This window comes from Phycodurus eques, chromosome 10, assembly GCF_024500275.1.
Source record: "Phycodurus eques isolate BA_2022a chromosome 10, UOR_Pequ_1.1, whole genome shotgun sequence".
In the NCBI taxonomy this organism is placed as follows: domain Eukaryota; kingdom Metazoa; phylum Chordata; class Actinopteri; order Syngnathiformes; family Syngnathidae; genus Phycodurus; species Phycodurus eques.
In genome coordinates this window covers 13,777,136-13,921,314 of record NC_084534.1, presented here as the reverse complement: position 1 = coordinate 13,921,314, position 144,179 = coordinate 13,777,136, and the positions used below count along the sequence as shown (strand labels likewise).

Genomic DNA, 144,179 nt, shown 5'->3' with positions numbered 1-144,179 from the left:
GCGTGCATTGTGTGCACTTGCTAATTGGCATTGTTAGCGGGGACCATTGACTGTGAATGGCGAAGACAGTATTAGCGAGGCTTCTACACAGTGAGTGGTACAGATAGGGTGAATACGTGCGTCACAGGCAAAGGCTGCTTATGCTAAAGCTACATAAGGTCTGATAAACTTGTAGGTCTTTAATGGGCTCAGCAGGAGGAGGAGGGTGGGTGGCGGGGGTAAAAAAAAAATTCTAAACTAGAGCGCAATAGTCAGCTTCAGGCTTTTCTCTAAATACTCTGAATAAAAGCTCTATGGTGTTCATGAAGCCAGGTGACACGCAGCAGATAATGAGCCATCGTGATTGTGTCTGTGTGCGCGTGTGTGTGTTTGTGTGTGTGTGTGTGTGTGTGTGTGTGTGTGCGTGCCAGACTTGTTTGCACTTGAGGTGTCAGGTAACACACAAGGTGTGTGTTACAAGCCACTGGCCACATGAATAGCCTTGCAAACACCACTGGATTAATTTACACACACACCTGCACATGCACATTCTTGGGGCTATTCTCTTTTCCAAGCGCTGTACAGCACATCTAATATGTTTAGTTATAATAAAGTGTGAGCACACGCGACAACAAGGCTGCAAGGTTTTGCAGGGGTTGTCAGTTCTTTTATATTTGACACCTCCCCGAATGCCATCCACCTAAATTTTCTTTCATTTTATCACCTCCTTTATAAAAGTCAAAAGGCCCTTGACTCTGTATTGCTCTTGGTCTCTGTATGTGAAATACCAGTATACGCACAGAGATATCTCAATCGCCTCACTTTCAGTGTCCTGAATGGGCAGATGGGTGAGAGAGAAGAAAGTGATGAATATGACTCAAGGTCCAATGACCTCACCAAGAATCTTGAAAAATCCCTTCCCACAAAAGGGTCACAAGACCCCAGAAGGATTTTGAAAGGTAGCTGTGCCAAGCTGATGACAACAACATCAATAATAAACATCAGGCAGCAGCAAAATAATAATATAATTAATAAATATCAAAATTCCATCCATCCAACCATTTTCTGAGCCGCTTATCCTCACAATGGTCGCGAGAGTGGTGGAGCATATCCCAGCTATCAACGGGCAGGAGGCGGGGTACACCCTGAACTAGTTGCCAGCCAATCGCAAGGCACATATAAACAAACAACCATTTGCACTCACATTCCCACGTTCCCACTCAGTGATGGTGTGAATGTGAGCGCGAATGGTTGTCCATGTCTATATGTGCCCTGCGACTGACTGACAACCAGTTCAGGGTGTAGTCCGCCCTTTGCCCGAAGTCAGCTGGGATAGGCTCCAGCGCCCCGCGACCCTAACCAGGATAAGCAGTGTTGAGAATGGATGGATGAATATGATATGCTTCACTGATGCTTCTTCCCCTCGCTATAATATCGTTCAGTTACAATCTCCAATTTTCTAGAGCCCAACTGTTAAGAAACTTTAAGAGGCTATTAATTTGTAAAAACTAATTCCACAACCGTATCTTACCTCGTGTCTTTCTCTGCTCTCCTCTTTCTTTCTTCTTCCTGTCACTCCTTAAATAGTGCCGCCCCTGTCCAATCACAGCACAGAACAATGCCATGACTCAATGAACAACCAATCCACCTTGATTGTTCAAGACAGGAAGTGTCGTAGTATTCCCCCCCTATCTCTATAAATGGCAGATCCCTATTTTACATGAAACTCAATGTGTCAATTGAAAGTACATCAGCTTGAAAACGAAAAGTATACGTTTACCATTTTAAACGTATTGCAATAAAGTCAGGGTGTATGAAAAAAACATGGCTTTACCCTCCCCCCTTTATATGGAGTACTGTTTGTAAAGCACACTGAAAATAACAGCAACATTTTGTCCCATTTAGCTTTAAAAAATATTTTTTTTTAAAACTGGTGTGAATTCTTAAGACTTACTTTTTTGCACATTCATCCATGCATTCATAAATCTTCCATTCCGCTTCTCCTCACTAGGGTCGCGGGCGTGCCGGAGCCTATCCCAGCTATCTCGGGGCGAGAGGCGGACTACACCCTGAACTGGTCGCCAGTCAGTCACAGGGCACATATAGATACGCCAAATATTAAATGTTAAACCAAAATGTTACATTTAAATGTTAACTCTATATTTTGGAGCTGGCCCCTTCCTGTCCCTTGGAGTCCTTCAGGTGATTTTTAGCAAACTCCATGCGGGCTTTCATGTGTCTTGATCTGAGGAGAGGCTTCCGTCGGGCCACTCTGCCATAAAGCCCCAACTGTTGGAGGGCTGCAGTGATGGTTGACTTTCTAAAACTATCTCCCGACTGCATCTCTGGGGCTCAGCCACAGTGATCTTTGGGTTCTTCTTTACTTCTCTCACCAAGGCTCTTCTCCCCCGATTGCTCAGTTTGGCCAGACGGCCAGCTCTAGGAAGGGTTCTGGTCATCCCAAACGTCTTCCATTTAAGGATTATGGAGGCCACTGTGCTCTTAGGAACCTTAAGTGCAGAAGAATTTTTTTGTAACCTTGGCCAGATCTGTGCCTTGCCACAATTCTGTCTCTGAGCTCTTCAGTCAGTTCCTTTGACCTCATGATTCTCATTTGCTCTGACATACACTGTGAGCTGTAAAGTCTTATAAATATCAGGTGTGTGGCTTTCCAAATCAAGTCCAATCAGTATAATCAAACACAGCTGGACTCCAATGAAGGTGTAGAACCATGTTAAGGATGATCAGAAGAAATGGGCAACACCTGAGTTAAATATGAGTATCACGGCAGAGGGTCTGAATACTTATGGCTGTGTGATATTTCAGTTTTTCTTTTTTAATAAAGCAGCAAAAATGTAAACAATTCAGTTTTTTTCTGTCAATATGGGGTGCTGTGTGTACATTAATGAGGAAAAAAATGAACTTAAATGATTTTAACAAATGGCTGCAATATAACAAAGAGTGAACATTTTAAGGGGGTCTGAAAACCTTCTGTACCCACTGTACACAAACACACACACATATATATATATATATATATATATATATATATATATATATAGCTAACCATCACAAACTAAAGCAAGCAAATTGGCTCATTCACAGTAAACCTGACTCTCTTAATCATGCTTTTTGTTTTAGAAATCAAATCAGTGTTATGTTAGAATGTGATGTGCAAGGCGATGCTGGCGATGTAAGCAATTTGATTTATGTTTGATTGAGGTGGCCTGAAGCAAAGCAACTTGCTTGTATAGAATTACAGTTGGTTCCAGTGAGCCTCATTATTCCTTACTTCACTGAATTACAAATCCTTTAAAATAACACGTTGTTGGACTTTATTATCATTATAGACCACAACAGAGTAGCATTTCATCACACTACCCGCAGTCATAATCCTCCGACCAACACCGCCCTCACACAGAATCAAACAGATGATGTGGAAACGGATGGGAAAATGTGAGATGATGGTGGCGTAATGATGCGTGTTTGTAAATAATCTCCCAGTCACAGTGGTAAATAGCAGTTTATTTAACAAGCATCACATCACAGGAGCATTTTCACCCTCCGCCGCTGCTTTTTTTCTTCCTCCCCTTCATCAGTCTCACGCTCCCTCCTCTCCTCTCGCTCTCGTGTTGGGCTCTGCGGTTACAGCAGAGAGCATTAATAATAATAACAATGATAAACAGAGAGTGGAGATAACCACAGCCGTGTGTGTATAAGAGGCCCTCACACTCCGCCAGCTTACTGCGCTTAGTCCCCATTAAAGATGGAACGCTATAGGGTGGGTGGGGGTTTAGCGGCGGGAAAATAAGAAGCTGTTATTTTGCATGATATTAACCACATGAAAGCATACGAGGACAGTAAAAAAGGCTGAAGAAGGCGGGAGGGAGAGGGAGATGGTGGAATAAAGTAAATAGCGGCTGGTGGAGTTATCGGGCAGAGCACCGTCGGACGTGTGCATGTGTGTGTTATTGTGCGCAACGCTGTCAGCCAGCCGATGTTTGGGAAGTGACAAAAGGCAATTTGCACAGACCCTTGTAGAACCGCGTGCTTGGCTTAATTTGAGGGCCATTTTCCACAGTTTATACTGTACATTTGTCCTTCTGTATAAAGTCTTCGTCTTCGTGTCTATTCCCTTGTTTCCCCTGCTGATCCTTCCTGTATGCCTCTTTTCACTTTGTACTAACCTGCATTCATGTCTGTGTTTATTAATATGTCATCCCCGTGTTTGCCATATTCCCTTTGAGGAGGCAACAATAGCTGATAGACTAATACCTGTCTGTAACGGCACGCAGCTCTCTGCCCCGTCCTAATCTCGTACTGACACAGAACATTGCGAGCTGCGCTTCGCTGCCATCAGAGGAGAGCATGTCCTCTCATCATCGTGAGAGAGGGCCTATTAGAGGAGCCGAGGATGATGGGAGGCAGGGAGGAGAGAGGGGAAAATAAGGGAAGAGATCGCAGGTTCAGGGCAGGATAATTGACACGGATGCGCCGATTGCCTGTGGAGGACGTTTTTTTTCCCCCCTCTACAAGGCCTTTAGTGCAAGAGCAAACAACACTTGCGTATTTGTGCACACAGACACGCTCACAAACATGTACAGTGCATTCATGATGTGCGCATGTTTTCAAAAACCTGTGCTCTCATTTGTAGGTCTGTGCAGCGCGTCGTCAAAACTGATATTTGCTATCCATATTGTAGTACATTGCAGACAAGTCACATAACACACAGGAAACAAAGGAGAGCGACCAAAATAAAACAGAATTCTGACAAAAAGCAGGACTGCAATCCTGTTTCTTGGCTTTTGGGTGAAACCCTCAGACTGAAAACTGTGTGTAAACCTCCATCGCAGCTAAACAATCTTAATTTGCTTCAGCATTAAGTAAACCTTCATAGATACCAACTTCTTTCTGGCATGACTGGGCCAGTCGTACTGTACCATGCAAAAAGGACAGTTAGCCTTCCCTGTCCCCAGCTGGCCTGTAATATGGAGCCGAGGAGCCGCTGTGTTGGACTCAACTGTGACTAAGCACAGTTACAAACATCGTCACATTGTATCACAAATCTACATGACTACAGCATTTCTATCTTTTCTTCTTTCCAAATTTTGAGTCTGTGTTGCAGGTGCTCATACCCAAGAACACCCTCTATACAGCACAACTACGCTGGGGCCAGGGTCGTGTTCTGTGCTTGAGCATGGTGTGAATGACGCTCTCATACTGTACTGTACCAAACAATCCATACTTGAGGAGCCAAAGTATTTTTCGGACTTCTTTTACAACATCAATCACAAACGCGGCAGCTATTAAATTTATGATTGGATGATCGAGGATGCAGAAATGTCCGCCTACGCCGTAACAGCTTTCCGCCTTACGTCACCGAACAGTATGTATGTATGAGTAAATGATCTTTACACAGCGTGAGAAGAAGCAAAACATAGATCCCTCCGTTCATTCAGATCAAGACTGTTTGCAAATCAACAATAGCACTTAAATAGAGGTAATTCTTCTAGAAAAGTATTTGACGTAACCCGAATTGCTTGGAAAACGGGTCGTTCGTAACACAAGGGTCCACTGTGTGTGTGTGTGTGTGTGTGTGTGTGTCTTTTCCCATTCAGGGCCGCGGGGTGCTGCAGCCTATCCCAGCTGACTTTGGGCGAAAGGTGGACTATACACTGAACTGGACACCAGTCAGTTGCAGGGCACATATAGACACGGACAACCATTGACACTCATGTTCACACTCTGACAGTGTTGATCAAAACAGATCATTAGTTTCACAAGGTAAAATGTATGCAAAAACTCAAAAATGTGTAAGTGTACCTAATGGTTTGGCCAGATACACTTTCCATTTTCCCACTTGGACTTTGCCTCTTGAGCTACCTTTATCTATGTGTTATAACTTTTTCCATATTCATTTATTATCGTTTACTTGCTGTGACAAAGCCAGAATGACGCTCTGCGGGAGGCTGTTGCATTTCTTCTTTCAACCATCAAACTGGAGTCGCAAGCAGGTTGGCTGGAGGCAAAGATAAAGCTAAGGTGCTATCTGCTTACTATAATCTAGGTACTTTATTTAAAAAAGAGGGAGAAAAGACTTGTGGCCATTCTATTCCTTAAACCTGTTATCATTTTTCAAAGCGTAGCTGTCTCCTGCATTCTTTGCTGCTTCAAGGCTGTTTTTATTGTATTGTATTTTATTGTATTTAAAAAAATTTTTTTTTAAATCATCATATTTTATTGTCTGGGAAGACATCCTCAGGATGGTGGTCTGGTGAACGAAGCCAATGAGGATGGGATTGATAAAGACAATTTAATGGGACGCTATCTGCTCTTGATGGGACTTCAATACCAAGTGGATATGTGACAAACTCTGCTCTTGGAATGCTGCAGACAGGAGAGTCAAGAAAGAACATAAGGAATACTTTAAAATGTAGCATTATAGATGTGCCTTCCTTATATAAAGACTTTTAGAGGACTCATAAATAATGTCTGCAGGGACGGGCCTGAGCACTCACTGCTCTCCTCAGTTGATCTCGTTTTCTTCCCCGTTACAAATGGCCGCACGTAGGAAATGAGAGGATTGTTATTTCAAACTTAATAATGTTACACGACTCCATCAAGAAAACGCTGCTCTATCAAACGCCCACAATCTCCGGAGATAATTTAATCACCAAATGCCAAACTGCCACGCCACATTTAGGTGTAATTTTCATCCATGCAAAGGTAATTTGTTTCGGTATTATGAATTAATTAAAGCCTAACAAAGATGGAGGAGGCTGTAGAATGTCTAATCAACAGACCCTTGAAGACTGATTGATTCTTGCTCCTCCACACTGTGGCCTATCATGCTTTGTCCTCCACTTCTCATGTACAGATTGCTTCTACCTTTACGTCCTGGCTCCGTTTTCATCTTTAGATTGTACACTGTTTGTGTGAGTGGCTTGATCTAGACATTAGAAAAGTATAGGGGACGCTGTGTGCAAACTGTCTTTTTACTTGACCACATAGGGTTTAATTTGCTTTGTCTGCTGTCACTATAACAGTGAACTATTATCTAACTTTTGGGAATTATTTGTCTATATCCATGCAAAGAACTCCATTAATTTTGAATGATTGGTCAAAATGGCTGAGATAGCCAATGTGAAGTGTTTCCAATTGCAGGGCCATGTCTACTTTTAAGAAGGATCCTGATCTTTAAACAGTTTGCGTGAATAACAAGAATAGATAGTCGACTCACGATGCGTTCAGTAGTTGGGTGGAAACAGCAATGTCATCTTTGTGTTAAAGCAGAATTATATTTATTTTAAAGGCTATAAAACACAAGATAGCAAATGCGACGCCGTCAAATGTTAATTCAGTGCCTCTTCCTTTTCTGTTTGGTTTTATGAGCTTCCAAATTTACACACATTTAAACTTTCAGGGGATTTTGTCCATTGAATGAGCAAGGACCCAATCTATCTCAAAGGAAATCTCAACCAAACTGGTATATACGGTTGCGGCCAATATAAAACACGGATAGATTAATTTGAAGGTCAATCCAAAACCTTGCTTTGGTCCTTATCAGCACCCTTTTCTTTTAACATTTTTTAACGTGACACTTCCACTACTGTACGTCTTGAAGATGCTTTGATTTGTTAGATTTGATATTTAATTACATCTGAATAAGTCACTACTTTTTTTCATCCAATTGATTTTACTCACTAGAAATCATTGATGGGCTCACAATGACAACATTCTGTATTTTCTTTGTCATTTTAACAATCCTTTCATCTTTTCATGCTTGTGTAATGAATGGTATTTACTGACATTTTAGTCAACCTTGATACATTCCTTTTTTTTTTTTTCCCGAAACTGTATATGCTGGTGTGAAATGCATCAAGTTGTAGCCATTTGTCACTCAATCATTCCTGTAGCTGCTTGTCCCAGGGGATAATATTGTGTTTTCACATACACGTGCATGCCGCAGGGTACCTGAAAGCCACCTTTTCACCCTTAAACACTCACTCACGGACATACAGCACAAGAAACCATAAATCAAGGTTATAACATGCCAAAGTCATATGCAGACAAGCCCTTCTCACGCACACACCACACGTCAGTTGTTATCTGTTTTTCAAATCTCCTGTAGACTTTAAGTTTTCTCTGCCAGTTGCACATACACACTTGCATGTACAGTAGAAAAATGTTCACATCCAGACACATACAGTAAATACAACAAATACCTTCTTATCTGCAAGCAACAACACACCTCAAATCCAGCCCTTGCTTATGTAAATATTTATCCTGCCATGGTTGAGAAATGTAGGGCATTGTACGTGTTGAAGACAATAGCCTCTCGGTCCGAGAGTCGGTCTCTGACTGAAACCAATATTTTTCAGACGCCATGTACACAAGCTGGGATTGTAGCGTTAAAAAAGAGGCTTAACTTTTTGTTTGTCAGATAGCTGTAGGTGCATTCCTTTGCACTGTAGAAGAGCTGGGGGTGGGGTTAGGTGTGGAAGGTGGTTAGTGATTAAAAACTGCGAGAGAAATAGCGCAAGGTAAGGAGAGGCTGGGGTCAGTGTGAAACTGGTGCACCTCAGATAAATCAACGTTGTAAACTAAACATTGTTTAGTGACAGGCAGCAGGGTCTGCGAGACCTTTTTTGATATTTGTGCTTTTCATGAGGAAATGAACTCGAGTTTGCCTCTAAACAATCATAATGTGTAAAGTAAAAATTAAAAATGATTTTTTTAAAAAATAGTTACAAATATTGAGATCCTGAATTATTAATTGTGCAGTATTTCAAGGCATTTTTTAAAAAACATGACCTTCTCCCCAAAGCAAAAAGTCTTTTTTGTTTTCTTTTCTGGGGAAGACCTTGGCAACCTTATCTAAACAAACACTTCTGAGGTAAGCAGAAATTGCAGTCAAAGATGAAAATACACATAGTCCCACAGTCATGTTCAAAATTAGAAAGTAGAAAGTTTACAGTTTCAGCTGTAAAGTTTTCTAACTATAGGACACATGATTAATTCTGAAATAGTGGCTTCTGTTCTATTAAAAACACTGTAAAGGGAATTCAGTTTCTAAATACAACGCCCAATTCCAATGAAGTTGGGACATTGTGTAAAACTTAGGGGGGGGGGGGGGGGGGGGGGGGGGGAACAGAATACAATGATTTGCAAATCCTTTTCATCTTATATTCAATTGAATACAATACAAGGACAAGATAATTCATGTTCAAACTGATTAACGTTATTTCTCATTTTGATTTTTGATGCCTGCGGCACTTTTCAAAAAACCTGGGCCATTTGTCCACCCATATTATCTGTCAATTTTTACAATTTTTTGCACTTGAGTTGTCCAGATGAAAGATGGAAAATGTTTTGAAATGATTTTTCTTGGTGTAATGTTTTTATGACAAAAAAAATGGCATTTGAACAGGATTGTGTAGACTTTTTATACCCACTGTGGCGGTGGCGCTTCAATGCATTGTTTCCCGATACAAATGCCAGGGGTGGGTGTGCAAGGGTCACTTGTTGATTGTAATTTGTTCACGCTTGTCCAGTTCCGTCTAGTTCAGCTGCAGCGCTCGGTGTGCGGCTGGCGTTATAAATTGAAGGGGTGCATCATCCACTTAGTTAAATGTCTCTCTTCTCAAGTCGGCCAGCCCTTTTTTTCTCCCAGTAAAATAATAACATTTAGCCTCAGTAGGTCGATCACGGAAATTAGCTAGAGCAATATTTCCTCCACAACACTTGGGTTCGGTTTGCTATACCACTCCCTCATTGGTGTCTCTATCAACGGGTGTGTGGGTGGACATAACTAACGTGCATGATATATTAGCGGTGACAAACAGGTATTTAAATCATCTCTCTGTTGCAACTCAGAGCATTTTTTTTGAAAGTGATTTTGTTTTATAGCATCCTTGAGCAGCACACAAAGTCGGGATCTTGGTAAGAACTGGGTACAAAAGAAACAAAGCACTAAATTCGTAAAACGTATGATAAAACAAAATACACATTAGCATCGTTTTACCGTTGTGCAGTAAGTGCAAACTCCAATAGACAAAACTTAACAGAGAGTTTGTGGTTGCGCTGTTCAGGCTAGTGTATGTGTAGACATTTCAGCAGGGAGCAGTTTGTTCTGTCTCCAACTGCACTGCATTATTGATAGCAACTGAGAACAAAACTGGATTAATGATTCAGTTACACACGCCATTCCAATTGTAACACGTACGTTACAGTCGTCTGTCGACCACCCAATGGACAACAGCATCTCTAGCTCCAATCCTAAACTAACATTATAATTATGCATGGGGCATAATCATGCAAATAAAAGCCTGGTACGCTCCGCTGTTGAGTAAACACTACTGGTCACTTTGAGAAAATACTGGGTCCTGAGACTTTTACATTGTACTGCCTTGGGACCGATTCCTCTAAAATGCGGTTGCTTCCAACAATGGATGTGAGTGGAATCCACTTGTGTTAGCAGTGGTATGTGAAATAAAAAACTCTAAATACTGTATGCCCTGATTATATTTAAGTCTTGTATTTTTGTCAGTGGACCAGGTTTGTTTTTTAAGGACTGGTGATGATTCAACTCCTATTTGGCCACTTTTCTAAGGTGCACACATGGCTAGTTAGTTAGACTCCAGGAACTCCTGCTGTTAATCTCTGTTGGCTTGAAGCAGACGACCAATTAAAAATCCTTTGGCAAATACCCAATCAGCATTGTGAGAGTCTTCCTCTCCACAGTACGCCACTGTTTTTTCACAGTCCTCTCCCCTTTTCCGTTGTGCCCATCACGGTGAACCACGGGGGTCTTTTCACTGCACACGCACACACAATGACACTCGTGCATGCACAAAAGCATGCAGTTGCACATATACACACAAGCGCGCAGCGCACCTTATTACTCTTTATTAATCTGCAGGGCATTAATTGAAACCCCCCTGCGTCTGAGCTGTACCTGCATTCCCGCTCTCATTACCATCCAAGGTGCCTTTGGGAGCACCAGGGAGGGGGGATGGTGACAGAAAGGACTTCAGAATCTCCTGTGACAGGCCAGTTGTACATCTACAGATCACAGTGAATTCAACTTAGCACTTGGTTTCTATCTCCCCAGTAATAAATGGGGAAGAAAAGGGATGCCTGGAGCCAAACATGAATCTATGAATCCTTGCATGAACAATACATGCTGTGACCTCTCCCAACATTAATGTGATCGGCTGCGTGTCATTTCCTTGACACCTGCCATCTTGAGAAATGCCTCCAACAAATGATTGTTTCATGCCCGTTATTAAGGTAGTGACAGATAAATAATGCAGGTGCAGTTTGTGAGGCTCTTTTTATTGGGAGAGCACACAGGACTCCTGGATCTGGATCACGTTGACTGGACCTGCTACAGGTGGACAGCCAAGACACAGCTGCTTTGAGTCACTGCCGTTCTCAATTTACTATAAAAAGCTCCACATCCTGTGTGATATTGTACTTTGGCCTGTGTTTCTCCCGTCAGGACAAAAGCACAGAATCATACATGCAGTCGTGCATTTTGCACCGGCAGAGCACAGCGCTATGCCGACGGACCCATTAATTGTGAATGTGCTGCAACGCTGTGACAACAGAAAGCCACGTCTCGTTCCGTAGCAACTCACAAGGTGGGCACTTGCCGTCGTGGCACCACACCTCAAATTGAAACATTTTCAATTTGGGTATAGCGTTGCTGTCACGTCAGATGGTGCATCCAATAGGAGAGGGGCTGGCAGGGTGATTTCAGAGTGCGAAGAGCAAAGATTTTGGTGTAATTGTACAGTATACCGCATGGAGAAAATGAAAGTAATAATAAATGCGGTGTCCTAGAGCTTTTGGACCCAGGTAAAGTGACAGACCATGACGTGGTTAAGACCACATTGATTAAAATCCCTATTGCCTAGTGTGGTCTGCTTCCAGGCGACTTCCTGGTAGGCCACTGAGCAACCACTTCCAAATATGGGCAAGCTTGCATCGAGGCGGTGTCATCCCTGCGCCCTGCCCTGCGGTGAACACCAAGGAGACCAAGTGCAGTGTGAAAAGACCTTTAAAGTTTTTGTACCAGTAATACTCATATGGATGAAGTACCAGATCGGATAGCTTTTGTCCTGTATTAAGTGACAAAATATGAACTTCCAAAACCAAAATCCTCTAACTGGTTTCACAAAACAAATCTGATCCAAACTACAAACTTTCCCCTTCACACTTTTCCCAGTCTTCGCTACCACACCGTCATGCACTCCTGTAAGGATTCTTCGGGAATCCAACAGGTCCCCTTGATGAGCTTGGGAAAGAGTAAATAGAAAATCACATGGAGCCAGGTCAGTGAGTTTGCTCTGCAACAGTCAGGTTACGATTAATTGTCTTTATGTTGTTCAACTCCTGTGCCTATTCTCCTCCAACTATTGACCTGCTGATAGCATAGTGTCTTTTTTCCCCTCTCAAAATGAGTCTTTGCTGTACTTAAGCGTGCATGTAAAACCACTGATGTGTACAGACTGTGCAGCACAGGTGTTGAGGCAAGCCTCCTCTGTATTCAAGTAGGGTCCAGACTAACCAGACCAGGGTTCAGTTTACTTTTCTGGTGACAGAAGTTATACACTACGATGAAAGAGTGTGTGCACACGTAGACGCATGAGCCTCAATATGTGCCAGGAGGGAAGGGGATCCGATTAGTACTGCTCTCAAAGTAATTACCTTAATTAAAGCAGTAATGTGTGGAGGCAGAAGGGAGGGGAAGGAGAAGAGGGCTTGGACAGGAGAGAACCTGCCATCTTTTATGGAGCAGTTTAGGGACTCTCTGATTTAAGGGGCACAGGGAAAGGGATTGTGGGTGAATAAAAGTGTGGTATGCTGTGGCAGGATAACAGGATGGGTGATAGTGATGGAGAGATTGGAGGATTGTGGGAGCAAAAGCATGGAATTGTGTCAAGACATTTCTTATACCACCTTGTCATAGCTAAAATATTCCATTAGATACAAAACACACACAGCAATCAATGTCCCTCTTATAGTCAACATAATCTCCCAATAATGTATTTTTTAAGCCCATATATTACAAAGCTGTGAAAGGATGAGTGATTTATTTCAAAATAAAATAAATCAATTTAAAGGGGCTAGTACTTAAGTGAAGTCACTGATGGTGTAGTGGTACACTCGCCTGATTTTGGTGCGGGCATCGTGGCTGCAGATCCCACTCGGTGAAAGTGTCAACGTGAATGGTTGTCTGTGTCTATATGTGCCCTGCGACTGACTGGCAGCCAGTTCAGGGTGTCGTCCGCCTTTGGCCCCAAGTCAGCTGGGATGGGTTCCAGCGCCCCCGCAACCCTAACCAGGATAAGCAGTGTTGAGAATGGATGGATATTATTTAAGTAGCTTGCATGTCAGTTTACAGTGTAGTTGTGCAGGTGTGTGTTCCAGCTAAGAGAGGCAGGTTATTTACCACAAGCTTCATTTCTTGCTACGCCATTGGTAGTGCAGTGGTTCACATAACTCACTGTCGTGTTGCTGACACTCTAGGCCCATTCACAATTGCCCTGAGCTTGACTGTCAATTAATCTAGCGTTTAGGCCTCCCTCCTTTAGGACTCATCCCCAACTCATGACCTGCTATAAGAGATCTGTTGATTGCTTCCAGGAATATTTTGAGAGATTTTACACTTGTCTCTGATTAAAGGCCCAGTAAAGACATTTTTATGCTTTGTTAAGATATAGTATGCCATTAAACTCTTTTTCACCATCCCAGTTGTTCGGATTTTTGTGGCAGTGCTAAAACGGTGGCCAACTGACACAAGCAGGGCACCTCGCATGAGTGGGCCCTCCCCCACTATATACAGTAAACACCAAGCAACAACCATTGTTGTTGCTTTGTTCCTTGTTCCTGTAAGAAAAGTAAAAACAGCTACCGGAAACGGCAAAAATAAAAATGCAGAGGAAACTCCACCCTGTGTTCTATCCAATACCATCCGTAGCGACACCCTTGACTTGGAGGAGAACTGCAGCACACTTTCAAAACAGCGTGCGTGGGTTGCGCTTGAGTATAAAGGCAAACTGCGCGTGGGACAGCCGCAGTGTTGTCAGCGCGGTTGCCGTCCACGCAAGCATAAAGAAGCCTTTAGGGTTGTCAGCCACACAGCTGCCAGCCGCGACATTGTGGGGCAAGTAAGTGAAGGGGGGACAAAAATCATCCAGGGGGACAATGGTGTGTGCACTGTTGTGGCCGCATATGGTGCATCCTTCGGCGGCCACAGCTGTGTGATGCACGCTGAATTTCAATGGCGGCAAAGGCGGGGAAATTGTCCTGGTGGCGCGGCTGCTGGTCATTATGGCTCAGAAGCTGCCTCTCTACAGCTCGTAAGAGTGTGTGCAATGTGTGTGGCTGAGAGAAAGCATGTATTTGATTGACAACGGAAAGTTCTGGGGAGGCGGGGTTTTCAGAGCATTCAGCGACACGTCCACAGCGTCTGGAAGCTGAAAGAATGTCTCAGTTCTTGACAATTTTGAATCCGGATTTCAAATTTTTTCTTTCATTGTTCAGCTTGTTTGCAATACTCTTTTTCTGTGGTGTGTCAAAATTACAAGTTATTATTATGCCTTCTTTAATGGGCCTTTAAAAATGCTTCTATTGTGCATTGGATGCGTGTTGTTTTCTTTTCATGTCTGCCAAGGGCCTACTTTGTGAAAAAGTATGACACCATGTAACTGAGCGTTAACTCAGTGGATAAGCGTGCACAGTTGTCTTCAATAGTAACACCAGAGGACCAGTTTACATACAAGTTGGATGATTGCTTGAGGTGAAAAAAGGAAATAAAATAAATTCCGATAACAGTCTCTCGTGTGTCCTACACACATCTTACAGGTGTGTGGAAGTGTGTGTGCATGTCCGTGTTTGAATTGCCATTGAAGGAACATCTTTTTCGATGGAGCGATAATGAAAATAATAACATCCCTGACAAAATATTCATAAAGGTAATGATGAGTGCCATATTTCTCAGAGAGCTACGTCAGGCGACGTCTTGGTTAAAAGAAAACTGAGAGCAGTGTCTCCCATAGCCTCAAATTATCTGCTGCTTTCGCAACTCACTGATAGCATAGATGAGAGCTGAGGAAAATGGACACACAATTATGCTCACTTGTCGAATATTAATATTGCTTCTTGACATCTTCCATGGACCCTGGGCTGTCATCTCTTTGTCTGCTTTAATTGAAAATTAATGGTTAGTGTGTTGCCAAGGCAATTGCGGCAGCGATGATGGTAAGTGAGTAACATTCAGGCACACACCAGTGGCATTGTTTGTCCTGTCCGACCTTGGAAGTCAGAGAAGAGGACAGGCAGCCGAGTACAAAAAAAAAAAGACATTACAAAAAAGAATAGAGTGTTAAGGGTTGAATGCTGTGCACTGAAGCGGGGAAGAAAAATAAAATAAAGTTATTGTGGCCATGCTTTTTGCCAGGTTGGGAGGGGGAAAAAATCCAGCAAAAGGGGTGACTGAAAATATGATGTCAAAATGCCAAATGGAGAGCATTATGTTTGAGTGCAAGAAAAGAAAAGGCCTGTCCTATTTTCTAAGGAGCGTCAGCGGCACCTTTGTGCCGATGGAGTCAGAGGGCACCTTATTGCTCCATAATCATCTGGACACAGGTGTCTTTATATTTGTGTGTATGCGTGTGGACATGGTGGTCCTTATGTTTACAAATCAGCCGGTACATAATGCCAAATGAACAATAACATTAGGTTCAACTATCTGCAGATTAACACCAATGCATAAGATGTAGGATGTCACCTGTGGGGGCCACACCACACCGTAGAAAGGTGGTTATTGCCGATGACATTAAAATGCTTTAGGAACAAACATGTCATACTCTGTCAAGAGGTGACAGAGAAATTGTTTGTCTAAAATTTAACAAGGTTTTTAAATTCCAGCATTTTTTTAAAGTCCATCAGGTTCCTCTCTGATCCAAGCCAGTACAAACTGACTAATTGAAATACCGTATTTTCACGACCATAAGGCGCACTTAAAAGTCTTAAATTTTCTACAAAATGGACGGGGCGCCTTATAATTCGGGCGCGCCTTATGTGTGCACCGAGTTCCAAAATCTATAAATGTTGTTGTGTGATGAGCGCTCCGCTTGACTGACTGGGAGCATTTCCTGCTGACACGCTGCTTATATAGAGGAAAGGCGGACGTGACTGAGGACAGCATGCGGACGTTAAAGGGGGAAGGGTGCGTGTGAGAGAGGATGCTAAAGTCACGCCCCCAGTAGGTATTTAGTGCCGGTATGTGCATTGTGAAAAACAACATCGGTTTGGCTAAGGACCTCCGAAAGTGGCACCTACGAAGAGACACGCTTACGAAGCACTGTTTAAACTGCAAGCTATCAGTTACGCGGAAGAACATGGGAATCCAGCAGCCGCGAGAGATTTCAAGATCAACGAATCCATGGTTCGTAAGTTGAGGAAGCAGGAAAACGAGCTTCGCCAAGTCAAGAAGACGAAGCTGAGTTTCCGTGGAAACAAGGCGAGGTGGCCCGAGTTGGAAGACCAACTCGAGCAATGGATTAATGAGTACAGAACAGCCGGGAGAAGCGTCTCTACAGTCACCATTCAACTGAGGGCAATAACTCGGAGCTTGCCATAAGTCCGGGAGGCTTGACGAAGGAACTCCAACCGCTGGACATCTGTGCAAACAGGGCATTCAAAGTGAAGTTGTGAGCGCCGTGGGAGCGATGGATGACAGATGGCGAACACAGCTTTACGAAGACGAGGAGGCAGCGCCGGGCGAGTTACGCCACAATTTGTGAATGGATTGTGGATGCTTGGGCTAACGTGTTTGCTTGCACTATTGTTCGAGATTTCCTTAGTGCATACATTTACTAGTAATGGCCAGAAAGCTGCAAAGGATATGCATAACACTACTATAATTTGATGTAACAAAACGTAGGTTGAATTGCAAGCGAATGTCAAAATAATTGAATCCAATAATAGGTGGGGTCTGAATAGAAAGGTGTCTGTGTCCAGAGCCGAACCACAATGTCCTTATTGAGGGTCTCTGCTCTATGTATTTTATTTTGCCCCATGGTGCAATTTGTTTTGTCTTAATTTTTATCCACTAACAGCCTTATTAAATACATTAACCTTCAGGTGGAAAAGAAGGTTTTACACCACATAACAAACAGGTCTGACCAGTAATTATTCTTACAAACCCGAGTCAGTGCATCACTGCATGGTTGTTTTCATTAATAAATCTTGATATTCTCTAGACACCTTTATAGACAGTATTGCGTAACGGTGTTTATCTCCACAGGCCTGCCAACCAGCAGCATTGTGGGCCTGAGCAGAAGTCAGAACACTAAGATGATAACTGAAATTTCATTTGTTTCAATCTCGTCACCTGCAGCACTACTAAAGCCAGTCTGTCTGAAACAATTTATAGTTGATCAAACAATAGTTGACCAATCATAGATTATTGAGGACTCTGTGCTACCATCTGTGTTTGTGGTTTAGATGTGACAAAGGGGAACAGAAATTAACAAAATTTAAAAGCAGTTGAAAACTCATCTGCGGTTTAGTTCAACTGGACAGTCTTTCGCCATTGAAATATGAACAAAAGCATTTTATAGAAAAAAGAAAAAAAAAGGTTACAGTTCCTCTTCTTTTGACTCTCTTCATGAAGTATACTGTGTGTAACGGTGGCGATCCTGCCCTCTCCAGCCTCACCTGAGCTTCAAACCCTTGCTGCCAGCATGTCACCCCTTGAACGGCGAGTGTACTGACCGCTTAGACCTCGGCCACTAACTCACTAGCCAGCACCCTCTTGAAGTCTCCAAGCAGTAAGGTTTTACGCACATTCGTACTGCAATCTGGCATCTGTATACGGTAGTATACGACAGTATACCAGTCGTTCTGTCACTAGATGGAATGTACAACAATAAGGTAATGTTGATACAATGGAATCAAAGGAGCCTAAAAACTCATTTTGTTTTCATTGTAACTGTTCTTATAGGTGGAGGAGGAATGTCGATGTTAAATCCCTGGAGGAAAGGGCAACAGAAAGGGATCAACTCAACGGCTTGCCCTTGACAGCTTCTTTCTCGGTGGAGGTCCTCTGCCCTGGACACCCAGTCGAAGTTACGTCTAAAGGCTTCTTTATACTCGCGCGGGCGGCGACTGCGCTGACGTCACTGCGGCTATCCCACATGCAGTTTGTCTTTATACTCGAGCGCAACCCACGTGCACAGTTTTGAAAATGTACTGCAGTTCACCGCCAAGTCGGGGGTGTCGCTACGCTGGTATTGGCTAGGAGAGCTGTTTTTCCTTTCCTTTCTGTAGCAAGGAACAAAGCAACAACAATGGCGACCGTGGAACAGTGTCTGCTAGAACAAATGGACCTAGATGACCAGATGATACGTTTAAATATGCTGCAAAATCGATCAAGAAGGCGGTTCCGTAGATGGTATGTAGAACCAAGGGGCACGCTGAGCACGTCATCACAGCATGTGACTAAAATGGACCAATCACGAGAAATGATCTCCGCGCCATTCTATGCGCAGCAACAATTTTTGCCATGTGCGCGTCAAGTGACGCAGAGGGGCCGCGCGGGCCAATTCGTTGGTCACGTGATGCAATGCAGGCGTTGTCGGCTGTGCGAGCTCCGTAGTATAAAGACGGCTTAAGTGAGCAGCTGGAACAACAGGAGATGTTTGTAATTTTTCAAGCTACCAAAGCACAGAAGTGTGTTAACTGTTAGCTAAAGAGAGGACAAAGGAGTGTCTGGATCCTCCATCAGGGCACAACAAAGCATCAAACGTGAGACCCTAACAGCCAGGGCTTGCCACCAGGGATTTTAGGCCACGTGAAAAATTATCACTTTGGGCCCCACCACTTCAATGAATTAAAAATGCTATTTTCTTGCGTACCGGTTAATCATGGACCCTTACAGTGCCCCTGGTAACACTTGGAGTTGCAGACTGAATGGTGAAATAATTTCAAACACTAGTTAACACCACACACCAGACTAGAGTGAACTGTTAGACCTGGCATTATGGATCGGACATGTTAACTGAACAGTGACTTTTTTAATGTAAATGTTGACAATAGTTAACAACAGTTAGCAGTTTTATGCTATTACTGGAACTGGTTTAAATTGGGCTTATTTATTCATGTACTTAAACGGGAGTTAGAAACAGTCTGTAACTAGTTACAACTTGTCAGAAAATCAATAGCTTTTTTAGGGTTTACTATCACATTTATGAAATCAGAGAACACGATGAAAAATGTCGAAAAATGCTGTTTCTCATGTTTATGAACAAGATGAGACAATGCAGCCCATGATGAAAACTTCTCCAAAAATATGTGCACTCATGCGGAATTTTTACACAAACATGTAATGTTTACTTGTCTCCCTCACTCCAGGCATGTGGGTTTACTTGAAATAACTGTTAACTATCAAATAAATAAAATATTTGTCACACACACAAACAGACACGCCCAACGTCGGTTACCCACTGTAAGGTAGTGGTAAGGGAGAATGTGGCTAAACAGCATAGGATGGTGGTGTGTAAGATGTCTCTGGTGGTGGTGGTGGTGGGGGGGGGGGGGGGGGGGGGGGGGGGGGGTGACTGAGAAGACAAAGGCAGAGCAAAGCACCATGTGGTGGAAGCTGAGAAAGGAAGAGTGTTATGTGGCTTTTCGGGAAGAGGTGAGAAAGGCTCTCTGTGGACAGAAGAAGCTTCCAGAAGACTGGACCACTACAGCCAAGGTGATCAGAGAGACAAGCAGGAGAGTACTTGGTGTATCTTCTGGCAGGAAAGGAGAGAAGGGGACTTGGTGGTGGAACCTCACAGTACAGGAAATCTTACAAGGAAAGAGGTTAGCTAAGAAGAAGTACGACACTGAGAGGACCTAGGAGAGGAGAAAGGAATACATTGAGATGCGACATAGGGCAAAGGTAGAGTTGGAAAAGGCCTAACAAGAGGCATATGATGACATGTATGCCAGGTTGGACACTAAAGAATGAGAAAAGGATCTATACAGGTTGGCCAGACATAGGGATAGACATGGGAAGGATGTGCAGCAGGTTAGGGTGATTAAGGATAGAGATGGCAACGTTTTGACTGGTGCCAGTAGTGTGTACACAGAAGGTCACAAGGAGCTACATTGTGTCTTTGAGGATCTAGAGAACACCTATGACAGAGTACCCAGAGAGGAACTGTGGTACTGCAAGCGGAAGTCTGGAGTGGCAGAGAACTATGTTAGAATAATACAGGACATGTACGAGGGCAGCAGAACAGTGGTGATGTGTGCTGTAGCTGTGACAGGGGTATTTAAGGTGGAGGTTTGACTACATCAGTGATCAGCCCTGAGCCCCTTCCTGTTTGCAGTGGTGATGGATAGGCTGACAGATGAGGTTAGACTGGAATCCCAGTGGACCACGATGTTTGCAGATGACATTGTGATCTGCAGTGAAAGCAGGGAGCAGGTGGAGGAACAGTTAGAAAGATGGAGGCATGGACTGGAAAGGAGAGGAATGAAGATTAGCTGAAGTAAAACAGAATATATGTGCTTGAATGAAGCGGGTGGAGGGGGGTGAGTGAGGCTATATGGAGAAGAGATAGCAAGGGTGGAGTACTTTAAATACTTGGGGTCAACAGTCCAAAGCAATAGTGAGGGTGGGAAGGAAGTGAAGAAACAGGTCCAAGCAAGTTGGAACGGGCGGAGGAAGGTGACGGGTGTGTTATGTGACAGAAGATTCTCTTCTAGGATGAAAGGCAAAGTTTATAAAACCGTGGTGCGCCAGCCATAATGTACGGATTAGAGACAGTGGCACTGAAGAGACAACAGGAAGCAGTGTTGGAGATGGCGGAAATGAAGATGTTGAGGCTCGCTCAAGGAGTGACCAGGTTGGATAAAATTAGAAATGAGCTCATCAGAGGAACAGCCAAGGTTCGATGTTTTGGAGACAAAGTTAGAGAGAGCAGACTTTGATGGTTTGGACATGTCCAGAGGAGAGAGAGTGAGTATATTGGTAGAAGGATGATGAGAATGGAGCTGCCAGGCAAGAGAGCTAGAGGAAGACCAAAGAGATGGTTGATGGAGTGAGGGAAGACATGAGGGCAATTGCTGTTAGAGAGAAGGATGCAGGAGATAGGCTTACATGGAAAATGATGACACGCTGTGGCGACTCCTAACGGGACAAGCCGAAAGGAAAAGAAAAAAAGATAGGCATTTGTGTCAGGGCCCAAAAAAAATACCAAAAACTGCAGTTATACCCTAAGTACAACAGAAATAAATGCTATGATAGTAACACTCTCATTTAAAACAAAAAAAAATATTTTTGACATGCAAGTTTATGCAGTACTAAATTTAAGATGTATGGATCGGGAGATGATTGGAAGCAACAAACACTAGGCTAATGTAGGAGGCTGTTCTTGCTGGTCAGTTGCTCCAGCATTTCAAAATAGTTGCATAATCTTCGAAAGCAAGTCTTTTTTTTTTTGGTGTCTAAACCTTGACCAGACCTCCAAGCATAATTATTGAAACAGGGGTACTTCATTTTGGTAATACACACAGTACTCTCATAACATCAGTTGATCTATTTTTAGTTTTACGTGTCAGAGTACTGTATTGATAATATTGTGAGGTGTTTCCAATGAAGTATTTTGCTAAATAATCCAATTTGAATTTCAAGGACACTCAGTGCACTGCAAATCACCTAAAAGCAATGATAGCGCTGAACGCTGTTATCAGCCAAGGGGCGACCAGCCCTAATTTGAATTGGCACTAAATGATACACCTACCTCCTGCATATGCCTGGAACTAATTTAAGATGAAAACAACTGTATTAGCGGGCATAATCATAAACATACTGTTCAATCAATAAATACCTCTGATAAGTGACGATTAAAATTGAGCATTAGTGTAACTTGCAGGATACATCGGATTTATAGTCATCTGTTTGCTTTCAAAGTTACAAATGGTACATATTATTTCAATTGATGACATAAGAAAAGTTATTAAAAAATGTTTCTCTCATATATTCAGTGGCATTTAAAAGATAGTTGACTGTTTCATTTGAGCTGAACTTATTATTGGAAGTTATTTGGTCCAACAGCTTTTATGACACATGTACATAATCACAAACAATTGGAGAATGCCCCATGAAATACAGTGAGGTCGTCTACCACTACCCATTTGCCTATGGAAAACAAAGGTTTTGGAAACAACTCATGTGAAGGAGTGTGTACAGAATAGCTGTCACTGTTTCTTATGCTGATGACAAACGGAGATTGACCGAAGGCTCCAACTATGAGTCAGTGTGAGTGTGTGAGAAAAAGTCACTTCGTGTGGATGATATGGAAGATTGAGGTAAGAAATTGGGGATGGAGAAAGACAGAGAACCTGAGGAAGTGAGAGAGAGAGAGAGAGAGAGAATAAGGTGAAGGGATCACTTTTCCATATTGCATGTGCAGCTGAATCCATCATCTTGGGGAGCCATTATATGCGTCATTCACATCAAACTTTCCAAATTAAAGAGCCACCTCATCCCCTCTTCTGCTCGCTAATCCCCTCTCCAGCGTGCCCCTTCTCTGTTACTGTTTAGCCTGTGTGCGTCTTTGTGTGCACGCGCACGCACCAACTTCTCCCTTCTTTGGAGTAAAGTTGCTGAGAGGGCTCATATATGATGTTTTTGTAGCTGCAGCATAGCCTCAGGATGCAAAACACATCTCGGAGCTGCCAGATGAGGCCTTGGTGGTTATCTTATCTGATGCGAAAAAAGGGGGTGGTGAATTTTATTTGCATGCTGCATTGATGTTCAAATAGCTGTTTGAATGCTTCCTCAGCAGCCCGGACAGACTGTGATTGTGTGGCTGGCGAGCAAACAAGTGTATCAGATGATATCAGCCGTGCCCTACTTAACTTGCCTGGGTGAGACGTGCAAACTCGGCAGAGCGTGTAAACTTCACTCCACTTCTGCATACATCTGTCTAATGTCACTCCTCAGTAACGAACACATTTGTGTGAGTGTGTGCGTGTGTGTACAATCTCCTCTACTATGCATCTGTTGCACTTTATGGCCGCGATATGCCGGGTTAGGAGGTTTACTTTAAACATGTATTCTGATACAGTTACTGGTTACCTGTTTAAAAAATGTAGTCCGTAATTTAATCAAAGTGCCCTAATTTTAATGTAACTTGATTACTTTCAATTACTTTTGGATGACTCCAACATCAAATATGTAAAAGAAATTCAATAACAGTAAAATATATAGTTGTATATTTCTTTTCTGTCTTGTTGTTTAATGTACATGTTTGTGGAATGTGGGAGGAAGCCGGAGCACCTAGGATTCAAATCCGAAACCTCAGAACTGCGAGGCAGACATGCTAACCTCTTGCTCACCGTGATGCCTAGCTTCATAACAAAGATTTTAAAAACTATCCACATGACTCAGTGTGAGTTGCAACAAGTCAAATGGAAAACAAGAGGGCAACGCACAAGGGACAAGCATTTTCGGCCAAGGGCTCTCCCTGCATTCAAATTGTAAAACTCGGGAAATAATCCAAATTTTTAATCATATATATTAATAATAAATAATACAAATTTTTAATAAAGGCACCTGTAATTTGATGATGTTTTTCTTCTGTAACTGTAATGGAACACAGTTACCTTTTTATCCCCTATTCTGGTTACGTAATCCAGTTAGTTACATGTATTCCGTTCCTCCCCAAGCATGGCGATACGTTAAGTACCTCATATTGCAGCTATAAAAAATTAAGTCTGGTCTGGAAGTAGCTTGATGCGGTTTAAAAAGTTGGATAGGGGAGTAACATCACAAATCACACTCTGCTCTTTGGCCTCACAGACACGCGCCCGCCAGAGGGGCCGTCTTGCTTTCAGATAGACCCGAAAAATGACAAAAGGAGAGGCGAGTAAAGGAAAAGAGATGCGAGAGGAGGAGAAACAAGAAGACAGATGAAAGCAGAAATGAAAGAAATCAAGACAGTTACTGAAGGAAGTCAGAATTTTAAAACAAGAAGGCGTCACTCAGGGTGAGTGCTGGGCTTTCATCCCTCACTGTATTGTGTCCTCGCTCCTTTCAACAGACTGGAAGAGATATGTTTTAACGTTTCAGGAGCAATTTAAACCAAGAAAGGTGAGTCAGGACGCATGCAGAAACATCTTCCAGAATCTTCATGGCTTAGTGCAGCAAGAACTTTTTTCTTTGACAGACTTCTGAAGTTTGATACCTGAGATTCGACAGTTAATCCTAGTTAGAATTTAAATAGAAGCTAAATCATTGTCTTTTCCTTACTTCCCATTCCTGCCTCAGTGATTTCACCCAATCTCCCGCGCTCGCTCTCCCGCAGAAAAAGCCTGACCTCTGCGTTTTTTTTTTTTTTTTTTCTTTTGGTCTCCTTTCTTAAGATTGGTTTTAAATACTCAGCAGATTAAAGCACAGGCATGAAAGCTCACATTAGCCATATATTTAAAAAATCCCCCCTGGTCGATAATCCATGTATTTGTCAGAATCAAACACAGGGGAATAGAAAAGAGAAGCAATGACATGATGGGTAGCCAGAGCCAGGCATATTGTGAAGAGGAATTAGAAGGAGAGAGATACATTTAACAAAATGTGGCCCAAGAAAAAAAAAGTCCTTCAGGGTGATTACTGAAATTCACTCAACAATGTCTTCCATGAACATTTTGATGGAACAAAAAAACCCACTGTGATGACCTCTGATGGCTTTCACAATCCCCTTTTTGGTGAACACAGCAACGCACCTGCAGCAATAAAAGCGAATGATGTCTACTAGTAGGGCTTGTATGTGATGTGCATATTTCACATACTCCAAATAAGTGTTAGCATCCTGCTGCTATTATACAGTATATTCAAGCTATGGTACACTTTCATGATGATTAAATGAGATGCTTTAACTCACTATAGGGAGAGAGGCTGAATGAATTTATTTAATGTGGGGGCAATGCCTGTGTGCATGCGTGCATGCGTGTGTGGTGGTTTGAATGCATGGCACATCAAACAGAAATTCTTGAACACAAAAAGGTTTGTTATTATTATAAACAGTGGCATCTTTGTAATTCTAAGGAAAAAAGATGAATGGTCCAGGAGGAGATTGAGGTGAAAGTCAATGGAATTCAATTAGCCTTTTAGGCCATGTATTATACAACATTCCCAAAATGTCAATGCGTCGATAGTAAATTCCACATTGGAATGTTTGTGAAAATATATTGCTTTTGATGATCTTAAACCTCCAAGGCTATGAAGCCTACTGGACATGAATGTTTCTTTCTCTCTTTTCTTTCGAAAGAGAGCTGCAGTTTAACATAAAGCCGCAAAACACGCATCTACTATAAGTGTAGCAATAAATGAAGCTACACAAAAAAGTGTTTAACTTTCAATGTCAAAATACTAGGAGGACTATTTTTTTTCAGCTCACACCTTTCAAATATTCTACATGTGTCTGTGTACATCTGGTGATCCACCATTGATGTTCTATTGCATAAAAGTCTTTTTTAACACAAGATGTCACCACATAGCTACCAAAGATGACAATATCTGATGTTTATTCATTGTCGTTGCTTCATTGTTGTTTTCATATCATATATATTTAACGTTTGTCCAGACACCAGCCATAAAGATTTATTTTTTATCAGCGAGTTCGGGTTCAAACCATCATGTCCGTTGTTACCGCTAACCAGTTTTCTGGGTTTGGTCACGTGATGTTCTGCATATAGCGGATTATCTTTGTTTTATGTTTAGTTTGAGAGTAAACTTCAAGTGGGTTGGCATTAAGTAGCTTGAAGCCTCTTTTTTGAAGAATTGTTCAATATCTGGGCGGCACGTTGGACGACTGGTTATCACATCTGCGTCACAGTTCTAAGGACCGGGGTACGAATCCCGGCCCCGCCTGTGTGGAGTTTGAATATTCTCCCAGCGCCAGGCATGAGTGGTACAGAAAACGGATGGATGGATGGTCAATATCTGCCAAACCGCTGCATGTTGTGATGTGAGTTGTGTTGAGTTCACTGCCACCATACGAGCTTATATCTTAAATTTTTGCTCGGGAGTCAAAGCAAAAAAACAAAAAAAAATACAGATCACTTGTATCCAGAAGCGGGTAGGAGTGTGCTTCATTTACTCTGTTACATTTACTCAAGTAGCAATTTGGACAAATTGTGCTTTTTAAACCATAATTTTAAACCATAATTTTACTTTTACTTGAGTATTTCTGTTTGGAGGAAACAAACTACTCCATTACGGTAATCTACATCGCACTCGCTACATTATTTTTTTATTATTATAATTTTTTTGTAATTATTGCATGCACGATCTATTTTTAGACTTCGACTTCTGCATAGGGCTCTAGTGTCATCGGATTTCAGTTCACCAATCAAAATGCACATGGCAGCCACAAGACCGCATACAAAGCCTTCGCAGGCCAAACGAAGTAAGTCATATTGGGGGGGGGGGGGGGATTGCTGTGTGCCTTGTGTTTACAATACAGACTCCGAAATGCAACCGCTTTGTCGTGGAGCGTAGTCATAAATTGTGACCACCCAAAATTGGATATTTCAGCCCACACTTGAGAAGACACCTTGTGGTAAGTTGCAGGTGTTTTTGTTGTTGTTTTGGCTGTGCAGCATTAGCTCTATTTTATGGTCATAAATAACTGTAAAACATGCAATTTTAGGCTACATTCTGTAATCTCTCTCTCTCTCTCTCTCTTCTCTCTCTGGCTTGGACACACGCGCATGCACGCACAAATGCACACACACAGCTGAATTTGCTATAATTTGTTAAGATTTTATTCATCCATCCATCCATTTTCTGAGCCGCTTCTCCTCACTAGGGTCGCGGGTGTGCTGGAGCCTATCCCAGCTGTCATCGGGCAGGAGGCGGGGTACACCCTGAACTGGTTGCCAGCCAATCGCAGGGCACATACAAACAGACAACCATTCGCACTCACAGTCATGCCTACGGGCAATTTAGAGTCTCCAATTCATGCATGTTTTAGGGAGGAAACCGAAGTGCCCGGAGAAAACCCACGCAGGCACGGGGAGAACATGCAAACTCCACACAGGCGGGGCCGGGGATTGAACCCGGGTCCTCAGAACTGTGAGGCTGACGCTCTAACCAGTTGTCCACTGTGCCGCCGATTATGTTTTCCATTAAGTGATATTGTTTCGCAATATCTAAATTTGAACATTCATATTTTATGTAGTTTTTGTTATTTTATTTGACGTTCATGCTGATTTAAATTACTCACCATTTACGCAGTACTAGAGTAGTTTATTCACTGAGTACTTTCTTACTTACTCAAGTAATTATTTGGAGGACTACTTTTTCCTTTTACTTGACTCATATTATTCTAAAGTAGCAGTACTCCTACTTGAGTACACTATTTGGCTACTCTACCCACCTCTGCTTGTATCTTAAGGTACCAATGGACTCAGTGTACCATTTTTATGTGACTGTTACATCGTCATAGGCCAGTTGTTCTCCAACTGTTTATACCAGGTACCACCTCCAGAAATACTCTCCAAGTACCACCATAATGACCAATATAACATATTGGTCATTATGGACAGTTAAATATGGTAAAATAAAAAAGAAACTGTACTTAAATCATGATTCAATTAAAATATATTATGTATTATTTATTAAATCTAAATAAAATGTGTACCTAAAGGTTTAAAAACAAATAATTCATAAGATTCAATGCAAATGTGTTGTTCTGAACTTAGGTACAGGTCAACTTTACTTAAAACAAGGTAATATAATTGAAAAGTAAAAAATGCACTGTACATTCACACCTATAGGCAATTTAGAGTCTTCAATCAACCTACCACGCATGTTTTTTTGGGATGTGGGAGGAAATTTTATTTGAATTTAATTCAGTGATTATGTGCCACTACCGAGAGCCCACGTAACACTATTTGTACTTGTACCACACTTTGAGAATCACTGTAAATAGGCCATTCAAAGGTTTCTTTTCACATCCAGACATTTTTAGACTTTGTGGTCCTGCTAATTAATCATCCTAACAGATACATAAATTATATTAAACGTTGCAATGTCTTAATAAGTCAAACAATGTGATTCTTTTTTTTTTTTTTTTTTTTATAATTCCTTTTCTGTTTCATTCTTGTTAAATAAACAGTCCTTCCTGCTATCTATCAACTCATCGCTACATGCTGATAGAGTCTTGAGCTGGTTATTGTATGAGGGCTGTTATACATGTCAGCTTAACACTGATGGCCACACTAATGTGACACAGCTTTCTGGGTTACATCTCTTTCTGTTGGATTATATATTTTTTTTTAAAAAACATCAGTCTGTTCACAATTCATCAAGCAGATACATATGCACACATGCCAGAAAGGTTTCTAAAACAAGCCAGTCTCATTCTCATTTCCCCCAATACTTTGATCGCGGCCTCATCTCATGCCTTGAACCGGTGACTTACAGCACACAATTCAGAGGTAAATTCAGAGCGGTGTTTCTCAATCTGTGTGTGTGTGTGTGTGTGTGTGTGTGTGTGTGTGTTTGAAGCTTTTGGAGACAAAGACCCCTGCTGTAGGGAGTCCTGTGGGAAAGGCTTGCGGCCGAAGATGTGAGCGCATCGGCGAGTGATAATGTCAGCTGGAGAGATACGCCGTGTCATTTTACACAAGCACACATCAAAAGTGACAGTGTGGGGGGTACGACAGGAGGAGACAGCATGTCATTTGTTTGCTTTGATACAGGATCGCACAAGGGAATGGACTGGAAGGTGTGTGTGTTTGTGCGTCCGTATCTCTGTGGGTTGTGCATCTTTGCAGAGCTATACCCTCGTTACCATGGTGACGACAACAACAATGGATCGTGATTATGTATTCTAAGAACAAAATGGGGGAAAACGTGTGCTGGTGGTCATCGGTGCTCGGGAGAGGACTTTAATTCAAGGATTGCTTGAGGTATGTTCACGTACTTTTAATACGATACAGCTCGCAAGCAGGCAACAAAACGTGATGTAGCCGAGCAAGCTAGTGCTAGCACTAACAGTTGTACGTAAAAACGCCAGCGTTCTGTCGAATCATGCTTTACGTTTTGGTGTGTGTGAAGTAATTTAATTACAGGAAGTTAGCACCCATTATTTCTGTCATGTTGTAATGTTGGTTTGACCTGACTGATTAGAAAACATGACCTGAATAGAGAATACTTTTGAAGATACTCACTATACAGTACACAAGTATATACAGTAGATGAACAAGTCATTTCAATAGACACATTGCTCCAGCTTGTGATCGGTTAACGTTTTTTTAAACTCGGTGATCGGCGCCAAAAATCCTGATCGTGTAAAGCCTATGAAAAACATCTTTGGTGTCATCATCAGGTCTACATGTAGTTAGTTAGTTCGTTAGTTAGAGCTCTCAATGCCATGAGGCACATTAGGCCGCAATTGTGGTTTCTGTAATCTGTAATTTTTTAGCAGGTGATTGGCTCATCTACATATAGTATGTCTGTATAATTGTACATCCCCCTGGTGGTCAGGGTGCACAGACAAGGAGCAACACAATGTCCATTGAAATATGATGCCTGAGCTGTTTAATTATTTACATTACATTTAATTATGCTATTACTATGTTTCCCTTTAAAATACAAAACTGAACAGTGGTTCTCAACTTTTGTCACCCTGGGACTGGTATTTTCCTTTTGTTGCAAAGTTGCGACCCCCTTTTAAAGAAGTTAAGAACAATAAAGAAAATGTTGTTGTTGTTTAAAAATAGCCTCTGAGGACACATGTATAAGTATATGACATTTTCCAAATGGGTTTGACATAATACCAAAGCATATTGCTGCCCATGAGATCCGCTAGACGGAGGCTGGGATGCACTGTTTTTGTTTACAGCTTGAACTAGTGGCTAAAGTGACACTACCTGTCACTTGTGGGAACTTGGTACACTTCTGTACTATAGCAGAAAAATCGAAATATGAGTACATGTAATTTTTTGGTCTGCGACCCACCCAAAATGTGTCTCCTACCCACTTTTGTGTCCTGACCCACTAGTTGAGAGTCATTGCTGTAGAGTGCGATTTTTCTTATCAAAACAAAATATTTTTGTTGGGGTTTTTTGGGTGGCTGGAACGGATTAATCACATTTGTCGTAATTTTAATAGGAAAAGATTATTTTAGTTATTTGCGATAACAGTGTTTTAAGTACTGAGCATGGTTACGGAAGGAGTTACCTCGTAAATCAAGGCACCCCTCAGTAAAAACCTGATTATATGATGGTTATAAAGATTATCCTGACAGATTATCCTGTTGTTTTGCCTCTCCAACAATCCTAAATGTTAAGCGTGTTCAATATTTTTCCTGTTGTGTGTGGTCATCACCGAGGATGGTCGAACATCAGACCCTGTGATTGGGTCGTGGAATGGAAAGAAAGTCAGTCAGGTAGCAAACTGAACGTTGTGCTGTGCCTGTTCACCATATTGTACTGAGCACCCAAGACAGCTTGCATAGTATGCAATAACGTTTAATTTTTGGTTTCTTTCTTTTCTTCTTGGCTGTCCCTGTTGCATGCTTACTGAGCTGAAGTCTTGTGAGATATGTTTGTGTTTTGTGTAGGGTTGGGCATCCAGAATCGAGAACCGATTGGAACCGGGACTAACATTCCAGTTCTCCCGGAATCGTTCAAATAAAAAAAATGTCGGTTCCCATTTTCGATGCCAAAATTCACAAAAACATTGTCTCACAGTATCACAAACATTAACCTTGTGCCTCATCGGTGGGTAGGTAAAGGAATCAACGTTTTACAGAGCATTTGGTTCCATCCATTACTCTTTCTTGCGTCTCGTTTTACATTTGTTTTTACCGCTGTCGTGTGAAGGTATTTTTAGTGCCAAAATGCTGAGTTCAGGTGCATACCCTTCAAAATAAAAGGCTTCATGCTTAAAACAGGAAGTCAAGTTAAAAAGTTGCACATATAAACCATTTCACGTGGTAAAACAAAATAACATAAAATGACTATTTTGGCTGGCACCAGTCAACACATTTCCATCTCTATCCTTAATCACCCTAACCTGCTGCACATCCTTCCCATCTCTATCTCCCTGTCTGGCCAACCTGTATAGATCTTTCTCCCCTTCTTTAGTGTCCAACCTGGCATACATGTCATCTTGATTGGCCTTTGCTACCTCTACCTTCACCCTATCTCGCATCTCCATGTATTCTTGTCTCCTCTCCTCGGTTCGCTCAGTGTTCCACTTCTTCATAGCTAACCTCTTTTGTTGTATGATTTGCTGTACTTTAAGGTGCCACCACCAAGTCTCCTTCTCCCCTTTCCCCCTGAACAATATATCATCAAATAAATGTTCCCCTCATTGAAGTGAATGGAAATGCCATTAATCCGTTCCAGGCACCTTAAAACACTCCAATTTATTTTGTTGCATTGTTGACCAAGCAACAGCTTGTAACTCTAAAAACTTGAAACTTGGACCGGTAAGTTACGACACTCATAAGACAAGGTACCACTGCCTTTTATCCAAAATTATTCTGCAATAGATTTGTTCTACAAACAAAACAACTTAAGCTCAAACATTCATCTTGTAGCCTCATCTGGCCCCTCCATCACTTCTAAATGTTTTCCATCACATTTACCTCAGACCATTTTCAATCCAAACATCAGAAGAGAAACCATCACGGTGTATGTGAGCTAAACGGTACAAGAAAACATGCACATATGGTTAAGAGATTGAGAATTACACCAATCAAAACCAAATCTGGTTGTTATTAAACAAATTCAAACGTTGACTTTTCTGAGAAGGTTTGATGAATAAAGAAATCGTTTATACGTGTGACAATCAAAGTGTGTGTCAAATTTCTGTCTCTCGCCTCTGCAAGTCGTCACGCACAGCTTCGACTGTTGTGTTTGGGTTGGTGTGAGTGTGTGCCTGTCACTTACACACATGCACACACACACATACACACGCACACAAATACACACACCTATACACAGTACACACAAACACACACACTTACACACACACACACACAGGCTGAACACTCCTTCCCAGACTTTTTGGTTACAAGTGCCACAAAATGAAGGAGGTCCTTGAGGTATTGAATGAGAACCTCCCTCACTTTTCTTTGGGTCTCCTTGGCTGCCTGCATGCAAGTGTGTGCACAAAGATCTTGTCAGCACATCAACGACTTCCTTGGCCTGAGAATCCAATTTATCCCACCATAAGGCCGTGCGGTGTTGTTTAGTTCTGTGATGATGCACCACGTGATGACAGCGATGAGCTTTATCATTTAGTGCTTTTTCATACTTCTTCCAATGCCGTTGCGTTGAGGCCAAATACACACCCTATGAATACTTTAGCTTTGTACTCTCTCATGTATTATTCTTAGGACAACCTCGTGTTTACTCATGCAGCACAAAAAGGCATGTGCAGCTTTTGTTGTCGTTATTTGTAAAACATGCATACGTGTGGGCACTTAGTTTGCTCTAAATTATTAAATTTTATATAATTTGTTCTACACACGACATAGTCTTGCTTATGTGTTTGTTTTGGGCCTCTCCTGAGCTCTCAAGGCATTCTGGGACTTTACTCTGGCTTGTTTGTCAACATCAACTGCGGCACGTTGTATTGTAGTGCAGCTTTAGTTTACCACAACGTTATTCCCAGAAGGCTGCTAAAGCTCAGTTTGTTAATATCACACATGCCGCACTCCCTCCCAGCACACTCGCCTCTCATACGCTGTTACCCTCATATGCAAACAAACAATGCAACAAGGGAAACTGTTTCAACAAGAAACAGAAGCATCGCGGAATTTGGTTCCTGCACACATGCCACAATCAGCCCGACTGCATAATGGAGGGATCAGCAGCTCTGTGACACTTTAGGTGAGCACTGCCAAATTTCGCTTTAATTAAGCTTTGGAAAAAAAACTTGTAGTACAGCCAGCCTAGTGCATGAAGCCTCTTGTGTTTTAATTTAATTACCTGTCAACTTTTATAATTATTCACCCCGATTAACATGGGGCAGAAGGGTTCCGAAATTTGAACGGGAGAGACGACAACCATCCAGTTATGCGGCCTGCTCCTGTCGAGGTTTTGTCATTTTACATCATCAAGGCCCAAACTATGCTTCTTGTCTCAACAGTCACACCACCGTAAGATGAAGAAACACACACATCCAAGGCCTTCATAAAATTCGACCTTAGATTTATACAGTTCTGCGATTGGCTGGCAAACAGTTCAGGGTGTACCCTGCCTCCTGCCCGATGATAGCTGGCATAGGCTCCAGCACTCCCGCAACCCTAGTGAGGATAAGCGGCTCAGAAAATGGATGGATGGATGGATTAATACAGTTACTGCAAATTCTGCAGTTTACTGATTTCTCAACACTCTTAAGAAAGGTTGTTTATTTGTTAATCAAACTTTGTCCCCCAAACGGATTGGTTTTACATGATATTTAGTTAAGAGCCTTTATAACCGTTTAGAATAATGCTTTTAAAAACCTCGCAGGCTGTGCAATACCCTTCCATCTGTCACACCCATTAGGCGAGGCAGTATTAAAATAAACAAGTAGGGCGGGCCTATAGCCGCCAAAACGTCGGATGCATACCATTAACTTGACTTCCACTCACAACTTTTGACAGTTTTATAAAGAAAACAGGCATTAACTGAAATACCACAAGCATTTTGAAAAATAAAAAAACACAAAATGGCATTAAACACAAATGCATTTATGAAGGACTAAAACCAAGTGGCAAACCTCTACAGTGGTTTCCAAAATCAAATGCCTGCAATGTTGTACAGATTGGAATTTGACCACAATTTGTGGGGGGAAATATGACTCAAACGTCACACAGAACAGTTGCCATACATAACTTTGTCAGACCTCAGCAAATCTCCTTACGAGAGGTCAGTTGTGCACTACTTGGGAAAACCTAGTGAGCTAAGCTACAAGCTATTCTACATTAAATGTATAAACCCCAATTCCAGTGAAGTTGGGACATAAAACCTAAATAAAAACAGAATCCAATGATTTGCAAATACTTTTCAACCTTTATTCAATTGAATACACGACAAATTAAGACAAGATATTTATGTTCAAACTGTTTAACATTATTGTTTTTTGCTAATATTCTCCATCCATCCATCCATCTTCTACCACTTATCCGGGTCAGGTCGCGAGGGCAGTAGCTTTACTAGGGACGCCCAGACTTCCCTCTCCCCAGCCACTTCCTCCAGCTTTTCCGTGGGGATCCTGAGGCGTTCCCAGGCCAGCCGAGAGACGTAGTCTCTCCAGCGTGTCCTTGGTCGTCCCCGGGGTCTCCTCCCGGTGGGACGTGCCCGGAACACCTCACCAGGGAGGCGTCCGGGAGGCATCCGAATCAGATGCCCCAGCCACCTAATCTGGCTCCTCTCGATGTGGAGGAGCAGCGGCTCTATTCTGAGATCCTCCCGGATGACCGAGCTTCTCACCCTATCTCTAAGGGAGAGCCCTGCGGAAGAAACCCATTTCGGCCGCTTGTATCCGGGATCTTGTTCTTTCGGTCACGACCCACAGCTCGTGACCATAGGTGAGGGTAGGAACGTAGATCAACCAGTAAATCGAGACCTTCGCCTTTCGGCTTAGCTCCTCCTTTACCACAACGGACCGATACAAAGTCTGCATCACGGCAGACGCTGCACCGATCCACCTGTCGATCTCCCGTTCCATTCTTCCCTCACTTGTGAACAAGACCCCAAGATACTTGAACTCCTCCACTTGGGGCAGGATCTCATCCCCGACCCAGAGAGTGCACGCCATCCTTTTCCTACTGAGGACCATGGTCTCAGATTTGGTGGTACTGATTCTCATCCCAGCCGCTTCACACCTGGCTGCGAACCGCTCCAGTGAGAGTTGGAGATCATGGCTTGATGAAGCCAACAGAACCACATTATCTGCAAAAAGCAGAGATGCAATTCTGAGGCCACCAAACCGGACCCCCTCTACGACCTCGGCTGTGCCTAGAAATTCTGTCCATAAAAGTTATGAACAGAATCGGTGACAAAGGGTAGCCTTGGCGGAGTCCAACCTTCACCGGAAACAAGTCCGACTTACTGCCGGCAATGCAGACCAAGCTCTGACACCGGTTGTACAGGGACTGAACAGCCTGTATCAGGGGGTTCGGTACCCCATACTCCCGAAGCATCCCCGACAGGACTCCCCGAGGGACACGGTCGAACGCCTTCTCCAAGTCCACAAAACACATGTAGACTGGTTGGGCAAACTCCCATGCACCCTCGACGGCCCTGCCGAGGGTGATGAGCTGGTCCACTGTTCCACGGCCAGGACGAAAACCACACTGCTCCTCCTGAATCTGAGATTGGACTTCCCGACGGACCCTCCTCTCCAGCACCCCTGAATAGACCTTACCTGGGAGGCTGAGGAGTGTGATCCCCCTGTAGTTGGAACACACCCTCCGGTCCCCCTTCTTAAAAAGGGGGACCACCACACCAGTCTGCCAGTCCAGAGGCATCGGGGACCGATGTCCACGCGATGTTGCAGAGGTGTGTCAACTAGGACAGCCCCACAACATCCAGAAACTTTAGGAACTCCGGGCGAATCTCATCCACCCCCGAGGCCTTGCCACTGATGAGCTTTTTCACCACCTCGGTGATCTCAACCCCAGAGATAGGAGAGCCCGCCTCAGAGAAGCCAGACTCTGCTTCCTCATGGGAAGGTGTGTCGGTGGAGTTGATGAGGTGTTCGAAGGATTCTCCCCACCGACTAATATTCTCTCATTTTGAATTTGATGCCTGCAACATGCTCCCAAAAAGCTGGGTTAGGGGCATGTTTACCTCTGTGTCACATCACCTTTCCTTGAAAGCACACTCAATAAGCGTTTTGCAACTGAATGTCACAATTCAATGTTCACTAGAACAGGAAGCAAACAGAGACTGAGAGGTTTGTGGTGAAAGGTTTATTGAAGAGGATACGAAGATGGATCCTTGAGGCGTACTTGCGGGTTGTCAAAACAGGGAATGTGTGGCAGGCGACGGCGTGGTGGAAGAGGTCAACACGGTGGGGAACACGGAAGGAGCACTGAGGACAATGAAAAACACGGAGGTCAGAAGTGTTGCAAGGACTGGCGTAGCTTACGTGTTGGTCAGAGAGCCAGTGTACCACGGGAGAACGGTAATACTCTGACAGGGGAGTCTTGGATCTGGCAGGCTTAAATGCAGGGAGAGTAGAGCGCTGATTGGCAACAGGTGCGCTGCCGAGGTGGTGCTGATTACTGGGAAAAGAGAGAGAAGGCGAGAGGGGCGCAAAGCGCCACCCAAGCTACAACAACGGAACTGCAGGGACAGACCATGACAATAAAGCCACTAATTGTTGAAGCTTTGTAGGTGGACTTCTTTCTCATTCTTGCCTGATGTACAGCTTCAATTGCTCAACAGTCACCGTTGTCGTATTTTGCGTATCCACTTGCATGCTTCCCATAATCCACACAATTTGCGGGCAGCGTGTAGGGTGGGCAGGAGGATAGGTACTTTAACGTGACGTCAAATGGAAAAAAATGCATTTCTGGTTTAGAACTACCTGGGAAATGTAGCTTCTCTGACCGCTACCCCATTATCACAATGTGATCACAGAAATAGATTCGCAACTGAAAAGCTATTTGATGTTTTAAAACAGCAACATTTCGATCACACTTCTAACACATGTAGTTAAAATAGTACTTGTAACGCCACTACTGGTCAACAGTGGCAGTTACTTCTTGGTTTCACATAGTGTCTGTCAAGCAAACAATGTACATGCAAACAGAAAATTAGTGCACTTGCTGAAAGGGTGAAAATATTTGGCAAATATTAGCATTTAATGAGCAAGTGGTGGGTCTTCACTTGGCAACATGAGTTTGTTAGCAAGCTGACTGTGTACTGCTTAAATATTTCACCTTTCTGAAATGTTATTATATAAATTGATTTTACTATGAAAGAATGGGCATGTTAAGCTCAACATCAGCCAACTATATACATAACATTATGAAAATTAGGAAACATAATTGTAAATATTCTACAACTTTCCACTGTTTCAGCCTCCATTGAAGAAAGACAAAACGCTGGTCGTAATGTCATATGTTTCTTAAACGGAAAATTACCCCAATGACAGTGGTGGACAGCAATTTCAGGGACACTAGCAAAATGTTCAATATGATTCTGAAAATGGAAAATGCATGAGTAAAATTACTTGGTTTAAATAACCTCTGGATAATAAAGCCATGTGGGGAAATGTTTTATTATTGCACACATTGTAGTTAGCAGAGCAATGTGTGTGACATACCCAAAATCATGTAAATGCAATGAGAAAATGGTATTTTAAAAAAGGAAATGTTTTAAGAGACTTATCAGTGAACTGGGATGTGTGCAAATGTGCAAATACGTGAGTTTCATTATTCTTCTACATTTTCCCGATGACAGAGTGATTCTGATGGCACACAAAAGGCACTCCATAGTGAGATTGACACATTAATGACGCAGGTTGTTTCGCAGTTATAAACATTATCAAATTCAAGCTTAAAGTGACTGGTGCAAATGAGAAAAGGATCCAGTTGGATACACACTCTCTCACACACAAACAGTAGCGCAGTCGCATACACAGCACGCAGATGTACAGTATGCATATTATTGATCGTACTAATGAATATGTGGTGATTTACTGCCGTGGTGGCCCTTTGTGAGTTGATGCTCTGATGGACTGCCATCATTTTCAAATGGTAAAAGCTTCGATAGAGGAAAGATAGGAGGCCAAATCCCCTTTAATAGCCTATGCCAAATTATTACAAGATCCCCCTTTGAGTTATAATACACATTTTCTTCTTCCCTCCGCTGGCATTTTTTCCCCTTTTGCCATTACAGGCTGCATGATGTAATGCCCAAATTTCTTCAGAGACAGTAATCTCAACACTGATTATACTGTCAATTAGTAAATGAATGAGGCGGTGAGGGAGAAAAAGGTGGTAATAACTCTGCAAAAGGAGTTGTCAGGCTTCCAAAATACATCAAGGACGAAGTGAGCTATGCAGACAGTAAAAATTGCCCAATCACACAACTGTCTATTTGCAAGGAAAGCATATAACACCAGTGTACCCACTTAAACTGCCCTTTTTATTTGTTGAATAGAGCTTCTTTTTTTAAACACTGACATCGGTCCTTTACACCTAAATCAATATGCAGTGAGAGAGATTCAAGTTATCTGCAGTTTTAGCTTCCTCTAATGTGTGCTTGCAACTGCTGCGTTGAAGCAATTATGCACCAGTGTGCATCTAAAAACACTACAGATATGTCAGTGCAGAAAGGTAGGAAAAAATGTTCATGACAGTGAACTGTTCTGTTTGGATCATTTATTTATGGGTTGTTTTTCCTGAGTTTCTACGCAGGCAAACCATCTGTTGTTCTCTGAGTACATAATGGCAAGACTCAGCCTGGATGCAAGGATGTCAACAGGTCACTGGCTTCCCCTCACACACACAAACACACAAACACGCACACACACACACGCACACACGTACAGCGAAAGAACGAATGTCATGACAATGCTACGTTTAATCAATTTTCTATTTTCTCCTTTAGAATTAAAAATAAACACTATACACGACAAAGGTTCTTGTACATTTGATTGATTGATTTTGATCCGAATTTAAAATTAGGCGGCACGGTGGTGAATGGTGAGCACATCTGCCTCACAGTTCTGAGGACCAGGGTTCAAACCCAAGTTTGCATGTTCTCCCCGTGCCTGCGTGGGTTTTCTCCAGGTACTCTGATTTCCTCCCACATCCCCAAAACATGCACGGTAGTTAATTGACAACTCTAAATTGCCCGTAGGTGTGAATGTGAGTGTGAATGGTTGTTTGTTTCTATGTGCCTTGCGATTGGCTGGTGACGGGTTCATGGTGTACCCCACCTCCCGCCCGAAAATAGCTGGGATAGGCTGCAGCAGCCCGCGACCCGCGTGAGGATAAGCGGTAAAGAAGATGGATGGATGGATGGATGGATGGATATATATATATAAAGAGGGAGTGAGTTTTGACTTTTAACATACTGTACTTTATCGGTTCCATTCTTGATTACGTAAAGAGGAAAAACAAATGTGCACACTTGGATACAATTGGGAGAAAGAGAGAGCAGCAATGGCCAGTGCAATAACTTGACAAAAGTCAAATAAATAAAAAAAATATACTGAAACTTAAGTGATGAAAATTAGGCATTGCTTTTTCGTGGTCCATCCATCCATCCATCCATTTTCAATTATTTTAAAAACAATGAAACTGGCCTGGACCAAAATGATTGGAACCCTAAAAGTAATATAGTGTTGCACAACCTTTAGAGGCAATTGCTGCAATAGAATGATGTCTGTAATTCTTAATGAGTCTTCTGCAGCTGGAAGGCTTGTCAATGTAAATAATTTCAGTCACGACAGTTTCAAGTGATTTCAGTAACCACTGTGAGTTTTTTTTCTTTAACAGGAGTCTACCAAAAATTTATCCAGGCATTTAATTGATTATCTGCCATTTAAAGTAGAAAAATAAAATGAGAACGCTTAGTATCGAAATACTACTTAAGAGCATTTTCTTCATAAAACCTGAGTCATAGACATTTCACTACAGACTGACAACCACGTTTTTTTCCTAAACACATTCTGACGGCTCAAATCTCTTATGACAATGAAGCACTTTGCCAAATGCCATTTGGCCCTTTAAATGACCACTGTACTTTCAGGTTGCAGATGAGCCTAGCTAGCTTGCATTTTTCACATAATTAACATACCAAATATGCTTGGTAAGGTTTTTCTAAATTATGCGCCTCTAAATATGTGTCATGAAATTATCACTTTAAGTTGATTCAAACAAACTACTGCAGACAGAGGAGCGAAGGAGCTAAGTGACAACACACCTGTTGTTACAGTGCATCCGGGACTTATAGTTTGTATTAGATATGTTTTGTTGTCCAAATCTAGTAGACATTATAGTGGAAACTCCAAAATTGAAAGCCACAAAATTTTTACAGTTTAGGTGTTGAAATCTTGCAGTAAAAAAGATGTCTCAAAAATCCAATAAAAATTGGAGTTCAAACCATCATCAAACATGACGTCAGCAAACGTGAGCCTAAACAGTGTATCTATGTGTGTCTTAGTTTGCACATCCGCCTCGCAGTTCGGAGGTCGTGGATTCAAACCCAGGCTCTGGCCTTCCTGAGTGGAGTTTGCATGTTCTCCCCGTGCCTGCATGGGTTTTCTCCGGGTACTCCGGTTTCCTCCCACTTCCCAAAAACATGCATTAATTGGAGACTCTAAATTGCCCGTAGGTGTGACTGTGAGTGAAAATGTTTGTTTGTTTGTATGTGCCCTGCGAGTGACTGGCGACCAGTTCTGGGTGTACCCCACCTCTCACACAGAGTCAGCTGGGATAGGCTCCAGCACGCCCGTGACCCTAGTGAGGACAAGTGGTACAGTGAATTAATGACTGAATGGACCAGCATCGCCACAGAACAGACTATGTTCAACTTTAATAATAATGCTAGACCACCACTAAAAATGACTTAAATGTGCCTATGGTCATCTCATTTGTGCTATGAATACAGCTCACTATACATCCTCAATCTCTGAGCTCGAGACACCAGAATGTTTCCAACTGTCAATGACATTCATTAAAAGGAGAACCATAATAATACTATATATATATATATATATATATATATATATATATATGTATATATATATTGTCAAACTCACTTGTGGCACAGGCCAAATTGTAGTTATGGTTTCCTTCAGAGGGCCCTTATGGCTGTGAAAACAAAAAAATCTTTAATCGCCTCATCATATTATTACACATGAACTAATTTTGGAATCGGCGCCACAGTGGGCGACTGGTTAGCACATCTGCCTCACAGTTCTGAGGACCCGGGTTCAAATCCGGCCTCGCCTGTGTGGAGTTTGCATGTTCTCCCCGTGCCTGCGTGGGTTTTCATCCGCTTTCCTCCTACAACCCAGAAACATGCATGGTAGGTTGATTGAAGACTCTAAATTGCCCGTAGGTGTGAATGTGAGTGTGAATGGTTGTTTGTTTCTATGTGCCCTCCGATTGGCTGGCGACCGGTTCAGGGTGTACCCCGCCTCTCGCCCCGAAGATAGCTGGGTTAGGTTGCAGCACGCCCGCCTCCCGAGTGAGGATAAACGGTAAAGAAAATGGATGGAAGGATGGAAATAGTGCAAGTGTAAGTTATATAGTAAAGCGTGCTTCTGTAGGGGGTTTCAAACTCTTCTTCCATGTACCCCCCTTTTAAGTTTGAGCATCTGCCCTTCCGAAATTCTTTGCACGCCCCTGGTCACCAGTCAACCACACAGCACATATACCCCAACAGCCATACACAGTCACATTCCCAGTGGACAATTTAGTCTTCAATTAACCGAATGCATGATTTTGGAATGTGAAAGGAAGCTGGGGGAAACTATGTAAACACGGGGATAAATGCAAACTTTTGAGATAGAAAGGCCACAGTTGAGGTTTGAACCTGCAACCTCAGAGCTGTAAGAGCAGATATGCTATTCTAACCGATAGTGGTTGCAGGCAACTTTTAGAATCTTTTCTTAGTTAGTCAGTTGATCATTCTCTGACATTCGTTGTTATTTAATGTGCTTTGTTTCAACCACCCCGCGACCCTAGTGAGGAGAAGCGGCTCAGAAAATGGATGGATGGATGGATGTTTCAACCAAGTAGAGACTTTTGACTAACCACTTGCATGAAAAAAAGAGTCAATGAAAACACCATCTGTCCTTTTGTTATATTAGGGATGAAGAATGCAATAAGAATCACTCAAAACACGAAGCACAAGTAAATGCTGAACTGGAGAACACGCAAGTGTACTATAAAGTTCCCCAAAGAGAAATCAAATCATCCGACGTGAGGGGAAAAGGAGAGAGAGGGGCGCTGTTTTCCTATTGTAGTGGAGCTTTGAAAAGGCGCACCTGCTTTAGAGGCATTACGGTAGCGCACAAACTGTCCCCTTGCAGAACGCACACACACGCGCGCACACACACGCACACACACGCGGTACACGCACGCACGCACGCACGCTGCCCTGGTGTTTCAAGGCTGATTTCCAGCGAGGGAGCGTCAGAGTGGATGGCAAAAAAGAGCGGAGCGGCGGCGGACCAAGTTTGTGGCGCGGAAAAAAAAGAAGCAAAAAAGACAAACGAGAGAAGCTTTTTTTTTTTTTTTTTTTTTTTTAACGAGATCGCGGGAGAGGCGACACTCAGGCGAGCAAAGCAGAAGTTGCGCACGATCGGCACACTTTGAGCGCCGCAATTGTTGTGACTTGACTCCAGAGGCGCACAAAAGAAGCGAACAAGGAGAGGACTAACTCCCGATCAGGCTTTTTCCCTCTTCGCTCCTCTTCCACTCTCCTTTATTTTTTGCATCTTTTTTATTTTTATTTTTATTTTTTCAAGTCCATACACCCCCCCCCCCCGCGCCCCCCGGCCCCGCGCGCGCGCGTGTGCGTGTGTGTGTGTGTGTGTCCCTCTCCCCCACCGGCGTGTGTGGCGTTTTTGTCGCCGAGAGAGCGAGTGGACGCGCGGGGGGCCGAGAGGAGTCGGAGCCGGAGCCGGGCTGCCCACATGCTCCAAACCGCTGGCGTGAAAGTTGACTTCTTCCCAACACAAGAGAACAGGTTCATGCACAGCGCGCACGCACGCACGCACACACGCACGCACACACACGCTCACACTGTCTATTGTATTGTCTTGTCCGCGCTGCGAGAACACACGACTTTTCCCCACTTTCCTCCTGGTTTTCTAACTTGTAAGTCCCTCTAACCACGTGGAAAGGTGTCTCTTCCTGGCTTCAATGTGCCCACTTGTACGCGCTATCTTGTGTGTGTGCTCTTTCACGCTCACTTTTTGCCCCCAAACTTTTCCAAAATGCACCCTAAAAGTCAACTTTTTACTTTGTACTACAATGGTAAATCCAAAACGTCACCCAGCTGCTTCGCATGAAGACGTTTATTTATATTTAAAAAAAAACTCTTTTTGTATTTTTTTTCCTCCAAAAGTTCTTTCTATATACGTATTTGTATGCTTTGGGGTGACCTTTTTCTGTTAGTATTAAATCTCCCAGCGCTCAAGTAACTTTTGTCATTTATTTACAAGCAAATTGTAACTTCCCCCTTAATGAATCCCCACACGTCTTTTGACCATAAACGCCGACGTGAAGTTATGTGGTGGTAATTTTACAACACATGAGCTTAAAAGTCCTCCCCTTTTAAAGTTAGTTATTATTTAAATTTTGTTTAATCTTTGTATCACAACGGTTTTTTTTAATGAGCCCCTCGCTGTTGATAATAAACTCATTGTGTTAAAAAGAAAGAAGAAGAAAAAAGAAAGCTCTAGTGAAAAGGTCAGGGAACAATACCTTCTTTTCAAACCCGTTTTGACTTTGTGAAATTTTAACCGCCGTCTGTGACCTCGCTGGGTTTCTTATGATTTTGTGCAATTTTGCACGATTTGACAGCAAAAACTAAATGCCTCAACATGGACGAAAGTGGCATCCGCACCGTTAAAGTTGAATCAATTCCGCTGCATGGTGTATTCTAACATGTTGGACCTACTTAAAAAGGAACAATGTTTTCTTGAATGCAAAATAACAATTAAAAATGCATTCCACAATTTCAGGAAATTATTAGTTTTTTTGAGTTATATTCCAAAATAATAATAATACAAAAAGATTCCTTTTAAGGGTGCAGTTGAATGTACATTTTTAACTGCATGTAACAACTTGGCAACCTCCTCCTGACATCCGAAAGGTACATTTTCCATGTGAATCTTTAAAAAGAGTTATTATGACACATGTATGTGGACACAAAGGGGCGATAATTAATACAACAATTAATTGCAGTCACTTGTTTTGTGTCAATGGTCAACCTGACACCAGCATCATTTCCACTTGATTGATGGGCTGAGAGACATTTGTCATAATTAGTTTTATTTACTGTGTCATCCATCTCTCCAATTTTTCCTTCTGTTTTGTTTACTCTCCATCTTCCTCGCTGGCTTTTCTTTTTTTTTCCTTCACCGTGACACTCTCTTAATTGCACTTTAACAAAAGATGCAAAAGCTCTCAATCATGCTTTATGACCTTGTCACATTTGTGGTGTCAGACAGGTACTTGGTGGCGACTGCCTACCGTCAAATTGGAATTTCATGTAGATTGAAAAGAGGGGAAGAAATGCACACACGTTTGCTGTCAAATGCAAATAGGCCTCCTGTAAAAGTCTTGAAAGTGAAATAAGAATGTTAATGATGTTACTTTGAATGAACTGACAGAAAAGAAGTGACTGTGTTCAAATTCAGCAATTTGAAAAGAAATGACAGGAATATCCTCATTTTATCACAAGAGCGTATGTAAGACTCCCCTTGAATGTTTTTTTTTCTGCAAAAAAAATGTATTGATTTATAATGTGGATTCTGAAGTCTGTATTTTCTAGGACCATCAGTCACATCTAAAAAAAAAATACATTTAGTTGCTTTTTCCACGCTTTTTTTTGCATCGAGTCAAACTCCATTTATCAACTATATCATGGTTAATATGTTAAGATGTTATTCGTGTCTTTTGATGGAAATTCAAAGACATCGAAACAAAAGCCAAGTATAAGTTAAATTTGAAGTCGGAAAAAACTTTGTGTGTGAGGCTTTCTTTCTCTTGCCCTTGTCCACTATTGTGCATTTGCCTCACAATCAACACTTTTTTTTTCTTCACGGTTGCCTCCACGCTTTTGTTGTTTTCTCTTTTATTTTCCCTTCTCGTCTCATCTATCCCGACAGCTGTGTCTTTTCCGTGTCACGTTTTGTTTGTCGTGTGATGCTGGGACGGACCGCTATCAGTCCGAGACTTTCCAACGGGCAGTTAAGTGTGTATAAGTGTGTGTTTCTGACATCCAGGCATTGTGTGCGTGTGACTCTGCGTGCATGTGAAATGGTCTATACATGGGTAAAAATTGCAATAAATCTTATATGCTTACAAAAAAAAACCCCAAAAAACCTTCAGCCGAATTAAAAGCCATGCCGGCATGATTGTTTTAGTCCATAAACTCACTCAGAGGGTCCTCTCACCTCCATCAGAAGGGCTGCTGATAGTATGTGTACAATGAGGAGTATGTACGAAAGTGCTTTTTTTTCAATTCACCTGTGCTGCTCCAGTGAAAATGGACACTATTTGAAGTTTTAAATGCCCTGTGCGTCGGCTGTGTCCGTAATATGCTGCTAACCCCAGCCCACAAGTCTGAGTGGGCTTTTGGATGCAAAGTGATGTTGAAGAGTGCCCATATATGCCTTTGCTATAGTAAACATGTGGGCTTTGACCAGCAGGAGATACTGGCAGCTTTTTCTTCTATGGTGCCACTTAGCTGCAATAAAAACTGAAATGTAAAAATTTTCATTGAGGTTGGAGAACCAGAAAAAAAAAATTACATGCAGGCAGGGAAAAATATTTAATCACTTTAAATGTCGCCATTGAAATTAACATTAATGCACTGCATTAAACCATTGGTGGTAAAAGATTCAACAAGAATGATTTTGTTAATATTGTTCAAAAAATACATTTAATTTCACTTCGTGTGAAAAGTGTCATTTTTTTCAGTAATAAAATGTGTTGGCTCACTAAAATTATTAATGAAATATAATTAACAAATTAGTCGAAGTGCAGCAAGTGGGAATATGTTCTGGTAGTGTATTCGAGTGATTGACGGCATGGTGAAACTGCCGCCACATTGCTTTTGACTGAGTCCTGATTATACATGTGGTTCAAATTGAGCTTGTTATTTAGGAGAAGTAGAGGGCTCAGTGTGTGTGTGTGTGTGTGAGCGCACACGTTTAATAAATCCCTGCACATTTTTCAAAGATGAGATGTGTTTTCCTGAGGGGTCAGGAGGCAAGCGTTGTACTGTAATGTTGCAGGAGAGCAGGGCGAGGAAGAGGAGGAGTATGAAGGCATGAAAGATGCCCTGAGACATATCTTAAATAGATGTTGGCCACCTGTGAGCGAGGTGTGTGTTCGCTTTTGTTACCTTTTGTCTTTAAAAGGAGCTGTCAAGGCCGCAAACCTTATTCTTGATTTTTTCTTTTTTTTTTTAACTCCTTGATAAGATGACTCAGCGATTTTCGATGCAAGTGTCCGACACGCGACATATCCTAATTTTATGTTGGCCAGGCCCATTTTGAGTCTTTTTCAGTTGTTCCGCAGAACACCATCCCATTAACAGCTGATGGATGTGGGAGGGAGTGACCCAACAGTTTGAAGCGGAAGGGACTGTTTCCTATGAGCGGGTGTCGGTGGGGGAGTAGGGGTGGGGTGGGGAGGGGTGGTGGGACGGGGGTGTTGAAAAGGGAAGTGAGAGACAGAACGGAAGATAGAACATACGAGTGAAAAGGCTGGTAGGAGCGTCCAAGAGTTCTTGAGGCGTGGGTCATTACAGCTGAGGAAGCATTAGATCAGCCTCTCCAGGGTGCGTTTGCCACCTGAGGCCATGGTTGGAGCAAAGAGCGAGAGCTGAAGGGGTGGGGCACGCTTGAGTGTGTGTGTTTGGTGGTGGTGGGGGTGCTGTCAGTGTGAAGTCTGGAGGAATGAGAGCAGATCGGAAAGTAAGGAGGTGGCGGCGCTTTTCAAGTTTCGACGACAGAGAGAAGGAGTCGGAAAGGATCACGAGGTCAGAAGCACACTGGATGCTTCGTGCTCCTTCTCAGCTCATCTGGAGAAGGCACAATAACAACAAATCAGGCAGAAAAGACTATGCTACATGTGGACACATACTGTAATTATAAGGACATTAACATATAGAGACAATGGTGCATGAGATGGTGAACAAGCTTCACCTTGTACGTAAGTCTTCAGTGACCAAAAGGCCGTTTGGAGAAAAACTGATGCGCTGATGACGAGAAACTAACATGCACTCATGTTTACAGCATGTGTTTCAAATGGAGCATCTTGATGAACAATCACTCATTGGTCGTCCAGTCTCGTGCTAACTCCGCATTGCCGCTGACAGCTTTATTTGTGTTATGGATTTTCCGTCACTCCGTCCCGACTCTCTTTCCTCCCCTTCCTATCCCTATAGTCGGCTCCCCTCGCCTCCACCCCTCTGACCTTTTTGTAAGCGCTTCATCAGAGAGCTGTTGGCGTTTTCGAAAGCGCTGCGACAGACTGACAGGGTGGCCGTCAATCGAGCGGAGGAGCGAGGGAGCAGATCAGTGGAAAGCTTCGCTCGGAACAACAATGTGACTCAACTTTGTGCGCCGTCGCTTTAATGTGTATTGAAAAGGATGGTAGTGAAGGGTAGGTGACAGCTGCGAAGTGCGCGTCTCGTGGCATTATGGCGACGCTGAGGCGTGCGTTCATAAATCGTCTGACTGGAGAGACGTGCTACGGGCCTCTCGTGTGCTCGCTTGTCCACCGTGCCGCTGCAGGGATGAGCAAATGCTTTCACTCGAGTGCTCAGATTGACAACATTCTTCGCAAAGTTAGCCTCATTGAGACTTTTAAACATACTATTATTTTGTCTTCTCTCATTTGATTTGACTGTTAATTGGATTTGCTGCATTTGTAGTTGCTTGGCGTGCATCAAAATTTGGCACGAGCGTACTGTACAGTTTTAGCCTGTGTGCCACGTCATGGTGGACCAGGGAGCTAATAACCATTTAAATGCATCTCATTATGTCTTCTAATCCGTCAAGTATCGCGATGTTGGCGAACGCAGGCGAAAGTGTTGCTGGAGCTCTTTTATGGTATTAGTATTTGTGGTATTAGTTCCGGGGGGACACGGGATGCCTTAAGCTATTAGCATGTGAGGCGCCGTGCGGGATGATCAATCCCCTGACAGGATGAGCTGTTAGCCAGTATTCGACTAAATCACAATAGGCGGCCCAGCTTGACGGATTGACGGAGCTTTTGACACCCGGCCGGACCGCCCTTTTCCTTCCTCGTGCCGCATGTAACCTCACAGGGGAAATTAGAAGAGACCAGTGCTTAAGAACTCTGATTTTCTTTTTCTAAATAGTTTGTTTATCTTCTCCAGAACAAAAAATGGTAAAAGGCTATAGTTGTTTTTTTGTTGTTGTTTTTTTTTTTTAAACTCCTGCTTTGTGCACGGGGGGCAGACACTGCGCAGGGTTTACCCAGTAGGGGTACAGCCTCCATAGTGGGGTGCTACTAGAGCCACTATCAGGAGTCGAGGGGATGCTGTTGCTCTGTGCATACACTTATTGTGTGTGTGTGTGTGTGTGTGTGTGTACGTGCACATCCAATTAGCTGTCAATCACCGCGTGACCCTCCACCTCTCTCTCCGCCCGGGACTAAATTCCTCTGGTTTTAGGTTCTGTTTTTCAAGCGGCTGTGACGAAAAGAAAAAGCAAACAGGTCATCAGTTTTCCCAACTTGTATATATTCTTTAGGGTAGTTCATCATTGTGAGGAGATAGTTTGATATTATTTTTAAAAATGATTTCATCAGGGTTACAGATGTGGTTTAAGAGTTTCTTTCCAAGGGGGAGGATTGAGAGCTTTCGTGTCGACCCATCGGAGGCTGATTTTTTTTTTTCCCCCCACTTTGTGCTCCTTTGCCGGGCATTGAAACTGGTCTTGGTGTGCATGTGCTTACACATGCGCGTCTGTGTGCGGTGGGCATTGTTGGCCGAGAGACATCTGCCACTAGATTATTCCCAGCTGTTATCTGAATAATTGTGTAATCCCCTCCTCCCTAACACCCTTCCTCCACCTTCCTTGCCCTCTTGTCCCCTCTTCCATCACGGCGGGGAGGGATGAGCCTCGTTTCTGAGCCACTTGATTATGAACGTGTGAATGGACTGGCCACTTCATTAGGTACCCCTTTGCAACCGTCAATGCTAGAGCTGTAGCAGTTGTATTTTTTTTTCTGCGATAAATTGAATTCAGATTAGCTACACAAAAGGACAAGATCATGAAATAATTTCATTTTTTTTAAAAATGTGACATTATTATCTTTTTACAGGCTGAATTTTTGATCATATCTTGTGATATTGTGATGGTGTACCTAATGTAGTGGCTGGGAAGCACATGGGTGTATGTTGCTGTTGTCACCGGTCATTTTCTGACATTTGTACACGGATTTAAACACATACACACCTGCCTCCGACTTGGCCCTTCCTCACCTCTTCCTCCTCCTTGGCTCTCGGGGAAATAAAAGTATCCTAATCCCACCAGATCAAGATTGCCGTCCAGCGTGGCTTTGCCAGCCTGTGAATTACAGACAGCTCTCATGTTCCTAAGGAGGAAAGGCCATCTGTGTGTGTGCCGGTGTTGTTAGGCTATTTGTGTGTGTGTGTGTGTGTTTGTGTTGTTAGGCTTTGAAGACTTGCGGGGACGGGGATGCGATAGGAGGGCTACGTAAAAAAAAAGAAATAAAAGAAAAAAGATAAAGGCAATTAAGAAGTAGAAGCAAATGAAGTGTAAGATTTTTATTTTTATATTGTCAACATTGTGCATTATTATTCTCTCAAGAAATTGAATTCATGAATTCATTATCATATAGAATAATCCGTTTCAGTTATGATTTATTGCTTTGTTGCAACAGAATCGCACTCATTCTAAAAAGAAACCTCTTCTTTTTTTTCAAAATTTGAGGCGACTATTCTAATCTTATCTTGTAATCAAAAAGTTGATTTATTTCAGCCCATATGTGTTGTTCTTCTTAGTTGTGCTAATCAAACAAGCAATCCTTTATGCATTTAATTTTAATCCTAACAATTAACAATCCTTTATGTGTAACGTAGCTCTTAATGGGCTTTGTTTCCCTGTAGTGTTGTTTTAGGTGCCCGAGTTCTGATAGGCCGCCTCCATGTTGAAGAAGTTCCACTTCTCTTTTTCTTTTCTTTTTCTTTTTCTTCCTCTTCTTCTCACCTCTTGTTCTGTCTCAAGCTCACTCTGAGTCTCGCTGTCGAGCCTGTTGTCTCTAATTATGGCGGCTCTGCGTTCCCTCTCAGCCTCTTCATTACATCCCGGCTGTCATCACAGTTTACTTCCAACATTTGCAACCTCTCGTCGCACTCGTTCAATAGCAAGTCATTTAATTCTCTAGCAGTGATTTGACAGGAATGTGCCTCAAGGTCAATCAATCAGACCATTCAGCAGATTCAACACAATACAACCGAACCATTGAAAATGGAGACATTTCTGATGTATTCCAGTCCCATTTGTTAACTCAATATTTTCATGCTCAGCCGCTGTGGGTTAACACACATTTCTCATTTGGCTGCCGTGTAAGCTCACAGATTGTGTTTGGTGGTCTGAATACACTGCTGGCTGAATGAAGATGTTGTCACTACACCCGCTCGTCCCTGAAATAAATTAGGTGGCGTACATTTGCATTACTCCTCCTATTAAGTTTTTCGTCAGTAAGTAAAAGAGGAAAGCCGTGTTGAAAGGCACCAGTTGGCTAGTGAAGGTCAGAGCTGCCGCATGCGACCTGTAGTCCTAATCTGCAACATGTGCTGCTGCAGTTTTGTATTGTCTAAAGGTCACTTAGAAACAGTTGATCAGGCCCGGAGAGTCGTCAACAGAAACAGCAGGGAGGAGACTACAGTGTAAGAACGAGGACAGATGGGACAGGAGGCTGAGCGACAGGCTTTTTGGTGTCCAGCAGGGGTTTGTCATCAGATTGCCCGCAGAGTGGGCAGACGGAATGAAACTAAAAAACATTAGTGTCTTATTGTGGGGTGCAGACTTGATAGAAGAAGAAACATCACACAACTGACAGGCCCTCTTTCTCTCATTTCTGTTTTGCTTTTTTCCCCACTCCGCGCTCGATCACTCCGTTGCGAAGGGTCCGTGTTATGCAGTGTTTATTTGTGGTACAGGAGGTCTATTTTCGACTAATGTAATAAAGCAGGTCACATGGGCTGTACTGTGCAGCTTGACCTTTACTGAAAGGGTCAAGCTGGTCTTGTTGAGGTGTAATTCGCTGCCTAAACGCAACTCCACGCTGGAGGGGAAAATGCCGAGAAGGGGAGGGGTGGGCCCATGTAGCTCTCTATCCCCCAAATTTGAATGTCTCTTCCCCTGCCCCCACTCCCCCTCCCACAGAGTTAATTGAAGGGGAAATTGATAGTTGTGTGCAGTAATTGTGGCTTTAAGAATTCTCCCATCTCCCCCGGAGAAAGATGGAGGACAGCTGGAGTAAAGAGAGGAAGAAGCGGGGGAAGATGGAAGTACGAACAACTCCGCCCTGGAGCTTTAATGGGGGCTGACTGGCTGATGAGGGAGCGCATTGATTGGTTGATCTTGAAATATCGCTAAATTCTAATATTAATTCCATTGATGATCCAATCACAGAACTAGTCCATCCTCCTCTCTTTCCGACTGATTTTTCTCTCTTATTCTCCTCATGCCCACCACCCTCCTCCTCCTCCTCCTCCTCCTCTTCCCAATCTTTCCTCGCCTCCCCGAGGAGGCCGGATGGACAGATGAGCCGAGTGCGCTGTATCTGTTCGGTTCTGCTCTGCTGATCGCTCAAGTAGAGAGAGAACTTATCTTCGTCTGATGGCACTGAATGGACTTCTCTCGCTCTCTTTCTCTCTCTCTCTCTCCAAGAGGGGCTTTCCTTTGCCAGGGGCAGAGATTTTATAATTAGTATTCCTCTAGAAATAGAAAACTAGTTTTCTCAGGTGAAGTCACCCTCTGATGAGTAACTCTAGCAGGGTATAAAGTGAAATCTATGTCAAGGAAATGTATTTTTATTACTTCTCGTGTTCACTTTTCGACTAAACAATTACAAACGCAGGCAATAGCGCACGTGACTTGATCCTCATATTAACTCAGCGTACTAGTTTATTGCATACTTTACAAAACGTCCTTGCTCGATTAGGGGGACAATAATGATCACTTCATCAATTATTATCTTTTATTATTTCAGTGGGAAAGGATAATCTGAACAATCTGAAGTGTACTGGACTCGTTTTTCTTCAATTCCACACAATCAATTAATATTAATCAATCTATCGATTACTACGCCTTAACCTATTGTATGCTAAACCGTGACTTTATCGCTGCTGTTGGCTCCCATTTATTCCCTCCCTGTTTTCCTCCTCCTCTCGTTCCCTCCTCTGACACCTCTCATCTCCCCCTTTTCTCTTCCCCTCCCCCCTCTCGTTTTGCTTTCTCTGTCCGTTAATGAGAATGTGTTAACGAGAAAGAAAGATCTATTGGGTGTAACACAATTTATCAGTACGGCGGAGGTTCGCAAGAGGGGAGAAAGAAAAGACATTGGCGGCGGGCCCTTCAAAGAAGTACTATTCTTGTGCTGATGAATGTTTGATGAGACAGTGAAAAGTTCCCCCTCTAACGTCATGCTGTCTGAACAGAGGAGAACAGAACCGTTCTAATCATGCCGCACCGAAAAGGAAAAGAAAAAAAAAAAGACCCAACCAGATTTAATTAACTGATAAGAAATGACTTCAAATTAATTTTTCAAGGATGTTAGATTTTGATTAAGAAGAAACTCTGAAAAGAAACAGACGAATAATCAATTTTTTAATCAACATAGTCAAATTCTAACTGGTTAATATGATAATTGTAGCAATTAGGGTAAATATTGTTTTGTAACATCTGTGCATCCCGTTAGAGGAATCCTAACATCTTTACATCTAATTATCATATTATTTTTGTATGTGCCTACCTCTCACTTTTACCATTCTTTCTTTTTTCATTCATCATTACAGGCTAAAGGGATGAGAAGTGAGAAAGATGAAACTTTCATAGGGACACGTGATTGGGGCCCTTTATGCACCTTGATTGCAGAGGCAGTTATAGGAAAGGGACTTGTGCAGAATGACTTTATTTCTGCTGGTTTTACATTACAAGGCTGAGATGGATCTTTAGATTAACGTAGTTTATAGCCGCTGGCTTCACTATGCGTGCGGGTGCGTGTGTGCTCTCGCTTATTCAGAAGCAGGCAAACTTACTCACCGTTTCTAATCCGTAAACTTTAAATCGTCTATTCAGTGAGAGGAAAGGGGAAAATCTGATCCAGCTTGGCTGAAAGATTGCGCTGTTCACCTGCTAGTGGCCATAAAATGTGACTGTGCGTGTGTTTATGTGTTTGTGTGTGTGTGTGTAGTTGCATAGGTATTGTAAAGGAGGTGAAAAGGGGCCAGTTAAATGCGGAGAAAGTGCTGGCAGGGGGTCAGGGGCCTTTACAAGAGCTGCAAGTTCTTTACTTCAAAGACATCTTATGCCTGGACAAACACTACCCCTGCTCACACTTGCACGAATACACACACACACACGTACCTTCTCAAGGTTCCTCTCTTTCACCTCTCAAGAGATGAACATCCATCTCATCCTTGCTTCAGCGGCGTCTGCCACTAACTGACTGACAAAGTGTTTGGTTGCTTTAATTATATGCTGCTCTTATGATACATGCTGTTTCCATTTGGCGACACACGGACACGCACACACGTACCCAAACACACGCGTGCGCATCAAACGAATAGGTATTCCAAGCACAGCCCTCTGGATTGATCATACATATTCAATTAGCAGAACTCATTAAGAAAACTTGGCATTTGTTGTTGTTTTTCACCCCCCTTTCTCGCTCCACTCCTTGTTGCGCAAAATGAATGGTTTTGATATGCTAATTAGTGGGTAATTTAATTTCAAAAGACCTCAATTAACAGCAGCGTTGTGGACACGAGGAAGTTAAGCAGCGTAATCTAATTTGCATTAGTAACGAGCAGGGAGTAATTAGTCTCTAATTAGCCACTTCAGACAGCACTTGTGTTTACTTTCCTAATGAAGTGGAGGGACTTTTTTTTTTTTTTATAGGGAACCGTGTGAGTAAGTAAGCGTCTTTATGAGGCTTTTCCATGTACGTGTGAGTGTGTGTGTATGTGTGTGCGGGGGGGCTACCACACTTTGGCTCCCTGTTACACACATGAGCACCCTAAACACACATGTACAAGCACAAACAAACACTGCCCATCAAATGAGTGTGTGATTGGGCGTCATAGCCTATCTTGATGAGCTCACTGACACATGCCTCTATAGATTGACGTGTTTGTTTTTATCTGGATGATGTTTGAGTGCTATGCAACAGCTCACATTGTCACATTAAGGCAGCCATTCAGAACCCAAAATGCGTTGAGCATCATTGCGGCAGAGAAAAACGCTGTCGTAGGATATTTAACGATCTTTAGTTGCCACACAATTTCTCTCCAAGGGAAATTTTGATTCACATTAGTTGTCTTCTGTTTTTTTATTTAGTTTGTTTTTGTACAGAATATGTATATTTTATAGCAATGCAATATATATGTATTTTAGTAAGGTTAGGACAGAGTGAGGAATAATTTTGGGAAACTCTGCATCAATGAATTAGCAATAGAGAGTATAAAGTGACTGATGGCATTCTGGCTTTGTTTGTAGGATATACTATACAACACTGAGCAAAAATCTTACATCACCACCAGCTTTGTTTTATAATGCCCCTTTCAGAGCAGTCAGTATGACTTCTAAAGCATTGATTAATAGGACACAGCAAGTTTACACAATACAAAACCAATGTCCACAAACGTTTGTAAAGGAATGGTGCATGAAGAAACAACTAATTACATTTTGACAACCAATTATGTATCAATTAATTTTGGTCATGATCTGGATCTGATCTACATAATTATTTTTATTTTTTTTACCATGTGAGTCAATATGTACCATTGTGTCCATCCAAACTCCAGAATCATATTGTGTCCCTTTGTCTGTTCTTCATCGTCCATTAACCAGGAAATAGCCTGCTAACTAACTAACAAATGGACAAACAAACCCAAATACAAAGTTCTAAGAATTGTTTTCCCTTGTATTAATAGTTGAACCTTCGTGGCAGTTGGTGGGTTTCCTGTTATACAGTACGTATATGATCATTATTATATAGGCATTACTAACCTTTTAAACCGTTTGGATGATCTTGGAAAAGTTGGGAATTTATCTGGTAGCTCTGGGAAAACACTGGACAGAAAAACTTTTTCATCAGCAACAGTTTCAACGTTTCCATTCACAGGCGCATCAATAACATTTTGAAAACAATAGGCGTCCTCCTGGGCTTTTTTTTTTTTTTTTTTTTTTTTTTTTTGGAAGGGAGCTGGGGTGGAAGGATTGCAGGGAGTAGCCTAGCAAGGTTTTAGGGGAGGGGTTGAAGGGGGACCAGCAGCTGCCCTATTAGCCCAAAATCTGTTGTAGAGAGGAGGTGGGAGGAGGTGGAGCAACAAGCACTGAATGTTCACAAAAGGGAAGCTCACGGTAATGGACATTTCACCCTAACACGCCTTTGGGTGTACTTTTTGTCACACTTTTTCCCATTATCCAATGCACGAGATCGGGTCTATTGCTGATAGGAAGACATGTTTATATAGGCTTTTTTTCCTGGGAATGATCCGAGAGGTCAGAAAGTGAGGCAACTTCCTGCTTCAAAGTGCTGGGTTAGACCACCGGTTGGCAGAAGTAGTAAGGGCTCATCAGAACACACACACACGCACACACACGCACACACACGCACACACACACACACACACACACACACACACACACACATATAGATCCTCCAGGACTCTTGTGATTTACACAGCGCTAAGAAGTTTAACGACGTCAATAAATATAGAGATTGAAGTTGCCACTGTAATTAGGAGTCTGTTTAGAACACTGACCTCTTCCAATAAGCACAAATTTATAGGCACAAACATGCACACAAACGTGCACTTACATTACACAGAAACACTCCAAACACATCCATAAATAGGCAACTGATTTACAAATGAGCTGACCTGTATGTTGGCCCTTCGCTCAGATAGGCCCACACCCCCGCCAGGGTGCATAAATCACAATGAAAATGCATATGCATGAGCATCTGAGGAGGTGGGGGATAAGTGCGAATGTGCATGTGTGTGCTGCACACCATTGAGGCTTAGTTAAGTGCCTTTTATTTCATTGAGTTAAAGTTAAGGGCCGTGGACGGGTCTCACTCCACCGTGTTGCTTTTGAATGGAAAGAAGGAGAAATAAAGAACTCTTAACTTTGTTTTTTTTAATTTTTTTTTTTATCACATGTTTTAGTAGTATCCAGGGATGGCACATCATAGTAATGGAAGCGAGATGACGTTTCATGTCTCTTGTGTTTCTAGGAGAAGTGGTTTTGGTGTTGGACCTTTGCCTGCTGTGTGTGTGTATAATGTGAGCTGCTTTAACCTCTGCTTGTTTTATGGACTTATGCGTGGCTCTGGATGTGGCTGCTGCTAGATTAATTTACACACCACTCACACACGCTTGCCACATCTCCCTTTTCTCTGCTTTCTGAAGACAGAGCAGATATTGCCCAGCGAGGTAAATAAATTACTTCCATCGATTGCTGTAGTTGTCGAGTGACTTTATCTCAGGCTGACTTGTCCAGATACACATCAGCGGGTGACAGGGCGGGCTTTATTTAAATAATGTGCCACTGTGTCTTATTTTACATGTGTTTGTGCGGTTGGCAGGCTAAAATCAGATCTTTGATGTCTATCTCTGCTTATTTAAAGCCTTCGCTAGAGTTACGTGTGAGTCTGTGCATATTCTAATTGAAACAGTCTGCCATGTGCATATTGAAAAGCCGATGAATTAGGCTCAAATTATCACACAGGGATCTTGGCTCTCACTTTTTGGCCGTATGGACGTTTGGAGTTTATCGCTGCCTTATTAGCCAATCGCTATTGGTCACTATAAGGAGATAGCTAATCAAATCTAGATCACCGAAGCCAACCTCCGTATTTTTATCTACTTAGACGATGTCTATGCGGGAACGTTAGGGACATTTTACCGCCGAGCCCCAGATGTCGCGGTGTAGGAAGAGGTTAGAAGTTCAGCGTTGAAAACCAGAGGGTGTGCGTGCATGCGTGTGTCGGCGGGCCGGGCCCACATGCGGTTTTAATAGACGCTCTGCTGACATGACTGCAGAGGCCAAGAAGCCACCGTTAAAAAGTTTTGGAAAAAGTGTGAAAGTATGCCTCATCTGTTTAACAGTGGAACAACTGACCAGTGAAGGAGAGAGGCTCATCCATGTGCTCATTTAGTCATCACATTTTATTTCATACATGATCATTCTTGTGTTTGAAGTTGTGTGTTATTTAAAAATTTCAGTCGTGTCACTGCTGGGAATTTGAAGCTATTTTAGTAGCTAATTATTTCATAAATTGGAAAGCAAATCTGAGGTCATCTTCCCATTTTCTCCCCTACCTATACGAAAGTCACATGGAAAATTGTCATCATTGATATCCAAATACTTTATACTGGATATCCAAGAAGATAGTTTGTTGAGTTGCAGTGCATAAAATGAATGAAGTTTGGTCAAACAAAATAAGTAATAAAAATGACTCATAAAATATAACTACATTGGTGAGGTCTGAGACTTGTTGCTAGACATAAGTGTACAATAAGTGTGCAGTCTAACGCTCATGACTTAAGTTGTTCCGTGGGATGACTTAATTGTGTAAGTTAATGACAACTTCATTCTGAGCTCAGCAGCTGATGTCTAACAATTATTCTTTTGGTCTTTGCGCTTGATTCCTTGGGATTTGGCCAGGCAAGAGCCAGAACATAGCCACGATGCACAATAATTACACATTATAACAGAGACAAATAACAGAGGCGTGCATCTTAAAAGAAATGTGTGAAAAAATACAAGATATGTTGTTCACTGAAAGATCTCCAACAGTATATGATTAATTAAATTGCATAAATAAGTGATGAAAAACATAATAAAACATAAACTCCGTCTTAAGGGCTTGGTCAGCCTCCTTATTTATTTATTCTGCTTTATGACTCTACTTTTATCACACTGATAATGAACAAAATTGGCCTAACCTGCATTTTACACTTTAGACTCGCTTCATTGCCCTGGGCGCTACAATGCAAATGAGTGGTGTGTAAGCTAGTGAAAAACACAAAAAAATCATTTGAAATAATGCTTGAGATGAAACAATAGTTGCATTTTGATGTTGTTCTAATTGGAGCAAATGGCTGACTAAATAAACAGACATGAGTTGCTGGCTTGGTAGAGCTTTCTCCTATCTGTGCTCTGCTTAAAAATTTAAATCCCAAGCAGCATAAATCAGAGAGGGGAGAAAATTAATATACAGCGAGGGGAGATTAATCAGATAGCTGCGCTTTCATTGTAATTTTCTCCTTTGTCCTCAAGTGTGACAAAAACATTATTTAACATCTTTACCTTCGCTTAAGCCACTCAGGCTTGGCGGGTTCGCTGCAAACCTAACAGTCTTTTAATATTGCTGCTTGTATGTTCTAATCCTGACACCACTTGAAAAATAATTCCTTCCCCTATTTTAAATCGTGAATGTGAAATTGCATTAAGGAAGGAGTGTGTGGGCTTGAAAGTAAATGGACATATGAATGCAGGGGTAAATCCCGACCTATTAAGCACTTTCCTTATTATTTCTGAAAGTGGAGCGTGATAATTAGTTTGGTAGAAATCCTATAGCGGGGTGGAGGTAAGGGTCTCAATAGTTGAGCCAAATTAATTTCTTCTGTCACCTTCAGCATACGTTCCTCTTAATAGGTTTAATCTATTTCACGGTGATTAACTTTTATTTTTATTTTACCACTTGACTGTGATACCTTTTTTTCCACGGATTCCACTCTGCGCCTCGTACGGACATACGATATAGAAGCATGGCGTCATTACCGCTTGGCTCCCGACTCGGTGTGATCTGAGGGATGGCAGTGGGCTGTTTTCCCAGGGGTCCTTGCAGCTGCAGCCCAGTTGTCATGTGATACAAGCGTCTGGCCGGATCGCCATTTTCTTTCCTTTTTTTCCTTCAAGTCTTTTTAGTGCTAAAAGTTAACAATCATTCCTGATGTTAAATCCGTCAGAAACCTTTCTTTAATAATCTCTCTTGTGCGTGCGTCTGTGTGTGTGCGCGCACGTGTGTATACGTGTGCGTTGAGTGAGAGGAGGTTAGGGTGGGCCATGGGAAAGTAGAATACCTGAGAGGATTAGAACGATCCCAAGGACACTTTGTGTGGGACCCCAATCAAAAAGTCATGCCGCATGAATTCAAGCATGTTTTGTAGCAACTCAGATTTCCAGACTCCATTTTGCACAAGTCTTCAGCATACTTTAACTATACGGCTCATGTGTGTGCGTGTGTGTGCATGCGGGTGTGCGTGCGCGTGTGTGTGTTTCCCCTCATTGCTGACATCATCTCACGGAGCTGTACTCCATGTCAGCTTTGATTAGGCTGAATGAAGTCCAACTGTTTTTGTGTTTTCGTCATTTAGGGGAAGAAAAATTGAAATGCAGCTGTTTTCGTGTGTGTGTGTGTGTGTGTGTGTGTGTGTGTGCATGGATGGGTGTATGCCTCTGCAGGAATTGCTGTGTTGTGTGCAGCATTGAGTGCGTAAGAGTGGTTGTCCACCGGCAATGCGTGCGTCTGTTTTAAGGTAAGAGAAGCTTGATGGGACAAAAGTCCCAAAAAAGGAGGCTGTAGTTTGCCAATTACCGCACCACAAATGTCAGTTATTGTTGGCCCGAGAGCCTAACAAATAGTTGCAACACTGTGTATACGTCTACTGTGGTAGGTTGGAAACACTCCCCATCTGGGACGAGTTGCTTTCTTCAATATTCTTTTGGTACCTGGAGTATTTTTCTTAGTTTTCTCTTTTGCTCTACTTTTTCAGCATTTTGGAAATGTAAACACTTCTAAAATACATCCAGATGTTACCAGATGTGCTGCACCACCACAATCACTGGGCAGGCAGCATGTATGTGTGCGTGTGTGTGTTTTGTTGCGACGCTTTGCCCAGCCAGTCGCTTCTATGCCGACAAAATGATTGCCTGATTTTGTCACATATCTTTGCTTTTCAAATAGTTTGTGTGGAGGCTGGTTGAATTAAATACGCTTTTAAGTGCAGAATAGTCAGTGTGTGACAAAGACGGCAGTTTCGCAAAAATATTGACCTAATGGGTGCTCAATTATCTCTGTGTCTGACACACACACATAGACATATACCGTACATTTGCACAAAGATTAACATAGTAAGGCATCAATTTTGTGTGGCAAAGCTCCATTTGGATTTGTCACTACAAGTGGTTGGAGTGAGTTCAAGCACTTTGTGTAGGCGAGGTTGAGAAGGCTTTAATTGCGAGGTAAATGCGGTAAATGATTGTTTACCACTTGTCCACACACAAACAGACACAAACTCACTCTCACACACACAAATATTATCAACATAATAAGGCTCCATTTCACTCTCACATGCTCCTGTACACACAAGTTTCAACATTCAGATTTTTCAGCTGTCAGGTTGCTGTACACACTTGTACTGTGTGTGTGTGTGTGTGTTTGTTTGCAAGAGGATGTATTTCTTTATGTATGATGGTCCTGTTGAAATCTTGCTCCTGACGGAATAATTACGGATGAGGTTTTCTGGCTGTTTTTTCTCATTAGTGTGAATATGATGAGAAAACTTTAGCTGATATGAGCATACAGATATGTGCGTGCGCACACACACACACACACACACACACGGAAGAGCGTTTGGGCTTCGGCTGATGGTGTGACCCTGTACCAGATATACTGTACATGGTGCACCTCCCTCACCACAGGTATATTTCGTCCTATGTGTGTGTGTGCGTGTGTGTGTGTGCGTGTGTGTGTGTGTGTGTGCGTGTGTGTGTGTGTGTGTGTGTGTGTGTGCCCACCCTTCCCTCCTTCAATTCAAACCTCACCTTGTTTGTTTGGCTTCACCCTTACAAACACACCATTAGCGCTGCCCCGTGCACTGCCGACTATTCCTGGCCGTGGCCTTAGTTTAGCTCAGGCCTGTTGCCTGACTCACTGGAGGTCCCTGCAGGCAAACCTCAGTGCTACCAGAACCAAGGAGGAACCGAACCACAGCGCACCGCCCAACCACCACAATGTAACCCTAGCCTGTACTTGAAGCTCCACTGTCAGATAGTCTTTCAGTATGTGTGTGTCCTACGGCACCTCTGATCTGTGAAGTCCACCTCGTCTGCTCGCAGACAGCAAAGTAGGCTCAGTTTATGGAAGGATATGAAAGCGAGTGACATAAAGAAAAGAAGGCAAGCGGTGGTTGGAAGAGAGAGAAAGAAAAACAACAAAGGTGGTCAGGACAAAAGCAGTATTGTATCATTGGAATGACTTGTGAGTTGAAAGGCTGAAATGTCCTCCCCAGAGCTCGCTCATAAAGCCTGGAGGACGGGCTTGGCAGCTGAGGCCAAAGCCAGACAGTTCTGGCGGTCCAGTGCATAGAGATTCCAGTAAGAGGAGATGTAAAAATCAATTTGCAGTGAAGAAGGTAAACAATTGGAAATGACAACTGCGACAGTTCTTTCCATTGCGTTTTTTTATTTTCTTCCTCTCGCTACTTTCACGGTTATTAAATAAGACAAATGCAGAGGCGAGGAGAGTGACTAATCAGGAGTGTTGTGGTACGGGATCCTATCAAGAGGTTCTACCCTTTAAATACCTGAGAGACATTTTCAGCCAGCATGCGGGCTGTCTTAAAATATGTGGACCCTCTCGAGTTGAGAAAGGAAAGCAGTTCTCCAAGGTTGTTCGACCGATTGATTCACATTTCCAATACAGCGAAATAATGGGAATTAAATGAATGTGACTTTTGCAATCCTAAAACTTTAAAATGCTGTGCAGATGTTGAAAAAGACAAACACACACACTTTTTTGTCATATTTGTTACAACAGTCTTTACGACGTGAAAGAAGAACATAATTAGTATGATCTTTGAAAAAATCAGCCTTCTCGGGCCCCATCTTGTCCTACTAGTTTGATATTCAATAAACCACCCCACATGAAGAAAAACAACCAATCAGAGACAGAGGACATGACTCATAAGGTTACAATCATTTTGTCGCACACTCATCGCGGATACACCCTCGCAACCCCGCAAAAAATAAAACTTCCAACCTATAACATTTGATGTTATAGAAACACTTCATTACGAATGAGGTGCTTTTCTGGAGTAACAAAATAACAAGTCTGCGCGAGGCCGCGAGGGTCTGCCCACGATGAGTGTGCCGGGAAAATGATTGACACCTCATAAGTCACACCTTCTCTCTCTGATCGGTTGTTTTTCCTCGGGTGCAGTAGTTTCTTGTAATTAGAGGCACAAGATGGGGCCACAGACAACTGATTTTTCTCTGTCACAGATTTATTGTATATGTATATCTATTTATCACCAAGTCATAATGACACAAACAAATATTACAGTGTTTTTTTTTTTTTTATTGTTACTCCCCCTTTACCATTTCAGTGTGATTAATTGTCATGCACATGCAAAATAAAATCTTTTATTATCAATTAGAAACAATAAAACGTTTAGAAAACCATACTATTCATGTGTACTGCTTTTGGCGATACGTTTCTTTCATCATTGCAATTTTCTAAATGGCTTAACCTCTCAATTAGAACCCTAACATGCAAATTTGGACTTGTAGGTGAGAGAGATGCAGAACTGCTTTGTTCTGAATTCTTATACTATAAACTATACTATACTTCTACTATACTGTATTCTATACTTTTGGACCACATTTGACTTAGTTGTTCAACAGCCAACCTGGTGGAGTTCTGAGGGTCCTCCGTGTTTTTGACAAACGCAAATGAGGAAGCGTCAGCGGCCCATAGATGCTGAGGTCAATACAATTGTGTGGATGGAGAAACAATGGAGGGATGACTGTGAAAGAGATTGAAAAGAGAATGGGGAAGGCAGTCCTCGGGGCCTGTTTGGTGGTTAGGGGCCATTGGGGGCCCCAGCAGAGACCTCCATTAGGGGAACGATCTAACCCAGGGGGAGCCAGTGCAGCGGCGGGCCTTCGTGGCGACGGCCGGCTGTTTAGCAGCAGTTTGTCCGCATTGCTCATAACATCGATCGAGCGTGGAGAGTTGAAGCTGTAGGAAAGCTCTTTGCCGCTGAATAGGCCGAGGAGCAGCGTATCGATGAAGTAGAGTGGACTGCTTGCGACCCCCTCACCCCTTTGGTCATTTGGCGAAGATGGACGCATCTTATTCAATACATACGCCACATGGCTGCCTCAAGTCATGTTAAAGCTTTGACTGTGAATGCAGTTATGTGTGTGTGTGTGTCTGTGTGTGTGTAATGACTTGTGTCTTACACACGTTAATCCTCTTTACGTCCTCCCCTTGTGTGTCAGATGAACAGATCGGCTTTGACTGGCTGGGAACAATATGAAAGAGAAAAAGTGAGGAAACAAACATGTTTCCCAGGCTCACATTATCCCTCCTTCACTGACCCTAAGATCTGTTCTCTTGCCCTCCACCTTCCCGTTTTGTACTCTCTGAAGTCACATTCCATAAAATCACCTACAGCTACGAATGGTGGTAAATGCGCATAAGCGATTCTATTGCCATGAAAGACTATAATGCTAACAGCATTGGAGCCCTACCAGTTCCCAGATGTTGCCCCTAGTGGCAGCATAGGGGACGGCATAAGAACAATATGAGGGGACGCTTATCAAGCACCTTGTCACGATACCAGGACTTGATTGTTGTTTCATGCTTTACACCCTCTTGCAAGTCCAGACATATTCAACTGTGTATTGGCTGGGGACCAGTCTAGGGTGTAAACTACCACTCGCCCAAAGTCAGCTGGGATAGGCTCCAGCTCCCCCATGAATCGATGGCTATATTTTGTGTGAATGATCATCTCTTCCTACTCAAATAACTAATGTACTCCACCAGTGAGTCTGTTAAAAAAAAAAAAATATATATATAATTTCCTTTTTTTTTTACACATGCGTGTGTGTGAGGAGCACTCAAGCATATGTGTGCTTAGTGGTTGTTATGTTTGTAGAACATCACACACTGGCAAACAAAACAGTTTGAAGCCTTTGTACAGAAAGCATCAATTCTTAATGGGATAATGACATGCTAAGCGGCTCGCAGTAGCAGCTCTGTTTACAGACAAAGACAAGCCACAAACAATAGGCACATATGCACAGCTCTCCACTTTCACATAGCATTAAGCTTGACATGCTCCACGCGTCAATATGATGGACGCACGTAACCAGCGAGTGTTGTCATCCGGCTTCAGACCAGACTCCCAAAGAGACAAGAATGTTGTCCGTGGCATCCAGAGTTTTCCACTGGAATCATCCATTCATCCAGGCCGTTTCCTGCCCCAGGGTCTTCCTCTCGGCCCAGGCAGGCGAGGAGAGGGAACCCTCTGTCTCCCGCTCTTCCCGCTCGTCCACAATCCTCCCCCCTCCCCACGCTCACCACATCCTTTTTCATCACTTTTCCTTTCCCCTCGCTGTGTTCGGGTCACTTCTGGTGGGCGACTGGAGTCTTGTCTTTGCTGGATTCTGCTTGTCTGGCTCTGGAGCTGACACAGGCACATGACTCACTGTGACTCACAGCCATTCAGGCTTATTGCTGAAGAAATGGTGCTGAATAGGAAGAGAAGTGTCTTTCTCAGACTGGGACCGGAAAGCACACTCACACATATACAACTGAACAAATACCTAAACTCTCCAAATTAGCCGTGCACTAACTTTAAATAAAGCAAGCTCAAGGTTAAAAATAAATAAATAAAAATTAATAAATCACGTTAACCTTGAAATGTCCCCTCGCCCAGGCTCAAGCGCCATCTTTTTTTTCATCTCTTAAATGTTTGAGTGTTTGATAGTTTGAGGTCTATAGCAGAACCCGCCCGGGAATTAATGTCATTCATATGCCCCGTGGAAATTACTTTTGAAATGCATATAATCTAAAACATGCAAATGAGGCTGACTTTGTGCACCCTGTTTAATATGAATTATCATTTTCTGAATACCTATTATTACTGCGTACATTTCTCCAATTATATTGTTCTTTTTTGTCACTTTTGGATATTGACGCACATGTGCACATCAGGAACACCGAAAGCATGCACATGCCTGGTCACTTGTGCGCACACACACACATGCCCGCGCACACACACACGCACACACACAGCAGAATGTCTTTGTGAGCGGTGTATTTTAATGAGGAATAATAAGGATGTTAATGACCCAGACCACTTCTGCCTGTGTCTCTTTCTCATTTTTAAAAAAAACTTTTGCTCTTCTTCTTCATACAGCTATATCTATTTTTGTATCAGAGGTTTCTCATTGACAAGTAAAAACAAAAAACAAAAAAATATATATAAAATGCCTTTTGCAAATTCTGCACAAATGTACCAATCAAAAGTCCTTAAACAGCACATGAAAATAACAAGGCAAGAAATACAAGCGTTGCTCATCAAATTTTTATGAAGGAGCTGAAATATTGATGTCTTTTAAAAGTGAGCAGTGCATGTTTAGTTTGTCGCTTCCTTTTCTGTTCTGGTGATAGAGCACTTATTAATGTCCTTGTCTAAGAGGCAGGCATTATTTTTTGTCTTAAATTGAACGGAAGGCATTCCTTTTTCAAACGAATTACTCTATTAATTTATTTATACTGCACCATAAATTATTCTATTAATATTAGTATGTTCCAAATTAGTGCGACTACTCTCAATGTTCCTTCTAGTTTTATTAATTAGCATGCTTGTCACTATATAACAAAGATTTTTTCTGTCTGTGATAAATTATAAAGAAGTCATTTTTTAATGCAATAAGAAACGGCTCTGAAATTATTCATGTTATAATATAATGCAATATGATACGTGCAATGTGAGACAAAAAAAAGTGTAGTGAAAAGAGCTAGAGGAGCAGAAAACAGTTATTTTGAATATTCTTTCATTGGTGTTGGTTTTTTCTTTACATGCTTGTCTGAGTGTATTTGTGCACACTGTGGGATATCATCTTGTTTTAGTACTTTTGGATAGCATGTAAATTAATTATCTCGGCTTGGACCAAGTTCAAAAGTACTGAAATTCAATTAATTTGAAAAGTGGACATGCTATCATTTCCTCCCCATGTCTCCTTTTAACGTCTGGCCTGTTTTTACTGTGCTCTTATTCAATTATATTTGATTAAACTTGCTCTGATCCAATCTATTAATTAACTCAGAAATGCAAAGTGCCCTGACTTGAAAGCCCGTGTATAATATTATATTATGTCCACTTTGATATTTATTTATTTATATACACCGCACTGTTTTAAATCCATTGTAACACTTTATGACTGCCGTCGCCCGTTCCCAGGTAATATTAAATCTACTCAACTCATCGTCCTTGTAATGCAAATTATGATCATAAATCGTGTCACCTAAAGGCAGGGAATGTAGCTCTTTGGCAAATAAAGTTCTTCTTTTTATCTCTTCTGCAATTTAGTCCTTTCACAGAGTGAAATATACATTTTTATATCTAAATTAAGTGGGCCTTTGTTCAGTTACTTTCATAGCTCAGGTAGGAATACTTTTTATGTTCAAAGTTTGGCAAAATAAAAAGTGGACTTTTTAATTTAGTGAGGAGATTGAGTTAAAAACATAAAAAAAGATAGAGGGAAGAGCAACTGACACAATTACCTTGATCCATGATGGGTACAATTATTAATTAATCTGTTATTTAAAAAACAGACTGTTCTGAGCTCCTGTTTGCATGCAGTTGTGGTATGGAGCAAAGTAAGACAACTAAGTCTAAATGGATACAATTCAACTCGAACTGGTTTTCGCATACTAGTTGCTATACTGCGCCTGCGGATTGCAGCCAAGTCGTGCAATCCATGTTGTCTCAGTTGTTTCAAGACAAGATTAATCAACAAGCAATTTTCAATCACTAGCACCAGAAATGTTAATGATCCATTAATCGATTATATTGGCTTTCCCTAGTGCTCGTGTCCAAAGGCTCAAACAGCTACTGTAACTCATCACAGTCATTTGTTGCACAAAATACACACGCCACCATTTCAATTTATATTCCTGAGTGACACAGTTTCATCTGACTTTCTCTTGCTCAGCCCCAGCCCCCTTCCCTCTGTCTCTCCTTCCTTGCCTCCCTTCCATCACAGTTGAAGGTCATCTTAATAAAGCGCTCTCTCAGGACACAGCTGCTAATTGCTCAGCTGCTTTCACATCCAAATAAAGGCACACTGCCTTTTTCGCAGCCCTTCATTCCTCCACCACTTTACCTTTCTTCCACCACTCTGAGCATGAACCTGACCTCCATTTACCTCTCTGGACAGAGGGGAGAGATGAAGGGGAGCGTTCTTTTATTCCCCCCCCTCCCCCATTTTCATCCACATGATCACTTACACGTGAACTTTACCTCTTGAGGAATGCACAACCCGTGATTTTTCAGCTCAGATAAATGAGGTGTGCATGAAGTCCGCTCCTTCTACAAATATTTGTGTGTACCTTTGTGTCTGTATTCACCATTTTAAACCGACAGTGGCCTGCAAGCTGGTAAATCACTTACTGCTCTCTGAAGGAAGGGCCTAAGAGCGTATGTTTGTCCGGGTCACACAAACATACACACACTCGCCGAGCGATCTCATGGGTGCGGAATGCTCTGTGTGTTTACCTATGGCTCCAGAACCCACCTGACCGAGGGAGGCTAATCTTTATGGGCTCTGTAAACAAGGACTTTGTCTTCACAAAAATACACCACGCAGACATGTGCGGACACTTGTAATCATTCACACATATGCGCAGATAAAAAGCCGGGGCCGCAGTCAGTCCCGTGGCTTGTCTGATTCATTTCTCGTTATCCTTCCTCTTCCATCTTCACAACGGCGATGGCATCTTACTCGCACACTTGAGGTCAGACTAAAGTCCAGATTAGCTTCTCTCGTACCCGACGATGCTCTTTAAACCCGCCAGCCGCTCGACTATATTGGCCCACATGTGACGCGACTACGTGTGGGATAATAGCGCTCACCTGTTAGCGCTGGAGCGGGGCCAGGGCAACCGCAGGCATCCAGCCCGACCGAGCTCTTTGATGTTAGCCAACCTGTTAGCACTGGCAGGCAGCCAGCGTGGCCTGGAGCGCCGCTGTTAGCCTGTTAGCTTTAGCTCGCGTTTGAAGTTTACCTGCCGCGAGCCTGCGTGATTTGCGTCCACGACTAGCTGCAGAGGAAGCAACCGATGATATGGTGCTCTATGTGTTTGTACGCTTCAGTGAATGTGTTATTGCTTCCTTCATGATCTCATGACTCCTCATATTCAAGCTAATAATCTGCTCAGAAATGCTACTCCAGATACTCATCGTATCCCTGGTCTTCTGCAGTTTTTGTCCCTCAGTATGTGTTGCATTAGGCTACATTTAAAATGTCGAGACATAGTATATCTTTATACTTTAGTGATCTAAATTATCAGTGGACAAGGCAGGACATCTCCTGTGCTGTTTTAAAAGACTGAAAAAAAGTAAAATAGTTACTTTTTTTTAATCCAAGTATTTGGCCGATATTTGAAATATGACATCGCATGAAACATCATCACTGTCAGATGTTTTTGAAAATAAATATCAATAAATTATTCCTTACAGTTGTTTAAATATGTATTGGATTAACTATTTTATCATTTTATTAAAACACAGAAATTTACCTTTTGGACATTTACTGAAAATTTTTTACTGTTTCCTGCAAGTTATTTATTTAGTGAATTTTTTTTATAATTTTACGTAATGACCTCACATTAAAATTCAGTCATATTTTTAATTTGTGTGTAAAGTAAATCGGAATGGTGCAAGGCGCTAAACTGTTGTATGTTTTTTAAGTCCTATACTATATGGAAAATATTGAAATAGTAAAATGTCATTAAGTTGCAGAATCCACAGTACTGGAGGTATGTCTTGAACCCTGAAACTAGGATTATGCAAGCACGCCTTGTTTCCATGACGTTCATAGCAGTTTACACAAATGCAAATGTACTAAAAAAAATCTTTTTAGTCAACAAGTTCAATGTTTGCTCACTCTTTTTAGTTGTTGTGTCACATGTGATATTAATGGAGGCCTAAGAGGCCAGACTTGATTGGTGGGTTTGTTCTGGGGATTGGGGCGAGAGCACAATGCCTGAGGGGGGAGGTGTCATGGTTTATTTAGTTGAGTTGGTGTGAGACTATGGATGTGTAAAATGTCTCTAAATGATGAGTCGTCTGTGTGAAGTTCATCTCCCTGCAGAGCGCAGGAATAAACTAAGTTGGGATTTTCAAGAAGAGAAATCCCGAAAGTGTGTTTGTCAAGGGAAGATTTTAGTGGACGCTGACAGCAAGCAGGGTGTAATAAAAAAGCACCTGTCAGGTTTGCGTAAAAGGAAACATGTTACACATTCAATGTCAACACGGACTCCTCCAATCTTTCTCAAATTTCTTGTCTTACTTGCTCAGATATATGGCTTGAACAATGAAAGATCGTAGACATAACCAATGTGGATTCTATTTCAGGGGGAGAACTTTCATGTTTTCCAGGGTTGAACATGCCACTAGTTACCAGGCGCAACCACAGGCAGGGAAAGACAAATGATTCAAGAGTAGGATGAAAGCAGATTGGATGGAGTGCACATACTGGTACAGACATTTTTTCCTCCCCCTTTACCTCCTCCTCCTCCCCCTTCTCTCCCTCCCACACTTATTCCCTCACTTCTTTGCCTAATAAGCAGCGTTCCTGTGAGCTGATGCAAGGCGGAGGAAACAGAACAGGCGTTCTGGGACCACTGGAAATATTCCCACATGAGGCATAACATGATAAAGACTTATTATCTCACTAAGCTGCTGTAAACACAGATGCACACACAAATACTTTCTGTACACAACTCTCTCACTTGCATGCTTGCTCGCTGGCTCTCACAACAAACTCACACATATTCAGTATACTCGGAGTGAACCTGGTTTAGGAGTGGTGATGAGCACTGACCAGAAGGAATCTGACAGAGCCAATCCCGCTAACAAAGCCACAGAGTGAAGCCGCTCGCCGGGCATTGAAGTTGTTTGAACTCCCCCCACACTGCCCCCCAGGCGCAGTGGGAAGGAACAGTCAAGAGTTTGGCTGATTATGAGGGGAATCTTTTCGGGAACATCTGAACAAGCTACATGTCAAAACAGGACTGGTCTCTGCTCATCAATCACATCAGTTACATACATATACACTTTTGCAGCCTGCCTGTGAGCTAATCTATTACAGTAGAAAGACAAGTGTCATCAGGAACATGTTGAGTCCTATTTTGTGTCTTCCCAATCCCAATTACACAGCTTTTTCCCTTTTCTCTAGCTCTCTGATCAGCCTTCCCTCATCCCTCTAGCCCTCTCGCGATGTCCCCTTGGGCTACAGTGGGAATGTCTCTTCCGCACACACTCTCAGGTCATAGGTTCAGCTTGAGGGGGTCTGATCTCGAAGAGCAATGAAGAAGAAGACGCACAGACAGACAGACAGCGCGTCAAGGCAGGCCTTTTCACAAGCCGCTCCTTTTCGCTGCCAGGAACACTTTAACCTAGAGCTATGTGTGTGTGTGCATGCATCATAGGCCTAATCAAAGACTTCAGGCTAGATTTATGCCCCTGCCTTCTCCCCGACCTCCATTACACCAGCTTATATACACCCATTACAGGATATGACAGACTACACACCCTTTGGAGCAGCATAGCACATCGACTGTGTGTGTGTGTGTGTGTGTGTGTGTGTGTGTGTGTGTGTGTGAAAGACAGGTTATGTGCTCACTTCCCCATTAGGTCCCTGTCCACCTGCGAGCTCTATCTCCACAGCATATCGCTAATAAGGTCAATGAGGAAGCGTTAGCAGCAGATGGGTGTGCAGTACATTACAGCACAGAGTGGGCCTGATAGGCGGCCAGTGATTCATGCTCAGTGAGACGTGTGATGACGCCAAGAGTTTGTAGCGCGCTGCAAAGTCAGTGGATCTGTTGATCACTCAGCACTATGCATGGCTTCATAATATTACCTCGGGGAGTAGTTTGACCTAGCAGGGGTCTGCGTGGAGGAGGGCGAGATGGTTGGGAAGAGGAGTGAGGTTGGAGATTAAGTGACTAGCTTTAAATGTCACAATAACGCTCTACTTCTTAGTCTTAACCTCCCAGGCGGATGGGTGCCAGGAGCGAGGGGGGAGGATGCTAGGAAGTACTGCACTCTTGATTTATGCTTTTCAAGTGGCTGCTTATTATGAAAAAATTCTTGACCAGACTGTTAGCACCTTCAACCACAAGATTACTGTAGTATATTTCTACACATTTTTTACTTCAGTAACTTCATGTAATCATCATCATCATAAGCATAATAATAGTCAGAATCAGAATCAGTATCAACATGATAGTAATATTTTCTTAAAATACCACATTATTTGATGTGGAAATAACTGTAGCAATATAATTACTCTGAACAAGTGCTTGGAGTAGTCTTCAACACCTGGCTTTTGAAATAATCATAATAATTAAAAAAAAGAGCAAATACACATATATCACAATTAGATACACTATTAAATCTGCTTAATCTCTTCAGCTCAGAGTTCTATTCTTTGTAATAAACATTTTAGTACTACTATTTTTATTATTTTTTTTTTTACTTTTTAATTTTTTTTCGCATTTATACTTTTACATTTTCTCCATGATTGGCTGGGAGAAATCATAGGGTTCTGGTAATGAGGTATGTGAAAAGGTTGTTTAAAGCAGCAAATGTGACATTGATTTCTAGTATTGTCTTATTGGTCACAATGTTCTAAACAGAAAGAAGGCTTGCGCTACACACTAGTAAAAAAACAGCATTGAAAAGGTCATAAAAGGTCTGTGAAGTTAGTTATCGTGATAGTAAAAGTATTGTGTCACATGTGTAAATGGATTGAGAGCTGGAGTGGTGACAGCAATACAAAATTGCAATGTCGTTTCACACATTTAGCTGGCATTGATCAATTTTCGATAAAACCGTGACTGGTGACTTCATCTTGTGGTTGCGCAATCTGTCTGTAATCGAGCCTTCAATTTGGAGATTTTTCCTCAACAGATGTTGTAGCTGTTAAGCAGCAATAATGTCACCACAAAAGTCTACTGAGCTGTTTCCAGGCTCAAAAATGAGTTTGAACTATTTATCAAAAAGCCCACAGTTGTCATTTATTCTGGTGGTGAGTTGGATTTGGCGTCTTGTTTTATGTAATGACATTCTAGTACTGCCATTTATCACCAAATCCTATTTTTCAGATGTGACAATGTATAAGTTAAATCTGTATCCATTGTGTGAATAATATGCACCAGAACCACAAGATAGCAAAAGACGAAAAAGCTTCTGAGGGTTTGGAAGCGCTGACCCTTTAAACTTGCATCTTTTCCACCTGCACATTAACTTGTTTAGGCCTCTGTCCCCCAGCAAGCATCTGGAAACTTCCCATTAATGGGGCCGCTAGTGTTCTATCCCAAACTCACCTGCTGTCATACTTTCACATTGAAAATATAGACACACATACATGCACACAAACACACGTTTTGTCGAAGAGGCAAAGAAAAGTTGGAATCTCTGATGAAATGTCTTTTATTATTTCCACAGAAGGCACAAGTTGTGCTATTCTAAAAGCCACACACACACACACAGTCCCACAGAGCTGGTGGGTAGAATGTCTCGATGGCATTTTGTGTACCCACTGTGGGTTGCAGAAATGAGTGCATCAGAAGTTTCCATCTAAAACTCGGCGCTTGTGTGTTAATTTCTAAAACTGCATAAGGCAGAAAGGCGAGATTGAGCATGTCATTAGGAGTTCTCAGCTTGCGTGCTTGCATGAAGGTTTGTTTTGTTTTTGTATTAGGCGCTTTCTGTGCTATATGAGTGTACTTGTGTGTGTGTGTGTGTGTGTGTGTGTGTGTGTGTGTGTGTGTGTGTGCGTCTCCGCACTCCCACGCTCGCACTCCCTAACGATGGCAAATGTGCCTGTGTGTTTGCAAGGCGTTGTTTCTCAAAAAAAAACAACAACACATCCAGGAACGGCGCGTTTTGTCTAGTTTTGTGGAAGGAGGGCACTCTAATTAGAGAGGCTCTATGAAGGCGCTTCAAACAAGCGTTGTCAAAGACCAACCTGCTCATGGCGTACACACAGCGCACACATGCCACCTCTGATTATTGGAGAAATGCGTGTTTTATTTAACTATATCGCAGGGTATTAGCAGCCTTGTCAGTTTAGATTTGCTGCCTGTCTGATCCTAATCCGTGCGTACGCTTCCAGACGCACACATCTACATGCAGACAAAAATCTGCTTCAGGTGTCGCTTTGTGGCCACTTGTGTGTGGGTGGTTCATGACCAAAAGGCCTTTTCTCAAAATGCAGCGCACGCACACGAGCACACACAAGTCACTTCTCTATCTCGGCATGTGTTTGCTTTAGCTTCCCGACTTGTTTACCCTCTCAGATAGGAGCAGGATTTCTGCCCAGGTCGCTTTTGTTTAACCTGTGTTGTTCTCACCCTCCCTACCTCCATCCCCACCCCGCCTCATCCCATCCCATCCTGTCCGCCTACCATCAGGTGCCAGTGATGATGGTGGAATCAGCCTCTGAGACCATTCGAACGACACCGTCCAGCCAGAACGGAGTCAGCAGCCTCAGCAGCCAATCAGACGGAGGGGGAGGGAGAGAGGGCGGGTCCAACGGAGACACGAATGGAGAGATCAGCCCAGTCGATCTACTGCACCTGCAACAGCAACAGGTGGGTGTGTGTGCATTCTCCTATGCACCTCTCTAATCATGATCGTCGAGTTGAAGAGCATTTCACTTTTGCAACGTGTGTACTGTATGTTGCGTGGAACAACATGTACACACCAGGCTGTTACATAATATACACACATGGCAACTTTTGACAAACTGGGTTGTCTGCCCTTTAATAAGTTTCCCACTGAAGTCATATCAGACTTTAGAGCCCCAAGTAGGTTAAAAGGGGCCATTTTTTCCTGTGGGTAGAGCAATGAGATCCTCACAGTGTCATACAAACACACACACAGAAACACAAGTCGTGTGTGTCAGTGTTCTGTGTTCATTTGTTTTATTTTGTCCCTCATGCATGAAGTGTTTGTCAGTGTTTGTATGTATGACACATCGGCGAGTCGTGTCTCCAGTTAGGTTGTTTATTTTTCCTCCAGTGCGTCAGAGTCCCCTCATCCCACCCAGAAGCCCCACATTCTATACAACACACACGCAGACACACACACAAACTTGAGCCACATCAAATGATGGCCCTTCCTGGTTTGTGATTTTGTGTGGTTTGATAAGTTAAATTGTGTGGCACAAGCCATGACATTGTACCTTTACTGTATGGACATTTCTATATGTGTGGCATTTTAGCTGTTCTACATGACAAATTCGAGGAAGTGTGTGTTGGGTTAGGAATCCACCATGACACCTGTTCATGTTGTAGATGAGGAAACCCCTGCCTCCTAAAATATTCCACCTAATTATTAGGATGAAGCCTCAGGTTTTTGATGGAACACTCGACCTGAGGCCCTTCCATTTCAGTTCTGCCCCACCTGGCCAACCCTTCCCCTGACTACATCCTCACGTTGCTTCCTCAGCAACCTTCAACCGAGGACACACACACATTCAGTTATGCACTAATGCACATACATAAACACCCAACCTGTAACGCACACAAAGCAAGTCTTTCTTCTCTCGGACGGGTCTTCGCTCTCAATGTTTTTGCACCTGTGTGTGTGTATGTGTGTGTGTGCGTATGTTGGTATTTCCTCTCTTGAGCGGGTTACCAACCACAAACATGCCTCCCTCTCTCTTTCCATCTTTTTCACTTCCTCTCACTCACTGAACCTCTTTTTGCTTCAGTCCACAGTAGACTGTAGAAGACAAGCCCAACCTTTCCTCCAGATTTTAACCCCACCTAAAAAAGATTGTTGCAGCTATGTGTTAGTAATAAGTTCACAGTAATTTGCTGTATTAAACAAATTACTAATTAGAGTCAGCGTACACAGACTGAAAATTTTAGGCCATTTAGCGTTTGATTAGTCTGTAAAAGTAATGGGAAGTTGATGATTAACCATGTACTTTAGTTGTAAAATTGCATTACGAATCACACAAATCTTGTAAAGCGTATTATCCAACCAAAACATGAGGTACACTGATACATCTCCTACCGTAGTTATATATTAAAAAAAAGTCAGTTGATCTTACAATTGACACTATCAGTAAGTTTTTAATTTTAACATTTTGTCCAGCAATTGTGGTTTAAAGTGTTTTAAAAATGCACCGTCTCATACTGTCAAGGGGTTCTTTCACCTATTCGATTCAAATGGGGTAAAGGGTCTAAAATATTTGACACAGCACAATATGCTGCCACGCAGTTCTACCCCACTACTAATTACAACCATGATAATAAGCTTATAGTTATTGTAAAAATGGCATGATTTGTCTCAATTCTGATATGATTTTGGCATTACAACTAGGAGGCAGTTGACTTGGTAAGTTTAGCAGTCCAATCACTTAACACCAAAATATATTTAAAAAAACATGGGGCTGTGCAGTGTTGTGTAAAACATTACACTGCCTACTTTCCTATTCAGAATTCTTGACTGCACTGTGTTGTTGGAACATACTGTCATCTTTGCCTCAGGCCCCTGGGAGAAATCACATTTACAGTATGTCCTACTGTCAAAGCCCTCATATGGCCTCTCTTTGTCAGTCTTACCACCATAGCTCCACAGAAACATGCATGTACAGTAAATACACATATAGGGAGGGACATATGCACTCTTAGGCAATAACATTAGGTACAGTATACCTGAATAATACTGAAATCTACGAGCTGTCAAAAATGCTTTGTTTTCAATTGACAGTCAGACCTCATTTTTACATGTCATTCGATTGGTGTACCTAATGCTGCGTCCGGTGAGTGTCGAGGGTGGCATGAGGAGGGGTCAAAGAGATGGTCAAAACTGCCGCAGGGTTTGAAGGTAAAATGAGGGGCAAAGGGGAAACATGCTGGGAGGGAAGCTGGTGGTCACTGGTGGGTCTGAAGAGAAGAAATAGAGGTATGAGGGAGGAGTGTAGCGCTGAGACGTGTCAGAAAATGGGCGCCTGGGCCCCCCTGTGGAATGTGGCCTGTCTGCCTCCCCAGAAAGAACAGAGCAGTGGAGAGAAAGCGAAGAGGGGGGTGAAAAACCAGTTCTGCCCCATCATGTAGGGGAGAGGGAGGAGGGAGGCAGCGAGAACAAAGAGCGGTGTTCCAGGGCGAGGGTGAGGAGAGGTGGAAAAGTGAGAGTGTGTTGCACTTTGTTGAGTTGCTCGAGTGTAGACGTGCAATGATGCATAGCCAACCAGAAATGTAAGCAGGATAAATCCTCACATACTGTACCTCAAAACGGTATGCGTGTTCTGACGAGTACCAGGTGTCTTCACTACTTTCCTTTTCCTTACATCTCTCATCCACCTCCTCCCCTTTTTTTTGCAGTAAACTACTACATCGCTGTCTCCTCTTTTTCCCTCGCCATCAATTAATGGCTTCTGGTGTTCCAGCCGCCACAGTAGTAGTAGCAGCTGGCGATGACAGCGAAAGAGGGGAAAGGAAGGAGAGAGAAATGGCGACAAAAAGGTGCCGTTTCCTTTTAGGTGTGCCACTCATCAGTTTGGGCTTTTCTCTCTCTCTCTCTCTCTCTCTCTCTCTCTCTCTCTCTCTCGCTCTCTCGCTCTCTCTCTCTCTCTCTCTCTCTCTCTCTCTCTCTCTCTCTCTCTGCCTTGGCCTTAAGTTACTCCTGCAAGCAAATAGAACGTGTGAGGCCCATTGTAGTCATGCTCTGCCTTCCCCAAGGCTATCAAAGGCGTACTTGTTGAGGAAAAAAGCAGTTTTAGAAATTGGTCTGGACCCTCCATCCGTACTCCCATTTGTCATGTTCTATTTTTTTTAATGAGGTATATCCTTGTTTTAGTCCTTCACACATACTCGCAAGCACACACATAACATCTTGCCATTATGCCTTCAATAGCCCTTAACCATCTCTAAGTGTCTACACATAAGGTTTACCCGAAGATGAACTCACATTAACCTTACCCCTAAACCCAAGTCTTAATTCTCAAGCAGTCCTTTAAAGGTGTGTCAAAATGTCGTCACACTCGAGGCCTCACACTGAAACGGATCCTTATGAAGTTAGATAGACAATAACACAGACACGCACGCGAGCACACACATGCACACACAAGCACTCTCACGCGTGCACATGGGTGATGTAAGTTAATGAAGGGTGTAATTAAGTAGCCGCAGTGATGACTTGAGATTGGGGGGAACTGATACAGATTTCAGATATACACAAACACTGATAATATGATAAGTGTTCTGGGCACATGTGTGAAAAGACTGCAGTGCAGTCTGAGAACTGGATGGAGGTGGGGTGCAGAGAAGACTTGCAAACTAATGGGAGGTGAATGCTGGTCACTGGGACACTTATGTCCTGTGTGACCTCCAGCTCTCCTCTGGAGTTCACTTTCAGGTCAGGGGTGCACGGGAGATGGAGGTGATGGGGTGACCCCTGAAAAGAAAGAGAGCGACATTTCCTGACAACACGTTCTGATTTCTTAGTGCAGTGGGATTTCATTTAATCACATTATGCTTGCGCATCTGCATGAGCAGTGGAGTCCCCTTGCACATTGGTGTGTACACATCCCTCGTTATACGTGTGTGTGTGCGTGTTTGAGGGAGTGTAACTCCCAGTGTGTGCATGCATGTTTCCCACTGTCATATGCGCAGGCCACTAAATCAGTGGCGGGCCTCTCTCTGAGTGCTGTCACCTCCTAAAAGCGTTGCATTGGTCTCAGCCAGGCTGTCCTCTTTATGATTGAGGTCATTGTAGTTCAGAGGTCACCAGAGGCCAGGCTGGGTTGCCAAGCATCACAGAACACCCACTGCTGGATGGGCCACAATACAAAGAACACTATAGAACACCAACTTCCTTCAAGAGTCTCCAAAGCACCAGCGACACTGTTTTTGTTTTCTGACCTTTGCTCCCCTAAAAACACTAGAATATGGCTAATATGCAAAAGTATGACAGTCCTCAAATATTCTTTCTTATTCAGGTGTTAAGTAAAAAATAATTTCAACTTTTTTGGAGTTAAATACAATTTTATTAGTTTACTAGGTGTCTATCAGCTGAAACTGGTCATGTTAAATGTTATTGTTTTAAAATGATCTTCGTTACTTTTTAAAATGTTTTATAGTTGATTAAAATGTTGTACATTATGCTGTAAGTTAACAGAATCCTCATATATGATTGGTGATGTAAATCATTCTCCAAAAATTAATTATTACATCAAATATATACAAATATAAATAAAGTATTAACAATTGAATATACAGTATCTAACACAACTTGTAGCCTTAACCCACTCTTCTTTTTCACATTTCCAGCTAAAAGATATTCATTCAACAAATTATTTCACAGATCTGTGTTTTTGTGAGTTTCCATAGTGAGTGCATCGTTTTCATTACCTTTTTTGCTGTTTGGTCATTGAGTGTTGAGTCTGAGAGAGACTGAATTGGCTTCATTGGCATACATGGTTTTCAGGTGCAGCCATGGTTCTATCCATCTCTGAGGTGATCAAAAATGCCATCATAGAGAGTGTGACTTGCCCAAAAGTGTATAAAATACACTTGAACTTACTCACTGACTGTTGTGAGTCTACAATTCAGCGACAAGGCTACATGGATCAATCGTAGACGGACTGAAAAAATGGTTCAGCAGGCCAGATAAGCCTGCATGGACACAGTCACGGTTGGTTGACCCAGTCAGCCAAGAAGCTCTGAGACAAGAAAAGACAGATAGCAACCCAACTAAAAAGAATCTGTGTGTAGGTTGGTGTGTGTGTGTGTGTGTGTGTGTGTGTGTGTGTTGTATTTGTGTGTGTGTGTGTGTGTGTGTCTGCCCCATCTTTGTTGTGGAGACTGAGTTATACACATTTGCCCGGGCACCTGGAGAGCTGAGGTCGGTTTTGGTTGTCACGGGAGTGTTTAGAAGCACTTAAGCTCAGAAGGCCTGCCTGTGCTGTCAGGTAAATAACACACATACACACACACAAACACACGTACACACACACACGCACACGTATAACGAGGGAAGTGCACACAACAATATGCAAGGGGACTCCACTGCTCATGCAGATGCGCAAGCATAATGTAATTAAATGATTTTGTGATTAAACACACAAGCAGAGGCAGACTTTTCCTTTTTTTTTTCTGGTTTGTCGTCCTGTATATGTAATTGTTAGTAGGGACTTGTTTGTAGCAATCATTTGATAGACTGTTTTTTTTTAAAGTTCTTTAGATGCAAATGGATCAAACAGGTCACATGTTGTCTCACCTCTACCTTCTTAAAGTCCCTGATTATGTCACTCTACCATCACACAAAGAAATGGAAATCGAGAGGAGAATGAGTTCTTTAAGACAGAAGTGGCACAATTAAAACGCGGCACAGTAGTTACCCAGGAAACAACCCAAGATGCACTCACTTATATGTACACAGCATGCACAAAATAGCTTCCATAGGACTAAAGTGTTTCTAATTAGCTAGTGTGTGTCGGCTCTTTGTCTGGGCAATTTTCAAGCAAAGATTAAAGTCAACAGGGAGAAGAATGTAACTCTTTCCTCATCCTTTGGCTTTATTTGGACTCTCAGGGACAAGGGGTGATGACTTTCGTCATTTTTCCACATCCAGTATATATTCATTACTATACTGTAGAATATTTGATAGATACTTTATATATACGTGTGTGTGTGTGTGTATATATATATATATCTCGGGTCACTGATGGTGTAGTGGTACACTCGCCTGACTTTGGTGTTGGCTGTGTGGGTTCAGTTCCCACTCAGTGACGGTGTGACTGTGAGTGCGAATGGTTGTCCGTGTCTATATGTGCCCTGCGACTGACTGGTGACCAGTTCAGGGTGTAGTCCGGCTTTCACCCAAAGTCAGCTGGGATAGGCTCCAGCGCCCCGTAACCTTAGCCAGGATAAGTGGTGTGGAAAATGGATGGATGGATATATATTTCATTAAAATAAAATCAATACAACCATTTTTAGACTGATTATGTAATTGAAATGTAACCACTTCCTCTTTTTGAAAGATCCCCCACCCTTGCTTTTGAAGTTCAAGGTCTTATGCTTGTCCATCAGTACAACCTTTTGCACAGCAGTCAGCCACTGTTGATCTTTCAACCACTTCCGCTGTTTGCGTGTGTCTGTGTGTGCGTGTGTGTGTGGTGTAGGGTTGGGTGTGAGGGTGTGTCCTGCCCCACAGCCACAGCCAGGTGTAAAAACTCTCTGAACCAAAAACATGAAAGACATTTTCTTCTATCAAGGCATGCAGGCAATAATCTGATAGGCCACTGACGAGGAAGGAGTTTTTCTGAATAACCAATATGCCTTTGTGTGCACATTTGTCTTGCTGTGCGTCTGTCTCCATGTGTGTGTGTTCATGTGCACATGACAGACAGTCTCTGTTTACATCTAAGTGTGCTTTCACTCTGTCTCCTGAGCTGGGTCTTGGCAGTTACTTGCATGTGTTATTTGTTTAATTTTTTTACTCTCTCCTTTTGGTTATTAATAATAACAGTTAAACGGCTTCCATATGTGCGGCCTGGGTGCCAGGCTAGAACTATGCTCATCATGGCCCGGCCCGCACAGCCTCCCCTCTAAGGGGTTTCTCTCGTTGGGGAGGAGGAGCGCTTTCAACTCTGGAGGTCAACCAAATAAGAGCAAAGTGGCCTTTTCTGCCCTGGAGCATGACCAAGCTACTAAACTATCCTAACTTATACATGATGAGGGCGAACTAATAGTAGGCTCAATGTATGTGTGTGTGTGTGTGTGTGTGTGTGTGTGTGTGTGTGTGTGTGTGTGTGTGTGTGTGTGTGTCAGTGTGTGTGTGTGTGTGTGCGTGTGTTCTGCTGTGGGCTGAGTCTGTCTGGAGTAAGACCTTCCTCTCTTGCCAAACGAGCTGTTTTGGAAACCGCAGGGATACTGCATATGTCCATATAATGTATGACGTGCATGTGTGTGTGTGTGTGTGTGTGTGTTAGCCGCCCCGACTCTGCAATGAGGCCCAGAGTACAGAGGAAGCCCCTTTTATACTGTAAGGAAAGGAGTTTCTCTATTTCTTGGCCCTTCTCACCTCGTTGGATTCTTCAAATGTTGAGCAATCATTTGTTGTTACTACTTCTTAGGATGTGACATGTGAGTGTGATGGTAAATTATGTAATGATATAAAGCAGTCCTGGGTATTCAGTCATTAAACCTTTATGACTACGTCTATACCCCTGCGAATCAATAGAAACGTTAGATGATTGTCGGGAAGGCGAGGTTTTCTCATTCCGCCACACAGTTTTACACTGAATAGAACCATCTGGAAAACAAGGGCCTTCCTGAATTTTCAAACAGGTCACTTTTGTGAAAAATAAGATGTGGAAAAAAAAATCTAAAATCGGCAAGCATTACAGCATTTTTTTGATGTTCCTTTTGGAGTTTGTGAGTTTTTATTGCATTGGCACTAGCGCACGGTCTTTCCTCTCTTTAATGGTCAGTCTGGGCCCAAAGAAGCTGGCTTCAGCCATTTTAAAACCTCAGCTCTCTAACGGAGCCTTTATATTGCGGAAACATTACATTAAATAGCTGAGGAGTGCTGCGCTTGGCTAGTGTTTCTGTAGGTGTCCCAGATAGCGGCAGCTCAGCAAGAGATTGAGCTGCCATTCTCATTCTAGAGGTGAGAAGCCAGTTTGAAGTCGTTTTGAGTGGAAACAAATGGTTGCAAAGCTGGTGAGGGAGATGATTAATTCCAGAGAAAGAGAAGCCCTGTGTGAGGGCGACACAGAGGAACAGGGCAAAGACTTGGCAGAGCCTCTTCTGTTTGTAACTCACTGTAAAATTGGGAGGCTTTAGCAGGATTTTGCTCCGTCTGCACCCTGCTCATATATGTTTACCTCCAGGAAACATTGATCCACTTGCCGTTTTCTGAGGAGTCTGCACCATAGCAACAATAACAATACAAAATTAAACTATTGAGTTTCAGTTAGTTTTTGTTGAGAGATTCATTCTGTCAGTTGACATAATGAATCAAGTATTACATTTAATGATGCTGCCAGCTGTTTAGAAAATGTATTTTCCAATGCTTTTGCGTACCTAAAAAAAAAACAAAAAAAAACATTGGCTGCACTGTAATAAAATCTCCCACGGTCAATGAACCATATTTGATTAAATAAATTCTACACAACTCATGTTAACTCAGAGGAACCCTGTGATTTTTGTCTTATTCAAGTATATTGATAATGATTTTTAAAATCAGAAAAAAAGTTAAATTGAATTAAAAAGTATTGTTAATATTTAAATCACTGGTAGGTACTTCAATAATTTAGGTAGACATGCTCAGTCTAATGAGATCCAATACAAAAGCAATATGAAAAACTTTGGGAATATTTTACACAAGAAAGCCATAATACTTGATAACGGCAGAAAAAGCTAGTAAATTATATGTATTCGGTAAAAATTTCCCAAACAAGGCATCCATTTAACATTAGAAAAATCTCTGGGCACACCACTAAACAAACCGAAAAGTATAAACGAAAATATAAATAGAGAAATATGAATGATCTAGTCTCAATTTACTTAAAAATATTTTTTTTAACTGTGTGAAATGTAGGCGTTTAATAGAACACAAAACTGATATCATCGTAAGAAGCCTTGACTTATTCTGTTGGACGAATGGCAGCCGGTGCATGCACAGGTTTACTGTATCGTCTGCCTTTTATTGTATAAGATCATTTAATTGTTCTGCATGCCACTATATGTCACTTGCATAGATAGATGGACAAATATATAGTTGTAATTCATTAATAATAATTTTAGGACACCCACCCATCCATTTTCTGAACCGCTTCTCCTTACTAGGGTCGCAGGCGTGCTGGAGCCTATGCCAGCTGACTTCGGGCGAAAGGCGGACTACACCCTGAACTTGTCACCAGTCAGTCGCAGGGCACATATAGACACGGGCAACCATTCACACTCACATTCACGCCGTCACTGAGTGGGAACGGACCAAAGTCAGGCGAGTGTACCACGACACCATCAGTTACCTAATTTTAGGACAAATTAAGTGAAAATAGATCATTTTGGAAAGGACTCTTGATCCAGCTACTGTATTGCATCACATTAGATTATGAAAGTGTACCTTATGCTCCAAGGAGCATAAAGAATATAAGGTCCTTAGAGTAGTAAAACAAAACAAGTAACCCCAGTCCAAGTCAGTCAGTCAAAATAAAAGTGTGGTTGGTTTTTGAGGTGCACGAGTGATGGTGCCCAGTGGGCAGAGGATATTAGGGATCATGGAGGTGACCCAGGAGGAAGGGCAGCTCTGAACTAGCTCTAGCTTAGCTTTCAGCTTCAATAACAACCCCCGAAAAAGTGAAGAAAACTAAAGAAAGGATTGTGAAGCAAATACGCCCCGCCCCTCCCTGTGAAGCCATGTCTCCTGCCGATCCAAAATCAGAAAGCATGCAGTCCTGTAGAGAAGCAGTTGAGTGTGACGGTCTTTTCTCTGCATCTTCACCCTCTATATCCATCCCTTTTTTTCCTGCACTCCCCTGGGGGAGGAGTAGATCTATATGGCTAGAAGTGTATTACAGGCCCTTCTCCCTTCAGACATACTGTGACACGAATAGCGAGTGGCTGGATCCAAGAGCAGTCGGAGGCAGATGTGAAAGGATGAATAGTTTATTGATGAAAGGTAATGGCGGTGGTCCTAGGTGGGTTGGCAGGCGGCGGTGTGGACAGGTGGCAGGCCGTGGTGAGGACAGGCGGCTGGCTTGGCGGCAGGAATTACGTGGATCAGAAACACAGGGGGAAAACAAACTAGAACAAGGAGACACAGGAGTCAAAAAGGGAACGAGGAATAGGGGGACTTACGAGAGGTAAATGGGCCGTGGTACCACTGAAAGTAACTGCAATACTTTGGCGAGGATTTCCTGGAACATGCAGGTTTATATACTGGTGATGATAAGGCTGATTGGAGACAGGTGCTGAAAACAAAGAAGGGAGGGGAGAGAGAGCGAGAACGCAAAGCACCCTCCCGGCTACAATAATGCCTCCAGGCGTCCTGCCGGGCTTCCCCGAGTGAGCCGTGTAGAAGTCGTCCAAAAGGGTATGATCGAACATTCGTTTCCGGGAAATCCACGACTGCTCCTCCGGCCCATAGCCTTCCCAGTCGACTAGGTACTGGAACCCCCTCCCCCTAGGCCTCACGTCAAGGATGTGCGACACCGTGAACGCCGGATGGTCGTCAATAATCCGGGGGGGTGGAGTGGGTTCGTCCGGAGGGCATACTCAATGAGCTCCAGGAGGAGTGGTTGCATGCGGCAACACAACGGAGGACTGATTCCAGGGATTGGTGTGCCCACTCCGTCTGGCCGTTGGTCTGCGGATGATATTCCGATGACAAGCTGGCTGCTGCGCCCACCACTTTACAGAATTCCTTCCACACCAGGGATGGGAACTGAGGACCTGTGTCAGAGACAATATCGATGGGGTGGCGAAGAATGGGCGCACTGGTGAACAGGATTTTGAGTCTGTTGAATGCTTGGGATGCTGCCGGGGTCCAACGAAAGAGGGAGCTGGCGGATGTGAGGCTAGTGAGGGGAATAGCGACCTTGCTGTAATCACGGATAAACCGACGCTAGAAATTGGCGAAACCAAGGAAACGTTGTAGTTCTTTGCGGATGGTGGGAGTGTGCCAGTTAACGACTGCTTGCACCTTGGCAGGGTCGGGTTGTAGTTGACGTAGCCCAGGAAGTGTACGGAGGAGAGGTGGAATTCGCGCTTTTCAGGTTTAACATATAGCCGGTTTTCAAGGAGACGCTGAATGACTTGGCGTACATGGAGGCGGTGTTCTATGGGGGAGCGGGAGAAAATGATGATGTCATCAAGGTATACAAATATGAACCCGTTGATCATGTCACGGAGGACGTCAGTAATAAATGTCTGGAAAACTGAAGGGGCGTTGGTTAAACCGAATGGCATGACCAGATACTCGAAGTGTCCGAGAAGGGTATTGAAGGCGGTCTTCCAATCGTCCCCCTCTTGGATACGGATGAGGTGGTAGGCGTTCCGTAGATCCAATTTGGTGAATACCTGGGCGTCACAGAGGGGTTCAAATGAGGGGTCGATGAGGGGAAGCGGAGATTTATTCTTCACGGTGATATCATTGAGACCACAGAAGTCAATACATGGGCGGAGAGTGGTGTCTTTTTTTTGCAAAAAAAAAAGAAGCCGCCCCCAACTGGAGAAGAGGAAGGTCGAATGAGTCTGGAAGCCAGAGAGTCATGGATATAGTCCTCCATAGCCCTCTTCTCAGGTCGGGAAAAGTTGTAGAGATGGCTGGAGGGAAGAGGGGCCCCCGGCAGCAGATTAATAGCACAGTCATACGGGCGGTGGGGTGTGTGTGTGTGTGTGGGGGGGGGGTTAGAGAAATGGCCAGGTCTTTACGAAATACCGAAGAGAGATCATGATATTCTCCAGGGACTCCGGACAGGTCAACGATCATGGAAGAGGGTGGTGGTGTACCAGAAGGAGGTATAACTGAGAGCAGGCAGTGTGAGTGGCAGTGAGGGCTCCATCCGGTGATGGCTAAGTGTGTCCAGTCTATGGTGGGGTTATGTTTTTTAAGACAGGGAATTACAAGGACTGATGGGGTATCCGGAGAAAGGATAACAAAAAGGGAAATTATTTTGCGGTGATTTCCTGAAATAAGAAAGATGAATGGCACAGTTTGGTGGGTAACAGCGGAGATGATACGGCCATCCAGGGCTGTGACCTTCTTTGGCAACGGAAGCAGTTGGAGAGGAATTTGGAGCTGGTGGATTATGGCTTCATGAAAGAAATTGTCATCGGCAAAGGAATCAATCAGGGCAGTGATGGGGGTGTTAAGAACCGAAACTATAATGCAAGTGGGAACGGTCATGCGAGAAGGAGAGCTTGAGGGGATGGAGCTTTGCCTCACCACAACGCTCTGGTCTTTTGGGCGGAGGGGACATGAGGAAATAAAGTGACTAGTTTGACCGCAGTAGATACACAGCCGCTGGGCGATACGATTGTATTGTTCGGTGGGATGGTTGAAGGTTGAAAACGAGTGAGCAATTGAGTAGAAACTGGCTACATGCACCTAGGTTCCCGGAGTAGGGCTCGGGCGGCGGAACATGAGGTTCTTTATGCAGGAGGCATGGTGGCGCTGAGGCTGCGGGCTCGGAAGGCGTACTTACAGGTGGAGGGTTAGCTAGCATCGTCGAAGAAAGGTGGGATACCTGTTGTGTGAGGGAATGTAGGGATTCCATGAGTTCTTGGAGAGTCTTTTCTTGTTTTCCTATGCTCTTTGGAGAGTGAGTGCGTTCATCAGTGCCTCCGGAGTTGCTGGGTCCATAATGGCCGAAGTATTCTGACACCAATAGAAAGTGGCTGGATCCAAGAGCAGTCGGGGGCAGATGTGAAAGGATTAATAGTTTATTGATTAGAGGTAATGGCAGTGGTCCTAGGTGGGTTGGCAGGCGGCGGTGTGGACAGGTGGCAGGCAGCGGTGAGGACAGGTGGCTGGCTTGGCGGCAGGAATTACGTGGATCAGGAACACGGGAGGAAAACACACTGGAACAAGGAGACACAGGAGTCAAAAAGGGAACGAGGAATAGGGTGACTTACGGGAGGTAAATGGGCCGTAGTACCACTGAAAGTAACTGCAATACTTTGGCGAGGATTTCCTGGAACAGGCAGGTTTATATACTGGTGGTGATAAGGCTGATTGGAGACAGGTGCTGAAAACAGAGAAGGGAGGGGAGAGAGAGAGAGAGAACGCAAAGCGCCCTCCCGGCTACAATAATGGAACTGCAGGTAGTATATGACATACTGTACTTGCAATGCATTTTGTGCACTTGCTCAGTTGCGCTCAGTCATGAAACAATGGGCCTCTCACTCCTCTTTTCTTTCCCCACATTCTTCTTGGTCAAAGTCAAGAAATGTGATACCACCTGCCTCCTTCCTTGTCCTCCTCCTTCTAGGACAGCTACCTAGTGCTTGCCCCGGGGACTGTTTACCGGAAAGGGAGGGAGGGATGAGGAGTGGATGGTTGGACTGTAGAGAAGGTGAGAGGGGGGCAGGTTTGTTTCGTTTTGGCCATCAACAATGGACTTCAGTCACTGCTGATGGATTACTCCAACATATGGTACCCACCTGTCTTTTCCCTCCCTATTCTAGACTTCACTCTGTTTAGATTACTTTGCTTCTCTCTCCCTGTTTCACCCAAACACACTGGATGGATTAGAGGCCAGATTCATCACTCTCACACACACACACACACACACACGCACACACACAGACAGACCTGTTTGCTTTAGCAACCTCAACCAGGCACACACACATACACCACACACACACACACACACACACAGTCTAATGGAGTGAAAAGGAGCTCATCCTAGCATTTTTCTTGTGTACAACAGTCAAAATGTCCACAGTACAGAGGCGCAATGTCAAGTTCTATGCTGCACAAAGGCAGCTAGAAAAGTACACAAATCAAGCAGCAGCTCTGTTACAATTGGCAGAAATATTCCTTGAGATCCTCATTTGCTTGACACACGCGCACATGTGCAGAGGGAAATTAAATGTCTCTCCTTTTCTCTGAATGGATCGTCTTTACATGCCCTCCTTTGCACCCTCGTTTAAACGGAACTCAGTTGTCAGCCGTTTTTCACAACCTTATTATGGGGTGAGACTGGTCCTCACCGTTGCCATGTGTATGTGTGTGCACATGTGTATGTGGGTGACCCTGCTGAATTAAAAAATGCGCTGTTATTAGAGGCTGTGTCAGAGGCGATGATTTACAGAGGGGAGCGATGACAAGTCAGAAGAACGCACACACACGCACACACTCGCACTGTGTGCTCTCAGGCCTCCAAGCTGAGCGCTGACCTCGTCACCCCTCCTTCCCCTTCCTCCTCCTCCTACCTCTCTCACTCTAATAAAACCTGTCTGACACCATTGATGTGTGTGTGTGTGTGTGTGTGTGTGCGTGTATGTTTGTGAGTGTGTGTGCTCCTCGGCAGCACAAAGACTCTGTTGTTGGGCCTCCCTCTTAGGCCTCTCTCATATTTTCTTTAAAGGTGCAGTGCGCCCCCAGGAATGCCACAGGGGGAACAGAGAGTTGGGTTTGGGGGGGTGGGGTGGGGGTTGGAGTGGGGGGGGCGGGGGCGGGCGTTTTGGAGGAGTTGCTTGTATGTGTCTGTGTGTGTGCGCGTGCGTTACAATCCTAGAGCTCACCCGGGTCACAGAGAGAAAAAGAGAGGGTGAAGATGAGAGATGAGGAATGAGTGAGGAGGGCCAACAATGAGGAGAGCTTCTTGACTACGTCAAAATTAGTGTGCGCGCATGCATAATTGCGTGCCGGCGTGTGTGTTCAGGACAGTGGGCAAACATCATTCCAGTAAACTTTACACAGCGCTATATGGGATTATGACTTGACAGCCACCACAACACAAATTTACAGTTTAAGTGTTGAAACTAAATCCACAATGATGCATCAGCTTTCCAAGTCATGTGGAAAAAAGGGAATATATATAAAAAAAAAACTTCTATGTTTAAATCTTTTATCCACAGTGGAATAAAAGAATCTGTTCCGGAACGCTTTTTGACCTCCAATGTTTTCCACAAAGGAAATAATATAAATCAATCCGTTCCAGAGCCAAACTGTCATTAGCCATATAGTTAATATGGCCAAAGTTCCACTCACATTTTTTAATTTTTACCTGTCATACACATTTTAAAAACTAAAACTACTCATCCTTTGATGACATGTGACTGAAGATGCACTTTTTAACTAACTCTTTCATACAAAGTGTAAAAAGACCTAAATCCCTTTATAATAAAACTAAATTGTGTGTTTACCATGAACTCTGATGAGGTTTGACAGACGCAGTGAAAAATGACTGCATCATCATCATATTGCTCTTCTTTTACACTCTTACCCTTCTGTGGTGGGGTTATAAAGGAAAAGATGAAAGAACAAAGGAAACATCCTCAGTTTTAACCTCGGGAGGCATTTTCTTCTCCGAAAATTGTTGTCGGTTTCCAAATTGTCCGAACTTTAGGGTGTTTAAATTTTAAGGTCATACCATAATTCACACCGTATATAAGGTTACAAAAGCATAAGAAATGTTCTGTACTGATTTGTAAAGGTTAATATGACATTGCATGTAAGATACATTTGTTTGAATGCAATCAACCCATCCATGGCCTCTTAATAAGTCACCGAGCAGTGCGTCATTGTTCTGTTTGCTAACACTAAAAGTGTAGACACATCCATTGTATCTACAGCCAAGTTGTGTTTACTCTCACACCTCCACAACTGCGGAATCTAGGAGATGTACACTCCCAATTCACGCTGAATGTTATACACATTTCCTATTTTGTGTGGGAAAATGTGAGTTGCGCAATCATTTATTTGGCAAATAATGATGGAAAAGGGTGACTTGTAACAATCCAAATTAAACTTCTGTCAATGTAGATTTGTGGGGGAATGATTACGTGTGTAGCCACTGCAATTGATAAGATCAGAATTTTACTATTTTAATATCTAAGAATGATTCCTAATAATAATTACAATCATAATAATTCATTTAAATGTTGTGTTTTTCTGAGCATCCGGATGTCTGTAATTATTTTTTGGGGGAGTTCGTCTTTTAGAAAACTTTAAACTTTAATCCCCACAGTGCTTAATGGTACAGTAGTACCTTGATTTAAGAGTTCCGTCTGTTTTTTGTTTTGTGCTGCGAGTCAAAATTTAGTTGTAAGCGAGTTTCAGATATGCCATCGCTCATGTGAAGTGAAAAGAAAATTGAGAAATTAAAGTACTGTAATGCCCTCATGTGTGGGCCAGGAGAGCCACATTCTCTGATGTCATTTCAGCCAATTAGTGAACAGGAGAAACAGTCCAACACAAAAAATGTAGAGCTGCTTTAGGACGCCAACTCACACGCAAACTAACCGACTCCAACTAGTAATGACTCACTAGGCCACGCCCCTTAAAGGTTCACATACAACACCCAAATACTACAGTACGTACAGTAATGACTATGGCTTGGCACAAATCGGTGGTGACTCGAATTGTGATTCGAGTGGGTGTGGAAAACAATCATTAAATCAGAATTTTCTCAAATAACAAAGAGTCAAAGAATAACATGCTACTTTATTTTGACAAGAGCTACACCACATTTTACTTTATAAAATACAAAATAGTTCATGATTTCTTAGCCTGTGTTTATGGCCGATGCCATTTGGACTCACTGCAGATAGTTTCCTGCGCATGTGCGCAGTTGTAGTTCACTGTTGCAGCTGATCATCATGATCAGATGACGAGAGCTAGCCAGCTGGCTAGCTAGCTAGTAAGGAGGCAGCTGGTCCCAGCCAGCGATGATTTACGGCACCGACTGGCGCAAAACCAACTCTGGTTTTATCTTTGACCATGGTACAGCGATTGATCCTGGTTAAAGTAAGCCATTTTAAAGTAAAACAAAAAAAACATTTCCAGAGGGAGAAGCCGCAGCCTGACGTGCCAGCCTATTCTCTTTATGGTTCATTCGTTCAATTTGGATTTTTCATTTGTTGGACTATGACATGTTTTTATTTCGGAATACTACAAGGAGTAACACTTCGATTCTGATTCGGAAGTCATTCGATACTGTCAACACGAATAACGAATCGGGAGTTAGAGGTTGAGTCAGAGCCCTAGTAATTAAACCAGTATATAAAACCAGTTTATCGCTTTACGTTCTCTTATATTTTATTTTCTTATTTTTTTTGTACAACACAGTGCTATTTTTCTTTACTAAAAACATTGTGGTGTTTTTTTTGGGGGGGGGGGGTTTGTTCTACGTATTTGGGGGTTTTGTTCTATGTATTTGTCACATGCTTCACAAAAGCACATCTATGAATAGAAGCATAGGAGAGGAGACAGGCATCACCTCTGCTCTGTTCTAGCGTTTATGAAAGCCATAAATGGTTCTTTAATATAGTGGTAATCAGGGTGGTAATTTGGGTGGAATTGTCCTTTATTGTTGCCAGACATGGCTTCCCAACTCCTGCCAACACACACACACACACACACACACACACAAAAGCGCACACTCGCTCTTGGGCAGACATGGTGTTCAAGGCCTAATTCACACCACATGCCAACAAACTGGGCGGTTGTGTGTATATGTGTCTGTGTGTCTGTGCTTGTTTTAATGCTGAGGTCAAACCAGTAAATGGGAGGGGGTTCCCGAAATTTTTGTTCAAGTGTTAAAATTCATGTGTGTGTGTGTATGTATACAGGCACGTCCACAGCCACATCTGTGTATGTGTGTTTTAATTGCGGTCTCAGCAAATGTTGCAAGTGCGTTCCATCCAGATGGTTTTCATCATCGCGACTGCACAGAGCATTTCTGTCTCTTTCAGCCTCCCTCTAATCTCCCGCTCTGTTTTTACAATTAGACGTTACTTAATCTGGCAGAGCGTCTAATTTGACAATTCATTAAACGTGTGACATTGTACAGTAACTCTGTGCTGCACGCTTTCGCAACAACATTCTTCTCATCCCACTTGTTGTCAAGTGATGCATTAGAACTCATTTCTGGCAATGCGCGGTTGCGTAAGATCTTCTACGCTGAAGAACTTGACGAGCTGCGGCCGTTAATTTGTGGTGTCCACACATACACACACAGACTTTCATGAATCAATATTTACTAAGGAACCTTTCCCCTTTGAGTCAGAGGAAGCAAATGTGCATCCTGCTGTCTCCCCTCTCTAACCCTCCTTCACGAGGGTGTGTTTGTGTGTCTGTGTGTGTGCACAGCTCGTGTGTTTTGAAATGGGTGTTTTCTTGTTTTGTTTTCGCCACAGTTCAGACATTCCAGCAAAAACACCTTTGCCTCTGAAACGGATTTGTCTTGACAAAAGCACGTTATGGAGTTTTAACACGCCAATGGCAACATTTTTGATAATATAAATACTTGTATGAGGACAAATAGGAGATGTAAGTTGAAGAAAGTCAGTGGGAGTTGGTGTTACTGGCTTGACTGGACAGCACTGGAGGGCAGAGAAGTGGAGGAGGAGGAATAGTGGGGATGTGCAGCAAGGCTCTCCAATGTGCATCAGGGTCGCCTTACATCACTGACACATAAATACTGTGCAAGTGACACACATGACGATATGCTGACACACTTCTGCCTCAGAGGATATGGACAAGCCATTTTGAACTGGGGAAGCAGCGAGACAGAAGAGGAGGAGGAGGAGGAGGAGGTGAAGGGTGCAGGCGTGAGTGAGGCAGTACCAAATTAATGGAAATAGGACATTTGTAAGGAGTTTGGAGGAGATAAGTCACTAAAAAGGACAGTTACAGTCAAGTATGCTGTAGAAAGGAGTGGCCGGTATTTGACTGCATTTTCTTCTCTCCAAAGTTGAAAAGCATGTTGTGGTGTGAGGTTGAGCATACATGAACACGCTTGAAACATAGAAGCTCATTTTGTGAGTGCAATGTTTTACAAAGAATATAGAAAATAAGTGGTCTGATATGTTCATATTCCGAGACAGGGTCAAACTTTCACTGTTATGAAACCCTTATTAAACCCTTATTAACATTTTACCTAAACTGTCATACAAGTATGAAAGAAGTTATATTCCACTGCTATTAGTAAAGAATAGAAACAATCCAACTGTTTTAACGTTGATGACAGATGTTGAATTTGAAATTGAACTCAAGTATAATAAGAAGTTAACTATTTTAAAATGTTTAAAAAAAATAAAACATTCTACCGCAACTTCGGTGACAAGTAATGTGTGATGACAGTTTTGAATGTGAGTCTACTCACTGCAGTTCTTTTCATATTCTGGTTTGTATTCCTCCTCTTCTCTTGGCACCCCTTGTTGAGGTTGCTCCTTCTTTTGGACCAAGCTTCACACAAATCTTTGATACTTGCTGAACTGAGCTCCCGTGAGGTATGCTGAGATTCCACGTACAGTATAATGTGCATGTCGTCATACACAACCAAAGAAGCAACAAAAAGTCACATTTGATTCTGTTTAAATTCCTGTGTTATTTGACTTGAGAGGCAAAAATGATCCAGGAAGCTGTGGTTGAATTCAACTTTAGATGTGCCACTGTATAGCACCATTTGACCCAGTGTACATGTTACCATCATGTCCGCTCTGACTCTTGCAGGCTCTTCAGGCAGCCAGACAGTTCCTCCTCCAGCAGGCCTCTGGACTCAACTCCCCCGGCAGCAACGAGGTCAAACAGAGCCCCGTGCAGGTCAGAACACACTTCAACACACTCACTAACACACAGATGTGCAGAGGTCTGTGTCCATGTCAACTACCCAGTGTGATATAGGTACATATCTGTCCTTCCTTATTGCTTGAGTTTCCTCCTTTTTATCACCTTTGTCACTTTGGGGAAGTTTGATTTGTAGCCATGGTTCATATTAGGGTCTTCAGACTAAAATGAAGAGGCAGCAGGTAAATTCACTTATTTTCTCAAGTGTGAATTTTATTTATTTATTTTACACCGTATCATAAAACATACCCTGATGGATACATTTGCATTTCTTAGTATAATTATTTTATATTGTGCAAGTGTCGGAAACAGAACACACATAAGCTGCATTTCATTTCTCCAGCAGAAATCTTGATAAAATATTATGATAAACGAAAGCATCCTCAGTTAAAAGTGTAGTGTAAAACATTTTGCACGGTGCCAAAAAGCCACAAAATTTAAGACACAGAATTAAAAAATAAAAATAAACGAATAAAAAAAAGAAAGATCATACTTCTGAAGGTGAGCAATACACTTTAATCAAACGCTGAACAGCAATCATAAAGACTTTTTTGTCTGTGGATCGACATTGAAAAATCCAATTAAATTATGTGACTTTTAAAACACAAGCACATACTGTTTTATCATCATGTTTTGTATCTGAATTATAGATTGACAATGAATTAATAGTGATTTGCTATTTTATTGAACATATCAACATGTAACAGAAGATAATATAATGCAAAGTAAAAGAAATTAAAAAGAAAGAACATCAATTGACTTATTGTTAAGCACAGTTTAGGCTTAAAAAGGAAGTAGGAAGAAGTAAAAAAAAAACTATAAATAGTTTAGTTGAGTTGAGTGTGTTATTTTGATGTGCAGTTAAAGAATAACACCTTCATAGAAAAATAAATGAAATAACTATCAGTGCAAAAAATGAAGGGGGGAAAAATAAGTTGCATGAAAAGAAAATGCACATTTGAAAAGTATAAATCAGCACAAAATAAATTATAATATACTGTACATACATACGTGTAGTCGTGTCTTCCCCATCACAGCCCTTCAGAAGTAACATGGATTCACTCTGCACTGCTGCTTCATTTAAAGGGATCGTTCAAATACGTGCAATCCATCCGCCTTTGTAAGAACACGTTGGACACTACATACTTTAGTTTTTTGTTTGTGGCCCTAGAAATGACAACATTGTTCCTTATATTTAACTATCAAGGCTATGAGGTGCTGATACCTCATGGGAAAAATAATGTCGATACAATGTCATTCAAAAGGTTTTGTTTTCTGTTGTTTAGATAAAAAAGCTATATCATTAACCTAGAGTGACAGTTTCCGATGAAAAACACGGACAGCGCACACGTTGAGTTGACCTGCCTCGTGCACATTCTGATGTGGGGTGTTACCTTCTACTTCCTTCCCTCACTTTTCTCCTAACACACATTCACACACATGGAACTACACACACCAAAAGCCCCTCTTCCTCCTCCCTTCTCTCCATCTCTGTCTTGTTTGTCTTGTTTGTTGGTGCCTGGCCTGTTAGCCTCCCTGCACTATCCAGGGCACCCGAGCTACATCTCTGTTGTCTCAGCTGTCAGCTCAAATGGTCACACACATCCTGCCAATGCACTCTAGGATGTGTGTTGGCAGGGTGTGTGTGTGTATTCTCATGAGAAAAAAACAAGGTACAGTATGTAAAAAAAAGAAAAATGGTACTATTTTCTAGACACCATCGCAAACTAGATTTCCTAGGTTTTAATTTGTGATTTAAAAGCTGTCTTCTAAGATTCGTTTTAGGTGTGGTTCTTGTAAACAGACAAACCGTCAAAATAAATAAAGGAAGGTTTTGCATTCATTCTTTTTGCAGCACCAGTCTTCCTCACTCACATCCATGTTTGTAGGGTGCAACCCCCCCCCCCAAAAAAAAAGAGATAAATGTCTCTTCTCTCAAGAATTCTGTGGTATGATAATGTTGTTGTAAGACATCTGAGCAAATTTGATGCTTACGTTAATGACATCTGAACTATCTATCCATCCATCCATCCATTTTCCGAGCCGCTTATCCTCACAAGGGTAGCGGGATGGCTGGAGCCTATCCCAGCTATCATCGGGCAGGAGGCAGGGTACACCCTGAACTGGTTGCCAGCCAATCGCAGGGCACATATAAACAAACAACCATTGGCACTCACATTCACACCTACGGGCAATTTTAGAGTCTTCAATTAACCGAATGCATGTTTTTGGGATGTGGGAGGAAACCGGAGTGCCCGGAGAAAACCCACGCAGGCACGGGGAGAAGATGCAAACTCCGCACAGGCGGGGCCGGGAATTGAACCCCAGTCCTCAGAACTGTGAGGCAGACGCTCTAACCAGTCACCCACCGTGCCCCCAGTGTAAATGATCTTCACAATTTGTCTGAATAGCATTTGGCAAATAATACATTTACCTGAAGAAGGCCCATAAATTGAATTGAATCAGGCCACATCTTAAGGTGTCTGGCGGATGGTGCAGTGGTCCACGCCAGGCACAAAATGGCCGTCCTCAGGTTTTTCCTGGGGTGCTCTCTTACATGCAAATGAGTGTCAGACAATAATTAGATCTTTAGGAGCCTGATAATTAGATAACACCCCTCCCCCTCTCTGAGGGACAGAGAGAGGGGGAAGACTTCTTCTCGTGTCTTGACTTCTCTGAAACATGGTTCTTGCTGACAACTCTAATACTAACCCCCTTTAAACCTGCCTGCACCCACACCCCACCCATTCCCCATCATATTTTCTTCTTTTTCTTCATTTGTAATGGAAGAGAGGATCTGGACTGCAAGTGAAGAAATTCACAAAGATTGTATCTGTTCTATGATTGGTTGTTCTGAGATGGTCTTTGTGTTTGACTGGTTGTGTGAGATATTATCACTCCACTGTGTGTGTCCGTGTGTGTGTGTGTGTGTGTGTGTGTATGTGTATGTGTGTGTGTGTGTGTGCGTGCGCGTGTGTGTGTGCGTGTGTGTCATTGTCTTGTGTCACACCCAGGAGAAACTTGACAATAGCTTACGTCTCTTGTACGGGCAAATGCAGGAAGAATTGCTGTGCCCAGTGGAAGTGCACGTGCACTGCAAGTACAATAGTGAGATTTCATGTTTGAGGATGATCAAATTAAATTATTAATAGAAAAAAATGCATTCTTATAGTTATTCAATGCATTGTAAGAGTTTGTCTTGCTGCCAGTGGGATGCAGGCCTTTCTTAATAATCTCTTAGTCATAATTCAAGCCTTTTAAATCACTGAGACGCATAATTTTTGTGTGTTAAAGCACTGTGGTTAGTCATGCTCAAATAATAAGTTTCAAATGCTAAATTTATGTTATGGTACATGTATTTTGGGTCTAATGTAAACCGAGATGCCCTCATGCATGATGCATCTATAATGTTAGAGTGCAACATTGTCGGAAATGAGTGTGAGCAAGTGAGTCATTATGTCAGCATAAAGAGGCGCCACCTGAAAATATTCCCAGCCTCGGAAACAGATCATGTAGTTGATGTTGGACTTAAGTGTCACAGTTATCTTAATTGCTGGTGGCACGAGTGGGCGGGAGCCCAATTGGCTGACACAGTGGCAACTGGCGGATTAGGCAGCATGATGCACGGCTCCGTGACCTGCCACGCGTGCAGAATGGCTACGTTTGGCACACGCTCATAAGGCGCGTGGCTCCCAGCGCGCACATATACCGCATACCCACTTGGCACTGCTCGCTTTGCACACTTAACACGCCGCCACTTGGCATGCACACATACAGATTACTGCACGTGCTTGGCGGAGGCCCATACGTGTGTAATTGAAGAGCGAGGTGTCCTGTTTTCATGTATTATTGAGGAGCATGTTTAATTAGGAGAAAATGTAAAAAGACTCATTAGAGGTTTGTTAATTAGCTGCGCTCTGAAGAGGCCTGGCACCAGCAGAGCAGGTTGCAGGGAAAGAGAGCCATGTCAATCCAAAACCAAGATTTTACTTCAGTGAAACCATTTCTGATTTCTGGGTTGTTCCTAGTTTCAACTGCTTCACATATGCGAGAAACTCAAGTATGCATTGTTTAAAAGTCTTTATTGTAACCAACAAAAGTATGTGAAAAGATGAGTGCTCTGCCCTGCAGAGTGGGACTCAAGCAGCCCTTCTCCTCTTCTCCATTATTTCCTTTTAAAGTGTTTTTCCCAAAGCACTCCTTTTGTCTACTCACTGGAAGTGTTTAGTCGACAGTTTCTCTCATTTGATGTGCAGGGAATTGTAAGAGTGTGTATGTGTGTGCGTCTGTGTCAGACAGGCGGGGATAGAACAAAGCTGGGGGTGCGCGGGGTCCTGACAGTTTGTGAAGGGGGTATGGGAAGAGGTTGAGATCGGCTTGAGAGAAGGGTCCGCTTGTGACCGCTGGAGTGTGAAACTTATTTTGAGATTTGAAACATGAGTGAAATCAATAATGAAATACGGTCAATAACAGCCACTCCTCACACTTCCCAATCAAGTGGCCCGAGTGTGTGTTTGCGTGTGTGTTTCTGGAAGTGTGTTGTCATTTTTATTCTGGGGCACTGGGGCGTTAGATGGACGGTCGGGGGAAGAACAAGGGGAGAGAGTGGGTAGATTTTCCACTTGAACCTGATAGTCTGTCACTGTCCTCTGAAGTTTCTTTTTGTTGTTGTTTTTTTCCCCCCCCCATTGTGTCTGTGCCCTGTCAAGGAGAGTATTTGGCATGAGTGTGTGTCTATGTGTATGGCCACATTGAACAGTACACCGGTGGAGCACCGACACAGTGTTCCCAGCAGACTGCGGTCCAGGGTTGCTTCTCTTCACTCTCACAGGCCCTCCATCTGTTCATCCATGTGGTCCACTCAGCCACCAAGTTATTCAGTGCTCTCGGAGACCTGCCTATGGAGAGCCTTTCACACCTCTGTATGCTTTAATATATACAGATGCGCCATATTTTATGATGAGTATGTGAAAACTTACTAATAACTCACATCATCATGTAACACATGCCTGCCACCTATGAGCAACATGCCATTTCAGAAGAAGTATAGCTGAGCCGCCAACATGAAACATCCTTTAGGTCGTACAATATGGAAACCGACCAAATTGAAAGTTGCTCTCAAACTCAGGGTTGAAGCGTTATCATGCATACAAGACTAACGCCACCTGTGGCTGTGATGGGAAAGAACAAAACTCTTATGATGACCGTAGAACAGAAAATAACAGCACAGCTGTAGCCTCTGTACGAGTCTCTGTCCTGGCTGCTTGGTAAAAAAATGGAGAGAGAAGGGTGAAATAATCACCGCAAAGTCAGCTGTGTGTATTCTTAATGTAAAAAGACTCGTCTCCCTTTGCATGTTCGCTCCATTCAGTGAATGTTGACTCAACTTCAACAAGTCTTTCTAACAAATTGGAAGTTGAAATGTGGCAATATTGTATGGATGATATTTAACATCGAACCATAGTGTAACAAGTTCAAACAAATATTGCATATTTATATTTATATTCTCCATGAAAACTATCTAAAAAATGTAAACTTTTCCTGAACCTGGAAGAACAGCCACTTTTTCTGGTCTCCAGTAATGCATTCTTTAGATAATTCAATTGTTCCAGCTTTTAAACAGTTTATTTGTCTTAAAATCCCCAGTGCTGTCAGTTACATAGAATGCACAATTTTATGCTGTTTGAACTATGACTTTGACACAATGTCAAAGATGTTCATTAAACGGAATCCTCTTTTGGGACTGATTTATTTTGCTACATGCCAGTGTGAGTTGTTTGTGCCTTCCTGAGGGAAATAAAAAAATGGTATCCGAGGAGTTGAGATGATCAGAGCATTCCCAATTTTGCTCAGCTTTACCTTGCTTGTCAGTCCCCCCAGGCTAATGTGGCCCCTGGACCCACTGTGGATTAGTGAGTAGGGGTACTCACTGCACACAATGGAAGCCCTTTTAATTCCAGTAGTGGCGTGACCCTGAGCTCCAAATACTCTTTACACAGTAGGGACTCCTTCACTTACTTTTTTTTTTTCATTCCTCATCGCCTTTCTACTTCAGTCCTCTCTTGTAGAGCCCACTTGCTCTCGAAAACCCTCCCACCCCCTCCACGCCCTCCTCTTATTACTTGGCAAGAGGAAGAGACAGGTTGTTTACCTGGGGAAGGATAGGTTTTGTACAAACAAGTCCAAGTTCAAGAAGAAACATGAGGCTTCACCACACACCACCTCTGTCCAAGTGCGGTGGAGACTTTATTTGGAATGGAGGAGCCCCCCTGCGAGTACCTTCAGTGGCAGAGGAGGGTCATCCTTGCATGCAAACAACAAAAGTTTCCATGTTTTATAAACGTGTCAAGTTTTCAGGCACATCAAGGTTTGTGTGTGACAGGGAGAGTAACAGAAAGGCTGGCGACTCTTCCAAGGAAACAGGGGCGGACCGGCGGACGGGGAGACCGGGAATAACCCCAGTGGGCCGATGGGCCGGTGGGCCTGCCCTGCCACAAGACGAAAAAGTAAATCAAACCGAAAGGAGGAAAAAAAAGTGACTTGTGGGCTCATTGTCGTGATAGGCTATACTGTACGTACCTGTTTTCGCCTACTTCTGTTTATGCTGAAAAAATTAGGGCCACATGTTTATATCCCACCCATTTGCAACTGACTGTCACCTGTCAATCACTCTTCAGCTAACGGTACTAGAACCTGTAGCTAGATAGCCAGCTGGACCAGAGTTAAGATGGACAAGAAAAAAAAAATTTTAGATATGAAAAGGTGCTGCTGAGAAGTTGAGAGATAAAAAAAAAAAAAAAAAAGAAAAAAAAAAGAAATCCCTCGAAGAGGTGGCGCCCACACATAAGAAAATAGTTATTTGGCAATCGTTTGAGTTTGGCTACCGCCACACAGGAGTCCGTTGCGAGCACAAGCCGCGGTGAGCCTGGCCCCCAGCAGTACTTTGTGCGAAACATTTGAGAAGCACTAATCTACATCAACCACTTCAACTCGGCCTCCTCCATTTAAAAGCAACACAATAGTGAGTACTTTATATACTGTAGTGTCATGCTGGTTCCATGTACCTTGCGTTAGTTCTACGACCAGTAAAAGGAGGGAAATCTAAATGAGATACAATGAGTGAATGAGCTGTGTACTCACACCTTATGACTTAATTCTCCTGGGTGGGTAGATGGTAGTGCTTGTTTTTCATTTGAGGTTTTTCAGGTTATTAACAACCGGTACTCCATAAATTCTGGCCTAAAAGCTCTTCAAATTCATTGAATATTATTTTTATTATTATTATTATTTTTTTTTTTTAAATTATCGGGCTACATGAGATTTGTGTTGCCGGCTGGCTGTCTCCCCACGGCGTGCATGAACTGGGCCGGTCTGTCCATGACTCTCGGGCCACTTTTTCCCCCAGTCCGCCCCTGCAGGGAGAGGTGGTAATGCTCAGTGACAGGGATAAACAGTGCTGCTGGGGGAGGGGAGTGGTGGCTTCTACCAAGGGAGCAAGAGAGGAAGGAGGTGTGTGTCAGCCTTTCTCTTCCTCCTCCCTTGTCATTTTTTCAATTATCCCTCTCTCCTGTGTGTCCCCGTAGACCCAGAGGCAAGGTGCACATCATTTAGACTGAGAGCCTGTTTAGATTGTGATTATGGCAGCAGCTCTTCTTCTCTGCTCTGAGCTCCACATACACACAGACGGACACATATGGGTGCCAGTTTGGGCTTGACTCAGATTTGCCTGTGGATCAAATATTCTTTTTGCAGTTATAACAGCTTCTACTCTTTATACTCAAGATTTAGAATGTGTCTCCAAATATTTGTGCATTATTCCAAAGGAACATTCAAGTTCTTCCACACCAAAGTCCCTCAACCATGTCTTTCTACACCTTGCTTTGCGGAAACAGAAAAGGGTCTTGCCTAAATATTTCCCATAAAGTTGGAAGCATAAAGTTATTGAAAAAGGTTTCAGCAGGAGTGGGAAATAAGAGATTTAGGCCAACCTCTAATTGATTGAATTATTGCGTACCACACTTCGGTGCAGGCAGCAGAGGTTCAGTTCACGTTCGGTGACGGTGTGAATGTCAGAATGAATAGTTGTCAGTCTTTATAAGTGCCCTGCGACTGACTTGCGATAAATCCAGGGTGTAGTCTGCCTTTCGCTCAGTCAGCTGGGAGAGACTCCTGCTCACCGGCGACCATGAACAGGATGAACGGTATAGAAAATGGATGGATGGATGTTTCTACATGCAACATGGAGGTGTCAGACAGGTTTAAAATCTCGACTCGAACCACTGTGTATTGAGTTTGCGTGTTGTCCCCATGTTTGCTTTGTTTTTCACTGGGAACTCCTGCTTTGTCCTACATTCCAAAAAACATACTTTGTACATAGATTAAGTGGAGACTATATTGTCACATAGGTGTGAATGTGAGCATGATTGGTTGTTTGTCTATCCTGTATTTGCCCTGCGTGGGCGCACCCTTTACCCTGTTGGCCAAAGCCAGCTGGCATAAGCTGCAGCTCACCCATAGTCGTAGAAAATGGATGGCTCGATGTTCTCCACACTCATGTCCATGAAGTCTATCTGCTTGTCTCATGAATGTAGAATTTGATTGAACTGCTATGCACTCATTTGAGAGAGTTGAGCTTTGAGTGTTTGATAATACAAGAGACCGCGATTAGATGAAAGGTGAAGAAGGCATCCAAAGTTCAGTCCTCCCTTGGAGATGATGCAGTCATTTAAGCAGCCTTTCTGTATATCGTATAAACATGGAGCCTTGTCCATCTCCAAGGCACTGGTTTAATATCAGATACTCCTCCTCACCATCTTCCTGAGGTTTTATCCGAAATGGAAAGTGGGGCTTTCCCTCATTCTGGTTTGAATGAAAAGTCATCAAGGGAGAAGAGGAGAGAGGGATGGATCCCTCATTGAAATGCAAGTTAGATCCCCCTTTCTCCTCTCTCCCCTTTCCTCTGGGGACTCGCTGCCTTTCTCCTCCCTCTATTTCCCATCTTTCAGACGCTCCCTCTCTTCCTTTGTTAATCAGTTAAACTCCCTCTTCAAACAACCCCTCTAATTACTCCTCCACTCTCTGTAAACGACAAGGCTGTCTCTTGCATCTCCTCTCCATCCCTCCCTCCATTCCTCCCCCAGCTCCCGCTCTCGATGGCAGGGGTTGACCTCTGTCAGCCACCAGGCCCTCAGCAGTGTGCTCCTGCGCAAGGGGGTGCGTGCACGTACATTATGACTGATTCCTGCATGTTAATGAAAGGAGAAACGTGTTAGGTTAGGGTATGATATTATTTTATCTCAATGAGATATGGTAGATGCATTACAGTATATCTGGTTGGACAGTCATGTGATTGGAATTTTCCATTGGCACAAAAATCTTTTCCCTAAAATCTCAATAATAAAACATCAAGATAAAAATGGCGAGGTGACACTTTCTTCATCCAGAACCTGGTGGCCACATTTCATTTTACTCTTTTTATTAGGGATTTCGTAATTTTTCCACAATGACCTCCTCCTTTTCTCCCTCTGCCACCCAAGCCCCACCTTTCTGGCACTAATCTACACACACATCTCCCTCTTTTAAATTAACATGCAACAAGAAAAAAGGGGGGCGACAGAAGCGAAAAAAAATTAAATGCATTTAATAAATGGCTGACTTCAAATCACCCAGCTTTTCAGCCTCCCCCTATTCAACAGCCCAATGAAAGGGGAGAAATCATTCACAGGGAGAGACAAAGCCGAATGAAAATATAATTCTGCATTGTGAGGCGCTTTTGTCCTGGCCCGTCAAATCATTAATGGCAGGGCTTTTGTTTTGCGTCGTCGCTTACTGCCTGGCGGTGTCGTATGGCGGTGGCATCGCGTGCCCCGTAATCACCACGCTTTGTGATATTAGATTATAGGGCCAATTAATGGCATCAAACCTGAACTAAATCACCATTCTGGTTGTCTCACACAGACACACACACACACACAAACACATTCAGCATTCAGTAGTTCCTCACACATAAGTTCCATATATCAGCACTTGCGCTCATGCGGGGCATTAGCCGACATGTGGAAAGGTGCTATAACTCCAATAATTATGATGCCTCAGACTTGAAAATGTCAATGGCAGTGTGTATAAAATAGAACATAGGAGTTGTCAGCGTGGAAGAATGGGATGCACAAGAGCAATTAATTACAGCTTTTCATTTGGCAGCCTAGAATGACAAGGCGCTGCTGAGGGGGCACGCTGGCATGATGCCAAGGGGCGGCCAATATCGCTCCCACCTTGCTCAGCACCTCTCGTGTCCTCTCTTGTGCCTTTTCCTTTTACCAACTGCCACAACGCCACCCTCCCTCGCTCCACTTTATCATTAATGCCAACTGTCCCTGAGCTCATCACATATTTTGTAACACAGCTTCTTCATCTTCACCCTTAATTGAGCCAGCTCCTACTTTTCACATCCTTCTCACATTGCTCTACAAATCCATGCTTGTTGCATGTTTAGTAAAGCTCAGCATGTCACAGTACAAGAACAAGAAACCAACAAGAATGAAATATCGATATTATCAATACACAAGACAAATCGATGTTTTAGTCAAATATGCAGGCCCTCAAAATGAACTTGACCATGTCTTTAGCGTCTTTATTGCCAGAACTCATTGACTTCTCAAATGAAAAAGAGTGAACATTACGTGCATAAAACACTTTCAAAACCTATTTCTTTCATAGAAAATAATGGCAGTATAAATAATCTGTTCAAGGGTCAAACTGCTGCTACCTTTATTAATTGTACAGGCAACGTTTCAATATTATTGCCTGTCATGCAAGTGTAAGAAGAAGTTAATCACTGGAAGGGGTTCAATGTACAAACATTAAAAAAAAAAAAAAAAAAAAAAAAGGTCAAATCACTGTCTTAACTGTAATGCCACATCTCATTTTGTGGCGGCACATAGTGTTATGATTCCATTATTATTATTATTATTAAAAATTATTTTAAAAATTCAAAGCAGCTCTTCAAACTTCTCCACCATTCAGACAGAGCTCGACCATGATGGTGACAAATAATTCTACGCGGAGTGGATGTAGATAAATGGCCAATTTGCGTGGTGATAACTCATGCTTGTATTTCTCTATTAAAGTGCCACCACTGCGTAAGAGGCAGGATTATTTGTATTGTGAAGGCAGTATAGTTTATTGATGTGTAGGCAGCGAAGGAAACACGAGTCATCCCTCAGCCTGTTAGGAGAGACAATATATCCACTCTGGGAGTCATACTCTCACTGTGAGTCTCACTAAATATGTGTCATTTTCTTTGTCTTTATTTACCTTAATTGTTTCACTCTATCATTTGTCTATTCATTTAATATGCAAATCTTTTTTAACACACATTAATTTGGCAAACATGCCCAGTCCTTATGTCTGTCTGAATTGTGTGATTCGTTTGCTTTCAGTTATGTTGTCTGTAATCAGATTAGCAACTCTGCCTATCTCTGTGTACAGTGTATGCACAAGGCTTTTCGTCTTTGCTGTCTTTGCCTGCCGCTTGCTTTGTTGAGATAGACATCTATCTCATGGTGACAGCTGAGATGTTGTTTTATGTCTTTCCTTAGCCAGCCTGGAATATGTGGGAAGTAAATCGCAGGCAACCATAATCATGTGTTTATGGAGGGAGATAAGATTTATTTATTATTTTTTAGATGAAGATTGCCTATCAGAGCTTGTATATCGGCTGCTGTCCCATAAATTGCCTCAATTATTTTCAACAATGGCAGTGCAGTGGAGGAAAGTGCCAACAAAATATGTGTAAAGTGGTGTTTTTATTAGTCTTTCTGTGATGTCGATCTAACTAACCATTCCTGTTTTTTCATTCTCAGTTTAAAATATTTATTTTAAATTTAATAATTGCTGATTCACCTGTCAGATTACTGTGTATAAATAAACCTTAGAGACCTTTATAGTCTTGGTTTTGGCTGACTCTCTGAATAGCATAGGCAATAGGTTTACGTAGTTCCTATATGGGGATGTTCCGGTTGAGCCCTGTGAACTCCGCTTAACAACAAGTGGCCACTCAAGTTAGAAATTGTATTTCAGTTGTAAGGTTTTATTATGAATAGTTTCTGTTTTTTGTGCTATTTATTACATTACCGTTAAAACAGTCATTGAAAAACCTAGTTAAAAATGTATGCAATTTGGGCATAGATAAGACAGACAGACAGACAGACAGATACATACCTGTAGATACTTTATTTATCCCAAGAGGGAAAATAAATAAGGATTGTGGATGAGTCTTTTCACACATAAAAATGTAAAGAGTAAGTAAAGATTCAAATGTGTTTGTATTCCTGTGCTTTACCCAGGTCCCTGTATCCATGGCTATGATGAGCCCCCAGATGATCACTCCACAGCAGATGCAACAGATCCTGTCACCCCCTCAGCTCCAGGCTCTGCTGCAGCAACAGCAGGCTCTCATGCTTCAGCAGGTGAAACACATGTGCCTAAGCAAACACACACACACACACACACACTAGTGTTGTGCTAGTGTGTCTGAATGGACTCACTCCCACACCAACATGTTTAGATGTGTCTGATGTCTCAATGTGTGATGACACAAATTGGGTGTGACTGTATCTCATTTAATTCTGTGAGATCATTGAAGGTAACCAAAGGCAAACATTCTGACTCATGCACACATTTTTTAAAAGTTCCTCCTGTTTAGCATTATTACTATTGTGCATTATTGTTATCATAACTGGACATGACCGCACTTGTAGGCACACACATGCACTAATCACTCACAGTGTTTTAGGAAGGCTTCATGTATTCAGTGTTGCCATGCCAACAGCCAACAAACAAATAAACACTGCTCATCTGCAAAAGATCTGTCAAATGTTTAGACACAAGATGCGACTTTTTTGCCTACATAAATGAAATACAATTGCTGTAAAGATTTTCAAAGAGTTGTAACTGAGAAGTATTTTTACCAAAGAGCAACATACAATCGGTACAGTAGGACCTCCAAAGAATGAAAAAGTAGAAATATGTCCCAGAGTCAAACTGATGCCATCTTAAAGCCTTTGATCAATTAAATAGGCAAAGTTTCAATTAACATGCTTACATTCAGGTGGAGCGGCACGGTGACTGGTTAGAGCGTCTGCCTCACAGTTCTGAGGAGCGGGGTTCAATCCCCGGCCCCGCCTGTGTGGAGTTTGCATGTTTTCCCCGTGCCTGCGTGGGTTTTCTCCGGGCATTCCGGTTTCCTCCCACATCCCAAAAACATGCATCGTAGGTTAATTGACAACTCTAAATTCCCCATAGGTGTGTATGTGAGTGCGAATGGTTGTTTGTTTGTATGTGCCCTGCGATTGGCTGGCAACCAGTTCAGGGTGTACCCCGCCTCCTGCTCAATGATAGCTGGGATAGGCTCCAGCACGTCCGTGACACTAGTGAGGATAAGCGGTACAGAAAATGGATGGATGGATGCTTACATTCATAACTGTCACACAAGTGTACAAAAATCATTACGTGTTATGTAATGAAACTATAAAATTACAGTTAAATAAAATATATATCACCCTTTTGTTTAAATATGAAAGAGGCAGAGTGTTTTTGGGAGTGGAAAGGCTTTTACTGAAGGCCAGTTGACTTAAGCCATTACATTCTTTAACATTCTTAGCTGTCATTCATTCAAGTGTAAAAATAAAATGAATAAACTGCTCTACTGGATAACCTTAAAACAATAAATGGTAGTGATAAACTTGCAGAAGAAGATTTCTGCATGTGCTTAGAGCAAGGATGTTAAATTCATTGTTGTTTAGGGGCCACATAAAGCCGAATTTGATTTCAAAGGCACAGGACCATTGCAATCTTACCGTACCTGATAAAAAAAAACAACAACAAGTTTTTACCTTTTTTTGAATGCTAAACAAATCAAATACATGAGGAATTTTTTTTATTATATTTACTGAGGATAAGCAGTTCAGAAAATGGATTGATGGATGAATTATTTTTATCATTTTAAAAAACAACCTGGCGGCACGGTGGACGACTGGTTAGAGCATCAGCCTCACAGTTCTGAGGACCCGGGTTCAATCCCCGGCCCCGCCTCTGTGGAGTTTGCATGTACTCCCCGTGCCTGCGTGGGTTTTCTCCGGACACTCCGGTTTTCTCCCACATCCCAAAAACATGCATTAATTGGAGACTCTAAATTGCCCATAGGCATGACTGTGAGTGCGAATGGTTGTTTGTTTCTATGTGCCCTGCGATTGGCTGGCAACCAGTTCAGCGTGTACCCCGCCTCCTGCCCGATGACAGCTGGGATAGGCTCCAGCACGCCCGCGACCCTAGTGAGGAGAAGCGGCTCAGAAAATGGATGGATGAAAAAACAACCTCAGATTTCCTTCAGTTTGTCATCTACAATTTGTGCATAATAACTGATCACAGTGATTGTATTTTAAGGCACAGAACTTTAAGTCTAAGGTATTTGGAACTGAAAAATTTTGTATTGCACTTTAAAATTGAATCAATTATGAAGACCAATGAATTATTACATTCCGTTTTTTACAGGATCATAATGATTTTCAAAATGATTCTTTATCCCAAACACCCCCACAATGTCATTAGTATTTTTCACTTTCAAATTCATCCAGCGGGCCGGATTGTACCCCCTAGCGGCCTGGTTTTGGCCCGCGGGCCGTATGTTTGACACTTGGGCTTTGCGTATGAGTCTCTTCACAGTTCTTATACACTTTTGTCACTAGCAATAATGGGCTGAGCAGCCATGACACAGCAAGTAAGACTTGTGTTGCTAGGTCACAATAAGTCTGGTTCTATGGTCATCATCATACTTTTCTTCTCCGTCATCACATGTACACTTCAGTCGTGGTATCATAAAAAAAAAATTACAAAGCACACATGAATAAATTCACTAGATGATCGCCGAGTTTTGCTGACGATGTTTATGATTTTAAGGCATATTTTTTTAATAAACCTTTGGTCATTTTTGGAAAGTTATTTTATAACCTTATAGGGTCATTCACCGTAGTTTGTCTATAGCTGCATCATTTTCAGCAGAGGAATTAAAAATGAAAAATGTAATAACGTATATCACAAAGGACATCTGCAAAATCACATGCTTTATGAACATAAGGACTGCTGAGAACCTTCTCACCGCCTCTACGACGGGAAAGTCAGACTATTAAAACCACTGAGTTTAATGTAATTCTCCCCGTTAATTAACCAGAGTATGGACTTCGAGTCAGCATCTGCAAGCCAGCACTTTTACACAAACTGACACAGACACACACATACACAGAGAAAGAAACCATCAGCTGACATATCACTCAGCAGAGCATTACATTTCATAACCCCATGGCAATACAGCATTGTATAAGAGTCTAAGGAAAGTTTACGGTCCAGTACCACGTAATATTTGTGTGAATATGTGTGTAAATTAACCTTTAAGGTTCCTCTAACTTTTACTTGCGCTACAACTGCTCTGCCTTTCCTTGCTGGTTTGTTCACAAAGGCAAGGTCATGGTAATAGGCTGAAGAGGTGAGTGCCTCACTTCCATACTCTTAATGCACAGAGCCACTGAATCAAATCATTAAAAGACCTTAATTATCACTTAATTATTCCCCCAACTCACCACTCTGCAGCCGAGTGTGCGTGTGTGTGCTTGCATATGCATTTGCATGTGTGACGAAGGCGGGGATCAGGAGTAGTGAGCCAGAAAAGAGATATTAACGCCGCCTAAGGAACAATAAAAAAGAGGAAAGGCAGATGGGAAAGAAAGAAAGCCCAAAAAAAGGACTGCGTCTTCCATTAAAACAAATTTAAGATAAGAAAGTACGTCATTGTTGAAATGCAAAGTAAAATATGCAAAATTCAAGCTATGGCCAGGATAAGATTCAAGCTGGAAATGTAAAATGGCGTATTGCACAAAGGGAGCAGGAGCATTTTACTGCTCAGTTAGGATGTTCACTGATGTCTAGTCGACTCGCTCTCAGGTCAGATGGATGAGAGACTGCAGCAACTGCTGCTCTGTGAAGTCATTCTCTTCTGAGAAGCCTCTTTGAACATTTGATGCACCATAAAACAAAGACAAACTGCAGAGGCACACACACATCTCAAGTGGATAACCTCCCCTGCACACATGCACACTTATGCACACACTGTGGTCAGAGTTTCCCTGCCTGCGTTGCTCGTCATGTGTGCGAGATTGCAATCCTAATGGAGCTGCCTGCCTAAATGAATGATTACTAACACAAACGCAGGCTGTGGTCAGTCACAGGAGACACTGCTCGGGTGTTTGCGTTGTGTTGTGCGTTTAGATGAAAGAATAGTCCCAGCGGAGAGGGGCATGTGATGGTGTAGTGGTTCACAGAGCTGACTTTTGTGCAGCTGGCGTGGGCTCAATTCCCACTCAGTGTCATCTGGATGTTTTCAACGGACTGCGTGATAATTTGATTTCCCATTTTAATGACTTTGCTATCATTGTGTTTTAGCCACTTTGATTTTGTCCTGTACAATAAATGGATGGATTTATGCATAGGGTAGTCACCTTGAATTATGTTAGTGGTTAAGCAGTGATAATTCTCATGCACAAGCAAATTGTCCCGCTCATATAAGGTTACTACTAAATGAATTAACTTTGACTTTAAGGTGTTACACTTTTTTAATGCCACAAATGGGAAACTCTCCCTATTATGTTTTTTCTTGCATTATGTACTAGCCACAAACATGTAGTGATTGTCCAAATAGTTTCCAAGTTCAAAGAACTCTGTCAACTTAATTACTTCAGTGAGCAGCTGTAGTGACACTCCATATTTCCCCTCTAGTTACACAACAGTAGAATGGAAGTACATATAGCAACCTGAAGTACAGTGCTTAAGTAAACATGTGGTGCAGTCTTACTAGGGGCTCTCACTCAGTGTCAGCTGGGATCGACTACAGCCCCCTGCGGTGATCTCATGAATAAATGGTGTAGATAATGACTATCTGTGTGTAATTCCCTCGCAGGGATGTGGTCCAGCTCAGTGTTATAGAGCCTCTGGATGTATGGAAAGAATGAAAGACATCTGCCCCACTCATGTCATTTTTCCCTCACGGTGGAGTGTGTGCCGGTGCATTTTCGGTCACAGTCAGATCCTTGGATGCAGTGTTTAATTGCTTCCCATTGCTTTGACATACATAATTGCCTTGATACAAGTCAACATAAATTACTTTATAGTCGCTCCATAATATTCTTCAATAGCCTGCCATGGCTTGTTGTGTGCGGTTTGTCAATGGACCACACGCTGCCACAACAATTAAGGAAGGCCACCTCGGCCTCGTCGTTGAGGTTTGATACAAAGTTTTGATTCGCTCATACATCTCCTCTTCACCTCCCTGCAGCTACAGGAGTACTACAAGAAACAGCAGGAGCAGTTGCATCTGCAGCTTCTGACTCAGCAGCAGCAGCAACAACAGCAGCAGCAACAGCAGCAGCAGCAGCAGCAGCAGCAAGCTGGAAAGCAAGCAGCAAAAGAGGTGAACATAAAGTACACACTCATTTAGATCAAGTACACTTTGAAATTTACAAGTGCTCTTAAATGCATAAAAATGTGGCTGACATGAGAGCTCCTAGAAGGAAGAAAAAAAAAATCCATCAAGTGTCCAAAGTATTGAATGTGTGATACATATGTTGGCCGTCTTCTTCTTTCCTCGTCTTCCTTTGTGGTTTGTGGTCAGCTCATCTCGAGACAAGCATTAGTGAGCGCACACTGTCATTTTCTCCACAAGCCTGCCATGTTGAAGCAGTGTGGGAGTGCACTTCCAAGCCATTCGCTACCTTGCCAAAGCCCTCATTTACATGCCTTCAACTGTGGGCCTGAGGTGAGATCTCTACGTAGGAGGGGTCTTCCTCTCTTTTAATTGTCAATTAACCTCGCCAAGCGCTGGAGGCCTCTCCTGCTTTCTCTTTCTTTTTTTGTGTGTCAAGATAAAGACAAACGCACTGGTTAAACCACAGCTGCAAATCACTTCTGAGGATCTCATCAAAGCCCAATCAAATAGGAATCTTCTCACTGCAACGAGATTGTCCTAACTTGTGGACACACGTGTGCTGGACTCGTTGTCCTTCTCTTTCTGTCCACTTTTGCAGGTCTAACAATTTGCTAAAAAATGAGGGTTCCAAACATTTTTGAGAGGTACGATACATCCATGCAAAAATTCTTAGCCTGAACTGTTGGAACATACTGCATATCCTCAAAGCTTTTTATTTTTGTATTTTTGTATTTTTTTTTTTTTTTTTTGTGATACTATTCCATATACCACATACCAGAAGTGTACCAGCGATGGCAAACAGGAAAAACATAATGAAACCATGAAAACATTTTAGTGTTCTCAGGTTTGACTGTTAGCAGCTGTGAATTTTTACACATAAAGAAAAATTTTGCCTGTACATTAAATAATGCAAAATGTTTTATGATTCCTAAAATTTTGTGATTATCGAAACAATTAGATTAAATCAAGATACTGACCATCATATTTCAACTGATTGTGTTGACTTAAAAGCATCCACTGAACTTGCTATCCATCCATTTTGTATACTGCTTAATTAGAGCCTCTCTTGACTGACTTTGGGCGAGAGGCGGAGTACACCATGGACCGGTTGCCAGGCAATCACATAAAAGACAGCCATTCACGATCACATTCATGGCTATTGACAATTTCGAGTATTACACTCCAGACAGGAAGGCAGGTTTTTTAAATAAAGCGTACCAGGAGAAAACCCCACACAAGCATGGGGAAAACATGCAAAGTCCAGACAGGAAGGCAGAGCCCAGATTCAAACCCCAACCTCAAAACTGTGAGACAGCATGCAAAGCACCGAGCTGCCCCTAAACTTGTTAATTCACGAAAAAGGAACAAGCAGCAATGAGTCATCAATTAACCTGAGACTTTTTGCCAAAAGCACAAGGAGACATGTCCTACATTCCGACTCGTCTCCCAGAGGGCCCGAACCAGCACACCCTCACCAACAGCAGCCAACCACGTCGAGCGTGACCAAAGCAAAGCAGTTGTGTTTCTCCTGCCATGTTGGAGACGGATCTGAATCGCTCACCCTTTCTCCCCCTCCTGTCTGCCGCTGTCCCAGTTTTCAGGTTTTTTTGTTGTCCTGTAACAACTAGACAAGTGCAATCACTGGTCAAACAACTACACATAGACGGCTGATATGTGGTGGGTCACTGCACAAACACTTACTTGGGGGAATTTGGCTCCCTGCGGATCTGCATGAAGCTTGCACTGTGGTAAATGTTTCAAGCAACATGTCTTTGCTACAATTATCTGCTTCCAGACATTAAAACAGGGTATTTCCATAGGTTGTGAGGTTTATGTCTATTAAGCAATCAATGTTATGTAACAGCACTGATTCTCAGATCATGGCATACATGCGGAAGAGGAATTTTTAAAAGCTAACAAGAAGACAGTAGGAGGAAGAAAAGTGCAAGCAGAGGGAGGGTAAAACCTTTAATCACTGCAGAGTTTTGTGCTCAAGTGGCTGTGACTTCTTGACCTTTTCCCCATTTTCTGCTGTCGCTTTTTGTGCGTGGAAGTAGTGCATTGCAAGACTATGAAAGTGTCAGTGTTCCTGTGTATGGTATGAGTGTGGGCACACATTTGGGACTGGTCAGGAGTCAGCTTAATGAAGTGACTCTGAGCATCGCAAGAGATGTGTGCATGTGCGTGTTTGTCGGTGACTGTCCATTTCGTGTGTGTGTGTGTGTGTGTGTGTGTGTGTGTGTGTATGTGTGTGCATCTGTGTGACTGGCAGGCTCAGGCAGTGTGTGATGTGCTCATAAATCACATTGACAGCCTGTTACAGCGCTAGCTTTGACCACTCAGCCACAGCTAATGTAAACAGAACACAGGCACACACACGAACGCGCACTCACGCAATGGGCGCTTTAAAGAAGGACATATCTCAGGAGAGAGTGAGGGACAGAGGGGGGCAAAGGTGAAAATGAAATGGATAGACGTAGAAGAAAACGAGGGGCAGTAGGGCTGGACAGAGAAGAGAAGAGCGGAATAAGTTTGTTTATGAAAAAACAAATGCCGACATCAAATATATGAACTAAATATTAGCATCTGTCCAATTTATTACAAAGCTATAATGTGTACAATACCATGAAAATGTGTGCCATGTGGGTTCCATTGCAATTAGCTTTTAGAGAGGCAACTTTAAGCCCTTTTTTTTTGGGGGGGGGGGGGGGGGGGCACGGAGAGGGATTTCCTTAATTGTATGTAATTCTTAGAAATGATTAACTCTGTCATGCACAGTTAGGATTGCAAAGGGGCGTAAAATTGTCAGTGAATTTCTGGAAACCTTCCAGAAACTTTCCATGGGAAGCTTAGTGAGAGAGAATTTTGGAAATATTCCAACTTGGACACATCCCCTATGATGCTCCATGTAGGGGATGTGACTGAGATTCACTGTACATGGTAGACCCTCAACTGAATTTACATAAAATCGTTGGTTTAGGCAGCATTATGCTGCATGTACTATTTTCCCCTCAAAAAAGCATTTTATCTCTTTCATGGAATAATCTATAACTTAGCAAATTTTAATTCCCCCAAATTCCCATGCACTCTCATGAATTCCCATTTTTCCATGTCTCAAAATTTTATAACCATAGAAATTATCTTCAACGCATGTTTCTTCAGTACTTTTCACTATATGTTATATTCGTCTGTGTGTGTGTGTGTGTGTGTGTGTGTGTGTGTGTGTGTGTGTGTATATAAATATATATACATTTTTTTGTGACCATATGCACCCATATTACTGTACAGTACAAACTTGATGTTTTTTTTAACTTTTTTTCCATATCCTAAAACGCCCAGTACAGTACAAAGTTACTCTCATATAAAGAATCTTGAAAAGTTACTACATGTATCCAAACTTACCGGTGGTATGATTTATGTAGACATTGTTGACGTACAGGGGACTACAGATGAAAACTAGCCTTCTGGCTAATTCTGGCTTTTTTAACCATGTGTACTTCATGTGTTTTATGAAATTGCATTGTCCCTTTTCAAATAAACTGATTAATAGTACTCTTTCTGGCGAGTCGCTTTCATGAGCCGTGAAGAATAAGTGCTTCCTACTTCCAACTCCATTGTCATAGATGATCAAAAAATTTTACTGTACCAAAAATATAATTTTCCAGACTCCAGCAAATTATGTGTTGTATTCCTCTTTGGATTAACACCACAGACAGCCATGTGAGCGCTCGCTCTGCGGCGCAGAGCACTATGCTAGATATGCTACTATAATAGATGAACTCCTGCCATCATGTTAGCCACGTGGAAATGTTGCCATATCCAACATGGCCACCAAGTAGGCACATCTGTTAGGTGGATCTCGTCGCATAGGCTTTCGATGACCCAGAAACACGTGTCCTCCCATTCTCTGCCTATATTGACCCACAGCACCAGTAAACAACAACTTAGTTCCAGAATTGGCAATTCTGGAACTAAGTGATAAATGGAAACTATTTTTGGCCACATTAATGGTCTCGACGGTCCATTTTATCCAATATCCATTATATCGTGGTCCGTTTTATCGAGGTTCCACTGTATACATATATATTGGATATACAAAAGTGTATCGTAAGATGCGCACAGTAAATACTGCCTTTTGTAATATTATTTTGTCTGTTTTCTGGTTGCCTTTTTAGTGAAAAGGAAAACTTTTTCACAGTGTTGGACATGTACTTCCATCCGCTTAACCAAAACAATGGGCATAGCTTTTGATAAGCAGACTAACATTTTCCCCCGATAGTGGCTAAATGATCAAGTATGAATCCCATTGAGCCCGCAGCATTGTACGTTTCCTGTTGTCCTTTCACTTACCTAGTGCAGCCATTCACATACACATTCTCTCCCCAGGCTCCAGTCTGAAAGGAAATGACCTAGCTGCCCTTCCTGTGAGATGGTCCCTGTTCAAAGGGTTCCATGCAGCCAACTCTCTCTCTCTCTCTCTCTCTCTCTCTCCCTCTCTCTCTTTCTCTCTCTCTCTCTTCCTCGGTCTCTCTCTCACACTCTCTCTCTTTCTCTCTCTCTCTCTCTCTCTCTCTCTCTAATGGACACACAATAAGCAGGTCCTCGAGTCGTTTTTTTTCCTCCCCTCACAAGTTATCTCTGAGAGATAAAGCTCATCTCTCTGGGGTTGGCCTGCAGGGACTTCAAACAACTCAACACAGTCCTGCTCTAGTCTAGCCTGGGAGAGCAGGAAAGAGGGCATTTATCACCATACACATACACATACACACACACACACACAGACGTGACATGAGACCTTTCTCTCAGTCCTTTCTTGTCGTCATCGTGATAGCCATGAGATTTTACTGTCATTCTATGGTCTAAACGTGTGACTTTGCACTTGGATTTATTGGGTGTGAAAAAAAGTAACTGCTGCACAAATGGAAAACAAATCACAGGCAACGTATTGCAAGTGAGACATTTAGCTCCAAACTTAAATGCAGGAAATTGTATGATTTTATGTGGGAGTAGACGAAAATGTGGTTTGTGTGAAAGCCGGTTTGGTTCTATGTAGAATATCTTTTCAGTTTTGCCAAATATAAACTGTTGTTGTGTCTTTAGGCTTTTCCCATCAGGCGTCCCCACAGCGAGTAACTCATGAGTTTTTACGGCGGAAGCCCTTCCTGGCGCAACCCACCCATTTCTGGGCCTGGGACCAGCAGTGACTGGGTATTGGGGCACAAGCCTGGAATTATATCTACGACGATTATATCTACGAATGGCAGCTGCATGTACCACTACATACTGTACCAGTGGTTTATGCCAAATATACAGTTATTAGATTCCTATTAACAACTACATTAGACCCTTATTTTACTAAACTTGTTTTTGTTTATTTGAGAGAAGATATTAGCTGCAGAGAAAATTTAAATGCTTCATTTTAAGTATTTTCTGCTAACATTACAATTTGTCAGAAGTTGAAAATTTGTCTGAGGATTACTACTACAATGGAAACTCCTTCCTAACAGTTTATCATAAAACCTTTTATTAAATCCATCCATCCATCCATCCATCCATTTTCAACACCGCTTATCCCGGTTAGGGTCACGGGACGCTAGAGCTTATCCCAGCTGACTTCGGGCGAAAGGCAGACTACACCCTGAACTGGTCGCCAAGTCAGTCACAGGGCACATATAGACACGGACAACCATTCGCACTCACATTCACACCGTCACTGAGTGGGAACTGAACCCATGCTGCCTGCACCAAAGTCAGGCGAGTGTACCACTACACCATCAGTGACCCTTTTATTAAATACAGTTATTTTTAAGTAACAGTTTAACATTCTTTAACTGTAACTGTCATAGAGGTGTAAAAATAAGTGAATCACTGTTGATGTTAATACAAACAATAAAACATTACTTCACAACTGATTTGCATTGCAGATTCGTTTCACACTTTTTAGTGTTCTTAATTGTCACTCAAGTGAAAAAAGCTAAACAATGCGTCCATCCATTCTCTGAGCCGCTTCTCCTCACTGGGGTCACGGGCGTGCAGGAGCCTATCCCATCTATCATCGGGCAGGAGGCGGGGTACACACTGAACTGGTTGCCAGCCAATCGCAGGGAACATACAAACAAACAACTATTCGCACTCACAGTCACACCTACGGGTAATTTAGAGTTGTCACTTAAACTACCATGCATGTTTTTGGGATTTGAGAGGAAACCGGAGTGCCCGGAGAAAACCCACGCAGACACGGGGAGAACATGCAAACTGCACACAGGCGGGGCCGGGGATTGAACCCCACTCCTCAGAACTGTGAGGCTGACGCTCTTACCAGTCGTCCACCGTGCCGCAAAAGCTAAACAATGTAAAACATAATAAAAACAACCAAACTAAGAAGTGATGTAGGACGGCAACTAACGATTATTTTAATAATCGATTAATCTGTTGATTTTTTTTCAATTAATTGATGAACTGGATTAATAATTTTTAAATTCCCTACCCTTTATTGAAAAATAGGACTTTATTTCAAACTGAAAATAATAAATTGATTACGAGTCAGTTACTGGTTTGATCTGCAACATCTGTAAGAAAATAGGCAAAAATGTTGATCATTGGTTTCCAAAGTAAAAGCAGGTGTTTTTGCAAATGTCTTATTTTGATTCAACACAAAAGATAATAAGTGTGCTTTCATGTAAGACTACAGAAATGACAGAATATTTACTGCTGAGAGGCTGAAATTCTGAGGATGTGGAAAATTTAAAGTTAAACAAGGTCTCTAAATGATTAACCAAATAGTTGTTGATTAATTTGACAATCAATTAGTTGTTGATGAATCAATTAATTAATGAATCATTTTTTTTGGCAAATTTGTTTCAAAAAGTCACAAATTAAGAGTAAGTTATTTAATGTGCTCTCAACTGAGCTCTTATGAGGAAGTTTTGTTCAATTTAAGAGGCATAATTTCCAGAAAATGTACCAATCTCACTGTGTCTCAAGAAGACTGTACAAATATAATATGACAGATATAATCTGTCTTGGCTTAATATTGCTTTCATTAAATTGTGTCCAAAAAAGAAAAAGTTGGATATGATTATTACTACAGAATCATAGTAAAAACAGACGAACGAGCTAATTTCTTTTTTCCTCTCGCTTTCTCCCCTTCCCCTGGCGTGCAGCAGCTCGGCAGCAAGCAGCTGGCCTTCCAGCAACAGCTGATCCAGATGCAGCAGCTTCAGCAGCAGCACATCCTCAACCTCCAGAGACAAGGCCTGGTTCCCCTGCAGCCCACCGCCGCCATGCAGTCCCTGCAGCAAGGTATGCACACTTGTTAGCAATCTTACTGTCTACACAGACTCGCACAAGGTCATGACTGCGCATGCACGGCACAGGCCTCCTGCACCCAATGCCACATGTGAAGCCTGTTAAATTAATCAGGCTGTAAAAGATTAAAGAAAACCTTATTGGTGAGTTTGTGGAAGGTAGTCATTGAGATAATAGGTAAAATAATTCCACTAATTCCCAAGTTGGAAGTGTGTGCACGTATCCTTACAATTAGCCATCGTGGAGAAAATCATCAGTGTTCTATATATTTATAGTCCACCACCAGTCCCTTCTATTTGTCTGCTGGGTTCCTCGATCGAAGTTGACTGCTCCGCCCAGACTGACACATGTGTCTTACAGACATTCATTCTTTCATTTATAATTACTCATAAATGAAAACTTCTTACCTTTGCACCCCAAATATTTCACTATTACAAGTAATGGTTCTGCTTTTAATCTCAGAGGCAGAAATTAAATGTTACAACTTGATTGAAGAAAAAAAACTTGTTGTTCAGACAATTCATATTCAAAGAGAGACACTTTGTGCTAAAGAGGATCATTTTTCCGACACTGGACTTTGGTATCGCCTTCTCTTGTGCTCTCTCTGTATCCGAGTGGAATTTCCCTGCAGTGTGAAAGAGCCGGCCCATTGTGATGGCGCAGCCAGGCGTGAACCGGAGCATTCCTCGACCAGTCATGCCACACAAACACACGCACACACTCACACACACAAGCACACATACACGAACACACACACAAACACTTGCGCATAATTAAACACTCACACAACAACACACAAATGAACACACTAGAGAACACTACTAAACATTTGAACCCACAGACTAAATCCAGCTAAGTATATCCATTTTTAGTAGAATTATGAGACAATACATTTGATAGGTTGTTGTAAAATGTTATTCCTATAAAATTATTCATACTATTTATTAAATAATAATAATAATAATAATAATCAGCCATCTCCATGAGACCAAAGGCATCACTAGGGAACATTTCCATTCAATTCGCAAACCGTGTAGTTCACAAATAAAAGTCAAAAGAATGTTGCTTCGGAAAATTGTGTAAACATTTAGGAGAATGTCTGCTACATTGCTACTCCTCTCTGATTTTTGCAGTCCAATGGAAAGCACAAACCTACAATACATTTTTCAAAAGTGATCTTACATAATTCTTTTTATCAGTAAAAAAAAGTTCATTATTTTGTTTTTCAGGTTAAACAACAACAAACTTCCTCTTCTTTGAATATGTGGTTTCATTTGGACAGCAACAGTATGAGGTTTGGATTGTGCTGTGCCAGCCCCCTAATGGAAAGCATATTGCATTCTGATCTTTTTTAAGTAGTCATTATAATCTTATATTTTTACAAATGTGTTTGGGGCTCAGCTATGAATGTGTTAACTTGCTCTTCAGCCATCACTTGTTCACTGGAATGTTTTTTATTTTCATTAAGTGGTTGTTTCAGGTTTTAAGCCAGCCTGATAAGTTAAACAGGAGGAAACGCTCCACATTTTTACCGTGTGGGTGTATCCATAGATTGATCAGGTTTCTTGAGTAATAAGTGCACACTCATAGAACCTTATACCAACAAGAAGCCTCATTTCTCAACATTAAGAACTTTTGTTTTGGCGGGACCACTGGAGAAAGCAGACATAATATTTGTATTGCTGCAAGGTCGCTGGGTGTGTTTGTGTGGACATGTACAGCTGCGTGGAGGCAAAAGTATATGTGCACCGAGATACATTGGAGTGCACTGTGGCATTTTAGGCATCTCTCTTGCTTTGAAATTGGAGCAGAAATAACAAAGCTGTGCTCAAAGTATACTCTGACCCGCTTGAGAAAAATAGTGCCAGTGACAGCCGCTGCTGTGCTGCTGGACTGTAGGAATCGCCATTAGTGTTTGGAATGCATGTATAAATTAGCTTTTGGTTAGCCTCAGCTGGTGCTGTTGTCCTCTTGTAATAAATCCCAGGGGCCCTAGCAGTTGCATTGTGATTTTAATTAGTAGAAATTAGAAAGCACTGTCTCTCTCTCTCTCTCTCTCTCTCTCATCAAGATTATATTAACCACATTTCTTCTCAATTTAGGTCTCATAAGCATACATTACATTAAATGCCCTCACTTTGAGCATCTTTCCTACATCCTTCTGGTGTGTGTTTGTTTCTGCAGCGATGTGTCCGTCGGATCTCCAGCAGCTGTGGAAGGAGGTGTCGGGGGTGCCGAGCAGCGACGAGGCCTTGAAACAAGCCGAGGGCCTGGACTTGAGTACCAACAGCTCTAATTCTACCTCAGCCTTCCCCAAAACGGCCAGCGCCCACATGCCACTGCACAGCCTGCCCAATGGACAGAGCCACACCCCAAAGAGAGACAGGTACTTGAAGCGTTAACGGTTAACACTCACCAGCCGCAACATTAGGTACATCTGCACTGTCTAATGAGATCCAATACAACAGCTCTATATAAGCATTTTGACTGACATAATAACAAGGGCATGTTCATTTGGTATTGTTTAATGATAAAAAAAACAACAAATACAACAGTTACAAAATACCACATGAGTGAGAGCTACCGTACTTCTTCTCAAATGCAGGTTATTCATACCATGGCGGCAAATAAGGATTATTTAATCATAGATTAAGCTAACTATTGTTTTTTTCCCCAAAAAACATTTAACATGATTCAGTTACTGCTTTGGTCCATAATATTTGTCAGAAAATAGGCAAAAATGTTTATCATTGTTTTCCAAATTAAAAATGCTAAATGTTTGCAAATTTTTTATTTTGATTTAACACAAAAGATAATCAGTCCGCATTCATGAAGGACTACAGAAATGTGAGAATATTTGCTATTGAGAGTCTGAAATCAGAGGATTTGGACAACTTTAAGTTCAACAATGGCTTTAAAATGTTAATCGATCATCAAAATAGTTGTCTATTAATTTGGTGATCATCTCTAGCGTTTAGTAGAACACAATCACTTTTTGCATTACAAACAATAAGGCCATGTCCTAAATCTTAAAATTACACTGGTAACAAATAAGCAAACAAGCATGTGTGCATACTGCATGTTGTGCTTTGCATTGGCAGTGTAATAAATTTCAGTTTTGATTGACACTGTCAAAGAGGTGTTCATTTTACAACATCTTGATGATTGCGGTTGCAGTTATAGTAAAATAATCCAAAATTAGATTGGGCAGGTGTACCGAATGTCGTGGCTGGTCAGTGTTAGTGTCTTTCCACTGTGTGACCTGTCGTCTTTCTAATTCACACACTCTCTATATTTAAATTTCCTGCCTTCCTTTTCACTTTTTTGCCCCTCGTCCCTTGCGACACAAGCAACATTCGCAGGCAACACACCACACAGCACCAATGCGTTAAGTCATTTGATAGAGCGTGTCGGTGGAGTTATGTATGCAGTGCCGCTATGCTGTCAACCACATGCTAATATAATATACAGCGGAGGAGGAATGGAAGGAAGGAAGGAGACGGTGTGGTTTAAAGATTGAGATTGATAGATCAAATACAGATGGTAGTGTCTTGAACGTAGTTGTATTCGCACCGCACGCATGCTACACATATATACATGATATCAAGCTGACGTGGTCCCATGGCTGTACAAGCTACTCATGGGCTTGTCTCCATTTTTAAGAGCCAGACTGTTTGAGTGGATATCCTCCTTCACCAAGGCAGACAGTGGCGATGACCATGGCCCCCCATACTCCAAAGGCAGCCATCCCCCCACCAGCCAGTGAGTAGCATGCACACTCATACACACACATGGCCCGCTCACTTTGGATGGTATTCTAAGACTGATCAAGATGAGTGGGCTCAAGGAAATGCTATCAGTGTATCCTAACAGTAGATGCAAAAGCAGCCAGCATAAGTGAGTTAGCCTGCTAAGCTAATGCATGGCTGATGTGGAGGAAAATGTGGTTGCCAGCAGTTTGTCACGGCTGCTGTCTTAGCTGCTTCTGAGTTGACTCAACCGCAGCCAACACACACACACACACACACTCACACTCACACACACACTACCCTGAACCTCAGCATGCACATTAGATCAGGAAGAGGTGAAAAAGAAAAAAAGACAGAGGGAGTGAGACGTTTCCATCTGCAAAACAAATGTTTTTTGTTAGGCGACCTTATGATATTGATTTGGCAGGATCCTCATTCCAGTCCTCACATACACCCAACACACACACGCACACAATCATGTACTGTACATCTATGTGCAGTTGCCAGAGAAAGTTTAGATACACATCTGCTACTGGACCCACTACCCCCCCATATACATACATATTCTACTAATGCAGTATAAAGTGTTTGTTTTACCATGAGCGCAAGCCAACCTGGCCCAGTTACATACACACGCACACACACAGTAAGCACACGCTCACCAGAATTACCATCGTATGATGGCGGCCGCTGCTAATCAGTCTTGGAAAGAGTTGGTGCCGTGCCGACTCTGCGTCAAGACCTGAAACACAAGAGCCGACAGCAAAATGAATACACACACACACACGTGCACCACATGCACGCCAAGGACAAAAAGACATGTCATGGTCTTGAAAATGTGCTTCTGAGGTTGCTGGAGTGATCCCCTTATTCGCCTGGCTTCTGTAACTGACCCCACTCTGCTCTATCATCCTTACGCTGCACTTGGCTTGGAGAGCGGCACGAGCTAACCACACTCAGATGGCTGTGTTGTTGCTACTGCTGCAAACAGTTATTCATGTGTGTGATTGTGTGGTCGATTGACACTTTGCTGCTCTCTATTCTTGCTTTTATTTGACCGCGTATTGTGTTGCAAGCCCTAACCGGTCTCTCTCCTCGCAGTCATGAGGAGCATGCCGGCTCCCATCCTCTCTATGGCCATGGAGAGTGTAAGTGGCCTGGCTGTGAAGCACTGTGTGAGGACATGGGACAGTTCATCAAGTAAGTGTTTCGATTTCTTGTTCATCCATTTTTTGCATTACAGTGCCTATTGGTGTTGATTTAACTTTCTGGCACGGGGATGTCTCCTTCCAAGTGTTCTTGGTTGTTATCCTAAAATTCGGCAGTTGCTAACTTCTTTTCTCACTAACCACAAACTTTGAGACCACATCAAAACAGTCTTCAATTTCATTTTGAATTGTAACACATTGCCTGTCATTTAAAAGGCTCAGAGACCCAATTTCACACATGTATTAAAAGAAACATGACATTTTATCTGATAGAGATCACTTGTTGGAAGATGAAGTAAAACTTTAGTGTCATGTAGAATGTCAGTCACTGATGTATTATAGCACCTCTCATCAGTCATCAGTTGCCATTGGGTGCATCACATTCAATGCCAGTCTTGCAAACCTACTATACCCATGTATACAGTCACACCTTTAACATTCGCTCAGCTAACACACATTACTGGCAGTAAATAACATTATAGAAAATCATGAATGTGTGGTCATAGATTACCACAATGCAACCCCAGAAATCGTTTGGAATTGCTCATGCTTTATAGGTGAATATAAGCGTTGCTCTGAGTGGTGGAGAAAATGGTCATTCAGTTTTTTTAATGCCACAAAATGCAATAATGTTCCACATGAAGCTGTAAGATGGCTTCTGATTAAACGTGTCTCTCAGCACCCCTAAAATACAGAGGCTATGTATGATTAATAGAAGTATAGTGTGAGCAATTATCAGAGTTCACACACAAAAAAACTGAAACAAAAATATTCACAGTAGAATTGGTGTGAATAGTTCTTAGCATTCACACATTAAGAAAAATAAATATGTTTGACATACAGTAGTGGAACTGTGAATGTTGAATAACTGTCTCTCAGTAAAACTTTTGATGCACAATAGCATCGATTTGGATGCCTTTCTGCCTACATGAACAGAATAAGCTCAAGCCTTTTTATTTCTAAAACCATAGCCAAAGGTTCATTATTCTTCAGTGTTATGTTCCAGTCCTTCCTGTCCACATCTTCAGTATGTTGGTTGTTATTAGCCAGTATGAAGTCAATTGAGGATGCCGAGTCCGGCCTTGACACACTGTTACTTCCTCCTCTGTCACACTAGCACACACAACGGACTTCCCGTAGCACTGTGGCTGCTAACGACGGCTTCACAAGCTCTTAATGAAGCACCCAAAACAAACTCACCATCATTATATTTTTATGGAACTATTAAGCTGTTTGAAAAGGCGGGAGGGATATTAATTAGTCAAGGTGATGAAATTGGCCTTTTCATGAAAGTGTGCTTGGTGATTGTGATGGCATCGGACAAGCAGATCAAAGCTTGCGAGCAGGCTGGGAAAGTTTGGGGAGGAAAGCTGTTGTTTGGTGTCTCATTTCACGTAGCCCCAGGCAGATGGAAGGGGAGGGAGGGGGCAGAGTGAAAGTGTGCGAGAGAGAGAGAGAGAGAGAGAGAGAGAGAGAGAGAGAGAGAGAGAGAAAGAGAGTTGAAGATGAGAAAAAAAGAGGCAGTGACAGATAATGCCCGTAAATCCAACAATGCTCCCCCTTTCCAGCCAGCCTTTGTCATCGCCCCATGAGAGTAGCGGCAAGGCAAGAGCAGAGCTGGATGACGCTCCACTATTTCAGCCTTTCTTCCCCGCCTTGCCTCCACCTAGTCAAAGTCCTCTGGTATAACGTTCAGGCTGTGGTTGATGGGCTTGGGTATGATGTGGGTTAAAGTCTTGTCTGCCAGCACTCAGAGGAGTAAACAGAGCCTCATTGTGGGCCACATCCAAAAAGAAAACCTGCTACTGTTTATGTCCCATCTACAGACAGACGGGAAGTTTTTTTGGTTGGAATGAGAGTGAATCATTGGCATTTAGGGAGATGTGGGAGGGGAGAGTGGACGGAAGAGTGAGGAGAGTAAAAAGGGGGAGAGAAGTGAGATCATGTTTTTGTTATTATTATCGCGCACTTGTGTTGAGCCATGGATTAGCCATGCCATGACATCATTGTTTTTGTTTCATTTCAAGCCTCACTCTGATATTGCCTAACTTTCCGAAGTCTAAGTCGGAGACTCGTGCGCCACACACACACACACACACACACACACACACACACACACACACAAGCACTTTCACTTGCCCAAAAACAGTGAGAAGAGAGCTTCCTTCGGATTAACACCACATGATATCATAAAAAGTCCCTCCGGAACACTGGCACACAAACTTTACGGATATGCACTGGCACAAACACAGTGGGCAACCTGTGAATAACCTTGGTGATGGCAGAGGAGAGAAAGGGATGGAGGAAGGGAGACAGGGAGGGGTACACTGGGAAAGATCAGAAGGTCCCAGGTCCTCCCACAGTGGAGGAAACAAATAGCACCACCACTCACTCGCATAAGAACACACATTCATATGAAGTGGAGTGAAGTTTAGCAAGAAGCGCGAATGAAGATAAGCTTTTCGGTGATAACACATGAGCTCATGTCCAGGTGGTTGTCTTGGAACATGCTCACTTAGCACCAGTGAAGTATACACACATACAAAACACAGCTGCTGCGTCCTTCACCAGACAAAATAAACCACTAGTACATTTCTGAGACAGTTCGTAACTCGCAGCTAAATAAAGTGTGAGCTCTCCAAAGTCATCAGCGATGAAGACTGGCTTTTGCTTCCATTCCAGAAATGACTTAACCCTGTGACCGTACAATCTTCTTTAGGCACTTGAACAACGAGCACGCCCTAGATGACCGCAGCACTGCTCAATGCCGAGTCCAGATGCAGGTGGTTCAGCAGCTGGAGATACAGGTAGGCCGCTCGCACGCACACGCCATCGCGCACACTTGATTGTCACCGCCTCCCAAACAAAGGCCCGATCCGACGCTTTTCAAGCCCTTCAATGGCGCTAACTCGTTTGAGGCTGAGGAGCTGTGTTTGTGCAGAGCAGTGGAGCTTGTAATTTAAAAGGAGCAGTCGGCGGGGAAGCTGCCATCGCCGCTCCAATTATGAAGCTGCTCTGGTCACCGGCAAGAGCGAGCGAGCGAGGCGGTGTAGGGAAGGAAGGAAAAGAAGAAATTAAAAAAAGAGAGACATGAGCAGGAAAGCAAAGGGGCATTCTGCGTAGCCTCTATCCGCCTCAAAGTGGTTCCTTTACGCCACACTCTTGAGGCATCTGAATGCTCCGGCAAAGACTGAAACACACAACTTGTCATACCCGTTCTTTTTCATATGTGTACTGTATGACCAAAAATATAGGGACACATGGCCTTCATAAAGTGAAAATGAAAGAAAATGGAGAGTTGCCATCCCCTTTTCAGGTTCCACACAGTCTTTATTTTAGCTCATCCACAAGGTGTTTGATGTGGTTCTTCCACTCCAAAGTCATCCAAGCATACCTTGAAGGAGCAGATAAGGTATTCACCAAACTGTTCCCAATAAGTTGGAAGCATATAATTGTCCAAAATTTAAGATTCAGCGGTTTCACTGCAGTCTAAACCCAACCGTTGATTCATTGATTCATTAATTACTTAACGGTGTGTCTCAATACTTATGTCCACATAGTATGTGTGAGGGTTACCGGTATATGTCCAACATTAGCTGCGATGGCAGTAAGTCAGAAATGTGACACATTACACTGTTTATTACTATTTTATGTCAATTGAAAGTAATTTATTGCTGTATATTGTAATATTATTGTATCTGAATTGTAATGCATGATACTATTTAATTATATAAGTGTAACTTACACCAAAACAAATGCAAATTATTATGAAATTCAACTTCAGTGCATTATTGGCCTTTAACAATACAGCAAAACAATAGATTACACATTTTAACAGGCCTAGTTTGAATTGTTTGAATTCTTCACAAAATTGGTACAAAAAGTTGACACCACAAGATGAAAATGTAGTAGTGTTATTAAATCATAACAACAAACAATACAATATTAACCACATTTCATTAGTAATGCCTTACATAACCGTGTTAGAGAAAAACGAAAAGGTAACTTCCGAGACTGGTGGTAAACAATTTATTTGGGACGCTTGAGACCTCCACCAGGAAATACAAAGTGACAGAGGAGGAGGCGGCGTCACATCACATTGGGATGTCCATCTTTAGTTCACTGACATGTCACTTCATCCCTCAGCAGTCACCCACCACACACGCACACACACATGCTTTGCGGCAATGTTTACATTTAATATTCAGACACATCCACACCTCGTTGAAGTGTGTGTTAATAACGCTATTCTGATTCTGATTATACCTGGAAGCTTGCACACACACACACACACACACAAAATATCCACAGGCTATATTGGTACCCATTTAAAGGCAGTCAGCGAGGTCAAATGGGAACAAGTGTTTCTACAGGCTAGTGTGAACATGTGAGAGTGCTGCGGGTGCTCTCATCCGTCTCTCTGCCCGGGGTGTACTTACACTCGAAATACTGTGTCAGTATAGCATTCTACTTACCTGAGAGTGAGATAAAAGTGCATAACCTGCATGACCATAGTCTGTATCCTGTTTCTCACAGTTGGCAAAAGAGAGCGAGCGACTCCAAGCAATGATGACCCACCTGCACATGCGCCCCTCCGAGCCAAAGCCTTTTAACCAACCTGTGAGTTCACACTGGCACTCCTATATTATTATAATTATGAGATTTTCTTTCACCACCTGTTATTCACCTATAAACCAATTTAAAATGTGAGTTTTCTCCCTGAAACTTCTTGAGAATCCAAACGCTGGGCCTCTGTTATACAGTATGTAGCTTGTCATCTGCGCCCCCTATTGACTACAGAGGTCAACTACTTCAATTTTATTCTCTTTTTTTTCCATCCCAAGTGTGGTTTTACCATTATTTTTATGCAATATTTAAAGAGTACAATTTTTCATCTGATCTGAGAGAGAAATGCCAAAGCAGGTTGATGAGGGTTTAAGATTAGCTGTAATGGTTGTGAAAGTATGTGCATGCGTGTGTGTGTGTCTGTGTGCATGCGAGCGTGTGTGTGCTCGCGCATTTGACCGTAGTGCGTGGCGTGCTTGTTATTAGTCATCTGTCTAATGAATATTTCATTATTCAGTTTTACGAAGAGTCCTATTAAAATATGAAGATGTTGAAATTAATTGTCAATTAGAGGAAGGGTGTCATAATTTGAGCTGATGTAAATGGTGCAGCTGAGTGGCATGCGTGTGTGCGTGTGTGTGTGCGTGTGTGTGTGTGTGTGTGCGCGCGTGCGTGCGTGCGTGCGTGTGTGGCTGATGTGTTGTTGGCAGGGGGGATCTCTCGCCATTATCATCTAATGGGAAATCAGGAAGAGGCGTGTATTGTCACCACTGGAGACGAGCCTCTGTGTCAGGGATTGGAGGAGGAGGGGCGAGGGCGGGGCCCCGGAATGGAAACAAAGCTTGGCCTCAATTAACAGGGATCGACTGTTGCCGTGGTGATTTGGCAGGGTTGGAGCGTTAATGAAGTACCTGTTAAACAGTCCCGCCCCTTCGAGTCAGCTGAAATGGTGGCAAGAGGGAACAGAGTAAAGCCGAGGCAATTCACACGCACACATACGTGCACACAGAGGTTTTAATTAGTCCTAAACTAGTCGTCCTAACCTCTGTCCCAGAGAGACCGTGGGTAGTGGTTATATGTGTGTTTGTGTATGTGCATGTGCATGCAAGGCCCTAATTGGACGGTATTCTTCTGTGAAGACTTTGCCACCACAGAGTGCTTGTGTTTGTGTTCCTACAAAACATGCTGTCGTGTGGTTTTGTTTTTGCAAGCAGGGTTAATTGCAGGAGCGTTTCGCGTATAAATGTGTGTGAGTGTATGTGTGTGTTGGGATGTAAAACTAATAGAGGAAGCTGCAATTAGATACAGTGAAAACAGTCGGTTGAATTGACTTAATTCGAACATGTACTTTGGTTGCACAGGACTAAAATGCGTTGAACATATATTGTTTGATTATTTTTAAGGAAAAGAATGGAAATGTTCAATCAGTTTACCTCATTTTAATCATGTGCAACCAAAATTAGGTACTTTTTCAGTGTACAGTAAAGGGGCGCTCACCCAAGTACTCAACTTCCAGTAAATGTGTTCAGTTTCGAGAGTTTGTCCTGCCCATGCATGCCGGTGGCTCGCCATCGCCTTTCTAGTTACACCAAAGTTGTTTGACTGGTTTGAGGTCAGGATTCTGTGCAAGTTCTTCCACACCAAACTCATCCAAGCATGCCTTAGTGCACAGGTGTACGCTTATGCTGGAATAAAAAAGCACCTTCTGCAAACTGTTCCCATCCCATTGTCGCAAAGGTTTTGCTAATATTCTGGAAGACTTAAGTTGCAGAGGGAATTAATGAATCTAGTCCAACTCCTGAATGATTTCTTATTTGAATAAGTTGTGCGTCTGGATATAACAAATATGTGTTGTTTCCTTACCCTACATGACCGACATCTTTGTGTCTACTCAGTTGAACCTGGCTTCCAGTGGCTCTCTGTTAAAGCGGGACAGTGACCTCTACCCAGAGGGTCTTCCTCACCCCCCCACCTCAGCTGCCACCCCCATCACTCCACTGCGCCAGGGACCCTCGGTCATCAGCTCCTCCAGCCTTCACACACACTCCCACTCCCACGCACACGGTGTCGGGGCCATACGTAGGCGCAACTCCGACAAATACTGCACCCCCATCGCCTCAGGTAGGCTGACATCCTCCACTGTCTTTGGTTGTTTGACTTGTGTCATTTAAATGTTTATGGCTTTTAGAGGTGTTCGATTGTATGTATTGAGACAAATTCTGATGTTTTTTGGGGGGGCGGTATTAATTCAGAGCTGGCTCAGAACTGTGAGTTCTACAAGAACGCTGATGTCAGGCCTCCTTTTACCTACGCCTCTCTTATACGTCATGTAAGTCTCCTCACTCCTCCGCCTCCTGTGCGTCTTCTCTCCGACCGTCTTCTCCTCTTACTTTGCACTCGTCTTCCCATGCTTACAGGCCATTCTGGAGTCTCCTGACAGACAGTTGACTTTGAACGAGATCTATAACTGGTTTACACGAAAGTTTGCCTACTTTAGGAGAAACACGGCCACGTGGAAGGTAAAGGCACATGAAACACACGCATTACACCTTCTCTAACTAAATGGAGTGGAGTATTATAAGCACACTGAAAAGAAAACAATAATGAAATGTTAATTAAAAAAACTGTTATGAGAAGAAAATTCTATCAAAGTATCAAAATGACAACTGTATTCCTATAAATTCTCAATTTGATTCTTATAATATTATGACATTTATCCTCACAGATTTACTGTAACATTCTCGAAATGCTTTAACTTTACTCACTACTCAGTAAAAGTATACATTTATTTTCATAATATTATGACTTTATTCACATAAAATTATAACTTTGTTGTCCTACAATTTTAACTTAATTTCTGTCATTTCCAAATTACTCATTTCCACCTAAATCTCATTATTTTTCTCAGAAGTAATTTGCTTTTGACATCAAGCAATGGAGTGTGATTGCAAGGTTTTTATCAGCTCGAATATGTAAAAGTATAAAAGGGTCAAAATAATAGAAAAATGTTGGACCACAGTGAATGTTTAAGTGCAGCATCTGGTGTTATTGAAACATGAGAAATGGTCAATATCCACTATTCAAGCCCTAATTTAAAGCGCATATTGATTCTATCCATGGTAGTAAATTATACAATACCCACTTTCGCCCAGACTTAGCTCGGCCCCTCAAAGACATAACTGATTGGACAGTTATTGGCTATTTCTGTCTTTGATGAGACACTTTACGGTCACGTTTTCCTCCAAGTTGTCCTCTCGGGCCTCTGCCATTGTCTCACCTCACGCTGCACATCCAGTGAGTGCCTCATTACAACACACTCACACACACGGCACACATATCTCCACCATTGTAGGTGCTGACCCATTTCAGCAGAAACCTCTCACTGATGTGAGTGGCAGCTCCCCAAGAGAGAGTGAGAGTATGAACGTGGAGGAAAAAGGGTGCGGAAAGGCCCTGACCTTCTTCCTCAGAGTCCCAAAACTGAGGCCAGAGGGAGCAAGCGATGGGGGCACAGAAAGGGTAAAGAGATGGGTACAGCCTGGAATATCTAGATACCGCCACATCTTTAAATATAGCTTTTACTGAATAAATATATAGGCCTTAAAATATGACTCTGCTTTGGCCTCATGTATTTATACAGCAGCCCAGTGAGTCAAATAGGGCTGTGGAGATGTATGCCCCTTAATAAGCTGTTAAATTTTATGAGGAGCGCAGCGGTGTCAAGTGAGTGGAAGTCATTGATCAGAGCACGGCAGGACCGGAGAAAGAGGACAAGACAAGAAAAACAGGGAAAATGATACGAGCCATTGCGGTATGAATTAGAGCCCGAAAAGAATGGGTTTTATTCGATAACTGTTGCATTTCGGTCCCAAATAGTAAAGATCATTTGAAAAGATCTTTTCCAAATGTAATTTAAGATTACATCTTACTAAAGTAATCACAAAGCTCTAAGACATATAGTACAGTGGAAGGATTTTTCACCCAGATTCTGTTTTGGTATTGTAGACAATTAAATGTTGTTGCTTTTTCAATTGGGCCTTTTGAGCTGGATGGATGAGCGACATGAGTGTTGTGACCCTCTCTAAATGACTCCTAATATTTTAACTGGGAGAATCAGGCTTTCATCACGGAGACAAATGCAAATAATGCCTTCATAGCAGCGGTCTGTCTAATGTGTGTGTGTCTGTGTCTTTCCGTGCGCGTGTGTGTGTTTGAGTGAGAGTGTGTCGTCAGGGTGGCAGGCGGAGATTGGGGTCAGACTCATTTACAAAACTTAGCATCGCGGCTCAGGGGTTGAAGGGATGCGGGGGCGATAGGATTCCTGCGCTGATTATGGCTTGTGTAATTATGTGTGTTTGTGTGAATGTGTGTGTGAATGTGTGTGTAATTATGGCAACGAGTGATGCATGCCTGGCCTGTCCCTCCCTCTCGGCTGAGAACAGCATGTCAGAGAGAATATGCAGGATTTAATTATAGACGAATTAAAATTGGTAATGAAATTGGGCATGAACACACTACAAATGGCAGATGAAAAGGGAGGCCTGTCCCTGGGGGGGGGACCAAGATAGTGGTGTGTCTGCCTGAGTGTCTGAGTCTCTGTGTGTGTGTGTGTGTGTGTGCTTGATGATGACAGATAACAAAAGAGAGATAAAATAATGCTGCCTGGCACACAGCAGACACACACGGCTGTAGTATGTTTATAAAGATATATATATAATATATTTTAAAAATTATAATTTACCTGATGTCCCTCTCCTCTCTCTTAAATACAATACCTAAATTTGTATTAAACGCACCCTGTTTGAGGACTCATTCCAGTTTTAAACTTCAAGTGGCAAAATATGAGTTCATTCTTCTACTAATGTGATTTTTATTCATTACTAAAAAAAAATGTTTCCCTGTAATAATGGGACTTTATTCTCATAATCATCATCAGGTCACCTGTATAAAGATTTTTTTCACATAATAATAGTACTTTATTCTGGAAAATATTTTTTAAAATTCTTGTAAAAATAGCTCTTCTCTTTTATGATTATATTCCTGTAAAATGAAGTATATTATTCTCATAAAAACAGGATTTTTGTTAAATGGGGCACTAATACCGCTTAGTACCACTGCAATTAATGTAAACAATTACATTTTTGGTACTTGAAAAGGCTTTAATTCATTTTTTTATACACAGCAAGCTTAGGAATACAGTGAACTATTTTGAAATAATGAACTGTAGAGTGCAAGGTTTGGCTTTTTTACCTGAAAAAATTCCAGTTCGAACATTAGTCATATGATTTCCAACTAAATTGTTGTTATTGTTTTGTCATTTCACATTTTGTATTTGTATGAAGAGAAAACAATTAAATCAAAAACGGCAATTATAACATTTTAAATGAAATAAAATGAAATATGTCTCCTCTTGTTCTCCTTTCCCAGAATGCTGTGCGCCACAACCTGAGTCTGCACAAGTGTTTTGTTCGTGTTGAGAATGTGAAGGGGGCTGTGTGGACTGTGGATGAAGTTGAATACCAAAAGAGGAGACCACCAAAGATGACCGGGTAGGCACACATACATGCGCGAACACACAGATACACAGTCTCATGCACATAGGTGTCCTTTACACACTCGAGGTTGATCTGAGCATGAGCTTATTGGTGCTGGCATGCTGATTGCCTAAATAGACCTACATTTACTGTTCGTGCGTTGTGTGTGTGTGCGTGTGTTCCCTGTTAGTCAACACCATTAACAAGCAGCTGCGTGAGATGCACAGGAGGAATAAACCTTGTTAGTGAATGCAAACAGATGTTCCCTCCAGTTGCCAAAAAATAATTAATTGCACACACACACACGCACACACACTCACATATAGACACACCTTCACATCAGCTATCAGACAGTTTGCTATTGCGTGTGTTTAAGCATCTGTTTACAGTCTGTGTGTGTTTCTACTTATAGCAACATATTTGTGAAATTTGTTTTAAGCTTGATGATGACGTGACATTTTCACATATGTGCCCAATCTGGCATTCTCATTGCTCTCCTATTCTCTCTCTCTCTCTTTCCGTTGTGTGTGTGTGTGTGCGTGTGTGTGTGTAGGAGTCCCACTCTGGTGAAAAACATGATTTCAGGCCTGGGCTTTGGATCCCTAAATGCCAGCTACCAGGTAAGGAATGCCCTCCTACTCCATCTTTCTCTCCCTCTGCCACACGCACGCACGCACACACGCACGCACGCACACACACACACACACACACACACACACACACACACACACACGCACACGCACACACACACGCACACACACGCACACACACACGCACACACACACACACATACACACACCAGCCAATCACAATCAAGGACACTAATATCAATTCCCTTTTATAATTAGCAGATTCCCTAACGACGTTCGCACCACCTCCCTCTTTTCCCACATGAACCTCACCTCCCAGCTCCCTCATACACAGGCGCCACCCCCACTTACACACACACACACACACACGCACGCACACAACCACATGCAATTTGGCACAAGGCGTCAAGTAGTTTAAGGTTACTGCATAAAATTGCGGCCCCTGGCAGCAAAAAAAAAACCCCGAAACAAAAAACAACAACAACATCCCTAAGCCGATGAGAGTTCCCCACATCGTTTGTCCTTTTTGTTTTTGCGTATGTAGGAGGGCAGCACGGTGGATGTGATTGTCCAATCCAGCAGCTGGATGCCAGTGTGTTTGGAGCGGTGACAGAAGCTGCCCTCTGTTGGGGCACTTGTTTCCTCTCCCTGAAATTGACGCTTCACGTGTTTGTGTGTGTGTTTATATTGCGGTTGTGGCTCAGTCTCCCTCAACATGCCTGTTGAGGCTTTCGGGTGAACACGCAGACTTTTGACAGCCTTTTCCATGTGCATGCACAAGACTAGCTGGAATGTACTGTGTATAAGTGCCCCCTAGTGGTTTGCCAAGTCGTAGCCTCCAAAGTATGAAAGCATCCTTCAGAGATGATCTAGCACAGGGGTGTCCAAACTTCTGCTTCTAAAGGCCACATTCGGAACATTGCAGGATGCAAAGGCCACATTCTTCACCTGTAGTTCATTTAATGTGTTAAAATCAATCCATCATTGTAGGTGAACATATACTAAGCAATTATATATTGCTTTTGTACAAGTATATACAGTATGTGTTACACATATAACCATCCATCTAGCCATTTTCCATGCCACTTATCCTCAGCTTGGTGACAAAGCAAAAGTCAAGGATTCAGGGTGACTAGCAGCTGCCCTGTGTCCAACTAAGAATAGTGCTGAGCAGCAGTAGAATCACAACTCCACATTCAGAACCAAAATAAGAGCAATCTATGCTAAGGCCTGGTAAGAAAAAATAAGGATTTTTCAAATCCTGAAAGATTTTTTTGATTTGATAATTTGGGGTTGTAAATATTGACGCATTTAAGATTGTTGGCCTCGGCCCTTTTCAGACCATATTATCAGCACAAATCCACCTTTAACAAACCTCAGACCTAAGGAAAATCTTATTGGATAATCTTAGAAAACATTTCAGATCCTTGGTAAGGAAGTGGCAAAATTGGGACAAAACAGCCCAATTGTCTTTGTGTGTACTGGGCCGAAGCTGACCTTAACACTGAGCAGAAAGTGGAGAAAACAACCGCAATTCATGTTATTGTCTGCTGTAACTGAATTTTCTTTGTTCATTGGAGTGTTTTGAATAGAAATGTTGTTATTATTTTATTTGTAAACAGTTTCTTTGCATTTTTTAACAAATCTAGAACAGCTCTATAAACTGTAATTCCAGTGCAGTCTTGTTATCATTATTAGTCATAGTAAAATTAGTACTAGTAAGGGTAAGTAAGGGCCGTTGCACTTGATGAAAGGTTTTGACACCCACACTTATCACGCTGCTCCCACACCCCCTTTTTTTAGAAACAACGTCGCACCGGTGGGAACAAACTAAATTAAGTACACAAATGCAGTCACAGCCAACGCACCTAACGGAGCACCGTGGTACACCGAGGCACATCTTACCAAATTATCTGTGACTGGTGGAAATGAGCAATGAGAACAAACTTCTTCTCTTCTCTTCTCTTGCCTTGCCACCCAGCGTTGAAAGTAAGTCATACAATGCGGGCAAAGAGTGTGGACCTTGTCAAATGTTAATTTTAGTACAAGCCACAGGCCGCTTAAAAAACAGACAAGCCACAAATGGCTGCAGTTCTGACACACCTGATGGAGCATTTTAATAGTTACCTGTGAAGTAATCCCTCATATGTCTTGAAGAAATAAGAGCTATGTGGATTACACATAAAATGATGTGTGTTTGTGTAGGCCGCCCTGGCAGAGAGCAGTCTGTCCCTGCTCAACAGCCCCTCCCTGGTGACCCCTCCATCTGCAGCCAGCCTCAACATGCTGCACGTGGGCCATGATGATGTCAGCTCCACCGTGGAGCAGGTCAACAGCAACGGCAGCTGCAGTCCCACACTCAGCCCACAGCAGTACTGGTACACGCGCACACGCACACACACACACACACACACACACACACTATGTTCTATTGTTTTAATAATTGTACGTTTATACTATATCAGACCATTGGAGATGCTCCCTATCTGAGAAATAAATGGTGTTCATAACCAATTCCAACCAACTAATGACAACTGAACAGAATGTTTTTCACATTATTCTACATTACACCATGAACTAAGATGAGATAAGCCTCCAGTAACGTTATTTAATTGTGTGTCTTTACAATTCGATCATCAATCGGGGACACCTTGTCTTTTTTTCCCATGAATAGTTATTTGTTTGTCTTGAGCTGAAAACCTTTGGGAAATCCTGATTTAAGTAGCTGCAAATGACTTTCTTGGCACTGTCATTTTCGGGTTGAACTTCCGAACATGTAAATGCGTGCCTTCCCATGATATTTTAGGAAACAATACTAAGTAGGTTAGGGATGTCCAATACCACTTTTTTTCAAACCAATACGAGAATTCACTCTTGACTACAAACCAACACCGAGTACCAATACCACATGTACTCTATCCATCCATTTTCCATCCCGCTTATCCTCACTAGGGTCGCGGGCATGCTGGAGCCTATCCCAGCTGACTCTGGGCGAGAGCCGGGGTCAGTGTTGCCACGGTTACCTTGAAAAAGTAACTTGGTTACTTTATTGATTACTTGATTTCAAAAGTAACTAAGTTAGAAAAAAAGTAACTTTTTAATTACTTTCAGCAGCTGTTAAGTGGCAGTAGAAAAAAAAGCATTAGTTTAACTGAACCTATTACTTGATAATATACGCCATTTTCTGAGCCGCTTATCCACACAAGGGTTGCGGGAGTGCTGGAGCCTATGCCAGCTATCTTCGGGCAGGAAGCAGGATGCACCCTTAACTGGTTGCCAGCCAATCGCAGGGCACATACAAACAAACAACAATCCGCAATCACATTCACACCTACGGGCAATTTAGAGTTGTCAATTAACCTACCATGCATGTTTTTTGGGGATGTGGGAGGAAACCGGAGTGCCCGAAGAAAACCCACGCAGGCACGGTGAGAACATGCAAACTCCACACAGGCGGGGCCGGGGATTGAACCCAGGTCCTCAGAACTGTGAGGCAGACGCTTTAACCAGTCTCCACCGTGCCGCATCGACATGAACCAATAACTTAAATATTAGTGTAGTTGAAGCCACCTTAAATGAGCAACTTAGTGCAGACTTCACATACCAGATACAGTAAACAAGCACACCATTCTCAGTACACGTCTCTAAAGATTCTTAACTGATAGATAGATGCAGATTGTGGTACATGAAGGCGACAGCTGTGCGTGTGTGCGTGTGCATGCATTTGTGCTTGCGTGTATATTGGGCACACACACACACCATTGTAATTTTGATGCGAAGAGCGAAAAAAGGTGACAAGATTACGCAACTGTTTAACTAGCAAAGCTGTGGGTGATAGACGGGTGAGAGAAGCACTTACTCAGCCGTGCAGTGCATTAAACCAGCTCACAGTCTACAGACTACAAACGAAGTTGAAAGTTCTTACTTTTTATTGTCAATATTATTTAGATTATTGTAAGTCCTTCAGTAAGTCAGTCCTTATTGTGTGACGATTTATTACCACACACTTCAGTATGAATAATTAATCGACAATGCATTGCGCGCTTAACACGCCAGTAAAACTGTATCCTTCATGTGTAAATAAACAAGTAACAACAATCAAATACACTTTTTAGTAAGGAAAATAACAAAAATAGTGTGGGGACAATGAAATCATGCATTTCTTTGCACTTTTATGGCACTGCACCGTCACTGCATTGTGTGAATAAACAATCACCTCCCAATTGCTTCATTGCATCATTGGATAATGAGCGGTCTGCGAGATCGGTATAATCTTATGACCGCTAAACTGCTCTGTCTACGAAATACCAGCTGTAGATTTGAACTTGGTGAGAAATATAGATAACTCAAAAGTAACTGTAGTCCGTATGAAGAAGTAAGAAGTAACTGTAGTCTGACTACTTTCCCGGGAAAAGTAACGCATTACTTTGCTCGTTACTCAAAATGGCTGCATTTCGGAGTAACGCGTTACCGGCATCACTGGGTGATGTACACCCTGAACTGGTCGCAAGCCAATCGCAGCCATTTGTACTCTTGATACATACAATTTCAATTAACAAAATTACATATAATTGTGAACAAAGACCTTTCTTTCTGATACACATGATCATTCGATGTGTCAAAATGCAGCAGTGTAGCACCAACTACTTACTTGAGATCAGATTTTATTGCCTCAAGTATCAGTGGCTGGTATCGGCCGGATACCGATATCTGGTATCGGTACTCACCCATACATAAAGTAGGCGAGTAAATTAGATCGTGTTTCTCATAGAGAATGACTCACAAAGTGCTTTACATTATTTAAAAAAAACACATTATACAGTTAATAAGAATCAAGACTTACTGGATAGTCAGAAAGTTGGTTTTATAACTTTTTAAAAATGTTTACAGAAGAAGCAGCTCTTAGCTCAAATGGAAAATAGATTCTACATTTTGGGGGGCAATGGAAAGACAACTTTGCTGGAGCAGATTTTCCACATTTCAACACTAAGAAGAATTCAAATTCTTTATTACGACAACATTCCACTGTGATCAATAAAGAGAGAGTGTAGATGTCACTCATTAACGTGTACTCATATCCTCCCGCAGCCATGCGGTCCACGTAAAGGAGGAGCCCACTGAGATCGAGGAGGATTGTCGACCCATCTCCCTCCTGGCCGGGATCAGCCACAACTTGCCGTTGCCGAGCGACGACCGTGACCTGGAGGACGACCTCCCCGGCGATGATCTGGAGTAAGACGGATCCGACAGGCGGGATCGGAGGGGCGGGGCTTAGTCAGCAGAAGAAACGATAGCTACACTTGAGCAAACCGAGAGAATAGAAAAAAACGAGAATGTTTTTATTTTTATTTGTTGTTATGAGCAAGCAACCAAGGATGACATTGAGAAACTCCAAACAGGGTTTGAAGACCTTTGTTACTTTAAGTCTGTGGAGCACTGCTTTAACGTCACATCTCTTGCCACAAACACGCACGCACACACATAAACCCACACTGGCGCACTCCTTCTCTGGTCGAAGCCTTCTTCAGCCTCTCTGTGGAAACCCAACGAGGTTTGGATGCAACATCTTTTCCTCCTCACTCAGGCTGACTGGCTAACCATGTAGACCCACGTACACGCGTGTGTGACTATGTGTATATAGATTTGGAGCATTCACCAGGAGTCTGTGCAGTATATCTTTCCATCTCCCTACACACTTTAGTCAGTCTTCTTCATCACATCCAAACCAAACTTTTGGGCTTGAGGATGGGAAGAGAGGAAGATGCTTTCAAAGAAGACCTCGGACTGCACCCCAACACGTGGAGCGCTCCCGTCTCCAAATCCCTGACTGGGGGGAGGTGCGGCCCCTCTTTGCTTGTGAGATATTAAAAAAAGAAGAAAAAGACATTGTCCCAGCCACCCAAAAAGACTGCAAGAAAAGGAACATCCAGTGCTATCTCTCCTCCTTTGTTTGGGATGGAGGGATGAGTTTGGAACACTCATAGAAGAAAATAGCCGGGAAGTGTCTATAGATATATTGTGACTTTAAAAAAAAAAAAAAAAAAAAAAAAAAAAAAGGAACCTGTCAACGACATGGAAAAAAACGTGGTAGCTTTATCGTTTCCTTTTTTTAATTTGATGTTATTATCATTCTTTATTTTTGAGGAGCATTATTTCCACGGTGGTGTTTCTGTTTCGATGTATCTTTTCTGCCAATGCTGGTTTATTCTTGCATTTGATTTGTTTGTTTGTTTTCCACACCATTCCGAGTATGAAAAAAGAGAAAGCGCAGTATTGTCTCCCTCAATGCCCCCCCCCCTCCCCTCCCCCCTTTCACTCCCAGGTGTAGCAGCCTAGAAATTTGGAAATAGCACTTAAAAGTTTCCGTTAGTCAAGCAAATAATTTAAAAGCATTCTTTTTTTTTTTACATTTTGTCTCATTCAGTTATTTTGATTGTTTATTTAGTTGAGAGATATCAGTAATGCTTTAAAAAAAGATATATAAATATATATTAATGCAGTCAGAGAATACCTCATCCTACAAAGGTTCCAATTTCATAAAGAAACAAGGGGGGACTTCTTTGCGTGGGATACCAAAACGTGGCTCGATTCAAAGCTCTGTGCTCGTGATTAGTTACCGTGTCAATGCTATCTATGATTCAGTGTGTGAGGATGTGTTAAAGGAATATCACGTGAGATTTTTCTTTTTTTTTTGTTTTTTCCACACTGCCATACCAAATTTAACATTTGTTATTTTTCAAATCTATTCTCTGCTTCTTACGCCCATCTTATTTTTGTTACAGGTAACCAAAGAAGTATTTAGAAAACCAAAAACCCTGTAGTTTGTTTCACCCCCGTTATTTCAGTTTCCTTTGTATTCTTAAAGAACTGTCCAAAAGACAACGAACCAGTAGTTTGAACTCTTTTTATTGAAATTTTTTTTAATATCGTTTGAAAGTTAAAAAGGACTTACAGTGCTGACCATTCCCGCAAACCAAAGTGTGAGAAGCAAACTACGAATTTGAATTTAAAGCTTTTTTTCGGGTTACAAACTGCTCCTATTCGGTATGAGGCCAAATATACAAAGGAGTATTAAGGTTACACTAAAAATAAGTATGAGAAAAAAAAAACGAATTTTTGTTCAGTAAAAATGTGTCATATTCCGGGCATAAAAATGTAATTTCATCAATTAAATGTCAATTTCATGCATTATTTAATATTTGTTAAATCACTACAGCTTGATAACTGACAAAAAAAATTCTGTGTTTTGTTCTTCCTCAGGAAGAGACACAAATGTTATGATGTGATGATGTGACAATTCATTTCATTGTTTGTCAAACTTATACTAAATTGTAACTTTTTTCTCATAACATTGTAATTTATTCTCGTAGTATATTTGTCTCTATTTTCAATGTGGCCCTAATACTCCTTGCTACAAATAAGTATTAAACATGCACAGTTCCTCTTACAAAGGCAAAAGAAAAAGCACTTAGAGGTGAAAGCATGTTTCTGCCATGCTCAGGCTAAAGTGTGTTCCAAACACAATCCCAGGACTAAGTCATTCCAAATATGTGTAGCGAGGAATCTTTCCATAAAGAGGGAACAAATTATAATACTAAAAATTATACCAATGTAAGAGGACAACAACCAAGGGACGTCATGTATTAAAAAAAAAAAAAAAAAAAAAAAGTTCACAATTTCATTCTTAACTTTTGCACTTCACACCATTTTATTTAATTGAAGAAGCTTTGCATTCACACAGCAACGTATTTCTTACAAAAAAAAAAAAAAAAAAAAAAACAAGACGCAAAAAGACAGACCAAAAAGAACACTACCTCCTTTTGGAACTCTCCTCAATATTTCCCCCCCTACATTCTTCCTCAAAAATAACAATATGTGGACTCCCTGACGCGTGTGTTTCAGCCCAAAAACAAACATGATGAACTGTGAAGACTACCTCGCCTTAGCTGCGACCTGAAGCGCTCTCTGCAGCTCAAAGTGTCACGCAAGTGAAGCATGATGGAGAACCATAATGGAGATGATTGGGGCAATGTGCTGTTGCAGGGAAACTGTTATCAGGTGTGATGATGGGCAGAATTTATCACACACACACACACACACACACTCAAGGGTGGCACAGAAGCATTGAAGCAGGGCTACATGGGTTTGTGCAAACAGAGGCTCTGACCAAATATCCAAAGACCCCCCCCCCAAAAAGCAGTAACCACTCCCCAAGAGGACACACACAAATACACACTCATCATGGCTCCTTCAGTCCAAACAAGAGGAACTGCTGCATTCAGTCGAATATGTAGATGAACTTGTGCTTTAAGATACACCTGTAAACAAGTCGCTTTTATAAAGATTGTTCACAGGTCGCCGCCGCGTACGATTTCTTGGCATAACATGATGTATTCTTGTATATTAATGATTGACTTATCTCTCCAGGGCATTCTTTCCTTTCATTTCTGCTTATTTTTTTGTGTGTTTTCTGCACCTGTTTAGCTATTGTAAAGCTTGCAGCTCTGGTTCCTATACTGTACTGCTAATGCTGAACTATATGTATTTATCATATTAAGTACTGCAGGTATCTTGGTTTTGATAGTTTTCGTTTGTTTCCATGTTTTCAGTTCTTCATAAAAACGTCTGGGACGCTGATTTTTTTTAAAAAGTGTATTATCGCCAAAAAAAAAAAAAAAAAAAAAAAAAAAGGTTAAGAGTAAAAACTAGATCAGTGGTTTTAGGTAAGATCTGTTTGTATATTTATCTTAGCTAGGTCTATTTTGATACTTTTTTGTCTCTGTACTGCATTTATGCGTTTTTAAGGAGAAAAACACAAATGGATGAACTAAAAATTTCCTTCATTATGTATTGATACCTCAGAAGGACTTTTTTTTCTCAATGACAGGACCAAAACCTCTGAAAAGAAAACGAGTGTAAGAATATTCAGCCTCTTTCCTGCTTTACACAAATTTGGACTGTCTCTTGGTCTTTCAGGTGCCAATATTGTGTCCCTCTGACCCCTGACACTTGTCATTCCTTAGCTGACCTCTGGCCTGCAGAACTGTCAATCATGCGCGGGCGGGATGGGGGTGCGACTGGCCACACAGTTCCTCTCTTAATCCCATAGAGGCAGATCAAATGCTTGCATTGTTGACGCTCATCCTCTTTTTTTTTTTTTTTTTGCATGGTCGTTGTACCAAAATGTGGACTGGCGCTCTGAGATGCAGCTTTTCGCCTGACTACCAAAGTCCAAACTCCTGAACTATAACCAAATTGATACCTTAACCAAACCGAAAGCGAGCTACTTCCAAAAGTCTCCATTGACATCACAGATCACCTTCACTGATAGCTGTTATCTCTTGTATGTGTGTGCGACTGATGGCCTCGTAGGACCAGGCCGACTTAGTGGCTAAAACGGAGCCCCAATCGGGGCCTGTGATTGGAAGGTTCTCAGGCATCTTTTAAAGGGGAGAAGGGACTGTCAAAGTTAAGCATTGATGGTAATAAACAAATCCGAATGACCACTTCAGCTCTCCTCTGGTTAAACCTTAGGAATTCGTGTACATTTTCAGCAGTGACTCTTCAGTGCGTTGTTACTTAATTTCACTTTATTGCTTTGCTTATTTTGTTGCTTGTTCTTGTTCTTTCCAAATGTCACCAGACTTAGAGGCGGGGGGCTGGGTGGTGGCTTTAAGACACAGAGCGGAGCCTCCATGCCGCGTAGCCATGTTGATGCCAGTCACTGCCCTTTCTTTCATGCTGTATAAAACACACAGACACACACACACACATGCATATATCTGTGTATTTGTAACCTGAATCTTCTTGTGTCTGTCCATGCAGACAATAAAAAACTGTACAGTAGGTCTAGTTGCATGTAATCTGTACTAATTATTGACAATGGCATTATAAAATGCAATAAAAATACTTATTACACTGTCCCATTCTGTGTCCTTGTTGTTTCAGGGATTTTTAATTATTAGAATGAAAATACATTATTAGTAGTAATTGTGGAAGTAGTGTAGTACGATTCTTGCATTTATTAAATATTAACAGGGAATTAAAATTGATTTACTTACTGTAGTATAGTGGAAAATCAAAAATTGCTCATACTGGATTATAAGGTGTGTAATGGTATTTGGTCTGTAACCATGAGCCAAAAGGGCTACATCAAAATGTAATAATTCTCAGTTCGAGAGAACCTATCGGAGCGGTATTAACTTATCAATATCAACGCTACAACTACAAATGACCAAGCAGACCTAAATATCCATCCATCGATTTCTTTACGTGACTTATGTTGTCACGGGAGCCTATCCCAGCTGACATCGAGCGAAAGGCAGATCACACCC

The 144,179-nt window shown here is 42.4% G+C and overlaps 1 protein-coding gene across 4 annotated transcripts; it reads left to right on the top strand.

The window, feature by feature from the left end:
- Positions 1-42,159: 42,159 nt before the first annotated feature.
- On the top strand, positions 42,160-143,766 carry foxp4 (forkhead box P4). 4 transcript variants are annotated; one of them, XM_061687460.1, is made up of 18 exons: positions 42,160-42,720; positions 73,509-73,688; positions 93,247-93,336; positions 105,705-105,827; positions 110,747-110,875; positions 118,054-118,192; positions 120,383-120,584; positions 121,862-121,960; positions 123,049-123,147; positions 125,875-125,962; positions 127,692-127,775; positions 129,617-129,842; positions 129,974-130,050; positions 130,139-130,240; positions 133,149-133,270; positions 133,809-133,875; positions 136,051-136,223; positions 138,934-143,766. In XM_061687460.1, exons 2-18 carry the CDS (start codon positions 73,518-73,520, stop codon positions 139,079-139,081), a joined length of 2,139 nt encoding a protein of 712 aa, XP_061543444.1. In that variant the 5' UTR covers positions 42,160-42,720; positions 73,509-73,517; the 3' UTR covers positions 139,082-143,766. The 4 variants fall into 4 exon arrangements, with proteins under 4 accessions (XP_061543444.1, XP_061543442.1, XP_061543446.1 ...); XM_061687458.1 differs by having other exon boundaries at positions 110,741-110,875; XM_061687459.1 differs by lacking the exon at positions 42,160-42,720 and adding an exon at positions 46,594-46,749 and having other exon boundaries at positions 110,741-110,875.
- The last annotated feature ends 413 nt before the right edge of the window (positions 143,767-144,179 follow it).

What these genes read in the sequence shown, in the direction of transcription:
- foxp4 (XM_061687458.1), top strand. Translation starts at nt 73,518, where the DNA reads ATGATGGTGGAATCAGCCTCTGAGACCATTCGAACGACACCGTCCAGC. An exon ending in CAAAGCCTTTTAACCAACCT is followed by an intron (nt 127,776 to 129,616) that starts GTGAGTTCACAC and finishes GTGTCTACTCAG; the next exon opens with TTGAACCTGGCTTCCAGTGG. An exon ending in CCCTAAATGCCAGCTACCAG is followed by an intron (nt 133,876 to 136,050) that starts GTAAGGAATGCC and finishes GTGTTTGTGTAG; the next exon opens with GCCGCCCTGGCAGAGAGCAG.